The following is a 140145-nucleotide window of genomic DNA, read 5'->3' on the forward strand; positions in this document are numbered from 1 at the left end:
GCCCAGCACATCGAGTTTAGTTGCACCTACGGGCATGGCCAGCCTTAACGAAGACGAAATGCAACTTGTACGACAGTCGCTTATCATACAAATTGAAACGTTAACGAAAGATCCAGCTGCCATGTCAGACGAGGTATTCAAAATGCTGTTGCGGGAGAAGAAACGACTTCAAGACGGGTTCGCGCCGGCACCCTACATAAAGAAGGAAGTCGAAAGACGTATGGATGACCTACGTAAATCTCGCCGAACCGAAAGCGATGTGCTGCAAGCATTCAGAAATTTTAAACGGGACGAAGGCTTTATACGACCACGGTCGCCCCCGCATAGAGAAAGGTCACGCGGACATTCACGAGAATATGAGCGAACTTCTGAACGACAGAGAGAAAGGTCACGCGAACACTCTCGTGAAAGGACACGTGACTACCGCAACGAAAGGTCACGCGAACGTTCTCATGATAGAGATTACCGTGGCGGAAGAGGATGGGTGCGCCATGGAGACGAAGTTACAGAAACGAGTATTCAAAGGAAAATCGATACGGCAAAGATTTTGGCGGCGACGAGAGGACGTGAAGAAAAACGGCGTGCGGAGACGTTCCGTACAGAGCCTGAAAAACAAGGGCATCAGGTGCCGATGGGAGTTGCATTCCGGAATCGTAACGTCAGGATGTCAACACCCGAAAGGTCATGGGATAAAAGACGTGAACATACGCGAAATCGAACGCCTGACCCACAGGATAAGAGATGGCAACAGAGAGCTGCATTTTATGCGACCTTTGACTCGGGCGCAAGCAAAAGGTCATCAAGCACTGAACGGGAAGATTCACCCCCAAAGTATCAGCGGGTGGAGTCAATGGTTCACGTCGTGGATCCAATTGTGAGCGTCGTACAAGAAGACGATGCGATGGAAGGAACCAGCTCAGTTGTGGAAACCGCATCTCAAGAGAATGTAACCCATCGACGGAATGTAATTCTGGATAGTGACCTTCAACCGGCTACACCGGCGAGTAATGAACCGTCGCAGCCTGAGTCAGGGGAGAGACGTGAACTAGAAGGTCATCGTGAACCGGATAATCGTCGCCAAGCTGAACAGCGACAGAACTCCAGATTCGATAACCGACAACCGGATACCATCGACATGGAATATAATACGACTGATATTGATGAGCAAACGGTCGAAATTTGTCGATACTTTGGACTTGAATCGGACTCGGTTGAAGCCAACAAAATTGGCACAATTCTGAGACAGTTGAGCCATTTCTTACTTGACTCAGGTTATGCGAGAGAGATTAAACAGGGAGTGGAGCAAGGAACTTTTCGTCGATTATTCATCCACCGCGATTCAGTACGGGACTGTTATCTCCCTATCCGACGGAACGGGCTACATAGTTTGGTGGATTTGAGTTTATTGGATGTACCGCTGGATACAACTGACCCAATCGGGATGACACAGTTCTACTACAGAGACTATCCCGAACGACAAGAATACGTGGCTCAGTTTGTTTTACGACACGTGAATCCAGCCTTCAAGTTGCTTGCAGCAAGGGCATCGATAGGACTACAGGTGGATCCGAAGGACTATGCCGCAAAAAGGATGGGGCAAAAGGTCTTTGCTGCGAGACTGGCACATTACAAGACACAGAATCAATTGGTGTCTAATACCATGAAGGACGACATTCCACCGTTCTTCCGAGCTCATGTCGCTAAATTGGGACAACCGATGGAACATATCAGCATAGCGCATACGGCTCGCAAGGCGCTGAAAAGTGTAAGACACGAATGGAAAGGGCAACTTGACACAGCGCCACGCATCCCAAGTTGAAGAAAGGATTAATAAGATCAAAGATTCTCTGGGAAGTGACTACGTTGAACCGGTGGACGGAATCGAAACTTACATTGATGAATTCTTAGTGAAGAAAAGTGACCGTCGCCCAGACCGTGCGCCTAACCAGATGGGACGACGCGGCATACGAAACCAACAGCTGCGGGATAATCTCGCCGACGTGCAGCGTCGATTGGCAGATGACCCTGATAATCGAAGGCTGCGACTGGAAGAAAATGATGCGCGCCATCGACTAGAGGCGGTTAAGCGCAGTCGCCAAGGGAAAGGTCGTGGCCAGCGCGAAGTTGATCCGGCAAAGGTCATGGAAGTTGACTCGACGGAACCAGTTGACCGAACTTCCGATCGAAACCAACCGGAAAGCGCTAAGAAACGCCCGCCGAGAGATGGCGAGGGCGATTCAAATGAAATGGAATAGTGCTGATCGTTAGGATCACACTATTAAAAGGACGTCTACGGCATTTGTCGGTACGTCACAAAAGATGAAAATGGTGTTGTATAAAGGGCGTGACACGTGACATGTTAACATTAACTGTATTTGTGTATTTGTTGTTTGCAGCGTTTATAGCACAGAATTGCCTAAAAGAAATCATGTGGAATATCTATTGGGGTTGAAATTGATTCGGTCTATAAAGCCGGCCCCAAGGGAGTTGCTACGGCAGTTAGCCGGCCCTCCTCTCTAAGCGACTCAGTGTTATAAATGCACAAGAGAAACTACGGTAATCAAGCCGGATCTCTTGAATACGAAACGGGGCCACAAGCGGCGAAAAAGAGAAAGACAACAGGTGGAATATTGATGAGGTTAACTTAATGCGGCAATTAGCCGGCCTCATTAGAGTTGTTACGGTAAACTATGCCGGCACTCTTTTCAAGCGATTCAGTGTTAAAATTAAAACGAGAAAAACTACGGTAATCAAGCCGGATTTCTCGTAGTAATGGATGTTAGCCACAAGCGGCGAACAAGAGTAAAAGACTTAAGGTGGAAATTTCATGGGGTAAATTCAATGCGGTAACTAGCCGGCCCCATCAGAGATGCTACGGTAAACTTGCCGGCACTCTGGCCGCTCGAGGCATACTGAAGTTGGATGTGCGACGGAAAGGTCAAACTGCAAATTTTACCAGGGAGGCAAGCGAAGAAGTGCTTGAAAGCCGCAGAAAATTGGCTAAGTCCCTCCATGACCTTTAATGGAAATTTTGACGAGTGGGATGACCTTTGGGATCATCAATTGCCCAACAGAGTCACCCTATTGGAATTTAAGTCGCATGACCTTTGGGACCATTAACCCAAAATGAGTCGCACATCTCAACAGATCATCTCAACAAAGGATGACCGTTACCAGGGAGGAAGCGAACTACGCTTGTCTTAAAGACGTCCCTCCATTACCTTTACGGATCTCATTTTGAAGTCGTACAATTGATACGCACCATATTCCAAAGATGAAGCAGTATTCCTAAGTCGTACTTGATACGCACCCGATTCTCAAAGCGGATTGTGATGAAAGTCGCATTACGGATGCGCGAAATTGCTCAACGGAGCGGAATGGATTAAAAGTGCGGAAAACGGTGGACAGGACCTGTGACCTTTGCGAGTCAGAAATGGAGGATCCTAGTCTACAATTTGATTAATACTTTTGTTGATCTGTTACTGTTGATCTGTTCCTAATGATTTGATAGTATTTTTATAATTGGATCTCTTTATTCACATTGTATTAAATGGAATTGTGCCTTTACGGAATTGATGTGATAAAATGGATTAAGAGAATTTGATGTTTTTGAGCACGCACAGACACCGGCGACCGTCGTCTTCTCGTGGATTCGGGAGTGTGTCCAGCCTCACAGGAGCTCGGCATCCCCCCAGAGGCATGTGAGACCGGGATCACTAGCGTTCACGTCAGTGGCGCTACGCCTGTGGCGCTACGCCTTAGGATTACATGTCTGTGTTGTGTCTCTTCTGATTGGCTTGAGTTGTGTTAGTGGGCGCGGCATAGCACGTGCTGCACAGCGTTGCACGCTGTTGAATTGGCTCTACGTTTTACGATCGAGCTGCGCCGATCAATTGTTGATTTTCTGTTCTCCAGACTTTCAATATTAAAAGTCAGCAGTTTACGGTGCGACGTTTTGTGATTTCGCAATAGTTCGCAATCCAGATCGTATTGCTCACTTCCACGGGATAGATTCCGTTTCTGTCTCCGTCTGTGGATCTATTCTGGATCTACCATTAGACCCGGTTGATGACGATTAACAAGTGCAGGTGCACGACCAGCGCCGGAAAGACGTACATGCAGTACAGGTACAAGGTGCAGGCGGAACGTCCGACCTGGTAGTCGCGGGCTAGCATCAGCAGTTTCTGCGGGTAGAATAACAGCGCGTACAGCGTGTCGATGAGGAGCAGCGCGAGGATGTAGATGTCGAAGGGCGCACGGCGGTCGTGTCCCTTCAGCAAGAGGCCCATTACCGCACTGTTAATCAGCAGGGTTGCAATGGGCATCGCAAGTAGTTCCAGTTGCGGCGCATTGCCGGCACTGACATTGTGGAACGATGCATTCATATTCCGATGCAGGCAGACACTGGCGAATGGGCTGCTGTTGACAGACACTGTAATCACCGCAAACGTAAGCATTAGCAGAAAGGTCAATGCCGCTGCAGGAAGACAGTAGAAGTTGTATTTAATCTGCTTGCTCGTTGACTGAGCATCCCCTTTATACTACCCAGCTTTATCTGTATTCTGCCGTAATATTTCCTGTGGCTGGTTTAATACGGTAAATAATTTAACTACAGTATATTGTTATAGTGCCATGGCCACGTTAACAAAATTAGCGTTTCAGAGTGATTTAATCTCTCTTGCTGGTAAAGTGGTAATTGTGGTGGAAGTAATAACGCGCGATTGCACCGGTTGTCATCATTTCCGCTATGAGTACAGCGGCAGCCTAGCGCCAAGCAGCCACTGGAATCGAGCTTGTGGCTTGATTGTACTAGTAATTCCTTTGACAAGATCTGCTTGCCCCACTTGCCCAGTGTCTCTGTGAATCTTAGTTATTATTGATTAAGTGCGGGGTAGCGCGCTTTTATACGATTCAACGGAGCTGATGAGAGTGTATCCGTAGTGACTCGTTAGTCCTTTTAGTTTAATTTCACTGGAAATAGTGTTCATCCGTAACTGTCCAGCCTGCGGAATGCGAAAACATCCGGTGTGCGATACATGCAGATTATGGTTCTGAACTGGCGCAAAAATGTCATCGGCCGGTGGCGTATGTCATGTATAAAAGTATGCAGAGCATCAATCGCAGTAGCTGTGGCCGCGTTATTTTTTCTCTCTGCATTTAGTTCCTACTTATTCGTACTTACAAATGAAGTTGGCGATGTTGTGGTATTGTCAGTCGCCACAATATCGATTGTATTAATTTGTGTTGGAAGTGAAAATGTAATAACATCGCAAGATGTGGCCTTTGCCAGCAAGCAGATAGCTGTACAGTGCCGCGGACACGCGTAGGTTTAAGCTGGCGCAACGCCTTGTTCTTCGTCTCTATTACGTTGGGAGCGTGTTCTTCGAAGTCATAGTGCCGGAGGGTTTCCAACCACCCGGCCTGGCAGGCCTCAGACAACGACGCTAGCTCTTGCGCCGGGACGCGCAGGGAGCGCACGCCCTAGCTGCAGATTGAGTGCCCCTTTGAAGCTGTACAAATAATTTTCCGCCCAAAGTGTAAAAACATGAGTGGCGCACCGTGTGTAGAACGTCCACGTTATCTCCGTTTCGGACCATAAATAGCTTGCACCGCCCCAACACCTCCGAGACTTACGACAGCCTGACAACCCAGATGTCTGTCTTCTGTGGCTCGACGGCCGCGGTCAGCGAGTGGCTGTGTGCTTTAAAAACTTTACGCCAACACATCAACGTAAAAGGAACTAAGTAAAATAAAACTGCTCGCTACTGAGAAAACCAGACATTCGGCGCGGCAAAATGACTACTCGGATAGATTAGACGAAACTGTAAAAATGATGAGAATCGGGCAGCACTCAAACAAGCAACAGCAGTAAAAGCCCGCGCTATTTACAGGCTGTTCTAATGGGTTGGCGTGTCGACTGTACCACAATGTTATGTGGGCTGTTGGGATGAAAGTTGGCACGGCCGCAGTGATGCTGGCCTAGGACGCTCTTACTGACGTAAGACAGTTACTGAACGTAACAAAGGAAGTTCACGGCACGTTTAATGACAAGAACAATGCAAGACAGGGATCAAGTTTGGGGCAAGAGTTTAACAAGCCGAACAAACTTTATGCAAGCGGTAGCAAGCTGAGTACAAGACTGAATTAAAGAAATCCATGAGAAGGAGAAGTAGCCGGTAACATGAACAAAATTCATTGGGTGATGATGAATTATATCTGGGTGGTCTTGTCTTACAACTTCTATCGCTACAGTAGTGCGCCATTAATACCGGTTCCTTAAAAATTTTCTTACGGCATGGTTTCCAGCGGTTATTCATCTTAGGGCTTTTAGCTGGTTGTAAAGATCAGAATATGGCGCGTTTTCTTAATTGTTCGTGACTCGTGAGCTGACTGAAAAAGTGGTGTGCAAAATGTGGTATTTAAGCCTAATGTTGGGGCATTTGTAAAAGCGTTTCGCTATAAACGTGATGGCACGGTATTTTATGAGAGACTGGAGCTTTAGTACATACACCGAGTGACCATGATTCTAATGGTCCTTATGTGCACCCAGAACTGCCAATCTCCGACACGATTTTATAATTTCTTAGCTGAATGGCATTTTCACAGAGTATATGGTCGATGTATGCAAGCATAAGCTGACCAGGGTCCGATGACAGAGTCGAATTGGTGCCGAGATTCAGGGAGAAAATGCAGTTTCTGTTCTCGGTATATTTTGTAACATGGTAGAGAAGGAGGATGTGTACTTTGCCTTCCAGCTAGCTGAGCGGAAATGAAGTTAAGAATAAAATTATACTCTTGCTTTACAGTTGTTCAGTACGCACTGATCACCGTTAAAGGTACATAGTGATTGGAACTTGGCCTTCACCTCAGTCGGCAGTTTTCCAATGTATCCACATACTATAGCTCACGTAATCACAATCAGCTAGTAAGCGTTCAGCTAGAAGTTCCACTGTTAATTCACCTAAGCGGGAATGAAAACTACAACCGCTATTGCTGCTTTTTCCTTTATGATTTTCCGACTCGCAGCCCGGCTGGCCCCTTGATTGCAGATTGGCTACTGCTTTTGCGGTTGCTTTTATAGGGTTATAAACACCAGCGGTTCCAAATTTTTCGTTCAATGTAGACGCCTGTTCAATGTACAGAACAGCTGCCCCCAGGGGGCCGCCCCTGGCGGCAGTAGTTCTGCGCACTAAACTGCTCCTGAGGGCGAACGGGCGCCGCCTGAAGGGGGTCAGCCCTGCTAATGAGCTATTTTCGCGCATAACAGATCAAAAATCGTGTGGTGTCAAAGATAACAAGCGAATGGCTTGTGAACTTTGGTCCGTTAAGCGCAATTTTTTGTGTTTTCTCGCTCCCAGATTTTTCGGGAACTGCTGATGGCCTCCTTCGTTCTGTGGATATTAGTCTGTAAGGAGTTGGTAGTAAGGGCTGTTTGTCACATTCTGTTTGTTCGGTACATTACTTAACCGCATGTCACTGTTGCTGTAGCCAGCTCCATCCGAACTGGCGTACTCGACGTGACACAGGCGGTCCGGCTTGTGGAAAGGTTATTTGTACTCGGCAGCGGTATCCTCGGATACGGCGTGGTAAGGGGATCACCGTGCGGGAGCGGTCGCTGTTACAATAAAATAACTGCAATGCACCTGTTAAAAATCTTAAACTAACGACCGAAGCGGAGATGTATACACTTACAGCTATACCGCTGCATCTCTGAAGCGTTTACCATTTTTGCGCGACTGGAAAACGCAGTTTCATTAGTTTTGACCAGAGGCCAGGAAGGGGCAATGGACGGTCTTGCCGGAACTCCCCAGGGCCCGGTCAGAGGTTCGCCTCTCAGAAAAATTTCAAATTTTGTCCGGAGAGCGCGTAGACCTAGGTTTGCGACAGCACTGCAATTGGCTGCGCAGCGCTGGTGGAAATAAGAAGACCGGTACCGCTGCTGCAACTGAGGATACTGGCCAGAAAAGCCTATATTCTCGGCCACAGTGATGCGCGAAATCGGACTTCCCAGGACCAGCGTGTGTTACCATAATAGAATCCTCTAATCCTAGGACGATGTAGGGCGTCAGTATCAGCGGGTACCCCTCGTATTAACGATGACACATTTACTTTTACCACCACCAGTGACCCATGATGCGCGGACGGCAAATAAAACTGATGGGTTAGAATAGTGAGCGTTATAATTATATTGGAAGAAGAGCGTGGGCTGCCGTTGCAGAAGAAATGGAGGGCCGGCCATTAACTGTTTACCCAGTACAGAAACACTCGTTACAACGCGCATTCTTACTGAACGAGCTCGTACCATATGCCATGCAATAATATCGCCAACGGAAAAATTACAACAACGTATGCGAGATTTATTTACTATCTATTTACTATTTATTTACGTAATTATTTATTTATTCACTTATTTATTTATTTATTTACTTATTTATTTACTTATTTATTTACTTATTTATTTACTTATTTATTTACTTATTTATTTACTATTTATTTATTTACTATTTGCCATCTGCGACATTTATTAACTCCCTTGATTGCGTGTTGTCTTTCGTCAGAGTGTTCTGATGGAGTCTTCCGGCTTTAGCTTTATAAATAATTGAGATGTGATTCATTCACATTGGTTTAAAGTTTAAACTCACCGGTATGAATCCTACCATCACCGGTATAATGAGCATCAAAGCTGCTAGGCAATTTGTACGTCCTTGACTGCTAAAAAGCGTAAAAAGGTTTCCCACCCAAGGGCGCAATAGAAATTAGATCAGCGCCAACAGGTCACGACACTAGAACAACATTTCACTAAACAAAATCTTGGCCACACCCAGCATATCCCGGTAACGCCCATAACTATGAGACTAGGACCTGTCAGACGGCGCAGGCACCATGAAAGACGAGTTCTGGTGGAAAGAAATGAAGAAAATATTGAATGAATAAGTTCACAGAATAAGTTTTTTAAGCTGTAGAGCTTTTTATACGTTCTCGTTGCCATGAAGTATAACTATGCTGATATCACCATCAGCAATACAGATTCAAAGCAATACATATTGCGTATAAAAAAATGGTACTGTATTGTTGATCACTATCACTTCGTCATGGAATTACCGACAAGTGTTGAAGCATCGTACTTGCTCTGTATCAGGGAGAAATTATGGGTTACCACACCCAACCCATTATTCTGAAGTTGCTTGTCTCTGGCACGAATCCGATCGTTCCCGTCCGCGGTGTCGCTGTGAATCTTGGTTGGAATTTCTTCGACTGGCATCACTTCCGGTCGCTCCTGTTTGCACAGCGTTAACGCAAACTGCATCACCCATTCTTAGGCGACCACAGTCAGTATTCCATTTTCTTATGTCGCTTTGGCTCACACCGCGATTCAAGGCGATACGGTCACAGGTCTCTCCGCTCTCGGCTTCCACATGGAAGACACATCGGAATCCCGGCGCCTGTTTGCAGCCCCACATCAAAGCTCTCAACGTTCAAGTGCAATGCAGTGTCCCAGTAGGTGACCCGAACCCGGTGGGTCAGGCGGTCAGCTTGACAAAACTCGTTATGTCGGCAAGAAACAAATAAATTCAAATAAATGATACAATAAAATCTGAACCAGGTTGGCTGGAATCAAATGATTTTGCACCTGCATACGTTAAATAAAAAAATTTATTTCGGCTACAGTGAACTGGCATTACGTAGGAGCAGATTAGTTGATTGTGATAGTCCCACACATGTGCGCCACTTCACTACGACACTCTCGACACCGTGCAAGAATACACATGGGCCACAAATATTCGTCAATATTCTAACTATTAGAGATTTTTTTTAGATTTAAAGTATTATCAGTATTTTCTATTTATAAGTATCAATAATTATCAAATCCAGTATTATCAAATAATTTCAGTTACATAATAAGTAAAAATGAGTGAACCGAAAAAAACTGAAATCATTAAATTTATTAAAATCACGAAAAATCGGTGAATTTTCGGGTGAATAAAGTGTATGAATGACTGCCTAATAGCAATGTTGTCGGTGAGAGGTACTTTGTCGACGAGATGGTACTCGATCTCGACGGTGACGATGACGCCGTTGGGCTGGTGGGGATCCTTCCAGTACACGTGCACGTCTGTTCGTCTGACTGACACCTCCGCCTGTCGGGAATCACAGGGCATCTGATTCGTAGTTCCTTTGGTCGCAGAGTGGCTGAGATGTAGCTGTGGGATTTGTTAATTGGGAGGAAGGCCGGGTGGCGGACACCCGGGTATCCGAGTGGGACCCGTTGATGCATGATCATAAAATTGATCTGATATAGGCCGGGTGGCGGACACCCACCCGGTTTCCACGGCAGATTTGAAAATTTGTATTTCCGGTGCCATTAACAAAACAACTGGGCGATGCCTAGGCTATCGCACAACCAACGGACACCAATCAGGTACTACTCATAGTACAATGAAGTGAATAAATTAGAATTATACTGATGCGATGCAGACTGTCCTACTCTCTTATTTATACGCTTGAAATTTAAATTGATTCGTTCTAATAACAATGCTTCATAGCATGTTCATAGCAATGTTCTAATAGCAATTCTAATAATAATGACGGGCTGGGCGTGGCACTGCCCACCAGTGGCGGCGACAGACGGGTCCCACTCGGATACCCGGGTGTCCGCCACCCGGATTCCGGTGCGGCCGCAATTTGCCACAGGTCCGCGGCCACGGTGGCCACGCTCGACCGGACGCCCCGCTCGTCCATTTCTACGGAGAGAGACACACACACATACTTCTTGGCAAAGTAAATCCAAGTAATGTTTCAACGTGCTAAAATCTCTCCGTTAATGGGGCGTTCTACGGATACTGGCGGTAGATCCATAGTCTTATAACTAAACAACCACGGCACCCGCACAACGCTCACACTACTCACCGAACACCACGTTGTGCTGGAACGCGATAGCAACCTGCGGCGGACACTCCTGGAACATGTCGGAGAAGCCGGTGGCGGTGCGGTGCGAGTATAGCTCAGCCAGCCCCAGCGCCTTCATGCCGCGCTCCAGCTCCAGCTGGCATTTAACCCGCAATTTCGGCACGGACAGCGTTATTTTATAGCGCCCGCTCTGCTTGCGCCAGCCGCGGAGAATCTCCGCCGTGAGACTCCTCTCCAGCTGCCGCAGTGCCTCCCCGCCCGCGGCCGCCGGTAGAATACACATGACGCTGTACCGCTTGTCGCCGGCCGCCATAATCACCATCTGCGGATCTGTCGCGGCGGTCTTCTTCTTGACGTTAAACGACGCGCACGTCGTGCTCATGGACACCATAAACGGGACCCTCTTCAGACTGCCGTCCAGGCAGATAAACATGTCGTCGCGGGTGTATTCTTCATTAAACGGAATCGCCCACGGCGCGGAGAAGGTCAGCAAATTAATCAGCACCAAACTGGTTAGACGATTTTCCAGAACGTTGCGCATGTCGCCCACCGGCAGGCGGTCGGCCATATCGCGGCTGGCATACGTTTTCAAAACTTCCGCGTACGCCGCCCGGGCGGCAGCTGTGTTGTGAAAATCCACAGGCACAAACACCACATCGGATTTGTTGAGCATGGCGTCTTGGAACGACTGTCTCAGCGTGAAGAGTTGACTGTACAAGACCGCGTTGACTTGCTGGAACGCCGCGTCACTGGCGATGCAGGATAACGCCGCGCTGACGTCATCGATACTGCGCCCGTCGGGGCACAGCAGCGCCAGGAGATCGCCGCGTAGGGGATCGCGGGCGCCCAGCAGCAGGGCCAGCAGAATGTGCTGGATGGAGTAGGAACACACGATGAGATTGCTGCTGCCGTTAGGCGACTCGGCTTCCGCCACCGCTTGGTAGATGTTAATGGCCCCACCAGCGGCGCATCGCGGCTGCTGCACGCCCAGTTTTCCTTTTCCCCTTGGCCGTGGAGTGCGTCGCGCACTACTCTGCCGGGAGAAGCAACCCACGAGGGGTAAGCAGCCGCAACCGCTGATTTCCCGCCCGTCCTCTCCATCTGCATTGCGTTTACTCTCACACTGAGATGCTTTCCACGGCATTTCTGAGTGCAAGCCACGCATACAATTTCCAGAATTACTGTGCACGTATACAGGATTTATTACAAACAATGGGAAGACTCAGACATTCGGGCATCTTCCAACGCCTATGTAGGTTTTTTTGCATAATGCGCAGTAGATAACGACGGCCGACGGGTAACGTGTGTCATGATGTCATCACGATCCGGAGCTTATCTACGCCCGAATGGTCAAAACAACCATACCGCACGTATTCAAGATACCGCACTGCACAGATTCGTTGTTCAACATACCCGTTCTTATCTCTATGAATCATAACGTATGCACTATAGTGCGCTTCACTGTGCTGCACTGGCCGTTACCAGCCAACAGAGACAGATGTCTGACTTTGCGTAATATTATTGTGGTCGACCTGCCACATATATACGTACTGTATACGGTAACGAAGGGTTTCAGTGTAGCTAACCGTGCTGGTACAATGATTAGACTCGATCGACCAGTTAGATGACGGTATGATGATTACATTATGATTGTAGATGACTACTGTCATGATGATTGTCTATCACGTAACATACTGTGACTTCCGTAGCTAGACATAAATTAATATCAACAGACTAGCATGTAGGTTCAAGAACTAGACATTCAGCTCAACGGAATGGCCAAAGGCAAGAGTCACAGACATAATATGAATCGCGTTACAGTACATACGGTACTAGTGACGTACTACATAGCTAGACGGAAACTGAGCTTTAATAGGCGCATTTATTCACACTATCAGATCTTCTCTTTACTACCTACATATCAGCCGCGCGTTGGTTATAATTATACAACCAACGCGGCACGAAACAAACACCTCCGGCAAACACACCAGGAAGTAGCGCTACTTCTGGAACAATACACCGTAAATAATGCTGATGACAAGGCATGACCACGCTGGGTCTTACATAACCACATTGTGTGTAGATACAGCGTGCGCTGTATTTACCACAATATCGCTGAATAAATACTCTCGTATAATATCTGTTTACGGGGGGTTGCGTGAATCCCGGTTGTCCAGACATTTTACTGTACATTATTATTTCATGAGCCTCTTATTTCATACACCGTTAAGAACTTGCCTTGCGCGTGGTTCTAAGTTACTCAACATGGGGCTCCCTAGTCCCTGGGAATTCAAATCGGCTGTACGAGGGTGCATGGACGACGCTGCAACACTGGAGCGTGAAAAAACGAACCGAGGGGAAATAAGAGATGGCAAGACAAAGAAGAAATCCTGTTCTTCCTTAACAGAAAGCACTCAGTCACCCCGGATTTGTCGAACTAATAATTATCGCAACTGGACACCGAGCTCCAACTGCAAATTTTGACGGAAACAATGTCGTGTTTTAATTAATCTTGCTCGTACACTTTTTTAAGGCTGCATATTTCTATTAAGAATCTACTGATCTACATATATATCCCTATTAAAAGTTTGTGTGTCATTAATAACTTTTCGAGCGCTTTTTTTCGTAAGTTGGGTGAGACGATACGTGTCAGTCACAATACCCCTTAAATCGGAGCGTTTTTTGTCCTGTAAAACACAAATTTGTCGGTTAACCGCCATATTTATTCTTTCCCAGACTTTTCTGTGCTAGTACAAATATGTACTTTTTACCCGGGAAAAAAATGACTATAAACTTATTATTAATTTTTTTATTTAATTAGACACATCCCGTAAGTTGCGTATGTTTCTCAGGATGCAGTTGTTCAGGATGCAGTACTAGTATGTAATTCCTATTAGCTTTAATTTTATGGGACTGATGACCTATTGGAAAATACACAATAATAGCTGCACCGTAATCATTCGACGATAATACTAATTACATTCAGTAAATCTGGAAATATCAATGCAGTCTCATGATCAGGTAATAAGGTCTATGTCCTCCGCAATCTTAAAGTACGAAAATCAGCACTGCTTGAGGGTTAAGGGTTTTGATAATTACTTTAAAAAAATGATGACCATTCAGTTCACTACCAAGTGCGGTTGTCTTGCTTGTTTTGTGCAACAGTGTTCAGTCGATAAAAATTAACGTGTTGATTGTAGTTGCCAATGGGATCAATTTAATCCAATTTAATACTATTAGCCGATCTGAAAAATTCTAACAGTTCAGTCTAGCAGCTGTTCTCACAAGTCAGCAAAGAAGTGTGCACTTGGTATAAGATAACAATTGATCACACCGTCAATAAAGAACGACAGAAATACAGCATTTCTTAACTAGAATGCTTAACACTTTGCAGAAACACCGCAAACACTTTTATTAAGTTGCTTTGAATCAGCTACTGTTGAATTAGATGCCGGAAAGGTGCATTCCGGTACTTCTGCTGTCGAAAACTATGGCCAAAACTGCAAATTACTTACATTTACGTACAGTACTCGTACTGACACCCTTATGTTGTTCTGCTTAAACAGCAAACATGCGCTGTGAGTGCAGCCGGGCGGCTGGCAGCGTTTGCGGTTCCTTGCGGACACTGCGCGCCCGGGGGCCCATCTACTTGACTCACAGCCACAGATCGCCGACGGTGGAGTTGTCGACTGAACGAGCACTCTGACTCCGCTACTCGCTCTTTTCATTAAAGTTTCAGAGTTTCTTATCATTAGTACTGTGTTTTGTTTGGGGTACAGTAATTCTTCTCACTTTGCGTGTGTAGTTGCACTTTCTTTCTGTTGGTGTTATACTTGAGCAGTTTGGCTCTTCAAGATGTTTTGGCCCGCATCCAGCAGACCCGAGGGTCTTCGGAGAGCGACTGTGGCTCCGCGAGTAACACTAGTCTTTCGCCCGGAGAAACGATCGACCCAGTACAGCCTGTACAAGAACGCCAGGAGCCAGCGGGGCTTGGCCCCAGCGCCAACGAAGACGATGAACTGATGAGTGGGTTACTCAAGTTTCCTGATCCTGCACAGTGATACAGAGTATAGCACCGAATCAGTACTTCGTTGGCTGGACTGCTTTACCGATAGATGTTTCTAAGGGAAGTGGCCCACATGGTGCCAAATTCGTGTATCCACTGTTTTAGTATGTTTTAAATTTTAAAATGAATTTCAAAAATTTTGAAATTCATTTTAAAATTTGAAAAATCAGGAAGTCTGGATCGGTGTAAAACGATATTCATGGACATGCGCATTTACGTGCAAATTTTGAGGGAGATCGGTCCATATTGAGACTTTTGGTACACCTGAACGCATTTAAACTTTTTGGAATTTTGTAACAGTCATAACTCCCGAACCGGATGTTGCGCGCACAAACGGTTTTCACGCCAGTGTGTACAAATCTTCTGGCTACAAAACGTCATAAACCGAAACAAAAATGTGTGGAGTGCGCGAAAGTGTAAGTTCGTGCATGTACACGAATTTGGTACCATGTACCGGCCCACTTCCCTTAAATTTCCGTTATTTATAATTCTGCCTAACAGATAGCACCTTGCAGGAGTTTTGTGAGGCGGTGGGCGACCGGACCGGAGGTTGTCCCGGGCAAGGGCGTTTCAACGAGCTGCTTTGTGGTCTCCAAACGCGCCACGCATGTGTTGATGAGGGGCACAACTGGGGTGCGTTGACTGCCACGCAGGCACGCACTGGTTCGTAATGCCCCTAGCGCCTTCCGCTCTGTTCTAGGCACTGGACGATCCCTGCGCTGTCGTTCCGGGACTGGAAGAGGGCGCCGCGGAGGCCTGTGTTAAATTCCGCGCGGGCATGCCGCAAAGCCTGAAAACGCATTTGGAAGGCGTCCACGGCCTGCACAACGTCCAGCTGAACCTAGCCTGTCCGTGCCCGGCCGAGTTCAACGACGGCGCCGACTGTCCGTTCGTGCAGTTCGACCCTCCGGCTGCATTTTGCATGATCACATCCGCAAACACCACCCCGTATACAAGGAGCGCATCATGGAGGCGCTGTACAAACAACGTAGCAAGAAGTGTGGCGGGTGAGCTACAATGAACGACAAAATTTACTTTACCCCGGAACCGGTTTTGAGCTGTAGCTTTAGACAGAGAACAGGAGAGCACGGTTGCCGCGCTTACTGCTCAGTAAGCGGTTATAGCGAGGTTATGCGGCGCTCATTCATCGTATGCGCTGTAAGCCGACAGCGGCTAACGGGCCGGAGTTTAACTAATTTTGTCGTCCATTCTATATCACAGATTCACAGTGTCTGGTTGATCAGCATTTACAGCGTAAATCTGGCTGTGTGAAGTACCGGAGTTTCTGCGCACGGCCAGAAGAGACCTTCCCGGAGGGACGAGTAATTGCGCATCCTGTGGCCCAGCCAGATCATCGCCGACAGGATCGTCATCCCCACCCGTGTTGATAAGGTCTGTGCGCGTTGTTCCAGTTCGTCACAAATTGCAGCAAAAGCAGAATATTCATTGTCATCCGCATATTGTGCAGAATGGGCAAGTGCTGCACATCTGCAAGATCGACGCGTGTGCAGCCAGGAAGAAGGCAATCAAATCGCTTCCTCCTGCCGCATGTTCGAGCACTTGATGACGCAGCACCGCCGGCGGTGCGCCGCGCTACCCACCGTGTACCACGCCTGCGCCGACCCGGTACGTGCCTTCGCATAAACATTATTGTCCGTTCTGTGGGAACAGCGCAGGACTGTGAGTGTGTTGTCTGTGCAGGACTGCCCGGTGCAGCTGTTCGACCCTGACGACATGATGGATGCGCGCATCCGCACCTGTTAGGCCAGGCGTACAAGGAGAACGCCCTGCAGGTTGGTCGCTTGGGCAATGGACAATTTTGTGCGTGTGTGACTGAGCCGTCTGCTGGTTAGGAGCGGCCAAGCTGGAAGCTCTCGTGACGGGCCAGTGCATCGGCGAGGCGCTGAACACAAGCGCCGACTTCGAGGAATCGGAGGACAGTTATCTCTACAACTACACCTGTCCCGTCCAGGTACGCAAGAGCACATTCATGTTGTTGTTGCTGGCGCTTGTCTGACTCCGCGTGATGGCTGCTGGCAGGGCTGTCTGGTCAGTCACTCCGCGCGACTACATGCTGTGGCACATCGGCGCCGACCACGAAAATGACTGGAATGTTCAAGCGGTGAATGTTCAGTGACGACACCCGCGGAAGGCTTGTTTGTCCATGCCAACAGCGATTCTCGATTTCTCGCTCACAGACTAATGCAGGCTCCTTTCTCACGCACGGAATGGAGCGTGGACGGCCTTTTCCCTTGGCTGAGTTTTTTCCGTACGTTTTCTGTGGTCCGTTATGTCGTTGTAATTTGTCGAGCTTTTCGCTTTTTTTAGACTGACGCTGCTCAGACTGGTCGAATGAATATTCGCTTTTCTTGAGACAAAACTGATGTTAGTTATGGCAAAAGCCATAAAAATATTTAATAGTACAAAACGCAAGCCCAGGCATACCATTTCTCAGTTAAAATTGACAGTTAAAAAAGCTTACTGGCTTAGTTGATTGTTATACGAAAGCGGAAGGATTTCTTCATGCAGAAAGATAATTCCATGGAGCAAGTTATTAATGAGTTCAGCAGGTGGGTTTATTCCGCAACCACGGTATTATTACTGTCTCAAATCCATTTCGCTGCAGCCGAAAAGGGAATCCTGACTAAATTGTCAGAACAAGGAATTGATGCACTTGATCAGTATATTACTTTTGGTTCGACCGGACTTTGCTGCTCGTAAGCCGCAATGAGGTTCTGTATTCACAAAAGCGAGCCATTCCCGGTGTGGTGTTAAGGTCGATCTGGCAGTCCGTAGCGAAAGTGGCGCAACGGGTAAAAAAAGGTGCACAACCAGCATTCTTGTAGGTGTAGTGGCGATAGTACGGTATTTTTTGATTGTATGCACATTTTATTTTAAACTCGTACAAGCAAATGCCCATTAAAAACTTAGACTCAAGTAGTTAAAAGCTGAACAATAAAACAACTTCTCTAGCGGATTCTGTCCTGGGGACGGTCGGGTGTTTTCGAGAGTTAGAAGAGTTATTTTACTTGTTCTAATTATTTGGGTTTTAAAGTTTGAATGTAAATGGCATCGGCTTGTGCAAGTTGACAATAAACTTAACCAGGAACTCCTCTAGCTCTTTTGGTATTTGTGCGACCCATAAGACCGGTCACCCGCTGGCAACTACTACCCACTGAGTACCCAAACATGATTCATCCCGTTATCAATTTCCTAAGCTTCTCCTTATTAATAGGTTCCGCATGCTTTTTTTACAGCAGGATGCTGAATGATCATAGCTAGGATCCGTACGAGGTAAATCGAATTTGTTTTGAAGAGTCGCCACTCTGCATCATGGTGGATATTAGTGCACAACCAGCATTCTTGTAGGTGTAGTGGCGATAGTACATTTTTTTGATTGTATGCACATTTTATTTTAAACTCGTACAAGCAAATGCCCATTAAAAACTTAGACTCAAGTGCCAAAAGCTAGAACAAATAAAACAACTTCTCTAGCGGATTCTGTCCTGGGGACGGTCGGTGTTTTCGAGAGTTAGAAGAGTTATTTTACTTGTTCTAATTATTTGGGTTTTAAAGTTTGAATGTAAATGGCATCGGCTTGCGTTGACAATAAACTTAACCAGGAACTCCTAGCTCTTTTGGTATTTGTGCGACCCATAAGACCGGTCACCCGCTGGCAACTACTACCCACTGAGTACCCAAACATGATTCATCCCGTTATCAATTTCCTAAGCTTCCTTATTAATAGGTTCCGCATGCTTTTTTACAGCAGGATGCTGAATGATCATAGCTAGGATCCGTACGAGGTAAATCGAATTTGTTTTGAAGAGTCGCCACTCTGCATCATGGTGGATATTAGTGCTTAGTCGTGCATTTCAGCTTATGTTCCACATGTAACCAATGACCGGCGCGAGTTCCGTCACAAAGATGTACAGGCTGACAAAGTGGAATCTTGTCGGGTTATCAACCGGCTGGGCCACAGCACTCCAGATCGCTCGTCTCCTCCGGGGGAAAGTCAGGCTGCGCGCCATGCGTATGTACTCCGTGTTTCTGCAACAAAAGGACTAGCCGGTAAAATGAACATGAATCCATAGCGTGATGGAGGGATGAATTATAACTGGTTGGTGGTGGTGTCCAGGTCTTATCGGTCGTACTAATACTACCGCAACAAAATTGTAAAGTAGCCGATCTGGCTGCTGGTCCAGTGGGTTGGCGCGTTGACCGTACCACGAAGCGTGGGCTGTTGGGATGAAAGGTTGGCACGGCCGGCAACGATGCTGGTCGAAGACGCTCTTTACTGACGTAACACAATTACTGAACGTAACCACGGAAGTTCACGGCATGTTTAATGACAAGGCAATGCAAAACAGGGATCAAGTTTGGGGCAAGAGTTTAACAAGCGGAACAAGCTGATGCAAGCTGTAACAAGCGAATGCAAGACTGAATTCTAGAAATGGTGAAGAAGAACAGCTAGCCGGTGAAATGGACAGAAATTCATAACGCATTGATGAATCCTTGCTGGGTGGTCTTATCGTTCGTACAAATACTATCGCTACAAAATCTACTCGTATTCAGCATGGACGGATCGAGCTTCCGATTCCATTGGAGAAAAGGTTTTAGAGTAAATCTGATTACAGATTCAGAATCAGCGAATTTTTTTGATCTAGAAAATTATTGGAGAAACCCAAAAAAACCAGTGGTTCTCTTCCCCCTTTTGCAGGTACCTCGCTACCCCATCACGTGGCGGTTGCCATGTCGCGGAGGGGGTTACTTGTTTTTGGAAGGGGAAGGTGTCGTTTTGGTTTCTTTAAAAAAGTAATCTCAGATTAAGAATCAGCGCATTTTTCTGTCATAGAAACATAGTCCCATTTTTGAAAAAAAATTTGACGCCCCCGAGGGGCGCCAAGTGCCCAAATTCGTTGACAGAGCTGTAAGCGGAGAAGCGGCTCTCGTACAGCGACAAAATCTTTCAAATGATTTCAACGTATTGCGCCGTGGTGCAGTGGTACTGCCTACGCGGATCTAACGACATTGCCGGGCTTCGATTCCCCCATCGGCGCCTTTTTCAGCCGTTTCTCGGTTTCCCTCGGATTGCGCCCTGCTTAGATGGTAGCAGATCACGGTTCGATCACGGACCTATGGTATGAGACTGGTGTGCTAACGTCGAACGGGAGGAACAGAGCAACAACGAATAAAAGGATAAAATGAATGGAGGATGCGGTGAGCCGGAGCCGCCGCTTGAAGGATCGCTTCATCACGCTACGAGGACGTAGCGAAAGCTGCAAAGGGGGTGTGAGCGGAGAAGCGGCTCACGTACAGCGATAAAGTCTTTCAAAGGATTTCAACGTATTGCGCCGTCTTGCAGTGGTACTGCGGCTAGGCGCCGGCTACTGCCTACGCGGATCTAACGACGTAGCCGGGGTTCGATTCCCCCATCGGCGCCTTTTTCAGTCGTTTCTCGGTTTCCCTCGGACTGCGCCCTGCTTAGAGAGCACATTCATAATTTTTTTTAGAACAGAATCGGAATCCGCGCACTCGATTTAGCCAAAAAACAATTCTGAAAGTGGGAGACTACGTATTTCTTTGTTGAGAATATCGCGACCGCCCAAGGTGGCGGTCATGCATGACCCTTGGGGGCGACAAATTTTTTTCGAAGATCGGAATACGTTTCTATAACAGAAAAATGCGCTGATTCCGGATCTGGGATGAGTTTTGTAAAGAAACCAAAACGACACCTTCCCCTTTCAAAAACAAGTCACCCCCTCCGCGACAGGGCAACCGCCACGTGAGGGGGTAGCGAGGTACCTGCAAAAGGGGGAAGAGAACCACTGGTTTTTTTTGGGTTTCTCCAATAATTTTCTAGATCAGAAAAATTCACTGATTCTGAATCTGTAATCAGATTTACTCTAAAATTTTTTTTCCAATGGAATCGGGAGCTCGATCCGTCCATGGTGTTCAGTATGCTGTTTGTATGTTGAAGAATTCGGTGCAGCATTTTTAACCGTTACGCCACTCTCCTTAATTTCACCCCGACGGCCCGACCCACCCACCCTCGGTACCTCTTACCTTTACACCACACCGGGAAGGAATCAGTTTTGTCCATACAAATCCTTGTTACGGCAAAACGAGCAGTGGAGTCTGGTCTAAACAAAATCAATGTAAATAAGTGTACGAGTTTCGATTAATTCGATTGCTTTGTTCGGCACAACTTAGTCAGCTGTCACTTTATCAGCTGTAGCGGAAAAGGTTTTGCTACAGTACGTAATCGTGGATGCGCAATAAACCCAGATGCTAACTGTACAGCTCAATGGAACTTTCTTTCTGCACAGAACAACTAGTGTGTTACATTTGTACGACTCTGAGCTAACCAGCAAGAAAGAGTTTTTCAATGTCTACATTTTAATCGAGAAATCAGAAATGGTGTGTTTTATGGTGGTTGCCAGTAAAACTAACATCCTTTTTCATTCAAGTACAGCGAATTTCTGACCCGTCGGAGCAACGTCTAAAAAACGAACAGCTCGACTAAAAATGGGCATACAACGACATAACGGACCACAGAAAAAGTCCCAAGAAAAAGTGTACAAACAAATCAGCAAAAGGCAGTCCATTGCGTAAAAATGGATCGTGCATCAGCATGTCAGCGAGAAACTGAGGATCGACAGGTGGAAACTCGACTGGCCTTGGCCTGGACAGATAGCGCCATTGAGCGGTCTCCCACGGGTGTCCTTACTGATCAACCACCGCTTGAAGTGTATTCCAGTCCTTCTCGTGGTCGGCGCCGATGTGCCACAGCATGTAGTCGCGCTCGGAATGACTGACCAGACAGCCCTGCCGTGAATATCACGCGGGTCCGATGAGCGCCAGCAGGTGATTTAATTCCGTGCATGAATACGCTCTTGCTTACCGGGACGGGGCAGGTGAAGTGGAAGAGGTAGCTGTCCTCCGATTCCTCGCTGTCCACGCTGGTGTTCACCGCCTCCCCGATGCACTGCCCCGTCACCTGGGCTTCCAGCTTGGCGCGTCCCTAACAAACAGACGACTCAGTCATACCGCACCAAAATTGCCAGTTGCCACAACTACCAACCTGCAGGGCGGTCTCCGTATACTCCGCGCCGAACAGCTGCGGATGCACGGCCTTGATGTGGCTGTCCATCATGTCGTACAGCGAAAACACCTGGACAGGGCACTCCTGCCGACAAACAAAGCAAAACAGACAGCCTCAACCAGCCGCTGAGGCTCGAGCGCAACCTGCCACGTACCGCGTCGGCGCAGGCGTGATACACTTGGGTGGGCAGCGGCACGCAACGCTGCCGATGCTGCATTATCAGATGCGCGTGCATCCAGTGCGACGACTCTAGCAGCCGGCCTGCGTCAGTTGCTGCACACGCGTCGATCTTGCACACATACTTCACCCGACCATTCTGCACAACAATGGCTCATTTTCATGCACTTGGTGACGAACTGCAATGCTCTAACCTGATCAACGCGGGTGGGGATGACGATCCTGTCGGCGATGATCTGGCTGGGCCACAGGATGCGCAAATTACTCGTGCCCTCCGGGAACGTCTCGCTCCTGGCCGTGCGCAGCAACTCCCGGTACTTCTGCACACACAGCCAGATTTACGCTGTAAATGCTGATCTACCAGACACTGTGAATCTGTCATGTAGCTCACCTCGCCGCACTTCTTGCTGCGCTGCTTGTACAGCGCCTCCATGACGCGCTCCTTGTAGTGCGGATGGCGCTCGCGGATGTGGTTAGGCAACAAGTCACCGAAGGGGTCGAACCGCACGAACGGACAGTCGGCGCCGTCGTTGACCTCGGCCGGACACGGACAGACGAAGTTCAGCTGGACGTTGTGCATTCCGTGGACGCCCTCCAAGTGCGCCTTCAGCCCCTGCGGCATGCCCGCGCGGAATTTAACACAGGCCTCCGTGGCGCCCTCTTTCAGCCCGAACGGACAGCGCAGGGGATCGAACAACGACTAGGGTAAAGCGGAAAGCGTTGGGGAATAAGGGATCTTGCAAACGAGTGTACGGCAATCAACACACCCGAATGGTCCCCCTCATCAACACATGCGTGGCGCGCTGGGACACCCGCACAAGCATCTCGTTGGAAACGCCCCTGCCATGCACAACCTCCCGGTCCGGACGCCCCACCGCCTCACAAAACTCCTGCATATTAGATTATACCATTAATATAATAATATTATCATTGCTACGCAAGCAGACAACCCCAGAGCGAGTCAGATCAAAAAGTAGTAACGTAAACTGCTAACTGTAGTATACAGGAGACACGTAGTATTCGTAAAAGGTTAAGGCCTGGAGTCCTGGAGGCTGGCAGTTTCTTGCGATGTGACGATCTAAAGCGGATTCTTCATTCTCAACTGAGTGAACTGACCACTCTGCTGCATGCCAGCCAGGCACTTCCTGACGCAAGATGCCTCATATTTACCCCGAAAGCTGGATACAGCAATGCAGCAATACTCAGCAGCAGCGCTATAATATCGCACTCAACTGTAATTTCACCGAAAGATTTTCCACAGTACTGAGATATTGGGAAATAAGTACCACATATTTCAACAGTGCTCTTCTGCAGCACAACGTTCGCTCGGTAGGGGAACTTATCGCAGCTCACTCACCAGTTCTCCCTTTTCGTTGGCGCTTGCTGGTTCCTGGTGCTTCTCTACAGACTGTACTGGGTCCCTCTCTGGAGTCTTTTCAGGCGACATGCTACCGTCACTGCCCGAGCAGTGCTGGCTCTCCGAAGACCGTCGCGGTTGGTAGGGCGCCGGCCAAGGCATCTCGCAGGACCAACGAAGAAAATAGCGCCAGTAAAGTTAAAAAAGTACAATAACAACAGCTGCAACACCTCTCCAAAACAGAGAAAGCTCCGGTGAATGTATATCGTACTCACAGTCCAATCTCACACACGGTTGACTGCCGCCTGAGGATGCAGTAACACCAACAGCTGGCTTTTTATGGAGCAAATAAGCAGGGCGCTATCCACTGGAGCTACTAAACAACTGCTAGGCGCTAGCATAACGGCAGATAATAAATTTTAAAAGATTAAAAAAATAAAACAGCAAGCACAAGTTGCGTTGTATTTCGCCTTATTTTCGCGTATGCACTTTTTGTTATGTTGGTGGGCCATGGTTGCTTTTGCCCAATAAAGAAAAGTTGACACTTGACACTTGCTTGACAGTTGACAAGAGAAAAAAGTAAGCCTGCGCTGTGACTGCAAGCCGTAGGCGGCTGGCCGGGAGCCCTACCACGCGGGCACGGTGTAGCCAGGGCGCACCTACTTGACTGAGTCAAGTTGACTCACTCATCTCATCTGCACGGATTGCCACAGAACGATCAAGCAACGAGAAGCAAGCTGCGAGTGCGAACGCGAAAATCTCACAGTCACAGACTCCATTATATTATCGCAACGTTGTAATGAGTCTGACATTCACTGAAGTTTTCTGTTTTGTTGTTGTAACTTTTCGTAATTTACGTTGTGTACTTTTCTTCGTTGGCCCTGCGAGATGCCTTGGCCTGTACCCAATCGACCCCGACGGTCTTCGGAGAGCGACTATTGCTCGGCTAGTGACGGTAGCATGCCACCTGAAAAGATTCCAGAGAGGGACCCAGCACAGTCTGTACAGGAGCGGCCGGAGCCAGCGAGCGCCAACGACAATGGGGAATTGGTGGGTAAACTGCGGGAGGCTCCTGTTGTGTCGAGAGTGGTACACGAAACGGGCAAATATCGTGTTCCCTCTTATAAACTGTAAGCCCTGTCATCTGTTTTGATTATCTCCAGGCGTTTTGTGCGGCTGTGGGGCGGCCGGACACGGAGACCGTGCCTGGCGTCTTCGTGCTCAACGAGCTGATGACACGTGTGTCCGACAGCGACACGCACGTGTTGATCAGGGGCACCATCGAAGTGAGTCGTTACTAATTTTACCCGCTGACTGGCCCGATTTGTATGCTCCTGAACACCTTACGTCTGCAGTCCATGGTCGATCCGCTTCGCTGTCCGTTGGGGTTTGAAGAAGGCGCCTTGGAAGCCTGCGTGACTTTCTACGCCGGCATGCCTGTGGGGCTGAAAGCGCATTTGGAGACGGTCCACGGAATGCACAACGTGAACCTGGCCTGTCCCTGTCCAGCTAAATTCAACGGCGGTGTCCACTGTGATTACGTGCAGTTCGACCCGGTCGGCTACTTTTTGCCTAGCCACATCCGAGAACGCCATCCGCAGTACAAGGAGCGTATGATAGACGCGCTGTGCAAACAGGAGAATAAGAAAACCGGCGAAGTAAGAGAGGAGAATGAAAAGAACAGTCCAGTCAGCTGGCTCAACATGGTGTCTTGTTGCGGCCGCTTTCTTCTTATTTATAAATCAGCGCCTGGTGTATTGTTGCAGAAGCACCGGGAGTTCATCCGCACGGCCAGGACCAAGACCTTCCCGGAGTGGACCGGCGATTCCGCTCGCTTGTGGCCGAGTCAGATTATGGCCGACAGGATCGTCATCCCCACCCGGGTGCTGGTCAGTGCAACCTTCGAGCATTGAACATGTGCGTGCATTTATATTCTGTGAAAAATATTTTTTTGCAGGACGGGCAAGTGAAGTACGTCTGCAAGATCGACGTGTGCGCCACCAGTGACGAAGGCCCGGGCCGGCTGCTGGACTCGTCCGGCCGACTGCACGCGCACTTGATGATGCAGCACGGGCGGCGTTGCGCGAACCCCACCCAAATCTATCACGCCTGCGCCGACCCGGTACGTGCTTTTCCTTGTGTTGATGTGATTTTGTTGCAAGCGGGGGAGTCGGTTGTGTTGTGCAGGAGTGCCGGGAGCAGCTGTTCGATGCTGACCACATGATGGAGACGCACATCCGGGCCGTGCATCCGCAGCTGTTCAACGCCGGCCAGCCCGTGCTGTACTCGGAGGCCGCCCAGAAGGTTTCTGCTCATGAGTTTTCTTAGGTCATTCTTATGGTTTCTTAGGTTTTCTTAATTAAGCCTTTCTGTGTAAGAAAACTGGTGCTATCTGTCGAGTGTGGGTTCGTTAATAGTCTGTTGGTTAGGCTCGAGCCCGACTGGAAGCGCTCGTGATGGAGGAGAGCATCGGGGAGGCGCTGAGCAGCAGCGTCGATTCGGAAGAGACAGCGGATACTTTTCTCTGCAACTACGACTGTCCCGTCCAGGTACCGGCGTTGACTGTTGTGATCTGTTCCTTTTACCATTAGCGGAATTAATCTCTACTAGCCTGCTTGGTTTTTCTGTAGGGCTGCGAGGTGAATTATGACGAGCGCGATTATATGCTGTGGCACATCGCCGTCGATCACGAGGACGAGTGGAATGCCGTCGCTCGGCATGACAACGATCAGGCGGTCGTGTAGCTGCGGCGCCTGTCGCACTACGGGAATCGGTGTCGTATAGGGTGGTGGTGTTACCGGTTACGATGGCTCATTAGTTGTACTAAGTCTCTCGCAGCGGGCGGCACAGATTGTCTGTTGTGTCCCCATGTTGTTTCTCACTTTCTCGCTCACATACCGGCACTCTTCTCCTAGCAGCTGCTTGTTCCTTTCACCGGATATTTTGCACATTGTTATTGTTAGAAGTTTGCTTTTTTGTCAGTATATTCGCCGCGCTTTCGTTATTCCATATTGTCAGACTGTTTGCCTTTTGCGGCAACGAAGTAAATACTAATAGCGTGCGAAAATCAGCAATACATAGCAAGATTTACATAGCCGCTCAAAGCCCAGGGCATGTGAACGATTTCCTGGAGCTGGAAGCAGCCTGATTTCCTTTGGAATTCACTTTCCTGTCTAAGATAAATATTCTCTCACCATCAACGTCTTAGCTTAGCTGAAAAATCAGATGATTACAGTAAGTACTCTTAGCTGAAAAATCAGTTATCAGATGATGGCGATGGCCGCGATGCAAAGACTTCCGGCGCTGGAGGCAATTGCAACCCCCCGGTATGGCGGTGTCATGCTCATATCCAAAAAGTGTTTGAAAATTGGAATTCTTAGAAGGGCGGACGCCTGCGACAGGAGAACACTGCTGATTTTATAAATGAAATTTACATACGAAATTCTGAATTTACCGAAGATACTGAAGAAATAAAAATCTGCCGATGACGGGACTCGAACCCGTGCCAGCTGCGTCTGTAGCCGTCCGTCTTACCACTGATCCACACCGGCTGCATTATTCAATCTTCTTAAGATTTTAGCGCACTGTGCGACTGCCTATCAAAATGGAAATTCCCATTCATTTCTTTTTGATTGTCGTCAAGAAAAATCACTTTTTCATCATTTGCTAGGAGTAAATTCGGTTAAAGAAACCATTCCAAATTGTAAATACGTCGTTTAAAAGCAGACTGATGCACAACCAGCCGAACACACATCACGACAGCTAGAAAAAATTAATGCGATCCAATATAAAAAGATTAAATTACTGTATTATAATGCCAGAGCGCGCAATGCCAGCCGCCTATGGCTGCAGTCGTCCTACTTGACTCATAGCCACGGCCCACAGATCACCGACTGCACCCTCAACGCTCAAGTAACGAGGAGCAAGTTGCGAACGCGAAACGGTCTTGACGCTGTATTAACATTCGCTGAAGTTCCTTTGCTTTTTTCACTTTTTTGTTGTAATTTCTTCTCACTTTACGCGTGTGGCTTTCTTTTGTTAGCCTTTCGAGATGCCGTGGCCTGCGTCAGAGAGACTCCGACAGACTTCGGACAGCGACTATCACTCCGCGAGTGACGGTAGCTTATCGCCTGAACACACTGAGGAGATAAGCCCAGATGCCTCAGCACAGCCTGCACAGAAACCCCAGGAGCCAGCAAACGCCAACGAAGACGGAGAACTGGTGAGTGGGTTACCCGGGTGCGAGAGTTTCCTCATCCTGTCATTCGCCAGTGTGAACTATATGTACAGAATTTCAGGTTGTGCTCGAGAGTCGAGAGAAACTTTTACGTAAATAAATATAACATTGTACTCTGTAGGACTAACAAATTTTTTCGATGACAAATAATATTGTTTAATATTCTTACAATTTCGCTACATCTGCATAGACAACCTCTAAAATTCTGACAAAATTCTAAACTGCTGAAATTAAATTTCCTAGTACTTATTCCGCAGCATTTTGCCTTGAGCAGCATGAGCGGTGAGTGCTCGTTCAGTGAAACTCCATTGATTCGGATTTTTTGGTTTTTTTTATTTCACAAACCGCGGTAACAACACAGTTTAAGTTTAGTGTATCAGAAATCAGAGTGACATAATAATTCGGAATTTGCGCTTCGAACTTTCAGTAATACGAACCAGACTACCAGTTATCTTGCTTGCTATTATCCAGGAATTCTTCTTATTATCCAGTAATCCAGTTACTTCTCTTTTGCAGTTTTGCTTGCTAATTTCTAACTAGTCTGGAATATTTTGCCTGCCGTTTAACCCAGATAATTTTTAGTTTTGAAGTTTAATGTGTCCACAACAGTGCCACACATGAAACCGATGAAAATTTAAGATGATGAAGAGGACAGTTAGAGAACAGGGCGCAACGTTGAATTCCTTTGCGATTGCTCATTGCTGATTGCACTGCAATCAGCAATGAGCAATCGCAAAGGAATCATTGCAATCATTGCAGTACAGATACAGCGTTAAGGTCTAAGTGCTAACCAGCACAGCACCGTAGCGTGGTGCGGTTGCAGTAAGATCAGGCATCTTAGGGCCGGAAGTGGCTGGCTGGCATGTGAAATATAGGGCGGTCAATTGCTAACGACGAGTCCGCGTTTAGACCGTCACAGCGCACGAAATTTTTAGGCCTTTACATTTGTAAAAAACTAAGTGTCCTGTATAAGCTTCAGTTACCAGTTGCATTTTATGTCACTCCTTTTTTTGACCACACTTGTGGTCCTTCTGGGCTGTATGCTCTTGGGCCGTAATAATAATGGTGGAGGTCAATTACATTTGGGTAACCGTTGCGCGTAGGGTAACGGTGGAACGCGTAAAAAATTACGGATGAGTCAGCAAAAAATGAAATGACAAATAAGAAGACGAGTAAGTTTGCGTGCCAGGGTGGAAATTGACCATCCAAGTGTAAAAAAGTTATCGTTTAATACAGCTCCTCTGTGATTCAGACTGGATCTTTTCTCGATATGAAAACAGTAATCTAATTGAAACTTAATAATATTATGGATTACGAGTGTGCAACATAATATTATCTTTTGTTATTATTCTGGTATGGCACCGACGAAAAAAACGGTGAGACAAAAAAATTATCAGTCTGATCTTGAGTTGGCATCAGGCCTCTTAGCCACCTTTGGTTTTATGGGTCCTCGCTTCTTCTTCGCGGGGACGTCCTCTTAGGAGATGTCATAATGGCACAGTACGTGATCAAAAAATAATAATTACGACTTACAGCACTTGTGTTCAGCAATGCGATCTCGATATGATGATGACAAAAATACACCAAATAAAAATCGTAAACAATAATAGCACAACAGCTTCTAAAGAGAAATAATTTTGTACGTCAAGCCAACAATTAAAATTCTTCAGAACTTCGAAAATTTTGCTGATCGGTGCGCGTAAGTAGTTTGGGTAATGGTTGCGCTTCGACGTCGAAGCGCAACGCTTACGCGGACAAGTAAGCCAAAAACCCATCCCAGATTTCGCGATTACCAATCAGAATGTTTACTTGATTACGCGCTGTTACGTCACACTTTTTACGCGTTTTTCCGTTACCCGACGCGCAACGGTTACCCAAATGTAATTGACCTCCACCAATAATAATAATAATAATAACAATAATATTAATAATAGTATCTTGTGCAGGAGTTTTGTGAGGCGGTGGGGCGACCGGACCGGGAGGTTGTCCCTGGCAAGGTGGTTTCCAACGAGATGCTTGTACGGGTCTCCAAGCGCGCCACGCATGTGTTGATGCGGGGGACAATTGGGGTGAGTTGACTGCCTCGCATTCGTTTATATTTCCCCTTATCCTTGACGTCCTCCGCCCTGTTCTAGTCACTGGTCGACCCCCTGCGCTGTCCGTTCGGACTTGAAGAGGGCGCTGTGGAGGCCTGTGTCACCTTCCGCGCGGGCATGCCGCAAGGGCTGAAGGCGCACTTGGAGCGCGTCCATGGAATGCACAAGGTGCAGCTGAATTTCGCCTGTCCGTGTCCGGCCGAGTTCAACGACGGCGCCGACTGTCCGTTCGTGCAGTTCGACCCCTTCGGAGACATTTTGCCTGACCACATCCGCGAGCACCACCCCGTATACAAGGAGCGCGTCATGGAGGCGCTGTATAAACAACGCAGCAAGAAGTTTGGGGAGGTTAGTAATCTCCACCATCTCAGTGTCTGGTTGATCAGCATCAATGGCACGATTGCAGAAGTACCGCGAGTTCCTGCGCACGGGCAAGAGCCAGACTTTTCCGGAGGGGACGAGTAATCTGGGCAGCCTGTGGCCCAGCCAGATCATCGCCGACAGGATCATCATCCCCACCCGTGTTGATAAGGTCTGTGCGGGTTATTTCATTTCGTCACACAGTGCGTAAATTTGGGAAATGTTATACAGAATGGGCAAGTGCAGTACGTCTGCAAGATCGACGCGTGTGCCGCCAAGAAGGACGGCCATCAAATCCCTTCCTCCTACCACATGTTTGCGCATTTGATGATGCAGCACCGCGGGCGGTGCGCCGCGCTTGCCACCCAAGTGTACCACGCCTGCGCCGACCCGGTACGTGCCTCATCATGCATATTATTGTCCTGTTGGAGATCGGGAACACTCCAAAATGGTGAGTCTGTTACTGTGTGTGCAGGAGTGCCTTGTGCAGCTGTTCGAGCCCTACCACCTGATGGACAGCCACATCAAGGCCGCGCATCCGCACCTGTTAGGCCTGGCGTACAAGGAGACCGCCCTGCAGGTTGGTCATTTTGGCTATACGTATACGCGTACACGGTTGTCCGGTAATTTCTGTCGGCAAGGTACCGCGACCGTGGAGTTGGCCACGTCACTGCATTTATCGGGTTGCTTAACTGCGTTCTGCCGTTAAATTGTCGCTTACTACACCGACACCGACCGTTTTCAGCCCGCCTTCCGCCAGACAGTTATGTGAGCGGAGAAGCGGCTCACGTAAAGCGACAAAATCTTTCAAAGGATTTCAACGTATTGCGCCGTGGTGCAGTGGTACTGCCTACGCGGATCTAACGACGTAGCCGGGGTTCGATTCCCCCATCGGCGCCTTTTTCAGCCGTTTCTCGGTTTCCCTCGGATTGCGCCCTGCTTAGATGGTAGCAGATCGTGGTTCGGTACGTCCACTTCGCCTATGAGACTAGTGTGCTAACCTCGAACGGGAGGAACAGAGCAAAAACGAATAAAAGGATAAAATGAATGGAGGATGCGGTGAGCCGGAGCCGCCGCTTAAAAGGATCGCTTAGTCTCGCTACGAGGACGTAGCGAAAGCTGCAAAGGGGGTGTGAGCGGAGAAGCGGCTCACGTAAAGCGACAAAATCTTTCAAAGGATTTCAACGTATTGCGCCGTGGTGCAGTGGTACTGCCTACGCGGATCTAACGACGTAGCCGGGGTTCGATTCCCCCATCGGCGCCTTTTTCAGCCGTTTCTCGGTTTCCCTCGGATTGCGCCCTGCTTAGAGTTACTATTATTCTCATTAAAACTAGCGATGGTGGCGAACCACATTATTGCACGAGCGCGAGCGCCAATGCCACTGGGAAATGGTATTGGGATTGTGGAATTGGAAAAGCGTGACGTACGCTCTTCGTGGCGTCAGGCAAATTTTATGCTCTGGACGAAGACTTACTGCAGCAGCTCGCGCTTCGCGCTCGGTGCAAATTAATTAATTATCTGGCGTACAGCAAGCCACCAGCCAGCCCAATGCATGTACTCTGTGTTTAAGCAGGGTGACGTGGCGCGACGTAGTACGGATTTACGCGTAACACATCAATTTTTGTATTTCGCTGTATTGATGCGTCAGAAATTAGCGGACAAGTTTGTACAATTTTGACTTGTTAGGACTGAGCCGTTTGTTTGGTAGGAACGCGCCAAGCTGGAAGCTCTCGTGAGGGGGCAGTGCATCGGGGAGGCGTTGAACACTAGCGTGGACAGCGAGGAATCGGAGGACAGCTACCTCTTCCACTTCACCTGCCCCGTCCAGGTAAGCGCAGCTTCATGCACGCAGTTCAAGCAATTGCTGGCGCTCGTCTGACTCACGTCATTGTCACTGGCAGGGCTGTCGGGTCTGTCATTCCGAACGCGACTACATGCTGTGGCACATCGGCGCTGACCACGAGAAAGACTGGAATGTTCAGCCGGTGAATGATCAGTAACGACACCCGGGTCCGTGCCACCGCCGACCGCGCCTCCCCCTTCTGTCGATTCTCAATTTCTCGCTCACAGCCTGATGGTGGATCCATTTTACGGAATGGACTGCCTTTTCCCTTTGGCTGTTTTTTTTTTGATATTTTTTCTTATCACTTTTTCTGTAGCGCGTTAGGGCGTTGTATGTCCATTTTTGTCGAACTGTGTTGTTCTTTGAGAGTGGTAAAAAAATTGCTATGGAGTACTTGGAACAAAACTGATATTGCTGTAGTTTAACAGGCAACAGCCATAAAATAATCACACTTCTCTGTCAAAATAATTTGGACATTAAAAAGAAGCCTGTTTCAATATGGTACCGACGTTATACGATTTGTTCTGTGCCGAAAGATAATGATTCTAAATGTTCCATTTATTTTCATTCTAATAATTGCAGTATTAAGGAAATAACGAGCTTCTGGATTTGTTGTGAAACCACTGTTACAGCCTTTACAGGTAAGTACACCAGGGCAGCAAATCTTACAACTGATAAAGTGCCAATCCTGAGTAAAATGTGCAGAACAAAATAGAATTCATACAGTTGTTTCTAATAATTTTGTTTTCGACCGGACTTTAAAAGTATACGAGAAAAGCGTATCTTCAATAAATGATAGACCGACGTACTGTCAGTCTGCCAGCACATGTCTACTGGTAGCTGGCCGTGCTCGTGCAACACGGCAGCTACCCAAAATCAACACTCGGCAGCCATGTTTAAACGCAGTAAAATTGTAACCAATTTTCGCAGCAAACGTAACACACGAGAAAAACCAAATTTATTCAACGTGACTTGAATCTGCATTGAATTAACATCCGACTGATTCCGGTCACTCTGCTACCCTGCAGTCAGCAGTCGGCAGCCAGCTTGAGAGCCTTGAGCTCCGCCTGGAACTCGACCACCTCCGCGTCCGCCTCGCCGCTGGATAGACCGCGCTTCCGCCCCTTTCGCGCTCCCGAGGGCGTCCGCGACAGCTCGACGCTGTCCTTGGGCTTGCGGAACTCGTACAGCTTGGCGTAGATGCTGGCCAGGGTCTTGCGCGCACTCAACGCGTTCGGCGCTGTATTAGACATGAACAGACGCTTATTTAGCGTCGATGCTGCGACAGACTGTCAGGCAATTTACCAGTGATGGTGGTGTTGCCCGTCTGAAAGACCTGCATCTGGCCGCCCACTTCCGGCAGCTTCCACGAGGCCACCGGGTGCAGTTCCGGCTCACACCTGCATTAAGAAAGCGGCGCGTTTAATTAAAAACTCAATTAACTTGGGCCACAAATTAATACGTAAATAAAATTACTTCCGGTGTTGTATAAGAAATAAAATAAAATTATGAAACAAAAATACTGCGGCCGTGGACTCACTGGACTTCGTGCGGTAGGCGTCTTTGAGGAGGTCGATGCGGACGCCGAAGGGTAAAATACGCCACCGTCAGGCAGTTGATGACCTTGAAGAACTTGGCGCCGAAGCCGCACTTTTGCATCTTCGCGCACCACGCGCCGTGCTCCCGAATCAGAAATGCTCGTCTACTTCGCTACGAAAACCATAACATGATAACCGTGCTCCGTCAATAATAATCACTCCCAAAAATTTGTACACACAAGAAATTTGTAAGATAGGAAATTGTTTAAATATCAGGAATAAATATACGTATTAAAATTCAGAATGATAAGACTAAGTAACGAGTGCATTGTGCACAGTCCCTTATCATATTAATTGGGACAAATTCTTTATCTGATTGTATAATTATATAAGTAATGACGGTGAGTGGCGCTCGTCGATGTGCATATTATTGAAAAATAAATTTCACAAACAGCAACGAGTGTGTCGCAAGAGCGATGACCGCGATGTGGCTGCTGGTTAACTTTCTGGCGATATTAGATATGTTAATTTTTACATAATATATTGATTAAATATATTATATTCAAATGCATTAATTAAATATATTAATTTTTATATATTTAGATTAAATATTTTCAGCAAATCTGTATTCACTTGGTACTATACTGACGAAACTATGCACAGTACTATAATATCGAAATCAGAAATAAAGTAATCAGTGCCAAGATGTTTTGTTCCCTCGCTCTTCTGTACCGCCCTACCGATGTTCTTAGAATATCATTAAAACAATAACAAAAAAATACACCGAGATTAATTGCAGAAGAGCTTAGGTTCACCGTCTACCTGCAAAGGACGACGACGGGCATTCCCTTTGGCTTGTAGCGTGGCGACCCCCCGACCCCCTCTGCGTTCCTTCTCCGTTTTCACGTCATCGTCTGCGACTCTGCACTTCACGCGATGTCCTCACATCGGGCGGCATTGTCCTCGAACGTGATGAGTCCAAGGGCCTGGAACGTGAGCTATCACCGGAGAATGCAGTAAGGCCTCGGCCGAGTTTTGAACCGTACGTCGCTAGGGTATAGCAGCTCCACTGCACGAGGTGGCTTCGCAAACGGCTTTTGAAGGGGGAACCACCGCAAGCAGCTGCCTCGTGCGGTGGTGCTGTGATAACGTAGCGAGATACGGCTCGAATTTCAGCCGAGCCGTATTTGTAAGTGCAGTCCGCGGATCAGCTGAAAACCTTTTTCCTCTTAAACCATCAGATTTAGACGGATGACTGTCCCCACGCTTATGACGCAATTAGAAACGGAGGGTAAACAGTGAAACGGATCGAAATCGAAAATCATCGGATCCACAACTCGACGGCACTCTACCAAATCAGAATGATCATTTTGAAAACACATTCAAAAATGGTGGGCTAACTCCAGCAACCGCAATGAAGATGACGCATAAGTGGCCCAGAAAAAATGTTGTGACAACATTATAGGAAATGAGAAATCGGAATGCATTAAAGTTGAAACAACTTATTAAAAGTTGCTTAATCCTCTTTCCTTCATTTACAACTATCTGCTCAGTATTCGGCTCATGAATCATGAGTGTGCGATGAGTATTCAGATCCCGGTGTAAGCAGTTATACTTCGAATAACACTTCGAATCACGGTGAGTCTTGATCAGTGCTGCCATACTACCCCGTACCGGAAAAGGGATGGAAAAGGGAGGAGCTGCGCAGTAAACGAACGCGAATAACGAATGAACGATGGTAATTAGGGCGCACTGGAAGCACAGTAATGACGAGCGCTACCCATGGGTGGGCGCAGAAACATAGGTGTGAATAGTGACAAAACCGCACTTAGCGGCGATTACTCATACCACTGGCCTTTGTGATGATTCTGCAGTTGCAAATTGTCAGTTTCAGTCGTTGCAACGAACGAAAACTCGAAGACAATTTTTTTGGAAGAATTCGCTACAGTATTAGTTGCTCTTGGCAAAGTCTTCTTGAATCTCGCCCTACCCACAGACGTACAGAAATGGTAAGATAAACGTGCAGTAGATGGACCAAATCCTCTTGTATACCGTTTGACAGAAACTCCTTGCAGGCTGATTGTGAGCTGAGTGCCCCGGAAAGCTCATCGCCGTTTTTGAAGAACATGAAGACAGAGTCCCGCGAACTCTATACGAACAGTTATTTTCTGAACTATTTTGGAAAGTTCGCCCAGAAGGACTATGGACCCGGGTCGCGTGCAATTATTTCCACGTCTGCCCAGCACCATCTTGGACCCGATGACTACAGTAAGCGAAAATCATTGGAAACCGCGACAATTACATCACCTTCACTTTCGCACAGAACTGCATGTCGTTTGTAACCGTAGAAACTAGGGACGTGTGCATCGTGGTGTCTCCTCACGGAGCCGAGCAGCAAGCGGAATCCATCCCGACATGGATACACGAGTCGAAAGCCGGAAAAGTCCTAGTGAAAGACAGTTTGTCACCCACGGGATGCACACCTCAAGACATGTTGCAGTACGAATGCAGACGTCGAGCCGCCGGGGAGCAGCTGCTCGATCGCTTTCGGAACAAGGACATGCGGAACCAGATGATTAGCTACGGGTGGACGGAACTTTGGGGTTCCTCCTCCGTCGGCCCGCACTGCACCATCTGGCAGATGGATATCGCCAAAAGGATCGTGTACCGCATCGTTTCGTGTGACGGTGCAGAGCTGACGAAACGACAGCTGGCAAAGCTGGAGGATCCTAAGCCGGTTCAGTACCGCGCTGGATACTGGAATCTGGAGGTGGGCAAGCAAATGATGGGGAAAATTGCTGGGTTAGGTCGGTCAATGATAATGGCGAATATGGACAAAGTGGATCTGTTGCCGGATTATTTCATTGCGGGCCTTAATGTTAAGCCACAAAAGATAGCTCCTGCAGCTGCCGAGATACTGGAAGTGGATGGGGAATGGCCGGGCCCTGCTGATGACACGATCAACGATCCCGATGTGCCACCACCACCATCTACAGGCTCGGGGCAGTTGCAGGTTGTTCTGAGGTCCCGTCGTCGTTAGAGCACAACTGCTGGAATCGGACGTGTAACCGCCGTTTTACTCCACGTCAAGGGTCGCTATCGGTTAGCGCGGGTCGCTATCGGTTAGCGCAAGTGTTTTTTTGTAATTTCGTTAGTATTTCGGCAAAAACCAGACGCGCCTCGATTTTGTACTTTGTCCTTTGCGGTTCGTCCTTTTGTGTTTGTTTGTCCGTGTATTCCTCGCACCTTCTTTCGGTGCACTGTTTTATCGGATACCACTTGGCTTTACTCGTTCCAATTAAAACACAACAGCGACATGAAACATCGTGCATAAAAATTTGTACACCGATAAAAAAAGCTGAAGATATTAGTATCGATTTAAACACCACAAAAAAAGACTATGCTGCAGTAAACTACGTGAGCGGAAAGGCCGGGTCACCAAGGCAGCGGCGCGGAATGGGCGGCGGGGTACTGCGGCGCGGTCACTTGTGGATGGCGGCGGAGACGTCGTCGTAGAGCTCCTCCGGGAGGTAGTCCTTCAGCGCGCCCCGCAGCGTCGTGTCGGCGTACTCGCCGGTCAGCCCCGCCTCCAGCGGGTTCCCGTAGCCGCCGTGCACCCGCGCCGTCTCCAGGTACTCGTAGTGGTTCTCCGGCACGCCCGCGCCGCCCGGCTTCTTGGGCTGCGCGTAGATGACCTCGGTGGCGGTGCGGCCGCCGTCCACCACCACCGTCTTACGGCACTCGATGGGCGAGCTGATCACCAGCTTGGGCACGCGCGGCCGCTCGCGGTTGGGCGCCTCCTCCAGGCTGAAAGCCCGCAGCGTCCCCGTGTACAGCTTCTTGAGACTGGCCTTGCCCAGGGTGGATTTGAGGTAGGTGGCGCTGTCGCGGTTGGTCGTCTCCGAGGAGGCCGCCTCGCTGACCGCCGATCCGCCGGAGAGGGACGTCTGCGGGGTGAGGGTGTCGTAGGTCTCCGAGGTCTTGGGGCTGGGCGAGCAGCAGCTGGTGGGGTTGGTCGACTGCAGGACGGCGATGGGCGAGGAGATCTGGCTGGCTTGGAGACGTCGCAGGGTGCCGTACGGGGACCCGCGTTTCTTCGTCGACGGCGGGGTTGACGCGCCGGACTGGCTCTTCCGACGGTACCGGCTGCAAAGCACGTTCATCAATCATTGAGTCGGTTGACCAGCAGAAATTCACACTTACAGTCCGCAGCAAATAAGTACGGCGACCAACAGCAGCAGCGCCAACGCCACGCCCAATCCGACGCCGATAGCCATGGCGTTCTCCGACGCCCCGATTCCCTTGGCGTCGGCGCCCGGCGTGACGCCCACGGCGGCCAGATCCCCGGGGAAGACGTGGCTGGCGTTGTCCGCGTCCACAGCCATCCCGTCATCCAGATGCAGCGGACTGTTGACCTCCACGGGGATCCGCGCGAACCCCGTCTCGCACACGGCGTCCACCGTCTCCCAGACGCCGCTGGCTTGGCACTGCACCACACTGCGGCCGACTAGCTTCGCGCCGGCGTCCGCGCAGCGATACTCCGCCTGGCTGCCGACGTGGGCGGTCCCGTTGAGCAGGACGACGAGTAAGTGGCTGCGCGCCACCGGTTCCCCGCACGACACATCTGCAACAAGTTCAACGATTGGAATTAATGCGCCGCCGTGTCTAATGCAAGATCAGTGTCACGTACAGTGGCAGCCGGCGTCCTGGCCACTCCACGTCCCGTCCGGCTGGCACAGCCGCTCCGCCGACCCGGTCAACAAGTGCCCCGGCGCGCACTCGTACTGCACGTGGTCGCCCACCTTCCAGCCGTTGACGCCCACTAGTTTGTCGGCCACTAACAGCGCCGAGGCTTCCGGCTGCGGAGGGTCACCGCAACCTTTCGCTCCTGTGCAAGTTAATTCATTTAATTTGGTCTGCGGACGGAGGATGATTTTTTTATTTTTCTGGATTAATTTTATTTTAACTCGCATAGGCCTAATTTATTAAAATATTAATTTGATTCACTGAATTTAATCTGATCAATTTATTTTAATAAAAATTTATTTAAATGGATGAGTTTAATTGCTGTAATTTTAATTTAATTTACAGACTGAATTTAATTTATATTTAATTTATTATGATAAATTCATCTGAATAACAATTTAATAAAACAGATGAATTTAACTAAATAAATTCAGTTTAAACTGACTGACCGTAAGCGCAAATCCAGTTGGCTTCCTGATCGCACCGATACTCCGCCCACGCCCAATTGCCGACGCCCTGGCCGCCCAGCGCCGCGCACCGCTCCTCCCCGGCCGCGACATCCGGCGCCGGGCGTCCCGGCGCCCAGTACGTGGACTCCACTGGCAGCGTCTTGTTCCGCACGCTAAACACCCACTTGTCGTCGTCTGCATTGCGGCGCGCGCCGATCCAGTAGCGGTCGTCGCTGGTGTGGAAGCGGTAGAGGTTGCTCAGGACGTTGGTGAGGAAGAGCGTCGTGTCGTAGTCCGGGTTGACGAGCAGCGCGCCGCCGTTGTCCTGGCAGGAGACGGCCGCGTTGGCCCAACTGGTGGCCGTGAAGCGCACCGTCTGCAAGCACTGCCGCTTGAAGCTGTGCAGGAAGCCGGCCGCCGTCGCCGGCGTCTGCAGTCCGCACACGTCCGGACTCGCCGGCATCTCTGTCCATTAATAAAAATTAAATTAAAATGAAATATTAATAAAAATAATTTTTATTAGAATAAAAAGGAAGATAATTAAACAAACTATAATAAAAATAAATAGAAGACATTTACCGTCGCTGGCGAGGATCTGGAGGTCACAGACGCCGAGGAACTTGTCGGCACTGCCCACCGCCGACAGCGTGACGTAGCGGCCGACGGTGGGCGTGTCCAGGTAGAAGATGCCCGAGCCGGGCGCCACGTCCTTCTGCAGGTTGCGGCGAAAGGTCAGCGACAGCGGACTACCGCTGGAGCTGACGCCGGCCTTGGCCGGCTGCTCGTCCGACCGGTTGCTGATGCTGATCAGCACGTTGCGGTGGAATTGGTCTGCCGAATCACAAGTATCGGTCAACCCACGGTCACTTCACAACCACCATAACCTTGCATTTTCATTTATTTACTAATTGAAATTAGTTCATCGAATTAATTGCCAAAGTTAATCACAATTAATTGCATTTTAATTGTAATATAAATGTGTAAAATTAACAGAGATCGTTATTGTGAAAATTCATAAAAGTTAACTAAGTACGTGAATTATAGGTTAAACTGATAAATATAAATTCTCTAAACTGCGTGAAATTAAATAAACTAAAATCGTGTAAAATTAAATACAAAATACATAGATGAAAAAGTTAATTAATCATGTGGTCATTGTCAAGGGAAGACCGCTTACAGAAGAGCCGCTCCTTGTCGAGAAGGACGGAGACGGCGTGGATGTTATAGGGCTTCAAAAGGTCAATCTGCAGCCAGGACGTGCGCTCGCGGCGCGTCCAGGCGCAGGAGGTGGCGTCGTTGTCGACGGCCTGCCAGGCCGGGTAGTTGTACTGGCTGAACAGGGACGACTGCTTCGCCAGCTTAAACTGCGCCACGTTCGTCACTGCAATGCAATTAAGTTAAACTAAATTAAATTAAATTAAATTAAATTAAATTAAGGGAATGATTAATTAACGTTTAACGAGAAGTGCTGCTTGCGGGCCTCACCGCAGACGGGCTCCTGCGTGTCCCAGGTGCCGTTGATCAAGCAGGTGCGGTGGAAGTTGGCGTCGGTGGGGATGCGCTGGAAACCCGCGTTGCACTCGTAGACGGCCACGGTGCCGGGCGGGAAGGGCCACTCCACCTGCGACAGCTTCACGATGCCGTTCGCCGGCGCCCCCGGGTGCTGACACGCCACGCCTTACAAATAATACAAATTATTAATAAAAAAAATCAATAATAATCAGCAAAAATAATAAAAACATAAAAAAATAATCGAGTCATTTAAAATTAATAACAATATAATTAAACATAAATCACATTATCAATTAAAACAGAGTAATTATGTACAATTAATTTAGTTAATTTATTTCGGTAGACAGTGATGCCGTTTATGCCGTAAACGTGACCAGAGAGATTCTTTATTCAGTTAAAACAGTCTACGCTCAGATGGTTACAAGGACGATAAATCGAGGAGAAAAAATGAGCGTAATGTTTTTTGCTGGTGGCAAGAGCCTTTACACAATCCGGCCATTTGACTGATTAATTTGACTGACCTTCCTGGGAAAAGACTTGGACCTCGCAGAGGCGCAATGAGGCGTACGTGTGCCGCTTGATCAGCACCTGCCGACCGGTAACGTTCCCGGCACAGCTAAACAACATCACGTTCTGCTTATTAGTGGAAATCGACGAAGCCGGCTCTTTCTTGCTGGCCGCATCCGCTGCAACAAAATAAATACACAATAAAAAAAATAATTCAAAACAGCATAATAAATATCGAATAAATAAATACGTACTAAATACGTCAATAATGGATTGATAAAACATTTATAATAAAAACTAGGTAAATATGTACACAGTAACTACATAAATACTCAAGAAATACTAGGTAAATAAATACATAATAAACCCTAGATAAATAAATGCTGGATAAATAAAATAACGATAATTAAAAATGAGAGTAGGCAATTGACTGCACCGGCGTTTTTCTTCCCGTCTCACCTTCTTCGTCGGTGGCGGGCGCCGGGGTCACGGAGGCCAGGACGCAGGCCGTCTTCTCCTCCAGATTATTCCGCCGGCGCCGGCGTCGGCCGCTCCGCCGACAACGGCCACTTCCAGGTCGCTGAGATCTGCCGCCGCAACACACAACACATTAGCGCATCGAGCGCCGTCGTGCTGGTCACTTTCCATATAGATAACGGACGCATCGAGGGCCACTTGTGCATACGCCGCAATCACGCACTTCCCAGTCGACACAACGCGCGTCCTTACGCGACGCCACTATAACGTCAACGCTGTTCTTCCCTCTTAGCGCAGAACGCGCTTTTCCCTCACTTCCGCTCTGTTTAGCTGCATCTCACAATCAGCGCGACCGGCAATAATTTGTTTGTTGTATTTGTTCTTCGAAGAAGTGAGTGAGTGACCCGGTCTGTTCACGCTCTTCACTAATTTGCTCATATACTTTTCTCCATTGCCACTTTTACGAGGTCAACTGTTGGCTAAAAGCCCACTTAATATGAATTAAAAAGCACTTGCAAAAATAATCATAAAACGGTAATTTGGCGTGTTCATTCGGTGGAAATTAGGCGCTGTGGCGTGTGTATATGTAGACCGGCTTGAATAGCTGGCAATAAATTGTAGTTAAAACTGGCGCGGTAATTACAGCGTTTACAGTGATGGAGTTGTGACAGGCATTAGCGTAAATTACAGTGCCAGCAGCCTCAATGTCACTGTCTGTCGCAACGCGGCGGACATCACTGGCAAAATCATCAGCGGCCAATTAAACGCTACCGCTGTTTCGTCGGGAAGAAATGCTCTTCAACGACGACCGGAAGGATCCGATTTCATCTTGCGTTCGTCAGAGCCGCAACTATTTTCGAAACCTTGGCCGGCGCGCGGCCAAATGACTGTTAAGGCAAGTTCACCGCTGAGTACTTCCGGGATTCACTTTCACAACCATCTCCAAGACTCTGACTAACGCAGCGGACGCCGATTAATCTTCCACCGAGAAAAAAAACGCTCATTAATTTTTAATTTTAATTTATTTCTTTATATTATTTTCTGAATTTATTTTCTGAAATTCATTTTCCTGGTTGCAATAAAATAAGAAAGCATTGCTTTTAGGTTATTTCTTTATATTATTCTATTTTTTATTTTGTTGACTGCCGAAAAAATAATAAAAGCGGCGTGCGTCTTGCGCAATGAAGAGTTAATGCGTTTCTCGACGAGAGCTCCACTATCGGACCCTGGAGACGCCGGCACCGCGTCCACCTAATTGAGAATGCACTCTGCATGTGCACTGTTGATTCAAGACGCTCTCAGCGATGATCTAACCGTCAGCGATGCCGATTGCACAATCCCAATAACGATCCGCACGGCGAGCCGGTCTACGTCTGTGGAGTGCATGGGAAATGCACTAATTACCGAAACGCCGGCCCGGCCGTTCTCATAACCTTACCGGCTGACAGCCCACTCGTCCACACAGTTATGTTTGCCCGGCAACAACAGCATTATGCGCCGGATGACCCACATGTTTGGCTAATTATTATGAAGATTAAATTAGATAGAAGTACCTGTGGATGTGTCAGTGTAGAGCTTGACGGCCACGACGGGGTAGTCCCGCGCCAGCTGCACGCTCCACACAGGCTGGCTCTCCGTTAAAGTGCTTGAGCAATAAATCCGCGTCCCGTCCACCGCCAAATACGCCGCCGCCTGTTCGTTCATTACAAATCAATTAAAAAATTACTAGACATTAATAAAAAAATTAAACAAAAAAAATTCCTGCAAATTAGCAAGAAATTAAATAAAAAAAACTGTAATGAAAATTAATCAAGAAACAATTAAACAGAAAATTACTGCAATTGAAATATATTAAGAAAAAATTAGATAAAAATAAATGCGAACATAAAATTAAATAAAAAAATCCCGGAGTGACCGGAAGTGGTGTCCGTACCTCGTAGGCCTGTTTGGGGCCGGTGGCGCGGTTGAGCGGCGCGGTGAACTCGGTGGCGTTGGAGGTCTGTTTGGCGGGCTGGCGGATGGCGATGTTGATGGCGCAGGCGGGGCGCTGGCCCAGCCAGCGCCCGCTCCGACACTGCCGCTCCGCGGCGCCGAACAACTCGTAGCCCGGCAGGCAGACGTAGCGGGCCAGCGGGGCCTCACCGGCGTCCGACAGGCTGATGAAGGCGTTGGGCGGGGGCAGCAGCGGCGGGCAGGCGGCGCTCCGGACGGCCGCCGCCCCGGCCACGCACAGGGACCATCCTCCCAATCCCGCCCAAACTGTGGACAAAAATACCGTTAGCATTCCGAAAATGCCTGCAAAAATATTTCGATTAATTCTATGATTTTATATTTTTATTTCCTTAATTTTCTTCCCAACCGGCATTTTATTAAGACTAAACCGGGAAATAATTTCTAATTAACCGGCATTTTGAAAAAATTAAAATCTCGAAATAATTGCCGATTAATTTTTACAATTTATTTTATAATTTCATTTTTCTTTGACTTCATAACCGGCATTTGGCATTTGGAAAACGATGTGAATAAATTCTGACTGATTTTTACGAGTATGTTTCCGCTTTTATTTTTTGATTTTGTAATTGTATTTTTTTAACTTGGCAACCGGCATTTTGAAAACGACATGAACCATGAAATAATTCGGTATTTTTCCAACCGCCAGCGTAGTTAGTGGTTGGTCAGACGCAGTGTTGCCGAATTTGTCCAAGTGTTTTTCTCATTGAACACCTGAGAAGCAACTGACACAGCATAAAAGCCCGTCACGCACCGCAACACAGCAGCCTCTCGAGAAACGGTGTGATTGGTAAGAATTATTTAGGGAATGATTACTACACACTCGTGTAGTGCCTCATCAGCAGCGCCGACCAATTCACGTCGACGCAATATGCATCTGACATTAATAAAGAACAACCTCAGCAGAAGCATAACGCGGTCAGCGCACGTAATTCTTGCTGATTGTCTCGCGAGATCTCGCGCGAACCGGGTTAAGATGCGCAGCCCCGCGCTCTTTATTCTCCCGAAAAATCGTATCAATGCGGCGTTGTGCAAATAATCGATTAACACCGGTTGCGGCTAATCGCTGCGCAATTGTCTCAAAGCGCCGGTTGCGGTAAAATCGCAGTAATCATAATTGTGCCAGCGAGAGCGTTAATAGCCGGCGTTTTTATGACGGCGCTGATCACCGCATCCCACTGCGAAACACCTCGTAAATGGCTTAACAGAACACAGCGGGCAGTCACGCACAGAAAGGATACAACAAGCGGCAATATCTGTACGTGTAATTATTAATCCGCTCTGATTTCCAACCCACAAAAAAATAAACCGCTCTTCTTTTTCTTTGTTCGAAAACCGATGGGCCAATAAATATTTGAATGCCGGCTCCAAAGTGCGCCGTGCCCGGCGAGCATGGCCTACTTCATTATTTATTTAAATTTGATTTTTATTTGAGAATCACGGAGCTGTTTATTTCGCGAATCAACCGGCGTTTCCTGTCCAGATGCAGCTGGCGCCCCGCGGCGGTCATTTCACGACACCGGCATTTTTATACTTACTTTTGAATATTTATTTTCGAAGCGTAGAATAGAAATTTTGTATTTTTTAATTTATAAATAAACGACAGCAAAATGCAAATTTAAATAAACAAAAATATTAAAACGAAGGAAAAATATAAGGAAAAAAATTAGAATTCCCTGCGCGATTTGTGCTGAAACGGTGAAGACGGTTAGGTAAGACAAGTGGGGATGCTCGACGTTAAGTGGGCATTTCTTAAATGGTAATCCGATCAGAAAGTTTGATTGTGCAAATAAATAGGTCAGGCGCATTTATTAGCGGGGTGGCCCGTACTTGAGCGATCGCAGCATCGCCGCATCGCATCGCAGCGGCGCGGATGATATTGATTTTTGCAAATCAAATAAAACGATAAGAAGCGCAGAGTGGCGTAACCGTATCTATGTCAAGCGATCAAGCAGCCAAGCAATATGCTCCGCATTTCATATTTCGCCCGGCATAACGCACTTGGACTGCAGTTGCGTTGTACAAACAGTGTTTCTTACGGTTTTCCCATTTGCATTTGACCAAAACAAAATTCTTAAAAAATTGCAGCAGTTCTTAAAGAATTGCTATAAAAAAATTCTTAACAAATTCTTAAAAATCGTAGCCTTAACAAATTTTTAAAGAAAACGTAGAAATCCTTAAAAACTTGCAGCTGAAAAATTCTCAAAAAATGCTGCCTTAATAAAACTCTTGGAAACTGTTGGAATTCTTAAAAAATTTTAATTAAAACGGTAAAAACGGTTGTTTGTTCTTACAAAATTCTTAAAAAAATGTTGTTTTAACAAAATTTTTCAGAAATTGTTGAAAATTCTTAAACAAACATATCAAAAAATTCTAAAAAAATTGCCGTCCACAGAAAAATTTAGAAAAAATGTTGGGTAAGTTAGAAAAACGGAAAAAATAAACCGGTTGGTGGATAGGGGATTAATTGACGTGGGGGTATTAATAGCGGGTAATCAGCGACCTGGCGGACACGTCAAAAATCACAGCAACGCCAAACTCAAGGTAAACCGGGGCTACTGACATTGGGGAGCTGCGACGACGCCAGCGCTGCTGCTTATTTTATTAGTTATGGTCCCGGCTGTGATTACTGATTAGGCAGGATGTGTTTGTCTGTGCTGCAAGTGCGGTAATTTTGTCGCATCGCGGACATAATGCTCTGTATAAATATCCGCTGGATTGAACTTCTCAGCGCGCAACCGATCATCTCATTCCGCGGATGGAGACGTGACCACTGTCACGGCGCAGCTGATTAATCGCCACAGCACCGGAAATTCAACATATGACGACACGCTTCGCCATACATGGACAAATATATTTTTCCAAAAATATCTATTGCGGATTTTACACATTTTATTGACGCAACAAATCCGCAACAAAGCGATTATGTATGAATTATTATTCGGAATAAAAACGCCGGTGATGCGCTAATTAACACAACCGACTTCTTTCAAATCATCGTTCGCGTGCGGATGAAAAGAAACGCCGAATAAGATCGACGGATACGAACAAAAAGCGCATAACCGCTGCGCTGATTTTTGCCATTCTTGCCAAATTAACCTGCATTTTCTCTGCCGGCAATCCGAATCAGAATAGTGTCGTTTTTTGTCCGTTCTCATAACATAATTATGGATGCAGTGGCGCGCGCACAACCGATATTACGCATAACGAATACCGTAATTGCCGGCCCGACAACGATCGCACCGGAAACACGCGCTATTCTTCCGCGACATGCTCGTCCAGCTAATTCACTTAGCAGGAAAGAAAAATCTACAAACCGATCGATATTACAGAGTATATAGCCTACAAACAGTCTTCCCATTAACGGCTGTCAGTGTATCCATTTTGACCGGTTCGATGACACGCCATGCGGAACAGTGGAACGACTCCCGAGAATTAAATCGCCAAAAATCGACACTTGCCGCAAGACGTTCACCGAATTGTCTCGCACTTCCTGGCGCTTTCTTCCAGCGCAAGGAGCACTGCGCCGGCCATTCACCGGCCACCAAACACATTTCTTAGCAAATAATTGCTCGACAACGGATTGTTGCGATTTCCTGGCCCACTTATTCCACAATTCAGTTTACGCAGAACAAACGCCGCAAAAATGCAATCCATTTCCCAAAAATGTTCTCTGACGAATGTGTAAAGAAATGCAAACACAAATACTGGAAAGAAAAGGGAAAAAATGGCAAAATATTAATTTCAGTAAAATCGGCAAAAATATTTTCAACAAATTGCAGAAACTGCACCACGCGAAAATTTGTTAAAGCGTGCGTCTGATAATTCTGAGCACCTGCAGAAATTATTCGCTTATGAATTTATAAGACAGTCCAAGCCAAAAAAAAATGTTCAAAATATCAGTTTCCGTAATTTAAAAAATGGCAACTTAATTTCAGTAAATAAAAAAATTGGCAAACATATTCATTTCAATAAATTCCAGAAGCTTTACCAAGCACAGAAATTTAATAAAACGTGTATTTCGGAATTCTGAGGCTTGGCCAAAGTGATAAATACAAAACTGACACGAAGCCATAAAAAGCAAGTTAAATGCGTGAATAAAAAGCAAATTGCATGATTTGATGGCGCATTACACGAACAAGCATCCGATTACTAATTCCTCATTTTTTTCCGCCGCATGTTTTTGCTGATGCGCTGCGAAAAGTTGACAGGTAAGTGGAAAATAAAACCGTCATCGTAAACAACAACAACAAATTTGTAATGAGACGCAGCGCGCTCGGACAAATTCGCACTGAAAGAGAGAGACAGAGAGAGAGCGACATAAAAAAGAATAATCTCTGCCAGTGCAGATTTGCAGCAGCGCTGCGTGTGTGGTTCAAAGGCCATCAGCAGCGATGCCATCGCGGCTAATCAGCGGCATGTATCGGCATTCTCGTCCTTCCTTATTAAATTTCCATAATAATCGAGTAGCGTCGTTAAAAACTGCCAACCAACCAGTTGGAAACAAAAACCGCGACACGACGATTAAAAAACCTGATTGACAGTTGTTAAAGCAGCATGGCGCAATATCCGTACTCGCTGTTCAGCTGCGTGACAGCGGATGAGCGGATCACCGGGAAAGCAGCGCACGCGCCGCGTTGATGATGCGGGCAGTGCTAGCGCGGACAGTTTACAACCGGTTACAATCACAATTGTCCAACTGCCCAAACTAGATCACACAGCACAATTGAACTCTCGCTTCTCACAACATAAACATGCGCAGCATTTTCCCGCGCGCGGATCACCAAACATCCGCGTTATTAAACCACCCAACGAGCGCCGCTATGTGAGCGCGCCCAGCGAATTCTGAAATTCCTCGGTCGGTGTGATAACGCAGTTCCTGTTCTTTTCGTACAGGGAACCAACGACCAGTCGCGCAATTTATCAAATAATTTTTAACAAAATTAAAATAGTTTTGGACCCAATAAAAATCGAATAGATAAGCTAGACTTGATAAAATAGGGAAAACGCGATAAACGCTGGAGCTTACCCGCGCAGATCAGGGCAATAATCCTGGTGTTCAGATGAGAGGCAATTAAATTATCCGCAATCCCTTTATACGTGCGCATCCTGACAGATAATCAGCGCTGGAAATCCCCCGGGAATGGGCATCATGGAGAGACGAAATCCGCCGGATTGCATGGGCAAAATATGAGAAGAATATCTGTTAGAAAACGCCAGCTGTTTGCGCTTTTCAGTGCCTGTTCATGTTGTGCAGGAGGATTATTACGGCGTTGAATGAGTGACGGAATGAAGGCACTCGTCTGGGCAGAATATTATCATCAACCGGCGAGCGCACTCGCATCGGGAACGAAAGCACAGCGAACAGACAGAATCTGTATCACGTCAATGAGTATGCAGTTAAACTGGCACAGACAGACCGCTGATCGATTCCACTGGCACTGTTGCGCGCTGTACGAGTGGTCAGTACGTACGGCTGCTGCATGCGGCGGTGAATGAGTGGGCGGGCGTAAAGCCGCACTCAACTGAACTGACCAGTGGAAAGCGGATCAGCCACGCTGCTGTACATACATACGATGAAGATGCGCTGAAATAGCCGGTGCAGGCCGGATGCGGCGTACGAGTGGAGGTCAGTTAAGGCCTTGTACGACGCTAACGCTTCACGCTTAACAATCGTTTACGTGATGTAATCTGGTTGTTTGACAGCAATTAATCACCGGTTGTAGAAAATCAGATTGCGGAGCATCACTTGCCGACAATGAGGCGTCGTCGCTTATTGCCAGCCAGTTTCTAACTTTCTACAGTTAAACAGCAGTGCGAAACGGTTAGCTACAAGCTACAAAACGCCGGCGTTTGAATGGAGCGACAAGAGGCGTGAGCTTGAGTCAACAACGCGATGGACGCCGGCATAATAGCCGCCACTGTTGTCAAGCTGCTCAAGTGGTCAGCCACTGTGCGACGATGACTGAGCACGCACCAGCTGAGTGGTTACGGCGCGGAGAAATTTAAAAAAACGTGAAAAATTACCCGCTCGTCCATCGTTTTTACCAACAAGCGAATTTTAAATCACTGTTAAATATAACGGAATAACAAATCAGCCGATCGAATAAAAATCGCCAGCTTAATAACCGATGCGAAAAAAATAGTTTCGATGATTCATAACGATGAAAAGGTCGGTTGCTTTGCAGCCAAGCGAGCACTGCCACTGACCACAGCGAAATCCGGCTCCGGTGTAGATGCGTCGCGGTAGTTGGCGTGGAAACCTGTCATCGGGGTTGTTTTAAGCGGCGAGTAATCCCCGCGATTACGAGACCACTTCGCCGGATTACCAGGTACTACGCGGCTCGGACTTATTTGTTCACGATCCATCTTCGTTTCTTACCAATAAAATGTTGTTGTACAAACATCATCATTCGTTGGTGACCGGTAGTAGCCGGTTTTGGTGTACATTAATTGCTGCTGTTACTGTGTAGCCGTTATTTTCTGCAGCTGTGTAATTACTTCCTTCAAGTGCTGTAATTATGGGATTTAATAGCGAGGTGTGCGTTACAATTATGCTCACTGCACATGCAATATGAGTAGCGCATGCAAAAAAGCCAGCCTACAGCGTTTTGCCTTAGTATTGATTATGACTAGTGACAGTGAGATGCTGATTGCAGCTTGTGAGCTTTTTTGTCCGTTTGACGCATACGCGGCATTAGAGCAGTGCATGATTAGATTGCCGGTGAAATTTGCGTGGCTAATAATTCCCTGCATTCAACCTAGATTCGGCAGTCTCTTTCTGCTCTCACCCGGTAATAACGCGGCTACTCGAGCGGCATGGACAATGGAAAGCGGATTAAGTGCGCCGAGGTACCACGCAGCCATCGTGACAAGATGCATAGCGATCGGAGTTATACGTTACGCCGCGTGGAGAACTATTACAACATCCACACAATACCGCGCGCGCATTAACAGCTGTTGAATGCGCCGTGATCTCTCGGCTTGTCTGTTGACGCGCCGTTATTGCTGCTTCACGGTTCCGTGTTCAACAAGTTTATGCAGAATTTCCCGGGTTACAGAAATATAAGAAAAATAACGATAAAAGCACTTGCCCCTTTTTTTAATCCCTTCGTGGCGGCAGGAAATTGTTCCCCATGGTAAAACGGTGACCTTTTACATAAACTTAAATAAGAATATTAACAATCAAAATCTGAGAGCAACCACACAGGAAACGAGCCGCCACAGCCGTTGTGAATCGCAGCGGAAGGGCGCTTGCAGACTAATCGTCGATCATGTTGTTGACTAGGATCTGGCAGTTGATTGCGCCTGCAGTTAATTAACCGGCTTATTTCAAAACGGCAGGCGTAACTCGACAACTTGTTGTTTATTTTTTTATATTGCATTTTATTACTTATTATTTTTATTTTCTGTTTAATTTTATTCATCTATTTATGTTTAATTATTTATTCGTTTATTTGTTTTGTTTGTTTACATACCGGTAGGCTCGGGCGCCGGCGTGACACAGGCGTATCTGACGAGCAGCGCCTTGCCCGTGCAGCCCTGATCCGGGGACGGATCCTGCGCCGTGAACGTGCACTGCGCCGCGCCGTCCTTGCACGTCTTCTGCAGCTGGGTCAGCGCGTAGGCGTACAGACAGTATGTTGGTGCTGTTTCGGGCAGCCAGTACGAGGCGCTGAGCAGTTGGATCTCCTGCTGCACCATCTCCGTCTTGGACGCGCTGGCTTTCTGCTTAGCGCCCGGACACCCGCCGGACACCGGCACCGGCACTTTCGGACACTTTATCGTGTGCGACCGACCGTCCGGAATCAGCGCTGTTGTCACGGGACCGCTTGCCTTCTCTGCGTCCGCAACTGCCTGCTCCCAAGAATTTCATCAAGAACACGCGGATATCATCGGCTCAGAATTTGCGCTACGTACCGAGCATCCGAGGAAACACGCAACGATCAGCAATAGTCCGGACAGTCCCATCTTGGCCGTTAATGTTTTTACGCTGGATTTTCTATAATTTTTGTGTAGACGCCAGTAATAACTAGAGCGCCGGTTAAGACCGAATCAAGTAAGCAGAGACAACTGACAAGTAGTGCGCCGCAGTTCCCGGACGCCGACTGAATTAGACTTGCCGGTTTTGCTGCAGGCGCATTTCTTCTAAATGAAAATTATTATCAAATTAATGCATTTTCACAGCTGCTCGGAAACAGTAACACCCGCTAGCGGGTCTGCTGAATTGATTCTGGTTTCTCGCATTCACACGATTTCACGTTTTCAGCCGTGTCATTAATTGTTACATGATTACCAGTTTTTATTGCTCACTGTACAATTAAGCGGTAAAATTAAGCAGCAGCATGACAGTCTGACTAATCATTACTTCGGCAATTCGGCTAAAATGAGCATTTGCAACGCAATGTATAAACGTTTAAGTATATTCTGAATCCGGCAGTGCAGCAAAAGGCGTAATGTTTCTCCCGTCAGGTGTCGGTTAACCAGAAGGTCTCCACCAGCCCTTTTCCCTGGAAAAGGTCATGTCATATATACGACTGGATTATAAGCAGGTAGAGTTATCAATAAAAATGCGCACTTTGACTTGGATGACGCCGCGTGGCTGCAGATTAAACTGGGCGGGGCCACCGGCTTTGCCCAATAGTTCTTTGCTGTCCCGGCTGACTTGGATCCGCGAGGCTACAGATATCTAACATGAACAAATCTTCTCGCAAAACTGAGCTCCAAAGCATTACCTTCGCCGTGGCTCTCCATGCGGCTGGCCGTATTCATCGTATCCCCGAATCTGTAACAATATATGCGAAAAACTGAATTACATCGGTGGCAGAAGGGAAAAATCAAAGGTCACTGACAAGCAGTAACGCGGCATGCGCAGCCCGACGAAACCGGCGGCGATGGGCCCGCTGTGCATCCCGATGCGGATAGGCAGGTACACCCGCAGATTCTCGGCGGAGCAGTGCCGCAGAATGTGCCCACTCATCGCCGCGATCTCCCTTACGTGCGCGTCGCCGTTGCGTACCGGCACGCCGCTAGCCACCTGTTGACAGGCGCACTGTGTATTGTCAATGCTGGGAAAGGTCACTGATCTCAGCTTACGACGTAGCCGTCTTTGATGGTCTCCACTTTGTAGACGTCGAAGCCGGCGATCTGCTGGTCGAGGAAGGTGTACAGCTCGTTGAGGAAGATGCAGACTTCCGTGGGCGTGCAGCGGTAACACAGCCCGTCGAAGCCGACCATGCTGCTGAAGAACAGCGTCACCGCGTCGAACACTTCCGCCGCGGCGATGCGGCCTTCGCGAAGCTCCGCCACGAACGACCTACAATCAGCCGCACAAGAATTTTTTTTATTTTTTGCTTATTTTTTCCATTTTAATTTTATTTTTTTTATTTTATTTTATCATGTTATTTTATTGTTATAATATTTTATTTTATTATTTTGTGTTGTTATTTTATTTTATTATTTTATTAGTATATTTTATTATTTTTATTAACCGGGGAATGATTTCGCTAAGGAGCTCGTCGACCCGGCGCCGCTCCATCAACAGCTCCAGACCCCGGCGCGCCACCACGTCCTCCAGGTGTTCCGCGTGGCGCTGCAGTCGCTCCCGCAGTGTCCCGACGATGGTGTCGCGCGGCTGGAAGCCCTTCAACTGCTCCAGCACCGCCTTGATGCTCGGCCGCTCCAGGGCGTTGGGACACACGCAGGCGTGGATGACGTCCCGGATAATCCACGACAGCATCTTGTTGTCCAGCTTGATCAGCTCTGTAAAAACAGTAACTTTGTTAACCGGTACATAAAAAGAACGCTGGAAATGCGGCGCACCGATGTCGGCAATCTCGCCGAACTCGGTGGTCTTGGCGCCTAGGACCTCGGCGATGACCTTTCCCAGGCAGAAGATGTCGTCCGGCTTGGAGAAGTGGTTGAGCGCCTTGCTCTTGGTCAGGTTCTTGGTCAGCCGGAAGACGATGGCGCCGGAGCCGGCGCCGGCCAGTTTGGCCGTGAACCGGCTGTCCAGGATGATGCTGGCGCTGGATAAACTACCGTGCGCTTCCATACTGCTCGTTACATGGATATATCTCACTCCCTAAACAATTCCCTATAGTAACATTAATTCACCGGTATTTTTTTTCAGTTTACCAAAATGATGTTAAAGACGATGTGCATCCGCACGGCATCATCCGCCAACAGCACCGCGTTCTGCTGCATCACATCCCGCAGCGTCCCGCGGCCGCCTTCCCACACCAGGTGCAGGGTGTGGTGGTGCAGGGAGACGCCGATAAAGTGGGCTAAATTGTCGTTTTTCATTTCCCGCAGCTGCAAACGCACTAACGCTAAAAGGTCACTGATTTATTACACGCGTTAGGAGTGTACTTGTTTGAGCGGCTTAAGCAGAGCGCCGTTAACAGCCGGCATTTCGGTGACGTCGACGCTCTCGCAGCGCACCAGCACCTTATCGTGGCCGTACGTGGCCAGGACGAAGCGCTCGTCGCTGTCGCAGCTGGTTAGCGCCTTTTCGCCGATGATGTGCAGCGCGGTGCTGTCCAGACGCCACCAGTCTTCACCGTCGCGATCGCCAGCTTTATTGCGTTTTCTGTAAAGTGCGTATATTTATTTTTTATATTTTTTTAAATCCATTTTAACTCCAATTATTTTTTTATATTTTTTTTAATTATTCGGCGTACATTATGGCGAGAACAACAGCCACTATGATCAGGCAGCCGGCAACGCCTCCACACACCGACCCAGCGATTAACGGCAGCAAGTCTACCAATAAACATTCATTTTCGCTGACACAAAACGGTTAAGGAACAATTGTTACCGCTCTTCACGGAGCAGCCGCCTTGGCGGTAGCCACAGCGCGGCTCATTCCGCGGGGGCGTGGCCGACCCCGGCCATTGGTCGGCCAGGGCGGAGACGACGCTGAGATTGCGCGTTATGGCGTCATAAATCCATGCCGGCTGGAAAGGTCACGCACATGTTTAGCCTGACTTGATGGGTCAAGATAATGCTCCGCACCTGAAACTTGCGGGTGGTGGTGTTGAGTTTGGAGAAGATGGTGTTGGACAGGCGCATCCCGTTGGCGCCGATGAAGACCTTGCGGATGGTGCTGGGGAATTCCCGGTTGACGACGGCCGCGCGGAACTCAGCGTTGGTCAGGCGGTCCAGCGGGACGCCGCTCTCGTTTAAGACTTGCGCCACGGAGAAGATCATTTCCGGGATGGTCAGTGTGTGCTCACTGTACTGCACACATAATCACATTTACATTAATTAAAATTTAAATACATATAATGCAGGAAAACGTTATTGAAATATATGTACATATACTGTATGTACAGAGTAGCTTCAAAATTAAAACATATATGCACTAAAATACATTCATTGAACAAGAAAATGTACATTAAATTCAACAATAAAATAAGCATTAAAAAAATATGCGTCAACAAGTCAAAATGTAAAAGTGTTGCCTCGATCAGCAAAGGTCTCGCCTACGTTTTCGTCCGGCGTGAAGGGATGCGCGTAGCTGCGGTTGGCCAGCTCCTCCGTTTCGTCGATGAGTCCGGCGACGGAACGGTAGTTGGGGATTTCAAAGGTCAACACGATCATGCGCTGGTACGCTTGGAAGATGATCTGCAGAGAAAAACGACGCGTGACCTTTAGGCATCGTGTGTGCCGCCAAGCGGATGGTTACTTGATCGTCCGGTTGACCTTTATCCACCACCAGCGGAATATGCCCGACCCCCTCCAGCGTCAGGACGTACAGGTAGATCTGGGCAAAAACATATGACCAAAAAATAAAATTAACAGTCACAAAATAAAAAAAATTAAATAGATACAGCAAAAAAATAAAAAATAGTGAAATAAAAAAGAAAATAAATATAAAAAAGAAAAAATTAAACCCTGAGCACCAGCGGCAATGAATGTAGAAGAAATGTGTGTGGGCGGACTTACGTATTCGCTGTTGACCATATCCAGGCGACTGGCTGTCAACTGTCAACAATGCGTCAACGTCCATGAATGGCGATTGTGTTTTAGCACGCAGTCATGCATTAATCAATCATCTCGACACCCTACCATAATCTGGCGGATCTGGTCGGCAGTGGTTAGGAGGATGATTACTGCAACGCGCACCTTATAATTAAACAGAAACCAGCACGTGACCTTTTGCGTAACGTACCGCGACTCTGCAGTTGCGCGCGCCGCAGCCGCGGCGCGTAATTGCTGTCCTTCACTGAATCGAAGCGTTCCACGTAGACCTGGTAGCCTTCACTAGCTACCAGGTATTTCGGGAAGTGGTTGCAATGGGAGTCGTAGAAACCAGCTACGGCGGCGTTCTGCGACAGGTTGTCGCATAACAGCGTGATGCTGCGCCAGTCGTAGCGCTGTAATAATGATTTGGTGGCCAGTGTGTGGCCGCCACTGCCGCGGCAGCTGAAGGAAAGGAAGGTCGGGAAGCGCTGCCGGCTAATGAAGGTCGGATCCCACACCGTGCTACAGAGGAAATTTCCAGTTTGAGGATTTTTTCTGCAGGAGAAACGCTTACCTGCTGATGACGGGGATGTTCATTTCTGCAAAACAATTTCTTCTTTTAATGCCAATAAAAACAAACAATATGAACAATATACATAAAAAAATTAATAAAGAAGTAAAAATAAAATTAAGTGTAAGAAACAAAAATGAAACAACAAAACGCTAAAATTAAGTCAAAATTAGTAGAATATAAAATAAAAGGGAGAACAAATTATTTTTCACATAACAACATTAGAAAACAAAATTGCAATTAATAAAAAAATGATTTAATAAAATGAGCGCAGCAAAACACAGAAATTAAAGCGAACTACTGAAATAAAATTAAAACAAAGTAAAACAGTTTGCGCTACAATAAAATATAACAAAGTTAACCGCGACGTGTTACTCTATTATATTACCCATACCTCGCGCAAAATCAGCCAGCGGAATGACTTCGAAATTGCAACCTGTCGGAAGAGCAAAATTTATAATATCCGGCGCGAATTAAATATATATTAATACAACGGCATGAGCGCGTGTACCGGAAGTGAAGATGATGGACATGCCGGTCGTGTTGGCGACGATGCTGTGCAGTCTGCCGACGGTGTCCTGCATGGCGGCGGCCGAGTCGGCGCAGAAGAGCAGGTTGGGCTCGTAGACGGGCTGCATCCGCACCAGCTGGAAGGTGGCCGGGTACATGCGCTGGGCGTGGCGAAAGGCCACGTCGTAGTAGGGCATCAGCGCCGGATACCCGTACATCGGGTTCTCGCCCATAATCACCGTTATAAAGGTGATCGTTTGACCGGAAGTCACCCGGCAACCGATGACCAGTAGCACCAACACGTTCTTCGCCAGCCGGGACATTTCTACAATTTTCCTTTGCAGCGAAAACTGTGTACGGGAAGTTGGCAATAATCGCGTGCAGCGAACAGGACAGGATGCGGAAAGATCCGCCTAGCACAGCAGCAACGCCTGAGTGGCCAGCAATCCGGTAGCGGAAAGATTTAGCCTGCACGAGCGCCGCTGACAGGGCTTTTCCTCTGCACGCCGCGCTACACACGCTTAATTATTCACCGCACAAACAAGCACGCTGGTAATCTTCCCCCGTCACTGCCGCTTTCTCGCAAATGAATGGCGTATGATTAGCGACGCAGTGTGCCGCAATATGCTGAGCGCTGTGTCTCTCCGCACCGCGTGTATTGTTATGTTTTGTTTGCTGAGCGGAGCGGAGCGTATTAGTCTAATGTGTTGTTCGTGGAAAGCGGCAGCCCGGAATAGTGCGTCAGCGGTATTGTCGAAGGATTGCCGTACGTCCGGCCGACGGAATTATTCATGTCCGGGCTCTGCACAACACGTACGTTGACGCCGTCAAACCGGCTGCTTTTGCGCTTTCCGCTGCCGGCAAAGGTCACGCTTTGGCTGCACCATATTTAATGCAATAAACCTGTGTTTACAGTGTGACAGCGCATGTGCACAACGCAGTGACCTTTAAATTAACCGGAATTTGTCATTTGGCGAACAGATGTCTCTGGCTTGGCTTGGTCATGCTGTATTTTGCACATAGTTAAACAAGGATACATAAGAACAAACTTGAGAGCAAATTATATCGTTGCAGTATGCATTAATCAGCATTATGTACGTACAGCTAATACAGGCCGCCTTGCATCATGTGATCACGTATATATGCAGTTATGCGTGAAATACAAATACCTCATGATTATAATCATGAGGCATTTGTATGGTTTCTTTCGAATAATAATTAATATGGTATTATTATCCGTCGTATTCATTTCCTTCTTCAGCTAGACAAGAACATGACGCTGTCACATGGCAGCCAAATACAGTACTACTGCAGCGGCGCCGCGAAATGGACGTAAGCCGACTGGGGAAACCACACGGGGCGGCGGACATCGGTGCGCAGCCAGCAGTCGACCCGCGCCAATCGGGGCTTGGCCTCCTGCTTTATGCGGATGGTCAGTGTGCTGGCGCAGATGGGATCGGCAGCGCCGGGCGCCGAGACGTTGAAGGTGACGGTGCCGTTGAGGAGGCCGGGGACGTCGCCCAGCAGCGAAGGACAGGGCGCCGCCACGACATACCCGTCGTACCTCCAGATGAAGTGCGACGCGGGCGGCGTCCGGCTGCAGTTGACGCGCCCGCTGCACGTCATGGAGAAGCTCCAGCGCGGCGTGGTCACGTTGCGCAGGGGCGGGACGAAGACGTCCTGGGCGCGCAGCTTCAGCGGCAGCGGCTGTAAGTGGTAGGTCCGCAGGAGGCAAAGGTCATCGTCGTCGGGTCCGCAGGGCAGGAAACACTGCACCGGCCCGCCGGAGTCGCGGCCGACATCGAAAATGAAGAGAATGCTGGCGTTGTGTACGGTCTTCTGCCGGTAGGAGTGACCTTTGTCGGAGACCGGCACGTCGCCGCCGTGGATGGTGGCGTTGTGGTGACGCCAAACGATTGCTGCGCCGCTGCGAACGAGGCCGCCTCGCAGAAAACCATGGCCCAGTCTCCCTCTGGGACACTGACCGTATTGGGCCGTGGCGGTACCGTCGGCTCGGTGGTGGTGACGGGTGTGGTGCCCTCGAGGGCGGACAGGTCGATAACGTTGTCCGTCATCCAGACTTCGGCCTGGCCCACGTGCAATGCTGCAAGCCGACGCTCTACTGCAAGGGAGGACAATGCATGGAATTAATTAAGTAGTCGAGCGAAAGGTCATGCCAGGTGCTCACGGGGATTCCGGCCGCCGAATGGGCAGCCGTTGACGATGCATCCCGGGGCACTGACCAGCAGTCCCCGTAGTAGAATGCTGTATATTATCGTCCTGCGGGACGCGGTCAACCTCTCGTGCAACGCCGTCTTCCGACTAAATAAACTGGTCGGCATGGCGGCCCGGGTGGGGAGTGGTGCGCTGGTCATTTTGATCATGTTTGTTGACAGTTAAATAACATTAGTAGTATTAATATGATTAAAAATTATCGCACTCGCAATAGCGTGAACGGCAGATCCAGCGGCGGGTTACCCAATGCAACGTTCTGTTCTTCTCGTTCATTGGCTCCCGTGAGTGGCGTTCACAGGAATGCTTGCCCCATGCTATAACTTTCATGCTTAGGTTTTTGTCAGCGTATTGTTATGTAATGTCACTAATGTCACAATAGTTTATTTCACAACTTGTACAAGCAAATGCCATTTAAATTTAAAACTCAAATATCCAGCAGCTAGAACAAATGAAAAAGCTCTTCCAGCTCTTTTGAACAACGAACTGTTCCCAAAACAGAAGCGGCATTTCCGCGCTGAATTTCAACACTTATACGCTGCCACAAAAATTCCAGAGCGCGCGCCTAATGTCACTGTATCTGACACAAGTAGCCGGATAACACAAACAAGTGAACCTGTGGATGGTCCGTGATTGAGCGTACAGAACCTATGTAACAGATGATTGTTAGTGATTATGATCAGATTCCCAAAGTAAAGGTTGCATCCGTGTAGCAGAAATCACCGTGAACTCAAGACAGTGTTATACAGCCTTTGAGCCTCATTATACGAGTACAACCAGCCCAGTAATACAGCCCAGTCGCTGTATTATTGCTGCAGCCATCCAAACGTTAACGGCGAACATGTACTTGTATAATTATTATACCAATACCGGTAACTCGGCTCTTTCTAGAAAGTTCACATAATGACTGTCAGCTAAATGACGGACTACAACACGATCGAGCGCTACACATTAAACCATCCCGTCTCCAGTTAAAGTGCTGTTTTCCTCAACATAATTCTTATGGATGTCAGCCAGTGCTTATTTCTCAGCGTTATATTATAATATACTCAAGGTGTGATGGAGCGATTCAGTGTGCGTTACGATCGTTAACGAGATTGATGGTGAGTGTCTCGTTAATCAGGGTTCTTGATCTTAATGCCCTTTCCCCATGCATATTATAGCCCAGCTCGCCACACTAGCAGTGCAGCGCAGCAGGCGGAAACCCACCTGACCACCATGCAGCGTCATCATCCTGCCCACCTTCGATGACCTAGCTTCCGGCGTGCACGTGCCGCAATGCCGGTCCATATGCTGTGCAGGAAACTTGAAAACCACACCTACCTTGTCGGCAATCGAGGCCACGGCCTTGGCCCTAGGTTCGCAGAAAACGGTTGCCGTAGCTCCCAGTCAGGCGGCACTACCACGCCAACAAGTCAGCGTAGGTACATACTACATTGCAGAGACACGATGGCGGATTCATACATCGACGCGACCTCAAAGTGTGCTGGCGCCGTCGCCGAATTGGCTTGCCGCGAGAAGATTGGAAAATACAAGTCGCTCACTGATCGCTGTAATTTTGTCCCCATGCATGTGAGACTTTTGGCACTTGGTGTACGGCATTGTTACGTTAAAAAAGATCGGTAGGAAGTTGTTTTTAAGGACGGGTGAGAGCCGCTCTACTTATTTTTTGTTTCAGCGTTTAAGTTTGGAGATTATAGATTATAATGCGTGGTAATGCTATGAGTGTATTGTGCAGTCCCTTCCCATGTTAATTGCGACAAATTCTTCATTTGATCATATTATTTTGTTGAGCGAAGCTCGTCTTATACATATTGAGAAATAAAAACTAGATGACATACTACATAGTATGTACTTCTCTTGGCCCAGCAAATCGGTCGTCCGTCACAGCGCCCCAGCGACTGTCGGCTGCGTGCCCGTCTTCCGCTTCCGTTTTCACTGCTCCAGATACCCGGTGGCACACCGTGCAGAGCCTTCACACCGGCGTGGACACCTTAAGCTCAAAGGCCCCATGCAGTACGCAGACATCGCCCCATGCGCCCATATCTCTATATAATAATCGCGTAAGCCTTAATCTTTGTTGAGTCCGTCAGCTCGACGCACTGATCCAAACTGCCGTGATTATGTATCATTCGGTAGCCCTTAAAGTGTAGAATTGCCATCACAAATCAATTTTTGAAGAAAAAGATAAATTTGAAAGAAAACTTTCGAACACTGTAACATACAAAGTCTATGGGAAAAGCTAAGAACCCACCACTGCTGAACTGACCACCCCATCACTGTCTCAACAGCCAACAGGCTTTTTTGACAGTCTCGCTGCAGCTGGATGGAAGTTTACGTAAAGATAATATTCCATCGTCTTAATGTATATGTCTCATCACAATTTAGTTTTGGGAAAGAAAATAAAACGAAAGAAAGAAGACAAAATGGCCGCGAAGATTCTGCGACTGTGGGCGGTTCTAAAGTCTGTTTTTCAAAACGTACCTGACCCAGTGGTTTATTTACAGTACTTAGTTTTCGCTTAACTATCGCTGTGAAGTGCCTTCCCGGGCGGGCGCGATTGCTTTTCTTGCAGAACATCCTTTGAATTAAATCAAATTTGCTACGTTTTCGTTTTCAACAGAGAAGGCAAGGTTATGTTCGAGAAAAGCAAACGGGACAACTTGAAATATTCAAGATTTGCTTCGAGAAACAGTAAGCTGTTTGCTTCGCATCCTACGTGGTGTTAGGATCAAAGAGCGTCTGATACATATTATTAAGCAATCCGGCTGTTAAGGCAAATCATGTTTGGTTGGAAACGGTCAAACGGGTGGGATAGAATCGAATTGTACAGATACTGTGTAAGGTGTAAGGTGGGATGGTGCGCAAATTGTACAGATACTGTGTAAGGTGGAATGTTGCTTTGTACAGTAAAAAAAAGGAGAAATGAATTTTTCAGTTCGCTATATAGCATACTGGAAGGCGGAGCCGCAGGCGACGCCGAGCTGCGGCGCGAGCGGAGCAGCAAGGATGCAAGAATTTCGCGTAACAGTTCCCGCTTTTGAAAAAGAGTTAAAAGCGAAGTAGGAAACACAACGAAATGATTCTGTTGTTATTTAATTAAAAGTGCTTGGATGCGTTCCGTGGTCAAAGCAATAGTAAAAATGGAACAGCAACAGCAGTATAGCAATTGCTCTGTTAGTGCACTGACTGCTAAACTGGGATGCAAAAGGCAACAGTGTTGTTGGCGTTAAAACTGGGATTCCAAGTACAAGTAAACTGTTATCGATAGTCTACGTACGACTTTACAGCTTAAAAACGGAAAGGGAGAGCAACTTCTAACAAATTACAGAGTCCCTATGCATCAAGAGTACGAAATTTAAATGATTGGACAACTGATCTGGAAATAAAGCAATAGATGAGGTACCAAGGAGAAAATTTCTCCGCTTTACACAAAATTTTGCATTTCAGGTTAAGGTCATCTCTGCATTTAGAGTCTGCAGTCAATTAAAGCGACAGGCAAATTTTTCAGCAGAAATTATCGCCGTCTGTGGACTTTGGTATATTGTAGAATTTTACATTTCGTCCATAAAACCTACACTTTACCTGCAGGCTGCAGTCGTGCGTTTTAAGTTTTGCACTGATTTATGATTTGTCCATCGCATTAATTATTCCGCGCAATTTGCGCGGGGTCTGCTAGTACTCTGTATAATGCCCAGTCGGCATTCGGGCATTCTAAGCCGCCGCAAGCATTACATGCTTCATGACGTCACGCCAGAATTAAGGGACACACTCGGCCGGCCCTCCGCAGCGGGCGGGCGCTTAAAACTGGTAAATGCCACATTAATTACGACGGTACATCCGGTACTTCCGGTTGCCTGCAGCGTTTATGTTGACTACACGTGAACATAATCGTGATGTGCTTCACATGCTCGAATTATTGTGCATGCCGATGCCGCTAGCAATGCAGGTACCATTCTTACATAATAGACAACCATGTCGCGGCGTAGTGGGAGTCAAATTCAATAGCGCTTGTGATTTTCTGCAGACGATCAGCTGTTCCCTTCACATGTCTGCCAGAACCTGCGCTTTGTTTGTCCTCGCAGACTAAAGATACAATCAGCCATAACATTGGGTGTATTCACACTGTATTATACTTGGTTGAATCCCTTCTAGCTGGATTACTTAAAACAGTTATTAATACTTTATTATTTTATACGATGCCGGCTTTATATTGCTTCTGTGCGTTTCCGTGATTATATACAGATCAATAATAACACGGAAATTATGGCGGGATCGGGCGTGCTAACCTTGGTGTTCGACACCAACGTGCTGCTGAAGCCCGACGGTCTGGAGCTCTTCCAGGAAATCGCCGGCGAGCAATACGGCACTCTACCGGCATCCGTCGGCCTCATGGTGTCGCACATCGTCCTGATGGAGCTGCAGTACCACTCCGGCGAAAACCCGGAGACCATCCGCGCCGCCCGCGCCGCCTACCTGTACCTCACGCAACCGGGGCTTCCGGCGCGCGTCCGCGTCCAGAGCCAGTATTATTCGCAGCAGCTAGAAGCCGCGTTCTACCCGGACAACGGGCGGTACCGGCCGCGTAGCTACGGCTCCAAGAACGATGGTCTGGTTCTCCTGTCGTGCTTGGAGCTGTACTACAGCGCCGCCGGCGACGTCTGGCTGGTCAGTAATGATCAGCAGTTGGGCGCGCGGTGCGTGCGCAGTGGTCTGTTGTGTCTGTCGCTGCAGGGACTGAAAGCGGCTCGCGCCCTGCTCCACTACAACATCCGGCATCCGCTGGGCAACGACTACCATACGTGGCGCGGAGAAGGCCCAGAGGTCAAGAGGCCGGCGTGTCAGCCGCTGCAGGCCTGCATCGCGTTTCCCGGTGTACTGCGGTAACAAACAAACCACCTTGATGACTGTGTTATTAATATGGCGCATCGGATATTTCAATGATTTATAGTGGTTCTTTCACTGAACAATTCCTTGAGAATGTATTTATTTTTATGCAATAGCAATGTGTCGAAGACTGGTCATTTCCACCGGAAACTGCATGATCACTTTACCCACGCTCGGTAAGTACCGCAACTCAAGCTTTTGCCTCCATCTACCAGATTCCAAATCTGGTAGATTCTTTAGTTACTAGATTTCGTTGTCTGAGCTGGACGCTTTTTCCTTTCGCCCCGCAGCAAGGTGCTGCGGTGGCCTTTGATGTGATGTATATATGTGAGAGAGATAAAGTGTGCAGTGTGTTGGCGTTCAGTTTCCGTTTCTGTTCGCGCACAGGGGTGAACCAGCCGTTCATCCCCTGTTAGACTGGCTTCGCACAGAGTCTAGTTTACCAAACAATTCAGACTGCTGCTCAAATGTTTCAAACAACGCGCGCGATATCCGGCCACGGAAAGGCCGTATGCGATAGCGAACACCGCGAATTTGAAGCCGGTGTACCCTGAATTTAATTTAATAATGTCAGTTAAAATGCGTCGAGTGCGACCCATCCCGTAGATGTGGTCAACCGACTCAACAGCGTAAGCCGGAATCCTGTTCTTTCCGGGACGCTTGACGGCGATGGATGTAAGCTGGTCAGTGGAGCTAAACTTCCTTGAAGCGAGTGGTCAGTGTGAAAACGGTACGCGGTGACGAAGCGGACTGCATGTCTCTGTGACTCTTGTTTTTATATTAACTTTGTTGTTGAATATGTGTATAGGGCATAACAATAGGTAGTATACTGTACAGATATATAGAGACACATGTTAATCTCGGCCAACCGGTGTCCGGAATGTTGATCGCCGTCCGGAATCCTCATCCTCGGCTGCGAGCTGCCCATCAGCCGTAGGTACGTGCACTCTGTGGATGCACGAATTTCCTTAATTTGGAAAAAGTATATATATAGCAACCTTTATTGAGTTCCGTTCGCTGTTATGCGGCAAAAAACCCCTATTACAAATTAGGGGAAAAAGCACGCATAACCTATTTTTTAAAGTTTTGTAAACAAAACTTGTGCAACGGAATTGAAGGAGGGCTGGCATGTCGCATTGGCTGGATTGCGGTAGTTGACTGTGGTGACTGTACAACCTTAAAGACAGAGGGAAAGTGAAATATCAGCAGGAAAAGAGTCATCGTGAAAACGAAAGAGACGCAGTGCAGAGAGAGCGAGTAGTCGAGATTTAGATCATGGTGGATGCAGACACTATACCTGACTTCGACTCGCAGTTGATAAAACTAAGCTTTTGCAAATCAGATAATATCACTATAATCGATTTACTAGTATTATGGATGCAAAACCCAAACATAAAAATTTCACAAAAAGTTATAAAAACATCAACATTTTCCAGATTTAACTATCAGACCTTTGTACGGTACTAAAAATATGACTCCAGTAAGTTTTCGAAAAAAAATCAAATTTTTATTAGTTATGATTTATTAATTATTAAAACTATATGCACCTATTAAACGGTAAAAAGCTTAGCTGGACCAGGTGGGAGCCACAGTTCATCAGAAAAGCCACAGTTTATCAGAAGAGCCACAGTTTATCAGAATGTATACGCGGGCAGAACGTCAACGTGTACGACAAGTTGGGCAAATGCAATGATTAATAAAAAATAACACCGTTATAAAGAGCAGGGAATGGAGTAGCCGGCAGCGGTTAAATACTTCGCACAGAAAATTATTGCCTCTTCATACGAATAGTCGAGTACTAAACCGGAGCCAGACCGGCTCTCAGTTTGTAACTGTGTTTAGCACGTCGTTCTTTGCGCCCGGTGGCCGGTGTGTAATTAGCACTGGGCGAAAGAATAACAATTACATAGTACTTACTATTGCTAAGTCATTTAGCCACGCGAACCGCTACTCATTGGTGTGCGGCTGTACTCTGTAAGAATTTTCTCATTTTTCCCGTACGATGATATTATCATGATACGTGTTTAAATTTTTCTCCAGCCAGGTCTAAAATCCCATGCTAGACTGTCATCCAAGCCGGAATTGGGCCGAAATTAAATTAACAACAAATTGCAACTGCTACATTAATTACTACTTCCGGTACTTCCGGTACTCAATTCTGATACTTCCGGTTGCCTGCAGCATTCGTGTTGGCCACTGCATGTGAACAGATTCGGGACGTGCTTTACACGATTATTGGTGCTGTGTACGCCGCTGGCAATGCAGGTACATTCTTATTCCTTATATAATTATGCCGTTGCGGCGTTGGTGTCAAATTAAATAGCGCCTGGGTTTTCTACAGACGATCAGCTGTGCACTTCACATATTTTCTGCGTTGTACCTGTATAATAACACAAATCCGCAGCAACCGGCGTATTACTGTATATTGTACCTAATATTAACATTTAAAACTGAACTAGTATCCAACACAAACTGTGGCGATGCCGGTATCGTGAACAGGAGCGCTCTTCACGACAATTATTCAACGTCTTGATGATTATACACTGGTAATAAGAGCGTGATGATGGCGGGATCGAATGTGCTGACGCTGGTGTTCGACTCCAACGTGCTGATGAAAGCCGAGGGCCTGGAGCTGTTCCGGGAGCTGGCCGGACAGCAGAACGGCAGCCTGCCGGCATCCGTCGTCCTCATGGTGCCGCACATCGTGCTGATGGAGCTGCAGTACCACACCGGCGGCAGCCAAGAGACCATCCGTGCTGCCCGCGACGCCTACAATTACCTCACGGCATCGGGGCGTTCGGCGAGTGTACGCATCCAGAGCCAGTATCATTCGAAGGAACTGGAAAACGCCTTCTACCCGGACAATGGACCGGCCCCGGACCGGGTCCGCATCCCGGACCGAACCCGAGCCGCGGACCAGAGTCGGCGCTACGGCTCCAAGAACGACGGCCTGGTTCTGCTGCTGTGCCTGGAACTATACCACAGCGCCGCAGGTGAAGTCTGGCTAATCAGCAATGATCATGATCGGCAGTTGAGCGCACGGTGTGTGCGCAGCGGCTTATTCTGTCTGGCGCTCAACGGGCTGAAAGAGGCGCGCACGCTGCAGCCGTATAATATCCGGCGGCCGTTGGGCGACGACTACCATGCGTGGCGGGGGGAAGGGCCGAAGGTCAGGAAGCCGGCGTGCCAGCCGCTGCAGGCCAGCATCGCCTTCCCCGGCGCCGGCAGCATCCGCTTCACGGCGTCCGACCCGGCAAAGCGGGCGGACGCCTACCGGCGCATTGTGGAGGCGCGGATGGCGGCCCAGTTGCATGGCCGGACGGCAGAGGGTGATGCCGATACGGTGGAGAGGGAGCCGGCGTGCCAGCAGTGCGGATGCGGCATCAGCGCCTGGCATCGGGTGGAGCGCGAGCAGGATTTGCGGTGGTACGGCATCCAGCTGTTTCTTGCCGGCCTGCTCATTGGCTTCGTCGGCTTCTTGTGTTTGGCGATTAGTATTGCGACGGGAAGCAGCAAGCCACGATGATGTTGTAAATCATGGATGTTATAGGCAGTTTTACGATATAGTGCGTGGTTTTCGTTTTCCTAATCCGAATTTCTCATATTGATGGTGAAGGCTCCTCATGCCACTTTTGACTGTGCAAGCCACCATTCGCTTTGTTTCTAAATTTTAATTATTCTTAGGCTGTGTATTCCGTAACGCGCAAGCTTGTCCCGAAATTTCTGTCGATATCGTATTAAAAGTTGCGCTATGAATGATTCTTACTACACGACGTCTGTCGCAAATACCAATTTATTCCTCTCAGGATTTAAGATAATAATACGTATTATAAAGGAGAAATGTTCATATTTTATAAATTATTTATATCGATAGTTTATAAGGTAGCTCGATATACGTACATTGTACACTGTATATTTGGCATCCATAGGCTCATAGCAAATGCAGGCAAAGCGTAAACGTCCGACCCGCACGAACACGGTCACTACGGCACGAAGAGCGACGGACTGGTGCTGGGTGTTGTATAATACGCTACGTTCACTGCAGGCCGCGGCTTACCAATAATAATATTTAATTTTTAAAGAATACGTGCAGCCAAGGATTACAGCTGCAACTGCTGCGCTAATTATTACTGTATTACTGTGCGTCTGCTATTTCCGGTTCATATGGGCGGAGCGGTATCGTTCGCTGCAGGCCAGCATCGCTTTTCCTGGCGCAGGGCAGTATCGGCTTCCCGGCGTCGGACTTTGTAAAGCGGGCGGACGCCTACCGGCGCACCGCGGCCGGACCTGCGGAGGGACGTCCAGGAGGTGTGAGCAGAAGCAGCGCACGTCGATACGATGGAGGCGCAGCCGGCGTGCGAGCAGTGCGGATGCGGGATCAGCGCCTGGCGTCGATGTGCAACGCAAGGAGAAGCTGCGCTCCTATGGAATCCACCTGTTTTCTCCGGGTGTCCTCGTTTTCGTGGGCTTCTTGTGTTTTGTTGCCTTTCTTCCGAATAATTACGGCAGATACTATGAAGCTTACATTAACGATATTTTATAGGTATTTAGTTTGTCAGTAGTGTAGCACAGTAGCCCTCAATCATTTTCTTGGGGTATCGGTACTGCACAGGCAGCACAGCCAAGTTAATGCTTTATACGTATGATTGACTGTACGAGTACAAACAAAGTTAAAACTGCTCAACCGCAAAATCATTCTAATACTGTATAAACATGTGCCAGCCGCGTCGTATGCGTACTGTGTATTTATATCCCAGAGCTTAAGTATATTACGCATTTGAATAACATTCGCAATAAATAAATTAATTTTATAAGCCAGTAAATATGCACACTAAATAATTTTTCGTTCGGCAAAAGCCATTATGCAGTGACTTCAAAACAACATCAGCGGCCACACTACTTAAAATGGTCGAAATTTACGTACGCTATGCACTTTTAAATTTTTTTTAAAATAATACTAATAACAATCCTAATACTAATAATAATCCTTGTACGAGTCTCCGAGCAAGCAAAGCGATCAAGAAAACATGACAAAATTTCCAGAAAAACAAAAACACGGCCCGGAATGACTCGATTCGAATACTGGTCATTTCCACCGGAAATGAATTATCTCTTTCTCTACGCTAGGCGATTACCGCGACAAAAGCTGTTGCCTGTACATTAAGCCGATACCGGGACTATTGCTGTACCAGTATCATTACTAGAGAAGTAATATACGTGACTAAGCAGAATCGCTGGGCCACCTGGCCGCATGCAGCCCCACCGAAATGATTAAATATTCAAGGTGTGCGCAGTGTAAACACCACGCGTACATTTGCACGATTGACTGGCAATCAACTGTGCTGGAATGCGTAATGCCGTACACTCCAACTGACTGTACCCTGTGCAGCGCGTATACATCAGCCGCGGTTAGGGCAGGAAGAGCGGGTATGCGCACGCTAACCACGGCCGGAAATTAAACTGGATTGTACCAGCCGGCATATGCATGCGCCACTGCAGCCGGCACTCGTACACGTACGTATCGGTATCGTACGAAGCCGATACGGTGCAGGATTAGACAGTGCAGCAGCCCGTCGATACTCGCCGTGTAATCAGCCACGCAGCGGCCTATATAAGCCGTCAGCAGCGTCGCAGCACTCGCTGCTTGGGCCCGTGGAAACGCAGCCGGATTACGTTGGGCTGCTGCTGTTGCTCCGCAATTCCAACCTGCAGCACGGCAGCAGCGGCGCGGACCATCTCCGCGGACCTGCGGATCCCTCGGCGACGTCCTCCCGGACAGCCAACGGCCACCGTGTGAACCCGGCATCTGCTCTCCGTGCTCCTGTTCTCGTCTGGTCTTTTACTCCGCTCCATTTCCGCACCACCCATCATATCTATCTTCACCTGCTGTTCTGGGAATTCGACGATAAACAATCCACCGTCGATTCATCCGGCTCCGATTTAATCCTCACCGTGTACTTCCGGTAAGTGAGTTCCTTTTTGCATTCCCACACAGTGGATTAACGGGCAGTGTATTGTCCCGGCTATTCTTGGGAATATTATCCCGGTTAGCGCCATTGTTGGGAGAAAGTGTTTGGCCGCATTCGGCAATTAATAGGCTTAGCGTTAAGGAATCAGGAGACAGGGAGTGGGTGGGGGATTAATTAGCGCTGCTCCGATTACGCGCCCAGCGTCGCCAGCTGACCTGCTTTTTAACAACTCGACCTTAATAGTTTTTCCGCTGGCAAAATGCCCCGTTGTATTTAGGAGTACATATACTCGTATTTATGGGTGTTTGCGGTGCGGCACGTCCGTCCAGATTTATGGGTTTGTTAAACTTGTCAAAGCCGATTTATTGCTATATATAAATGACTCACTTCTAGGATGATTATTTGTCTAGTAACAATTATTCGCAAACCGCAATCACAACAGGAACATTTTCAGTGAAACATTTTATTTATTTATCGCACAATAATCGGAAAATTATTCGGTAATAAGGGTCAATCATTTTTGTATGAAATGGGGTTAAATGAGCCGGGGTGTTATTAAATGGGATAAAAATATTTTAATGGTCGGCTTTTATCCTAATTGAAAACAAGCCTATTAAAATGGTAAAAACAGCCCGATTACGTCAGTTAAACGAGTGGTTTCCAGCCGTTTTGCAAACAGCCCGATTAAGGCAATTAAAAGATTGGTTTGCAGCCGCTTGCACGGATGACGCTTATTAAGCCAGGTGGGCGTAATTGTGCAGGGATGCGTTGGGGCTAATTACAGCGCCGTGTTGTTGCCTGCACGGCGTAATGGGGAATCAAGTGGCTGGTTGTGCTGCTGCTGTGGATGGCAGTGAGGCGTGCATTATGGCCGTGTTGTTGAGTGGGCGCTGTATAGGCAATGACAGTGGGCAGTGGGTAAGTAGGCCGAGAGTGTTGTTGTTGGCCGGCTAAGGAGGCCGGTTACAGCTGAGAGTAAGTGTAAGGTAGCTGTTTTGACGCTGCCACAGGACAGGACAGGCCGCTGACCCTGTAGTTATGCACGCAGCGGTCACTGGCCAGTGGACACAGGCGCAGACAGGACGCCGGTCAACGACCGGATATATGTATGGCTCACACAGTGGTACAGCCAGTCACGCAGGCTGGACAGAGAGACTGGCGCACAAAGCCGTTGAGACTGGGCAGACAGCGGCACGGTATAGCCGTACGTGCAAGACTGGACAAAGAGAGCGAGAGTTAGCCACTCAAACTGGACAGAGAGAGCGACAGTTAGCCACTCAGACTGGACAGAGCCAGACAGAGAAAACACATGGGCCACTGACCGACACTGTGCCAGCACAACACAACACCGCTAACCTACTTCCCACTGCCCAGTTCACTTCAGGACAGGACGGCGCGGTCAGTTAAGGCCAGATCGATAATTGCATAATGATAAGGACACTCAGCGCGGCTCATCTGGCGTCGCCTCGTTGTTATTTAATTGTTATTGTACGGACGATAATTAACTGATTAAAATTCGCATTACTTTTTTAAATCATTTTTCACAGGGAAATTTCTTACTAACATATTTATTATAAATTTATATTGATTGACAATTCAGATTACAGACAGGGGAAAATTCCCCTCGTCTCGTCTAGACGTTGAAGTAGCGATGGCAATCTGGTAGTCGATGGAACAGAGAGTGCATTTCGGTGAAAAATGCCGATAATGCGGCGACAGCGCGGCCGCCAGCCTTAGCGCTAAGTGCGCGCGGTTTATCTTACAAGAGTTTTTTTGCCTCGCTCGCCGTGCGCGCGCCCACAGCTGCGAGAGAATGCGGAATTGAAGTGGAGGAATGGGCCGGATGGTTTGTTGACGAGGGTGCGCGTAGGAGCCAGTGGGAAAATCAATAGCAAACAGCAAAGGTTAATGCATTCCCGGCATCATTCTCCCTGCGCCCGTTCCCGCCGCGCAGTCACGCGCTGCCGGGGCGTAGCGCGCCGAGCCGTCCATATATCAAACCTGTTTACGCTGTTGCTCAACGGCGAGTTTTTTCTAAACAGCCGGGTACAGTGAAGCATCAAATTCCCAGTCAGCCAGATGCGTATCCGCATTACGCTTCTTTTCAACACGGTTTTTGTGTGCAACCAGCGCAGCCTGAGGTTTAACACATTCAGCATTAAGCGCTAAATGCCGTTGTATATAATAATCCCGCGTTAACCGGTTGGGTGAGAGAAAAAGGCCATTGCCAGCGCAGCACTTGTTCCTCCACTTTTTCCCTCGCGATGGCGCAGCAGAATTCGGTGCCGGTTTATAGAGAACACATATGTACAGCCGGATGGATGCATGACGAAAGAAAACATGTTATTCTCCGCCGCTGCACTTTCCTTTCTTCCCGCCGTTGTAGACGCAGTGAACAACCTCTCCGTCGCGGCGCAGCACTTAGCGCTGCAGTAGCCAAAACCGGCTTCCATTGCGCGCGGCCGTTTCACGGTCACTTTTTCGGCTTCCCTCGGCAGTGTCTCGCGCTGAGCAAAAAATTGTTTTCATTGCGTGTACGTGTCTGTGCTCGGCTGCACCGGCAACTCGAAACAGCAGTCAGTCAAATAACGTCCATTTCCCCCTTGTTAAACCAACCGCTGGGAAATTAAATTCACATTTATGCACTCCATTTTTAACAGCGCTGCGAGCGCCCATTATACATACTGTCTGTTTAATTTCTGCATAATCTCAAATAAAAGAATAAATTATTTTTCTTAATACGCAAAATACGTATTTAAATTCGCCAAATAATTTTTCTCTTGATTTTTGCGGCCGCAAATTGCTGATACTTGTAGAGCGCAGAATAACCCACGGGAAAATTAATTGCACTGTCGATAAACCGATCGGCGAAAAACATAATGTAATTGCTAGGAAATTAATTATTTAACCGCGGTATTGACGTGTTCAACACCGGCATTTATCGCATTTGCGTGTGTAGTTAGGTAATGTAAAAGCGGCCGAGCACTTAGCGCAGGTGCTGCACTCAATTATTCACCGGCAGCTTTTCCATTTTCCATTTGGACGTAGCTCCGAGCGGAAGTTGAGGCCGGGATAGATCGAATGGCGGGGCGCAGTTAGGCCCACGCGGCGCACCGGAAATCGATGCAGTTGCCGGTGCGCGCGCGGCCGCTCGTTATACAATACACTTTACCCGGCGCTGTACTTTCTACCTGGCGCGATGGATCCATTGTTGGCTGGCGAGAAAAGTAGAAAGTAGTCAGAAAGGAACCTCACGGCAGGCAATTAGGCCGCGGCATTGTGTGTGTACACAGTCCCCTGTATATGTGTATATACGTGTGTGTACACTCGGCAAACACACTGCGCATCGATTTCTGCTGAGTGAACACGCGCTGTTTGTTCTCCAGGTCCCGCGCACGCAGTTCCGGGAGGGAGCCAACCGGGATGACCTTTCCATTTCCGGTGGCAGTGCAACGGCCGCCTCGCTTCGCTCGCCATTACTGTGCACCCTCGCCGGACGACGACAGGAGCAGCGGAGGAAGCTTGCTCAACTAATCTCTGACCTCCGCGGCGCGGCACGCGCTCCGGAACATCCACAGCCAACACGATTCCAACCGCCGCGTCCGCTACAAGAAAATCCTATAAATAATACTGTATTTTACTCCGCCGTTTTCCGCTTCTGTCCTTTTTGTTTGTTGTTGATCGCGTAAATTATTAATTTAAATTATATAGTTAATGTGTCGGTGTCGGTCTTGTGATTCATGCTAATCAGTTAAACTCTGGCAGCCTCGCGGGGCGGTCGGGGGGAGAGAATGCACGTCCCGGTCAATTTTTTGTACAGAAGCGGCATTTTACGCGGTGTCGTTGTGTGCTTCATTACGTTGTGCGTGGTGAACGGTGAGAGCGCTTCTTAGTCATTAGTTTTTGTTTTAATTACGTTGCGTTGTTGATGGTGTTCCTTGCAACCTTTCCTTTGTTGACCATTTGATTATAACTGGCGATCTTCACGCTGATAAATAATTTGCGTTAAATTTGTGTACGCTCATTCTCCGGTTGATGCTCGTGTTTTTCCCTAATGGAAAACACTTTTCCTTAATGGCGTTTAACGTGTCGTTGCTTAAGCGATTAAACTGAAAATTCCTCAACATACGCCATTATTCTAACTGGATCGTTATTCAGCTCGATGATGGGGAAATTTGGCCGGAAGCGTCGATAACGGCTGGAAATAAGCAGCACTCACAATACACCACGTAATGCTATTAAGGCGCATATCGATGGCGGACAAAAGGGCCGTTTGACGAATAATCGGGCTGATTTCCGTTCTTGGCAGCCGGAGAAAATATGCAGTGCAATTACAGAAGAAACGCAGACTATAAAAATGTATAAAGTATCGATAAGCGATAAGCAGCGCGCGGCCATTGTTTACCTTCACGGCAATGTTGGCCCTGGCGATCGATACGAGTGAAGAGATTGTGTTGCGTTGCCAGCAGCACGCGGATTAAGTAAACAGAGCGTTCATCAAGTTGCGCCGGAAACAACCAACATGCGCGCCACGATAGCGCCGACGCTAAAGGTCACCACGCGATAACATTCATTAAGACGAGTTTTGACAGGAAAATTGTTACCTATAATTTGTTATGAACGGTGCATTATTAGGAAATTAGCGCGATTATCAGCGTATATAGGTGCAAAGGTCAAAGGGCAAATGACAGGATTTACGTAGCGTGGCGTGCGGGAATTATTTATCATTACATGCATAAAGACGCACAGTTGTGTTGCTCTGCGTGTTAAGAAAACATTGAGGAATGCGGAGGGATTACAAGGAAAAACAGGCAGCAGGAGAAAAGCCGATTGTGTGTAGTGCGCATGTGTAATCGGCTGGAGTGGTTGTCCCGCGGGAGTGTAGGCACTGTACGGGCCGCGCGACGGGGATTATGTCAGAGATTAGTTGCGGGATCATTGTTTCGCGCTTTCCCCGAACTCTGCGGCATCGAGGCCGAGGAAGTCCAGAGCGTTCTTGTACAGCAGTTGCTCCTGCACCAATAATTATCAAATATTCATGTTTATTCATCCATTTCATCATCGGTATTCACACAAACAAGGAACAGTGCCGATAAATACCGCTCTACACATCAAATTCTAGTGATCCTTCAGTCACAATTTTATATACAATATCCGTATATTTCTAAATAATTAGATACATGTATTTATAAATATAATTAAAATGTAATTAAAACGTATATATATAATTATATATATATAAAAATGTTTATATATTAATAAATGTACATAAGTATATACAGTATATAGATGTTTAATAATAAATGCATATAAATATATATAATCTAATAAATGCATATATATATATATATATATATATATATATATATATATATATAAAATGTATATGTATTTAGAATTAAAATGTGTGTATATATATATTTATAAATGCAGTAAAATAAAGGATAAAATTAAATAAAAACAATAAATAAAATAATAAAATTAAAGATATTTTTGCCGCTTATACCGTGACTTGTGGCGGGAAGCCGGTGTCCACGATAAGCTGTCCCGGCTGGTCTTCGCCGAGCGGAAAAGGATAGTCGGTGCCCAGGACGACGCGAGCGCTACCCAGTTTCCCGACGAGGAGGCGCAGGGCGTCGGCGTCGTGGACGAGGGAGTCGGCCCAGAAGCGGCCCAGGAAGTGCCGCGGCGGCTGACTGCAGGCCACGGCGCAGAGGTCCGGCGGGTGTCGTAGCCGTGCTGCAGCCGGCCGCAGGTGTACGGGAAGGAGCCGGCGCCGTGCGCGAAACACAACTGCGAGACAACGTCGTCAGGAAAATATATATGTTCGGGACAGATGATGTGTACCTTCAGTTTAGGAAAAGCTTCCAGGACGCCGCCGAAGATCAGGGAGCCGATGGCCAGCGTGGTCTCCGTTGGCATTCCTGCCAATTAAATACAACGTAGTACCGTTTTTTTTTAGCTAATTTTGTTCTACAGTAGGTGGGTATTACGTAAAATAATTTAAAATATTTAAAATATTCATATTATAAACTAATTTACAAATAATTAAAATAATAATTAAAATGATAATTTTTATTATGACGCCAGTGTACCGATAAGCCAGGGGAAGAAGTATTTGCCCATGCGCTTGCTGTCCATGTCCCAGGGATGCACGAAGATGGCGCAGTCCAGCTCTTCAGCAGCCTAGGCAAATAAACATTCATAACAGAAAATATTTTTCCCACCGTTCTCTCTTCTCGCGAGCGCTTTTACCCCTTTTGCGATTATAGTAAATGAACGTGATTTAGTATTTTCACATGTTAACGACTTATAAAACCGACCCACTGCGAGAATTCGTATTGTCGGGACTCTGATCATTTGTGCGGTGTAAAACTAATGATAAACTGACTTGTTGTGGAAAAAAGTCGAATCTTTATCATTGCTGATCAAGCTAAATAATTTTTTGGTAAAAATGAATTTTATCTTCATTTTTCGCTCTATGCAACCAAATTTTAATTTGATTTTCATGGTCACCTGTACATACAGATATGGAGTTCCGAGACAACGGTGCCACTGCACTGCAATATTTCCTAGTTATTATGGAATGCTGGCTAGTGGCTAACGGCTACTCATGATACATGTAGTAGCGATTTTCTTGTGATATCCATAATATATAACACGTACATATACATAGATTCCGACAGTGTACAGTGCACTGTACACTTGTATAAATGCAGGAAACAGAAGCACATTGTACTTGCTTGTGATACTTAGGTCGTCTACGGACGATTTCTCGCCTCCACGTTTATCTGGTGATTGACCAGAAGCCGGCCCAGCCAGCGTTCGTCACATCGCTGACCGGCGCAAGGCTCCATCAGTGTGGCATAGAACAGCTTAGCGGTAAAGCTAAGCGTAATTCTGCCGCTGCCCGCTTCCGTGCAGTGTCGTACCTGGAAGAAGGGCCGCAGTTCCGGCGCGTCGAGATTCCATTCGTTGACGTGCGAGCCGATCTGGATGCCGGGAAATTTCAGTTCCTGTCGCCCAGTGACACGACACTGTTTAATTATTCATATAGAAGTGTACAGATATCGGTAGAAAAATAATTTTAATAAGAATTATGTGAATTAAAGAAAATTAGTTGTGATGAAATTTTTATCTACATGGCGACAGCGGCGCATCTCCTGGATGGCCAACGCCGGTGCCTGCAGCGGCACGGTGCCCAGGCCGACGAAGCGGCGCGGATGCTGGCGCACCACGTCGGCGATGTGGTCGTTGAGGAAGCGCGACAGATCCAGGCAGTCCTCCGCTTTCGCCTATATATAAATCCCCCAAATGACGCGATTTATTGATGAAAATATATTGCACGAATGGAATAGATACCCAGTAGCTGAACATGACGGGCACGGTGGACAGCGCCTGCACCGTCACCCCGAGGCGGTCCATGTCGCGCAGCCGGGCGGCGGGGTTCCAGCAATTTTCTTCTACCTTGCGGAAGAACTTGCCGTCCTGGTACATGCTGGCCGTGGGCGGTTGGCCCTCTTCCGCCGGATCGGGCTGCATCTGCACCCAGCCGCCGTAGCCGTACTTCTGCAAAAGCGATGCACGGTTTAATATGGCAATTCAGTTGCAGCACTTTCGGAGCAGAGCCTACTTGTTTCAAATCCGGCCACGTTGGCGGCAGAATGTGATTGTGCACGTCAATTTTCATGGCCAACTAAATATTCCCTGGTCAGCGCTCGCAGTCCGAATACCGAACGGCCAGATTGCACGACGTATATACAGTACTGTATTTATGAGATATTATTCTTAAAAGACACAAATTAGCGAAATGTTTCCGTTAGTATAGCCAGTAGCAGTATATGGCCGCGTTTCTCAAGAGCGTTTGATTAGCAAATCGCGGAGCTTATGGAAGGTGGTTAATTGTGGATAGTATAGTGGACAAGTTCGCTTGTCCTATTTTCGCTGCAGCTGCCGGTTAATCGCCAAGAGAGATCTCAGTTTTGGTTTAGTCTGCTTGGTCGAAAGACGTGTGCCTTGATTCACCGTCGATGCTATCTGAACAGCGAGTTTAAAGTACGTTTTTGCTGCACGTGCACAAGCCGGCAGAAGACGAACTCGCATACACCTGTAATAAGTAAGTGCCGGCAGGAGCCTACTCGTACAGATACAGCTTAACACCAGTCGTACTACAATACGCGTACGGTAATAAAAATTAATGCACATCATTGACTGAACCATGAACCGCAGGCAAAACTTGTAAAGTAGTACAAGCGTAAATCAACATGATACACAGAGCAGGTTGTACAACTCGTACTGCATAGCACTATCATAATACTAGTGGTGGTTGATAAACCACATTATTGCACGAGCGCGAGCGCCAATACCACTGGGAATGGTATTGGGATTGTGGAATTGGAAAAGCGTGACGTACGCTCTTCGTGGCTTCAGACAAATTTTATGCTCTTGACGAAGACTTATTGCAGCACCTCGCGCTTCGCGCTCGGTGCAAAATATCTGTAATGACTGTATTATTATTCTAGTTGTTTTCTGACATAACTCCATACTTCTTACAGTACTTACTTTCCCAGTTCTTCCAGGCCTGCTTAAACCGGTGGACCGCTAACAACGTCCTTCACTCCAGATGGGCACACTCCGTCACAGGCAACACAGTCACGTCGGCAGGTCGGCTGCCAGTTTGCTATGACAACAAAATCATTCGATCAGATGAACATCCCAATCGTTCATAAACTAATCAACGTATATTGTCGCATACTCGAGCTGCATCACCTGCTTTATTTTATTCACGCCAAATTCGGCATGACGAATTCGAAGATACTAACCAGCTTTACTAGAGTAGTGATGTATGTGCAACATTATCATAATGAATATCGTAATTCTTTGACAAGTTAAGTCTGCCGTACGTTAATGGCATGGAATACTCGATTAATCGTACAACATTTTAACCGGAAGAACACGAAGCGCAGCGACTGTCTGAGGATGCCGGCGTCAGTGTTACCTGAACTGTCAAATTGCATATTTGTTCTGACAGCATTGCCCACTTTTATCCGCGGACATGAATTAATGCAGAACGGGTCTGCATTTACTCGTATATATCGATCTCATCCAGTGCAGCGAAGGGCGTAAAGTGGACGTAGGCCGACTGGACGAACCATTCGTGGTTGCGGGAATCAGGGCGCATCCAGCAGTCGACCCGCGCCGTCCGGTTGCTGGTCATCTTTCCCATGCCGATGGTCAGCGTGTTAGCGCAGATGGGCTGGGCCGCTCCGCGCTCGGACTCACTGTCGCGGAAGCGGCCATACCGCAGACCGGGTATGTGCGAGGTTTCAGCGATGGTCTGCAGGTAGCGATAGGGCGCCACCAGGAACCGTCCGTCGAACTTCCAGATGAAGTGGGCGCGGGAGCCCGTCTGGCTGCAGTCGACGCGCCCGCTGCACGTCATGGAGAAGCTCAGCAGCGGCGTGGACACGTTGCGCATGGGCTCCGTGAAGTCGTCTTCCACGCGCAGTCGCAGCTGCAGCTCGAACTGCCGGAGGACGCAAAGGTCACCGTTGCAGGGGAAGAGACACTCCACCGTCCCGGCGGCCTCGCGGGTCACGTTGTGGATGAGGAGGGAGCTGGTGTTGGCGCTGGACGTCGGCCGGTAATAGTGACCTTTAGGAGACCGCGGAATCCCGTCGTCGTGGACGGTGGCGTTGTTGTGCCGCCAGAGGATCCGCTGCGCTGCGGCGTCGCAAGAGAACCTCGCCACAGCTCCCAGTGGGACACGCACTATATGGGTCGCAGGGAACGCACCGGCAGCGGCGTTCTTGAAGGTGGGCAGGATGACGACGTTGTCGGTCATGCTGGCTTCAGCCTGCTGCACCGCCAGCGCGGCGCGCTGAACTGCAAAGAAAGGGCATCAGGTGATACACCATCTTGAGGGGAAGGTCACGTGGGAACTTACGTGTTGTCAGCCGTGGTTCAGAGCTGTCGCCAAACACCATGCAATTCGGCACAGTTGCCAGCATTACCACTAAGAGTACACTGTAGTGCATGCTGTCCGTCATCGTCCTGTAGAATATGTTCAACCAATTTCGCGTATTGACTCCCCTGGACCACTGCACAACACGACCACTACTTTCAGCTGTCGCTCATGCCACCAGCATTTCGACTGGCTCTACACGGTATTGTACATACGCACTTGGTGCTGCAGTTGAACGCAAAATTACCAGGACATTTCTTGTCAGCGCAATCCGGCCAGTATGGCTGGTTTAAGCACCAACAGTAGCATTGATCGTCTCCCTGACATTTCGGCCGCATGACATTTCGGCCGCATGACAATTCGGCCGCCCCGTTCAGTTCGGGCGTTAGAAAACCTAAGAAGAATCTAAGAAACCTTAGAAAAGCTAAGAAAACCTAAGTATCCTAAAAAAACTTAAGAAAACCAAAAACCTGAGAAAATTTAAGAAACCTGAGAAAACCCAACAAACCTCCAATTCGGGCGTAAGAAAACCAAAGAAACCTAAGAAAACCTAAGAATCCTAAGAAAACATAAGAAAACTAAAAACCTGAGCAAATTTAAGAAACCTAAGAAAACCTAAGAATCCTAAGAAAACATAAGAATAAAACCTAAGAAACCATAAGAAAACCCTCAAATTCAAGTAAGAAAACCTCAGAAATTTAAGAAAACCTAAGAATCCTAAGAAAACCTAAGAAAACCAAAAACCTGAGAAAATTTAAGAAACCTAAGAAAACCAAAAAAACCCTCAATTCGGTGTAAGAAAACCTAAGAAAAGCTGAGAAAACCTTAAAAACCTAAGAAAAATCTAAAAAATATCAGGCGGCCGAAATGTCAGGCGGCCGAAGTGTCATGCGGCCGAAATGGCAGGATACCCATTGAACTGCGTCGCTGGCTTCGTTGCAGCTCGGCTGCTTGGCAACTGATTAATTTGGTAGGAGTGTGAGGTACGTACCGTAGACAAGTGTGCTCTACTCTACGCCAATGCATCCAGTGTAGACTGTAGAGTAGATAAAATCGAGCGTTTTCTTTTACTGTACTGTACTTACTTAACATTTTAATACATAAGTGAGGTACTTTTAGTAATTTTTAGTAACTTTTGTTAACCTTTTAGTGATTTTTATTACATTTCCATATTCGATCAAATACCGGCTACCTCATTAATTTTACTTAAGTTCCCAAAAGAAATTCTACGAAGTGTACAAATTATCAGGAAAACTAGCGTTACTGTGCCCTATTTACTGCTTCGCGCTTACAGCAGTCGAAAGGTTACCAATGGGCTTGTATTTATACGCGTATCACAGCAAATTAATAGTACGAAAGTAGCAGACCCTGTTAAACATTTTTGTGTGGTGTTAGCGATTTCTCTTTTGGCTAGCGATAACGGTTTAAAACTAATTATGGAAACTACGTTTGTCAAAAAAATAGATTTCCGGTATATAGAAATGCAATCTAACCGATAGCGTACTCAGTCAAGGCCTGATACGTATACAATAGTATTAAATGTATGGTGCCAGACTACCAATGTCATTTTCGGAGCTTTTTCCAAATTCCACTAACATTGCGAGGTTTTTAATCGCACCCAGATCGTGTAGGGTATGATTACGGCATCCACATGTCCTCGTATGCCAAGAGAACTGCGAAATGTTCTGGTTCTTTCATGCGTTTTTATTCTGGAATATCTACATATATTCGTTCATACGCAGATGCAGGCTAGTCTGATTAAACGTTCTTTTGTGTAATTATAGCTGGTGATATATTTAGATTAGCAGCAAGTGCCGGTTGCTGGCAAACAACTGAAATAACACTGTTTTCAGATACAGTTATTATACTTATACTTATACTTATACTTATACTTTTTTTTTTTTACTTACGCTCTCTGCCATATTTTATTGCATAATATCAAAATCACAGCGGAGCTGCTAAGAAATACAACATCGGGCTCCAATCATTCCGATTAGCCAATCTAAACGCTAAAAAAACGTCTCTCGTTGTCTCGCATCTCATTAAATGTTCCGGAGGACAGACACAGCACTTCCGCGTTGTATTTCAATGCTGATTCTCTGACGCAAAAAACTCCTGACCGAGGGTTACCACTACTTTCAGCTGTCGCTCATGCCACCAGCATTCGACTGGCTCTACACGGTATTGTACATACGCACTTGTGCTGCAGCTGAACGCAAAATTACCAGGACATTTTGTCAGCGCAATCCGGCCAGTATGGCTGGTTTACACCAACAGTAGCATTGATCGTCTCCTGACATTTCGGCCGTGATGACATTTCGGCCGCATGATAACCCGGCCGCCCCGTTCAGTTCAAGAAAAACCTAAGAAGACCTAAGAAACCTTAGAAAAGCTAAGAAAACCTAAGGATCCTAAAAAACTTAAGAAAACCAAAAACCTGGAGAAAATTTAAGAAACCTGAGAAAACCCAACAAACCTCCACCCATGCGTAAGAAAACCAAAGAAACCTAAGAAAACTCTAAGAATCCTAAGAAAACATAAGAAACTAAAACCTGAGCAAATTTAAGAAACCTAAGAAAACCTAAGAACTTAAGAAAAATAAGAAAACTAAAAACCTGAGAAAATTTAAGAAACCTAAGAAAACCTAAGAATCCTAAGAAAACATAAGAAAACTAAAAACCTGAGCAAATTTAAGAAACCTAAGAAAACCAAAAAAACCCTCAATTCGGGCGTAAGAAAACCTCAGAAATTTAAGAAAACCTAAGAATCCTAAGAAAACCTAAGAAAACCAAAAACCTGAGAAAATTTAAGAAACCTAAAAAAACCAAAAAAACCTTCAATTAGGGTGTAAGAAAACCTAAGAAAAGCTGAGAAAACCTTAAAAACCTAAGAAAAATCTAAAAAATATCAGGCGGCCGAAATGTCAGGCGGCCGAAGTGTCATGCGGCCGAAATGGCAGGATACCCATTGAACTGGTGTCGCTGGCTCTGCTGCAGCTCGGCTGCTTGGCAACTGATTAATTTGGTAGGAGTGTGAGGTACGTACTGTAGATTAAGTGTGCTCTACTCTACGCCAATGCATCCAGTGTAGACTGTAGAGTAGATAAAATCGAGCGTTTTCTTTTACTGTACTGTACTTACTTAACATTTTAATACATAAGTGAGGTACTTTTAGTAATTTTTAGTAACTTTTGTTAACCTTTTAGTGATTTTTATTACATTTCCATATTCGATCAAATACCGGCTACTTCATTAATTTTACTTAAGTTCCCAAAAGAAATTCTACGAAGTGTACAAATTATCAGGAAAACTAGCGTTACTGTGCCCTATTTACTGCTTCGCGCTTACAGCAGTCGAAAGGTTACCAATGGGCTTGTATTTATACGCGTATCACAGCAAATTAATAGTACGAAAGTAGCAGACCCTGTTAAACATTTTTGTGTGGTGTTAGCGATTTCTCTTTTGGCTAGCGATAACGGTTTAAAACTAATTATGGAAAACTACGTTTGTCAAAAATAGATTTCCGGTATATAGAAATGCAATCTAACCGATAGCGCGTACTCAGTCAAGGCCTGATACGTATACAATAGTATTAAAATGTATGGTGCCAGACTACCAATGTCATTTTCGGAGCTTTTTCCAAATTCCACTAACATTGCGAGGTTTTTAATCGCACCCAGATCGTGTAGGGTATGATTACGGCATCCACATGTCCTCGTATGCCAAGAGAACTGCGAAATGTTCTGGTTCTTTCATGCGTTTTTATTCTGGAATATCTACATATATTCGTTCATACGCAGATACAGGCTAGTCTGATTAAACGTTCTTTTGTGTAATTATAGCTGGTGATATATTTAGATTAGCAGCAAGTGCCGGTTGCTGGCAAACAACTGAAATAACACTGTTTTCAGATACAGTTATTATACTTATACTTATACTTATACTTATACTTTTTTTTTTTACTTACGCTCTCTGCCATATTTTATTGCATAATAACAAAATCACAGCGGAGCTGCTAAGAAATACAACATCGGGCTCCAATCATTCCCGATTAGCCAATCTAAACGCTAAAAAAACGTCTTCGTTGTCTCGCATCTCATTAAATGTTCCGAGGACAGACACAGCACTTCCGCGTTGTATTTCAATGCTGATTCTCTGACGCAAAAACTCTCCCGACCGAGGGTTACCACTACATTCGCAAATCTTTCTTGACAGATCTTTGAAAAAATTTCTTTGTTAGTGGTCCAAATGTCCCCGTAGTTTCAAAAGCCAGAGGTTGTACTACGTATCGATCCGCGAGTCCATCGTACTTCCCTAACTTCTGATTCTCTCACTTCCGCTGCGCTTCCTGGGACACGGATGTATGGCCTATGTAGGTCTGGGCGAAGGTATCGGCAACAGTGACATCCCATACCATCGGCTTCCCATTGCGCCAAGGAAAGGCAGTAACTCCGTCCGGCCGCTTCCCATCTCCTCTATCCAGTCCCGGTGGCTCAAGCGTCGACGGCACTCTGGCGGAATTCAAGGCTCTTTTTGTTGCAGCGTTCTATAACGGGCAACGGAACCGGCTGATACTGCTTGAAATATTGCTAACCCAACGACTGAAGATACCACAGGAAATACAACGCTATATATACAGAACCGCTCGTACAGGAACAGGAAATACAAGAGGCGGGACAACCAAGCACATACTCGTACATACTAATACATGAGACAGGAATCCCCCGTTACACTCCCCTCTTACCAAACTGAAAACAGAATGTTTTCAGAGAAAAACAAACAAAAAACATATACAAAAAAAAAATTAATGCTTGCAAAAACATTAGAGAAATCACGCTCAGATTTTTTTGGGAGTACAAAACGTAGATTTAGTGCGAAAACATTATTAGCAAAACAAGAATTAAATATGGCAGGTAACATCCGAAGCGTTCCACGTAGGACGTTAATTGTTGTATCCTTCTGGTAAAGTCAATCCATCCAACGCTGAAGAATGACCACTTAGTCCACACAGATATGCGACATCCGGGTTCATGCTGGTCTTGGGAAAGGAAGTGTAATATCGATGTCCATGACGGCGGTACAACAGTAGCAAACCGTTACATACTTCTGGTTCTGAAAACTTGCACACATTGACGCAACCCTACTTATGTTTACACCTTTTTGTTTGTAATTTTGAATTAACGCGCGAATTTAATTTAAGGATTTATTGTTGAAAATTGCCGCAAATACAAAACTGAATATTCAAATAACACGAATCCAGAAACGCAAACTTTAAAAAAATTTTTGCCAAACTTTTTCAAAATGTAGTTATGTACTTATAATGTTACTCAATGAAGTGTATGACATTGTATGGCTAGATAATGTGGCGATGACTCATGAATGTACAATGACTGGAACAAGATGAGACAATGCGGATGTGAAAGGGAGAAAGACAAACGCACGAGAGAAATACTGCGTAAAGCGAGCGCATTACAATGGGAATGAATCCGAGTGATGAGTTGTGAGAATCAGCAAAGCAGACAGGATGGTGAGAGCAAGAGAGAATCAGACAAACTGGTCAGCCGAGTTGAAGCGCAGTTGGTCTAGCTGCTTGTTAGAAATCTGTACTCAACTAGGTGCTGTCTGTTTGTATGAAGTGATGCGAGGGGTATGATTGGATACATGAGAAGCGGTGAGAGCGAGACAAGATAAAAGATAGAGCGGGGAGAAAGCGAAAGAGAGGAGGGAGAAAGCTGGGAATTTTAGTCGCCTAATATCGGTGACGCGGAGAAAATGCTGGGAATGAGAGGACTTTGAAATTTTCTGTGAGGCTTAAACAGTGAGCTAAGGATAGGCGCCATAATTATGTGAATCTGTACAAAGAGTAGTGTACTCAGTGGGTGCACTTATGTTCGAAAATAAGTATTTTGTTTTTCGAATTTTGGAGAAATTTGATAAGGAATAAATAGTTTATTTTTATAACGGATGCTGCGATTGTTTCGGATCTGGCAAAACTCTGTTAGAATTGTTTGACTTCCGTTACTGAGAATGATTTTGCTTTTACACTGTGATTTATACATTAACGATACAAGTACAGAAAACGTTAAAAAACGAAACTGCATCAAAGAAGTTCAAAGTTCAGGGAAAAACGCAACTTCTATTATACCCGTACTATGGGAGGGGCGCCCATCTTTCCAGCACCGCGATATGCGCACGAAATATAAAATTTTTGTTAGACAGCTTTTACGTTTCAAAATAAACAAAATACTTACCTTCAGAAGCACTGTGCAGCAGCGATGATGGTAGACTACCAACAGGCGAGCTCGACCGGTGGAACACAGGTTTGCTATTGAGCATGAAGCAGTTTTTTTTTTCGAATTACGCGACTTTCCAAACAATTCATCATTAAAATCGTCAGATGTTTAGGGCTTGATTGAAAGAATTAAACCAACAGGGACCGTTAATAGGCGCACCTGGATGACGACACGATTACAATAGAGACAGAGGGCACGGACAAGGGCAAGCGTTTATAGCTGTGGCCCGTCTATATGATCTAGCATAAGATTACCACGCGAGAAAACAAGGGTGGGCGTTTATAGCACGCACCCGTATATGAGCGAATATAAATAGGTTGATGCTCGTGCAAAGCCCTTTTTGATAAGTTTTTGTTGATCTTCCTAAATTTCATTTTATGTCATTAGCGTTAATCAATTCAGCAGAAATACTTACTTGAGCTGCCGTGGTATACAGTGGTGACCAAGCTGCGGCTTCTGTTCGATGGATTATTATTTAAATTAATGCGCGAATTATTGTTACCATACACTTTGCACAACTTTAAAATCGAACTTATCAATTACTTTCTTTGCAGTCGATGCGAACATCCATAATTGCCTGTTTCCCAAAATCAATGCGCATATTGCCGTAGCATGAAATAACCGTACCAATATATGGGAATTTCGAATAATAATATCTATGTTTTTGTGCCAAGTATGCCGTCGTGTGTTGTGCGCGCTGACATTAGAATTAATGATCTTGTTTTCGCTGGAATCGAAAAGCTGGAATTTATTTTTAACTTTTAATGGCAGTACATCTGGATTTTGACGATTTTATTCAAAATTTTATAATTTAAGTTGACATTAACGATCTCTGACTGCCCAAAACAAGACGACAACATCTGGCATTTTATGTCATTAGCCGAACCAGCGGCGGAAATTAATGATAGATAAGATTTAAGCTGAGCTGCGCATATGCAATAACAATTTAAATATATCCCAAAATTCATTTCTGCACATTACATTCATTTACAATTACCGTTACCATCGCGAGGCTTTTCACATCTGGCCATCATCAAACAAATTTAATATCTCAGCGAATCAGCGCTGTCAACCTCAAAAATTTTCTCTCATCTGCCCTCTCCTCAATAACAATAAATACTGCTGCAGCCTACGAAATCAACGGGCAGGCATCACCAATAAAAACCATTATTCAAATACCAACAAAAGTTTCAAGGGCACATAAGTTTACAATACCGAAAAAAATTTTCACGTACGAATAACAATTAGACCAGAAAAGTTAAATCTTGCATCTCGAATACGCCGATTGTGCACTACCGGTGTCCTGAGATTCTGCAGACCTAAACTGTTGCGCCTGAGATGGTAATTTACCGGGTGTGTTAAAAGCCAGTTGCTGCGTCGTCGACGGATGCTGTGTTACACCGAATGACATCGGATAAGGATCTTCAGAATCTTGTTCTGCCTGTGCATACTGTGCCTGCGTAGAGTGGCCACCTCCAAACGGGCAAGCGTACGATAGATGATCATAGTTACCGCAATTAGAACATCCATTAACCTGGCCTGGCGCATCTGTGAGTCGAAGGGTTGACCGGTTCGCATTACGCGTCAAGTAATTCTGAGAAAGATCGTAACTGCCCTCTGATTCGTTATTTTCCTGTAAACACTTTATTTGTTCAGCAAGATGCTTCAGTCTTTCATCCAAACCTTTCATGAGGTTATGAGCGACAATCTCTATCTGATTAGAGCTGGGCGCTGTCGGTTGACTGTATAGCGACAAAAGATTTGACTGATCTGCAACATTATTGAACGCCTGATATGACGAATTTTGATTCTGCATTGCGAACTTGTATTGTTGTTTAACGGACACATCACGTAAACGATTGAAAAAATCGGCTACGGTTCTGGGGCTGTTAGTCACGAATGCCGGTTTAAATTCAAGGGGCAAGGCTTCGAAGAGACGAACTGTTTTTTCTGCTTCGGTAGCTGCGGGATTACTGGCTTCCACGTAATCAAGAACACGATGGACAAAAGTACGAGGATCTGTAAATGCTAATGTACGACAACCTTCATTCATAAGATCAAGTTCAAAACGAGTTTTTCCGAAAGCTGTTAAAAAATGAGATCGGAGGTCTGGCCATGTGATACCTGCTGGTTCTGCGGTATACCAGCGAAGAGCGTTATTCCGCAAACAGAGCGCAAAATGTTGGATTCTGTTAGCTGGTGTGAAGTTATTAGCAACGGCCATCGTCTCAAACTGTGTTATAAAGTCCTGAGCGTCTTCGTAAGAAAAACCACTACACTTCGGCAAATCACCCAGTTCGAGAGATATTGTACGGGTAACTCCAGCGGCATTTTGATTATTCAAAAACTTTAATAAATTCTGATGTGCAGTAGCGTTATTCTGCAGACTTTGCTGTATAGCGGCATTCTGCTGAGCAGCAGCGGCATTAACAGTGTTAAGAATATTCTGCAGTGTTTGCGGGTCTAAAGCCATGATACTGACTTGCTGGTAATTAGTGATTATCAATTACAGTCAACCTGTTAACTGCGTTAAGTTGACTTTGCAGTTATCAATTAGATTACTTCAAAAATGGCGCGTTATGGAATTCGAAAACAGCATTAGGTTAAAATCAGTTACAGCTGTTCTTTTTGGAAAAAAAAATTGGACGTGATACATAAGGACTTACCTGTTGGCTGTTGGAACAGGGAGGCGGAGGGGTAGCGGTGGTAAAAGTTAAAAGGGCACTGAAACTGTCGACTTGAAAAAAATTTCGTTCTCGGTATGCGACTCCAAGTATAACGGGCAACGGAACCGGCTGATACTGCTTGAAATATTGCTAACCCAACGACTGAAGATACCACAGGAAATACAACGCTATATATACAGAACCGCTCGTACAGGAACAGGAAATACAAGAGGCGGGACAACCAAGCACATACTCGTACATACTAATACATGAGACAGGAATCCCCCGTTACAGTTCAACACGGCATGAGTGCCATGTCTTCCTTTTGCCAGCTTACACACCAGGCCGTGGTGGCCGAGACTATCCACTGTGGATCCGCAGCGACATACGTGCGGTTGGCATACCGGTGCTCCCAATCGTCGAGCCACAGCTATGCGTAAATGGGCGTCCTCCAACATGTTACCAAAAATCGAGACAGATAATGCAGCTAACCATGCACGGGATTCCGATGAGGATGCAGCCAACAGACGAGCGCGGGTAATTACGTCGGCGTTCTCCACCATGCGGGTCGCAGTTCTAGTGTGCTGTACTGCTGTCCAAGCTGACTGAAAGCGGCGGTTTTCGGTTCTGGGGGCTTCGGTCGTGTAGCGACTCGTCCATACTTCTGTAAGGCGCGTACATTTTTCTCGGATAGAGTTACTGCGGACAATACTGTACACCACGTCGGCAACTCCGTGCAACGATGAGGCATAAGCAGCGAGCGCCACATCTGCTGCTTTCACCAAACCCAGCCCGCCGAACTTCGTAGGTAGCGCAGCTTGCTCCCATACCGTATCAGTCATTGCGACATTTGTCAGCTGTTCCGCCTTGGTCCGTATCGTTTCATCAAACTTCTGTAGCGCTTCCGGGTATTGCCAACATTCTGCAGTCCTAAGAAGGTATAACAACTTGGGCAGCGACAAGTAGTTTTTTAACAAAAATAAGGCTTGATGTGTAGGCAATGTACCGAGCTGGTCGGCCAGCACTTGTGCTTGACCGACCTTCTTCATCAACGCGCCCACAACTGCTTCCGGTAATAGAGAAGATCCCAGCAGCTCTAGCTTGTCCGGCGTGACGACGCGTATATCCGGTGCCACGTCCATAAACATCCGGACCACTTCCGCGCGCTCGTTGGCACTACCCCCGTCTATGTACAGTTCGCATTTCTTCGTGTTTAGTTCCAGACCAATTTCAGCGGCCGCTCCGCGGAGTTCCAACAATGCGTCGCGAACTGTTGGCGGGTTACCTGCACTGACACCGTCGTCTAGGTACCACAGATTAATGAGCGTTTTTAAAAGTGAACAAGGCGCCAAAGTTAGTAAACCATACAACATAGGAGCACTGGGGTCGCCCTGCTGCCCACCACTGTCCGACGAAAGGGTGATTCCAGTGCTAGGGGAAACGCAGAACAGCGTTGTGGCTTCTCCATACGCGGAACAAAAAAACCTATAATATTCGGGTATACTTATACTTATACTTATACTTATACTTATACTTATACTTATACTTATACTTATACTTATACTTATTATACAGTTATTATACTTATTGTTAGCTCGCCCGTACGCGTGCTAAAAGCTCCGACTGCGCCTGCAAAATGCATATATACAAATGTATTAAAAATGTACTGTGGATCCAATTCCTAGGATGGTGCCTTCGTTCTTATTACCTTCTAAAATTAAACCACAAAAAATCATTAAATTCCTAAAATTAACCAAGAATATTTTCCAATTGCCTGGTAATATTAATTCGTCTCCAGTAATAAGATTTAGGTAACTACTGTATACAGATATAATATATCATAGTTTGATACTGATAATAATAACAAAAGGAGAATGTTCCGGGCACCACGTTGTATAGCTGTATGATGTATCGGTATCCCAAAAAAAAACTATTCAACTACTTAATAAAATATCGCTAACGCCAATAACGTTGTGTCTTGGTTTCCGCCGCATGCGCATTCATCACCGCGGTTATCAAGAAGAAGAGGCCCACGACGCCAACGGCAACACCGCCAAGGAACAGTTTGATTCCATATGACTGAAGCTGCTCCTCGCACTGCACGCGATGCCAGGCGCTGATACCGCATCCGCACTGCTCGCACGCCGGCTCCGCCTCCACCGTATCCACACGCGCCACGTGTGGTAGTCGTCGCCCAGCGGATGCCGGATATTATACGGTTGCAATGTACGCGCCTCTTTCAGCCCGTTGAGCGATTGACAGAATAAGCCGGTCCGGTCCGGTCCGTAGTCTGGATAGAAGGCGTTTTCCAGTTCCTTCGAAGTATGATGGCTCTGGATGCGGACGCGCGCTGGACGCCCCGGTGCCGTGAGGTAATTGTAGGCGGCGCCGGCAGCACGGATGGTCTCGGGACTGCCGTCGTTTTTGTACTGCAGCTCCATGAGGACGATGTGCGGCACCATGAAAACGACGGACGCCGGCAGGTTGCCGTGCAGCTCTCCGGCAATATCACGGAAGAGCTCAAGGCCCTCGGCTTTCATCAACACGTTCGAGTCGTATACGGGCGTCAGCACATTTGGTCCCGCCATCACCACGTTGCTATTATCAGAACGTTAATAATTGCCGTAGAGAGCGCTCCTGTTCACGATACCGGCGTCGCCACGTCAGTTTGTGTTGGATACTAGTTCATTTTTAAAAGTATTAGGAATAGTAAGTAGTAAATACTAGGAATACTATAATACAACGGATGTTACGGATTTATTTTATTGTACGGGTATAAGCAGAAAACATGTGAAATGAACAGCTGATCGTCTGCAGAAATTCCAAGACGCGTTTTAATTTGACACCAACGACGCAGCGGCATATTTATATATATAAGAATATATCTGCATTGCCAGCGGCTTTGCACAGCACAATATTAAGCAGGTAGCGCGCGTCACGATTCTTTTCACGTGCAGTAGCCAACAAGAACGCTGCAGGCAGCCGGAAGTATCAGAATTGAGTACCGGAAGTAGTAGTTAATGTAGCCGTTGCAACTTGTTGTTAATTCGCATCAGAGCAGGTTGCCCAATATTCCGGCTAAGGTGACAGTCTAGCATGGAATTTTATAAACCTGGCTGGAGAAACATTTAAACAAGTATCATGATATTGTTACCTTACGGGAAAAATGAGGAAATTCTAATAGAGTACCGTCGCACAGCAATGTGGCAGGTGGCTAACGTGGCTAAAGGACTTACATTGTTAGCTACAGATATAGTACTTAAAGTGGTCTGTTGTGCATTCGTCCAGTGCTGCTGAATACTTATCCCTCCGGCCACCGGGCACAAAGAACGACGTACAAAACACAGGTAAAAGTTGAGAGTCGGTCTGGCTCTGGTTGAGTACTGCCGGCTACTCCATTCCCTGCTCTTCAAAACGATAATATTTTTTTGTACAAGGCTAGCTTCGCTCAACAAAAATATGATCAAATAAAGAATTTGTCACAATTATTACATGAGAAGGGACTGTGCACAATACACTCATAGCATTACCTCGCATTTTTTTTGTTAATTGTACACTGGTCGTACACGTTGACGTTCTGCCTGCGGATGCGGCTTTTTCCTTATTAGGGAAACTCGTGCATCTCGAGAGTCCAGAGTACACCTACGCCCGGTGGGCTGGCCCGTCGGCAGCCCGCAGCCGTATCGGAAGTGATCCCGGACGCAGACCAAAGGGCGACGGGTTGGCCGAGAATAATGCTCAAGACACAATAATTTAGCACGTGGAATTCTCTATGCAGTGTTTGAAACAGCGAATAATTATTACGTAAGGCAGCTTGTGTGCATGACTCAGAAGGAAAGCAGGAGCCGCTTCGCATTGTCCCCTATTTGTCAATTTGGCTATCAACTTGTCAATATGTCACTTTAAATATCTTTTTGTCCCCCATTTGTCAATTTGGCAATTAATTTGTCAGTTTTTCACTTCAAATATCATTTTGTCAAATATTTGTCAATTTGGCTATCAACTTGAAAATTTGTCACTTCAAATATCACTTTTGGCATCTATTTGTCAATTTGGCTATCAACATGTCAATTTGTCACATCAAATGTCATTTTGGCATCTATTTGTCAGTTTGTCAACCCCTAAATTTGTCACTTTAAATATATTTTTGTCCTCTGTTTGTCAATTTGGCTATCATTTTGTTAATTTGTTACTTCAAATATCATTTTGTCACCTATTTGTCAATTTGGCAATCAACTTGTCAATTTGGCATCTAGCCTGTAATGTTTGCACATTAAATATCATTTTGTAACTTGACATCTAACCTGTCAATTTGGCTTCTGGCATATCAGTTTGTCAAGCAACTGTAACTCTATCAAAAATTATTAATTTTAGCCCTTGTCACATGATGCAGAAGATTTTCGGAAACCTTATGAAACATCCGGATGTTTCGAAATGCAAATGCACTGACTCGGTTTTTTTGAGATTTTGAGGGTGAATCAACCGCAATTCTAAGTTTTTTCGTTTAAGCTAGAAAATTTCGTCATTCTAAAAAAACACCGAATTTCAGCACGCGTCTTGTCATTTTTTCAATCACCAAACAATTTGTCGAAAATCCGTCAATTTAGCACCTGGACTGTCAATCCAATTTAGCACCAGGACTGCACCAGGACTTAAAATATCTTTTCGTCACCTATTTGTCAATTTGGCAATTATCCTCTCAATTTGTCACTTCAAATATCTTTTCGTCACCTATTTTCGTTAATTGAGCAATCAAACTGTCAGTTTGTCACTTCAAATTTCATTTTGTCACCTGATTGTCAATTTGGCAATCATCCACTCAATTTGTCTCTTCAAAGATCTTTTCGTCACCTATTCGTCAATTTGGCAATCATCCTCTCAATTTATCACTTCAAATATCATTTAGTCACCTTTTTGTCAATTTAGCAATCATCTTCTCAATTTGTCACTTCAAATATCTTTTCGTCACTTATTTGTCAATTTGGCAATCAACCTTCCAGTTTATCACTTCAGGTACCATTTTGTCACCTATTTGTCAATTTGGCAATCAGCTTGTCAGTTTGCCACTTAAATTTATCAATTTATCTCTTGATTGTCAATTTGACAATCATCCTTCAATTTCTCCCTTCAAATAACTTTTCGTCTCCGATTTGTCAAATTGGCTATCAATTTGTCAGCTTGCCACTTCAAATTTCATTTTGTCACATATTTCTCCGTTTTGCAATTAAACTGTTAATTTGTCTCTTCACATATCTTTTCGTCACCTATTCGTCAATTTGGCAATCATCCTCTCAATTTATCACTTCAACTATCATTCGTCACCTTTTTGTCAATTTGGCAATCATACTCTCTATTTGTCTCTTCAAATATCTTTGCGTCACCTATTCGTCAATTTGGAAATCATCCTCTCAATTTGTCACTTCAAATATCTTTTCGTCACCTGTTTTCGTCAATTGAGCAATCAAACTGTCAGTTTGTCACTTCAAATTTCATTTTGTCACCTAATTGTCAATTTGGCAATCATCCTCTCAATTTGTCTCTTCAAATATCTTTTCGTCACCTATTTTTGTCAATTTGGCAACCATCTTATCAATTTGTCACGTCAAATGCCTTTACGTCACCTAGTTGTCAATTTGGCAATCATCTTCTCAATTTGTCACTTCAAATATATTTTCGTCACTTATTTGTCAATTTGGCAATCAACCTTCCAATTTATCACTTCAGATAGAATTGTGTCACCTATTTGTCAATTCGGCAATCAGCTTGTCAGTTTGCCACTTAAAATTATCAATTTGTCTCTTGATTGTCAATTTGACAATCATCTTCTCAATTTCTCCCTTCAAATATCTTTTCGTCACCGATTTGTCAAATTGGCTATCAATTTGTCAGTTTGTCACATCAAATCTCATTTTGTCACCTATTTCTCCATTTGGCAATCAAACTGTTAATTTGTCTCTTCAAATATCTTTTCGTCACCGATTTGTCAAATTGGCTATCAATTTGTCAGTTTGTCACTTCAAATATCTTTTCGTCACCTATTTGTCAATTTGGCAATCATCCTCTCAATTTATCACTTCAAATATCATTTCGTCACCTTTTTGTCAATTTGGCAATTATCCTCTCTATTTGTCTCTTCAAATATCTTTTCGTCACCTATTCGTCAATTTGGCAATCATCCTATCAATTTGTCACGTCAAATGCCTTCACGTCACCTGTTTGTCAATTTGGCAAACATCTTCTCAATTTGTCACTTCAAATATCTTTTCGTCACCTACTTGTCAATTTGGCAATCATCTTCTCAATTTGTCACTTCAAATATCTTTTCGTCACCGATTTGTCAATTTGGCAATCATCTTCTAAATTTGTCACTTTTAATTTCTTTTCGTCACCTATTTGTCAATTTGGCAGTCAACTCGTCAATTCGGCATCTAGCCTGTCAATGTTGCACATTTAGTATCATTTTGTTAATCTGACATTAAACCTGTCAGTTTAGCATCCAACACGCCAGTTTGTCAAGCGGTTTTAATTCTATCTAAAATTGATATGTTCGAAACCCTGTCTCTTGATGCAGAAGATTTTGAGAAACCTTGTGAAACATCCGGATTTGTCTCTTGTCAATTCACTGTCAATTTGTCACTTTAAATACCCTTTTGTCACCTACGTGTCAATTTGTCAATCATCGTCTCATTTTGTCACTTCAAATATCTTTTCGTCACCTATTTGTCAATTTGGCAATCATCCTCTTAATTTGTCACTTTTGATATCATTTTGTCACCTACTTGTCGATTTGGCAACCAGCTTGTCAGTTTGTCACTTAAAATTATCAATTTGTCTCTTGAATGTCAGTTAGGCAATCAACCTTTCTATTTCTCCCTTCAAATATCTTTTCGTCACTGTTTGTCAAATTGGCTATCAACTTGTCAATTGGTCATTTCAAATTATTTTGTCCCCTATTTGTGAATTTGGCAATCAAACTGTCAATTTGCCAGTTCAAATTTCATTTTGTCACCTGTTTGTCAATTTGGCAATCATCCTCTCAATTTGTCTCTCCAAATATCTTTTCGTCACCTATTCGTCAATTTGGCAATCATCCTCTCAATTTGTCACTTAAAATATCTTTTCGTCACCTATTTGTCAATTTGGCAATCATTCTCTCAATTTTTATTTTTAAATATCTTTTCGTCACCTATTTGTCAATTTGGCAATCAATCAATTTGTCAATTCGGCATCTAGCCTGTCAGTGTGGCACATTTAGTATCATTTTGTTGATCTGACATCAAACCTATCAGTTTAGCATCCAGCACGCCAGTTTGTCAAGCGATTTGAATTCTATCTAAAATTAATATGTTCGAAACCCTGTCTCTTGATGCAGAAGATTTTGAGAAACCTTATGAAACATCCGGATTTGTCTCTTGTCACTTCACTATCAATTTGTTACTTCAAATACCTTTTCGTCACCTACTTGTCAATTCGGCAATCATCCTCTCAATTTGTCTCTCCAAATATCTTTTCGTCACCTATTTGTCAATTCGGCAATCATCCTCTTAATTTGTCACTTTAGATATCATTTTGTCACCTATTTGTCGATTTGGCAATCGGCCTGTTCGTTTTTTGTCACTTAAAATTATCAATTTGTCTCTTGATTGTCAGTTAGGCAATCAACCTTTCAATTTCTCCCTTCAAATATCTTTTCGTCACTATTTGTCAAATTGGCTATCAACTTGTCACATTGTCATTTCAAATTTCATTTTGTTCCTATTTGTGAATTTGGCAATCAACCTGTCAAATTGTCACTTCAAATTTCGTTTTGTCACCTTTTTGTCAATTTGACAATCATACTCTCAATTTGTCTCTCCAAATATCTTTTCGTCACCTATTCGTCAATTTGGCAATCATCCTCTCAATTTGTCACTTCAAATATCTTTTCGTCACCTATTTGTCAATTCGGCAATCATCCTCTTAATTTGTCACTTTAGATATCATTTTGTCACCTATTTGTCGATTTGGCAATCAGCCTGTTTGTTTTTTGTCACTTAAAATTATCAATTTGTCTCTTAATTGTCAGTTAGGCAATCAACCTTTCAATTTCTCCCTTCAAATATCTTTTCGTCACTATTTGTCAAATTGGCTATCAACTTGTCAATTTGTCATTTCAAATTTCGTTTTTTCCATTATTAGTGAATTTGGCAATCAACCTGTCAATTTGTCACTTCAAATTTCGTTTTGTCACCTTTCTGTCAATTTGACAATCATCCTCTCAATTTGTCTCTCCAAATATCTTTTCGTCACCTATTTGTCAATTCGGTAATCATCCTCTTAATTTGTCACTTTAGATATCATTTTGTCACCTATTTGTCGATTTGGCAATCGGCCTGTTCGTTTTTTGTCACTTAAAATTATCAATTTGTCTCTTGATTGTCAGTTAGGCAATCAACCTTTCAATTTCTCCCTTCAAATATCTTTTCGTCACTATTTGTCAAATTGGCTATCAACTTGTCACATTGTCATTTCAAATTTCATTTTGTTCCTATTTGTGAATTTGGCAATCAACCTGTCAATTTGTCACTTCAAATTTCGTTTTGTCACCTTTTTGTCAATTTGACAATCATACTCTCAATTTGTCTCTCCAAATATCTTTTCGTCACCTATTCGTCAATTTGGCAATCATCCTCTCAATTTGTCACTTCAAATATCTTTTCGTCACCTATTTGTCAATTCGGCAATCATCCTCTTAATTTGTCACTTTAGATATCATTTTGTCACCTATTTGTCGATTTGGCAATCAGCCTGTTCGTTTTTTGTCACTTAAAATTATCAATTTGTCTCTTAATTGTCAGTTAGGCAATCAACCTTTCAATTTCTCCCTTCAAATATCTTTTCGTCACTATTTGTCAAATTGGCTATCAACTTGTCAATTGGTCATTTCAAATTATTTTGTCCCCTATTTGTGAATTTGGCAATCAAACTGTCAATTTGTCAGTTCAAATTTCATTTTGTCACCTGTTTGTCAATTTGGCAATCGTCCTCTCAATTTGTCTCTCCAAATATCTTTTCGTCACCTATTTGTCAATTTGGCAGTCAACTCGTCAATTCGGCATCTAGCCTGTCAATGTGGCACATTTAGTATCATTTTGTTGATCTGACATCAAACCTATCAGTTTAGCATCCAGCACGCCAGTTTGTCAAGCGATTTGAATTCTATCTAAAATTAATATGTTCGAAACCCTGTCTCTTGATGCAGAAGATTTTGAGAAACCTTATGAAACATCCGGATTTGTCTCTTGTCACTTCACTGTCAATTTGTTACTTCAAATACCTTTTCGTCACCTACTTGTCAATTCGGCAATCATCCTCTCATTTTGTCACTTCAAATATCTTTTCGTCACCTATTTGTCAATTCGGCAATCATCCTCTTAATTTGTCACTTTAGATATCATTTTGTCACCTATTTGTCGATTTGGCAATCGGCCTGTTCGTTTTTTGTCACTTAAAATTATCAATTTGTCTCTTGATTGTCAGTTAGGCAATCAACCTTTCAATTTCTCCCTTCAAATATCTTTTCGTCACTATTTGTCAAATTGGCTATCAACTTGTCACATTGTCATTTCAAATTTCATTTTGTTACTATTTGTGAATTTGGCAATCAACCTGTCAATTTGTCACTTCAAATTTCGTTTTGTCACCTTTTTGTCAATTTGACAATCATACTCTCAATTTGTCTCTTAATTGTCAGTTAGGCAATCAACCTTTCAATTTCTCCCTTCAAATATCTTTTCGTCACTATTTGTCAAATTGGCTATCAACTTGTCAATTGGTCATTTCAAATTATTTTGTCCCCTATTTGTGAATTTGGCAATCAAACTGTCAATTTGTCACTTCAAATTTCGTTTTGTCACGTTTTTGTCAATTTGACAATCATACTCTCAATTTGTCTCTCCAAATATCTTTTCGTCACCTATTCGTCAATTTGGCAATCATCCTCTCAATTTGTCACTTCAAATATCTTTTCGTCACCTATTTGTCAATTCGGCAATCATCCTCTTAATTTGTCAGTTTAGATATCATTTTGTCACCTATTTGTCGATTTGGCAATCAGCCTGTTCGTTTTTTGTCACTTAAAATTATCAATTTGTCTCTTAATTGTCAGTTAGGCAATCAATTTTTCAATTTCTCCCTTCAAATATCTTTTCGTCACTATTTGTCAAATTGGCTATCAACTTGTCAATTGGTCATTTCAAATTATTTTGTCCCCTATTTGTGAATTTGGCAATCAAACTGTCAATTTGTCAGTTCAAATTTCATTTTGTCACCTGTTTGTCAATTTGGCAATCGTCCTCTCAATTTGTCTCTCCAAATATCTTTTGGTCACCTATTCGTCAATTTGGCAGTCATCCTCTCAATTTGTCACTTCAAATATCTTTTCGTCACCGATTTGTCAATTTGGCAATCATCTTCTAAGTTTGTCACTTTTAATTTCTTTTCGTCACCTATTTGTCAATTTGGCAGTCAACTCGTCAATTCGGCATCTAGCCTGTCAATGTTGCACATTTAGTATCATTTTGTTAATCTGACATTAAACCTGTCAGTTTAGCATCCAACACGCCAGTTTGCCAAGCGGTTTTAATTCTATCTAAAATTCATATGTTCGAAACCCTGTCTCTTGATGCAGAAGATTTTGAGAAACCTTCTGAAACATCCGATTTGTCTCTTGCCAATTCACTGTCAATTTGGCACTTCAAATACCTTTTCGTCACCTACTTGTCAATTTGGCAATCATCCTCTCATTTTGTCACTTCAAATATCTTTTCGTCACTTACTTGTCAATTTGGCAATCATCCTCTCATTTTGTCACCTCAAATATCTTTTCGTCACCTATTTGTCAATTTGGCAGTCATCCACTTAATTTGTCACTTTTGATATCATTTTGTCACCTACTTGTCGATTTGGCAATCAGCTTGTCAGTTTGTCACTTAAAATTATCAATTTGTCTTTTGATTGTCAGTTTGGTAATGAACCTTTCAATTTCTCACTTCAAACATCTTTTCGTCACTATTTGTCAAATTGGCAATCAACTTGTCAATTTGTCATTTCAAATTTCATTTTGTCCCCTATTTGTGAATTTGGCAATCAACCTGTCAATTTGTCACTTCAAATTTAATTTTGTTACCTATTTGTCAATTTGACAATCATGCTCTCAATTTGTCTCTCCAAATATCTTTTCGTCACCTATTCGTCAATTTGGCAATCATCCTCTCAATTTGTCACTTAAAATATCTTTTCGTCACCTATTTGTCAATTTGGCAATCATTCTCTCAATTTTTCTTTTTAAATATCTTTTCGTCACCTATTTGTCAATTTGGCAATCAATCAATTTGTCAATTCGGCATCTAGCCTGTCAATGTGGCACATTTAGTATCATTTTGTTAATCTGACATCAGACCTATCAGTTTAGCATCCAGCACGCCAGTTTGTCAAGCGATTTGAATTCTATCTAAAATTAATATGTTCGAAACCCTGTCTCTTGATGCAGAAGATTTTGAGAAACCTTATGAAACATCCGGATTTGTCTCTTGTCACTTCACTGTCAATTTGTTACTTCAAATACCTTTTCGTCACCTACTTGTCAATTCGGCAATCATCCTCTCATTTTGTCACTTCAAATATCTTTTCGTCACCTATTTGTCAATTCGGCAATCATCCTCTTAATTTGTCACTTTTGATATCATTTTGTCACCTACTTGTCGACTTGGCAGTCAGCTTGTCAGTTTGTCACTTAAAATTATCAATTTGTCTCTTGAATGTCAGTTTTGCAATCAACCTTTCAATTTCTCCCTTCAAATATCTTTTCGTCACTATTTGTCAAATTGGCTATCAACTTGTCAATTGGTAATTTAAAATTTTGTCCCCTATTTGTGAATTTGGCAATCAAACTGTCAATTTATCAGTTCAAATTTCATTTTGTCACCTGTTTGTCAATTTGGCAATCGTCCCTCAATTTGTCTCTCCAAATATCTTTTCGTCACCTATTTGTCAATTTGGCAGTCAACTCGTCAATTCGGCATCTAGCCTGTCAATGTGGCACATTTAGTATCATTTTGTTAATCTGACATCAAACCTATCAGTTTAGCATCCAGCACGCCAGTTTGTCAAGCGATTTGAATTCTATCTAAAATTAATATGTTCGAAACCCTGTCTCTTGATGCAGAAGATTTTGAGAAACCTTATGAAACATCCGGATTTGTCTCTTGTCACTTCACTGTCAATTTGTCACTTCAAATACCTTTTCGTCACCTACTTGTCAATTCGGCAATCATCCTCTTAATTTGTCACTTTGGATATCATTTTGTCACCTATTTGTCGATTTGGCAATCGGCCTGTTCGTTTTTTGTCACTTAAAATTATCAATTTGTCTCTTGATTGTCAGTTAGGCAATCAACCTTTCAATGTCTCCCTTCAAATATCTTTTCGTCACCTATTCGTCAATTTGGCAATCATCCTCTCAATTTGTCACTTCAAATATCTTTTCGTCACCTATTTGTCAATTCGGCAATCATCCTCTTAATTTGTCAGTTTAGATATCATTTTGTCACCTATTTGTCGATTTGGCAATCAGCCTGTTCGTTTTTTGTCACTTAAAATTATCAATTTGTCTCTTAATTGTCAGTTAGGCAATCAATTTTTCAATTTCTCCCTTCAAATATCTTTTCGTCACTATTTGTCAAATTGGCTATCAACTTGTCAATTGGTCATTTCAAATTATTTTGTCCCCTATTTGTGAATTTGGCAATCAAACTGTCAATTTGTCAGTTCAAATTTCATTTTGTCACCTGTTTGTCAATTTGGCAATCGTCCTCTCAATTTGTCTCTCCAAATATCTTTTGGTCACCTATTCGTCAATTTGGCAGTCATCCTCTCAATTTGTCACTTCAAATATCTTTTCGTCACCGATTTGTCAATTTGGCAATCATCTTCTAAGTTTGTCACTTTTAATTTCTTTTCGTCACCTATTTGTCAATTTGGCAGTCAACTCGTCAATTCGGCATCTAGCCTGTCAATGTTGCACATTTAGTATCATTTTGTTAATCTGACATTAAACCTGTCAGTTTAGCATCCAACACGCCAGTTTGCCAAGCGGTTTTAATTCTATCTAAAATTCATATGTTCGAAACCCTGTCTCTTGATGCAGAAGATTTTGAGAAACCTTCTGAAACATCCGGATTTGTCTCTTGCCAATTCACTGTCAATTTGGCACTTCAAATACCTTTTCGTCACCTACTTGTCAATTTGGCAATCATCCTCTCATTTTGTCACTTCAAATATCTTTTCGTCACTTACTTGTCAATTTGGCAATCATCCTCTCATTTTGTCACCTCAAATATCTTTTCGTCACCTATTTGTCAATTTGGCAGTCATCCACTTAATTTGTCACTTTTGATATCATTTTGTCACCTACTTGTCGATTTGGCAATCAGCTTGTCAGTTTGTCACTTAAAATTATCAATTTGTCTTTTGATTGTCAGTTTGGTAATGAACCTTTCAATTTCTCACTTCAAACATCTTTTCGTCACTATTTGTCAAATTGGCAATCAACTTGTCAATTTGTCATTTCAAATTTCATTTTGTCCCCTATTTGTGAATTTGGCAATCAACCTGTCAATTTGTCACTTCAAATTTAATTTTGTTACCTATTTGTCAATTTGACAATCATGCTCTCAATTTGTCTCTCCAAATATCTTTTCGTCACCTATTCGTCAATTTGGCAATCATCCTCTCAATTTGTGACTTAAAATATCTTTTCGTCACCTATTTGTCAATTTGGCAATCATCCTCAAAATTTTTTTTTTAAATATCTTTTCGTCACCTATTTGTCAATTTGGCAATCAATCAATTTGTCAATTCGGCATCTAGCCTGTCAATGTGGCACATTTAGTATCATTTTGTTAATCTGACAAACCTGTCAGTTTAGCATCCAGCACGCCAGTTTGTCAAGCGATTTGAATTCTATCTAAAATTAATATGTTCGAAACCCTGTCTCTTGATGCAGAAGATTTTGAGAAACCTTATGAAACATCCGGATTTGTCTCTTGTCACTTCACTGTCAATTTGTTACTTCAAATACCTTTTCGTCACCTACTTGTCAATTCGGCAATCATCCTCTCATTTTGTCACTTCAAATATCTTTTCGTCACCTATTTGTCAATTCGGCAATCATCCTCTTAATTTGTCACTTTTGATATCATTTTGTCACCTACTTGTCGACTTGGCAGTCAGCTTGTCAGTTTGTCACTTAAAATTATCAATTTGTCTCTTGAATGTCAGTTTTGCAATCAACCTTTCAATTTCTCCCTTCAAATATCTTTTCGTCACTATTTGTCAAATTGGCTATCAACTTGTCAATTGGTAATTTAAAATTTTGTCCCTATTTGTGAATTTGGCAATCAAACTGTCAATTTATCAGTTCAAATTTCATTTTGTCACCTGTTTGTGAATTTGGCAATCAAACTGTCAATTTATCAGTTCAAATTTCATTTTGTCACCTGTTTGTCAATTTGGCAATCGTCCCTCAATTTGTCTCTCCAAATATCTTTTCGTCACCTATTTGTCAATTTGGCAGTCAACTCGTCAATTCGGCATCTAGCCTGTCAATGTGGCACATTTAGTATCATTTTGTTAATCTGACATCAAACCTATCAGTTTAGCATCCAGCACGCCAGTTTGTCAAGCGATTTGAATTCTATCTAAAATTAATATGTTCGAAACCCTGTCTCTTGATGCAGAAGATTTTGAGAAACCTTATGAAACATCCGGATTTGTCTCTTGTCACTTCACTGTCAATTTGTCACTTCAAATACCTTTTCGTCACCTACTTGTCAATTCGGCAATCATCCTCTTAATTTGTCACTTTGGATATCATTTTGTCACCTATTTGTCGATTTGGCAATCGGCCTGTTCGTTTTTTGTCACTTAAAATTATCAATTTGTCTCTTGATTGTCAGTTAGGCAATCAACCTTTCAATGTCTCCCTTCAAATATCTTTTCGTCACTATTTGTCAAATTGGCTATCAACTTGTCAATTTGTCATTTCAAATTTTATTTTGTTCCTATCTGTGAATTTGGCAATCTACCTGTCAATTTGTCACTTCAAATTTCGTTTTGTCACCTTTTTGTCAATTTGACAATCATACTCTCAATTTGTCTCTCCAAATATCTTTTCGTCACCTATTCGTCAATTTGGCAATCATCCTCTCATTTTGTCACTTCAAATATCTTTTTGTCACCTATTTGTCAATTTGGCAATCATCCTCTCATTTTGTCACTTCAAATATCTTTTCGTCACTTACTTGTCAATTTGGCAATCATCCTCTCATTTTGTCACCTCAAATATCTTTTCGTCACCTATTTGTCAATTTGGCAGTCATCCTTTTAATTTGTCACTTTTGATATCATTTTGTCACCTACTTGTCGATTTGGCAATCAGCTTGTCAGTTTGTCACTTAAAATTATCAATTTGTCTCTTGATTGTCAGTTTAGTAATGAACCTTTCAATTTCTCCCTTCAAACATCTTTTCGTCACTATTTGTCAAATTGGCAATCAACTTGTCAATTTGTCATTTCAAATTTCGTTTTTTCCCTTATTAGTGAATTTGGCAATCAACCTGTCAATTTGTCACTTCAAATTTCGTTTTGTCACCTTTCAGTCAATTTGACAATCATACTCTCAATTTGTCTCTCCAAATATCTTTTCGTCACCTATTCGTCAATTTGGCAATCATCCTCTCAATTTGTCACTTCAAATATCTTTTCGTCACCTATTTGTCAATTCGGCAATCATCCTCTTAATTTGTCACTTTAGATATCATTTTGTCACCTATTTGTCGATTCGGCAATCAGCCTGTTCGTTTTGTCACTTAAAATTATCAATTTGTCTCTTAATTGTCAGTTAGGCAATCAACCTTTCAATTTCTCCTTCAAATATCTTTTCGTCACTATTTGTCAAATTGGCTATCAACTTGTCAATTTGTCATTTCAAATTCGTTTTTTCCCTTATTAGTGAATTTGGCAATCAACCTGTCAATTTGTCACTTCAAATTTCGTTTTGTCACCTTTCTGTCAATTTGACAATCATACTCTCAATTTGTCTCTCCAAATTTCTTTTCGTCACCTATTCGTCAATTTGGCAATCATCCTCTCAATTTGTCACTTCAAATATCTTTTCGTCACCTTTTTGTCAATTTGACAATCATACTCTCAATTTGTCTCTCCAAATATCTTTTCGTCACCTATTCGTCAATTTGGCAATCATCCTCTCATTTTGTCACTTCAAATATCTTTTTGTCACCTATTTGTCAATTTGGCAATCATCCTCTCATTTTGTCACTTCAAATATCTTTTCGTCACTTACTTGTCAATTTGGCAATCATCCTCTCATTTTGTCACCTCAAATATCTTTTCGTCACCTTTTTGTCAATTTGACAATCATACTCTCAATTTGTCTCTCCAAATATCTTTTCGTCACCTATTCGTCAATTTGGCAATCATCCTCTCATTTTGTCACTTCAAATATCTTTTTGTCACCTATTTGTCAATTTGGCAATCATCCTCTCATTTTGTCACTTCAAATATCTTTTCGTCACCTATTTGTCAATTTGGCAGTCATCCTTTTAATTTGTCACTTTTGATATCATTTTGTCACCTACTTGTCAATTTGGCAATCAATCAATTTGTCAATTCGGCATCTAGCCTGTCAATGTGGCACATTTAGTATCATTTTGTTAATCTGACATCAAACCTATCAGTTTAGCATCCAGCACGCCAGTTTGTCAAGCAATTTGAATTCTATCTAAAATTAATATGTTCGAAACCCTGTCTCTTGATGCAGAAGATTTTGAGAAACCTTATGAAACATTCGGATTTGTCTCTTGTCACTTCACTGTCAATTTGTCACTTCAAATACCTTTTCGTCACCTACTTGTCAATTCGGCAATCATCCTCTTAATTTGTCACTTTGGATATCATTTTGTCACCTATTTGTCGATTTGGCAATCGGCCAGTTCGTTTTTTGTCACTTAAAATTATCAATTTGTCTCTTGATTGTCAGTTTAGTAATGAACCTTTCAATTTCTCCCTTCAAACATCTTTTCGTCACTATTTGTCAAATTGGCAATCAACTTGTCAATTTGTCATTTCAAATTTCGTTTTTTCCCTTATTAGTGAATTTGGCAATCAACCTGTCAATTTGTCACTTCAAATTTCGTTTTGTCACCTTTCAGTCAATTTGACAATCATACTCTCAATTTGTCTCCAAATATCTTTTCGTCACCTATTCGTCAATTTGGCAATCATCCTCTCAATTTGTCACTTCAAATATCTTTTCGTCACCTATTTGTCAATTCGGCAATCATCCTCTTAATTTGTCACTTTAGATATCATTTTGTCACCTATTTGTCGATTTGGCAATCAGCCTGTTCGTTTTTTGTCACTTAAAATTATCAATTTGTCTCTTAATTGTCAGTTAGGCAATCAACCTTTCAATTTCTCCCTTCAAATATCTTTTCGTCACTATTTGTCAAATTGGCTATCAACTTGTCAATTTGTCATTTCAAATTTCGTTTTTTCCCTTATTAGTGAATTTGGCAATCAACCTGTCAATTTGTCACTTCAAATTTCGTTTTGTCACCTTTCTGTCAATTTGACAATCATACTCAATTTGTCTCTCCAAATTTCTTTTCGTCACCTATTCGTCAATTTGGCAATCATCCTCTCAATTTGTCACTTCAAATATCTTTTCGTCACCTTTTTGTCAATTTGACAATCATACTCTCAATTTGTCTCTCCAAATATCTTTTCGTCACCTATTCGTCAATTTGGCAATCATCCTCTCATTTTGTCACTTCAAATATCTTTTTGTCACCTATTTGTCAATTTGGCAGTCATCCTTTTAATTTGTCACTTTTGATATCATTTTGTCACCTACTTGTCAATTTGGCAATCAATCAATTTGTCAATTCGGCATCTAGCCTGTCAATGTGGCACATTTAGTATCATTTTGTTAATCTGACATCAAACCTATCAGTTTAGCATCCAGCACGCCAGTTTGTCAAGCAATTTGAATTCTATCTAAAATTAATATGTTCGAAACCCTGTCTCTTGATGCAGAAGATTTTGAGAAACCTTATGAAACATTCGGATTTGTCTCTTGTCACTTCACTGTCAATTTGTCACTTCAAATACCTTTTCGTCACCTACTTGTCAATTCGGCAATCATCCTCTTAATTTGTCACTTTGGATATCATTTTGTCACCTATTTGTCGATTTGGCAATCGGCCAGTTCGTTTTTTGTCACTTAAAATTATCAATTTGTCTCTTGATTGTCAGTTTAGTAATGAACCTTTCAATTTCTCCCTTCAAACATCTTTTCGTCACTATTTGTCAAATTGGCAATCAACTTGTCAATTTGTCATTTCAAATTTCGTTTTTTCCCTTATTAGTGAATTTGGCAATCAACCTGTCAATTTGTCACTTCAAATTTCGTTTTGTCACCTTTCAGTCAATTTGACAATCATACTCTCAATTTGTCTCTCCAAATATCTTTTCGTCACCTATTCGTCAATTTGGCAATCATCCTCTCAATTTGTCACTTCAAATATCTTTTCGTCACCTATTTGTCAATTCGGCAATCATCCTCTTAATTTGTCACTTTAGATATCATTTTGTCACCTATTTGTCGATTTGGCAATCAGCCTGTTCGTTTTTTGTCACTTAAAATTATCAATTTGTCTCTTAATTGTCAGTTAGGCAATCAACCTTTCAATTTCTCCCTTCAAATATCTTTTCGTCACTATTTGTCAAATTGGCTATCAACTTGTCAATTTGTCATTTCAAATTTCGTTTTTTCCCTTATTAGTGAATTTGGCAATCAACCTGTCAATTTGTCACTTCAAATTTCGTTTTGTCACCTTTCTGTCAATTTGACAATCATACTCTCAATTTGTCTCTCCAAATTTCTTTTCGTCACCTATTCGTCAATTTGGCAATCATCCTCTCAATTTGTCACTTCAAATATCTTTTCGTCACCTTTTTGTCAATTTGACAATCATACTCTCAATTTGTCTCTCAAATATCTTTTCGTCACCTATTCGTCAATTTGGCAATCATCCTCTCATTTTGTCACTTCAAATATCTTTTGTCACCTATTTGTCAATTTGGCAATCATCCTCTCATTTTGTCACTTCAAATATCTTTTCGTCACTTACTTGTCAATTTGCAATCATCCTCTCATTTTGTCACCTCAAATATCTTTTCGTCACCTATTTGTCAATTTGGCAGTCATCCTTTTAATTTGTCACTTTTGATATCATTTTGTCACCTACTTGTCGATTTGGCAATCAGCTTGTCAGTTTGTCACTTAAAATTATCAATTTGTCTCTTGATTGTCAGTTTAGTAATGAACCTTTCAATTTCTCCCTTCAAACATCTTTTCGTCACTATTTGTCAAATTGGCAATCAACTTGTCAATTTGTCATTTCAAATTTCGTTTTTTCCCTTATTAGTGAATTTGGCAATCAACCTGTCAATTTGTCACTTCAAATTTCGTTTTGTCACCTTTCAGTCAATTTGACAATCATACTCTCAATTTGTCTCCAAATATCTTTTCGTCACCTATTCGTCAATTTGGCAATCATCCTCTCAATTTGTCACTTCAAATATCTTTTCGTCACCTATTTGTCAATTCGGCAATCATCCTCTTAATTTGTCACTTTAGATATCATTTTGTCACCTATTTGTCGATTTGGCAATCAGCCTGTTCGTTTTTTGTCACTTAAAATTATCAATTTGTCTCTTAATTGTCAGTTAGGCAATCAACCTTTCAATTTCTCCCTTCAAATATCTTTTCGTCACTATTTGTCAAATTGGCTATCAACTTGTCAATTTGTCATTTCAAATTTCATTTTTCCCTTATTAGTGAATTTGGCAATCAACCTGTCAATTTGTCACTTCAAATTTCGTTTTGTCACCTTTCTGTCAATTTGACAATCATACTCTCAATTTGTCTCTCCAAATTTCTTTTCGTCACCTATTCGTCAATTTGGCAATCATCCTCTCAATTTGTCACTTCAAATATCTTTTCGTCACCTTTTTGTCAATTTGACAATCATACTCTCAATTTGTCTCTCCAAATATCTTTTCGTCATCTATTCGTCAATTTGGCAATCATCCTCTCATTTTGTCACTTCAAATATCTTTTTGTCACCTATTTGTCAATTTGGCAATCATCCTCTCATTTTGTCACTTCAAATATCTTTTCGTCACTTACTTGTCAATTTGGCAATCATCCTCTCATTTTGTCACCTCAAATATCTTTTCGTCACCTATTTGTCAATTTGGCAGTCATCCTTTTAATTTGTCACTTTTGATATCATTTTGTCACCTACTTGTCGATTTGGCAATCAGCTTGTCAGTTTGTCACTTAAAATTATCAATTTGTCTCTTGATTGTCAGTTTGGTAATGAACCTTTCAATTTCTCCCTTCAAACATCTTTTCGTCACTATTTGTCAAATTGGCAATCAACTTGTCAATTTGTCATTTCAAATTCGTTTTTCCCTTATTAGTGAATTTGGCAATCAACCTGTCAATTTGTCACTTCAAATTTCGTTTTGTCACCTTTCTGTCAATTTGACAATCATACTCTCAATTTGTCTCTCCAAATATCTTTTCGTCATCTATTCGTCAATTTGGCAATCATCCTCTCAATTTGTCACTTCAAATATCTTTTCGTCACCTATTTGTCAATTCGGCAATCATCCTCTTAATTTGTCACTTTAGATATCATTTTGTCACCTATTTGTCGATTTGGCAATCAGCTGTTCGTTTTTGTCACTTAAAATTATCAATTTGTCTCTTAATTGTCAGTTAGGCAATCAACCTTTCAATTTCTCCTTCAAATATCTTTTCGTCACTATTTGTCAAATTGGCTATCAACTTGTCAATTTGTCATTTCAAATTTCGTTTTTTCCCTTATTAGTGAATTTGGCAATCAACCTGTCAATTTGTCACTTCAAATTTCGTTTTGTCACCTTTCTGTCAATTTGACAATCATACTCTCAATTTGTCTCTCCAAATATCTTTTCGTCACCTATTCGTCAATTTGGCAATCATCCTCTCAATTTGTCACTTCAAATATCTTTTCGTCACCTATTTGTCAATTCGGCAATCATCCTCTTAATTTGTCACTTTGGATATCATTTTGTCACCTATTTGTCGATTTGGCAATCGGCCTGTTCGTTTTTTGTCACTTAAAATTATCAATTTGTCTCTTGATTGTCAGTTAGGCAATCAACCTTTCAATTTCTCCCTTCAAATATCTTTTCGTCACTATTTGTCAAATTGGCTATCAACTTGTCAATTTGTCATTTCAAATTTCATTTTGTTCCTATTTGTGAATTTGGCAATCTACCTGTCAATTTGTCACTTCAAATTTCGTTTTGTCACCTTTTTGTCAATTTGACAATCATACTCTCAATTTGTCTCTCCAAATATCTTTTCGTCACCTATTCGTCAATTAGGCAATCATCCTCTCAATTTGTCACTTCAAATATCTTTTCGTCACCTATTTGTCAATTCGGCAATCATCCTCTTAATTTGGCACTTTAGATATCATTTTGTCACCTATTTGTCGATTTGGCAATCAGCCTGTTCGTTTTTTGTCACTTAAAATTATCAATTTGTCTCTTAATTGTCAGTTAGGCAATCAACCTTTCAATTTCTCCCTTCAAATATCTTTTCGTCACTATTTGTCAAATTGGCTATCAACTTGTCAATTTGTCATTTCAAATTTCGTTTTGTCCCTTATTTGTGAATTTGGCAATCAACCTGTCAATTTGTCACTTCAAATATCTTTTCGTCACCTATTTGTCAATTTGGAAATCAACTTGTCAGTTCGGCATTTAGCCTGTCAATGTGGCAAATTCAGTATCATTTTGTTAATCTGACATCAAACCTGTCAGTTTAGCATCCAAAACGCCAGTTTGTCAAGCCGTTTTAACTCTATCTAAAATTATTATGTTCGGAACCCTGTCTCCAGATGCAGAAGATTTTGAGAACCTTATTAAACATCCGGATTTGTCGTTTGTCACTTCTCTGTCAATTTGTCACTTCAAATACCTTTTCGTCACCTACTTGTCAATTTGGCAATCATCCTCTCATTTTGTCACTTCAAATATCTTTTCGTCACCTATTTGTCAATTCGGCAATCATCCTCTCAATTTGTCTCTTCAAATATCTTTTCGTCACCTATTTGTCAATTTGGCAATCATCCTCTCAATTTGTCACTTCAAATATCTTTTCGTCACCTATTTGTCAATTTTGAAATCAACTTGTCAATTCAGCATTTAGCCTGTCAATGTGGCAAATTCAGTATCATTTTGTTAATCTGACATCAAACCTGTCAGTTTAGCATCCAGCACGCCAGTTTGTCAAGCCATTTTAACTCTATCTAAAATTATTATGTTCGGAACCCTGTCTCCAGATGCAGAAGATTTTGAGAACCTTATTAAACATCCGGATTTGTCGTTTGTCACTTCTCTGTCATTTTGTCACTTCAAATACCTTTTCGTCACCTACTTGTCAATTTGGCAATCATCCTTTCATTTTGTCACTTCAAATATCCTTTCGTCACCTATTTGTCAATTCGGCTATCATCCTCTTAATTTGTCACTTTAGATATCATTTTGTCACCTATTTGTCGATTTGGCAATCAGCCTGTTTGTTTTTTGTCACTTAAAATTATCAATTTGTCTCTTAATTGTCAGTTAGGCAATCAACCTTTCAATTTCTCCCTTCAAATATTTTCGTCACTATTTGTCAAATTGGCTATCAACTTGTCAATTTGTCATTTCAAATTTCATTTTGTTCCTATTTGTGAATTTGGCAATCATCCTCTCAATTTGTCACTTCAAATATCTTTTCGTCACCTATTTGTCAATTTGGCAACCATCCTCTCAATTTGTCACTTCAAATATCTTTTCGTCACCTATTTGTCAATTTGGAAATCAACTTGTCAATTCGGCATTTAGCCTGTCAATGTGGCAAATTCGGTATCATTTTGTCAATCTGACATCAAACCTTTCAGTTTAGCATCCAACACGCCAGTTTGTCAAGCCGTTTTAACTCTATCTAAAATTATTATGTTCGGAACCCTGTCTCCAGATGCAGAAGATTTTGAGAACCTTATTAAACATCCGGATTTGTCGTTTGTCACTTCACTGTCAATTTGTCACTTCGAATATCTTTCCGTCACCTATTTGTCAATTTGGCAATCAAGCTGTCAATTTGTCACTTCAAATTTCATTTTGTCACCTATTTGCCAATTTGGCAATCATCCTCTCAATTTGTCTCTTCAAATATCTTTTCGTCACCTATTCGTTAATTTGGCAATCATCCTCTCAATTTGTCTATCCAAATATTTTTTCGTCACCTATTTGTCAATTTGGAAATCAACTTGTCAATTCGGCATTTAGCCTGTCAATGTGGCAAATTCAGTATCATTTTGTTACTCTGACATCAAACCTGTCAGTTTAGCATCCAACGCGCCAGTTTGTCAAGCCGTTTTAACTCTATCTAAAATTATTATGTTCGGAACCCTGTCTCCAGATGCAGAAGATTTTGAGAACCTTATTAAACATCCGGATTTGTCGTTTGTCACTTCACTGTCAATTTGTCACTTCGAATATCTTTCCGTCACCTATTTGTCAATTTGGCAATCAAGCTGTCAATTTGTCATTTCAAATTTCATTCTGTCACCTATTTCCCAATATGGCAATCATCCTCTCAATTTGTCTCTTCAAATATCTTTTCGTCACCTATTTGTCAATTTGGCAACCATCCTCTCAATTTGTCACTTCAAATATATTTTCGTCACCTATTTGTCAATTTGGAAATCAACTTGTCAATTCGGCATTTAGCCTGTCAATGTGGCAAATTCAGTATCATTTTGTCAATCTGACATCAAACCTTTCAGTTTAGCATCCAACAGGCCAGTTTGTCAAGCCGTTTTAACTCTATCTAAAATTATTATGTTCGGAACCCTGTCTCCAGATGCAGAAGATTTTGAGAACCTTATTAAACATCCGGATTTGTCGTTTGTCACTTCACTGTCAATTTGTCACTTCGAATATCTTTCCGTCACCTATTTGTCAATTTGGCAATCAAGCTGTCAATTTGTCACTTCAAATTTCATTTTGTCACCTATTTGCCAATTTGGCAATCATCCTTTCAATTTGTCTCTTCAAATATCTTTTCGTCGCCTATTCGTTAATTTGGCAATCATCCTCTCAATTTGTCAGTTCAAATATCTTTTCGTCACCAATTTTGTCAATTTGGCAATCAACTCGTCAATTCGGCATCTAGCCTGTCAATGTGGCACATTCAGTATCATTTTGTTAATCTGACATCAAACCTGTCAGTTTAGCATCCAGCACGCCAGTTTGTCAAGCCATTTTAACTCTATCTAAAATTAATATGTTCGAAACCATGTCTCCAGATGCAGAAGATTTTGAGAACCTTATTAAACATCCGGATTTGTCATTTGTCACTTCACTGTCAATTTGTCACTTCGAGTATCTTTCCGTCACCTATTTGTCAATTTGGCAATCAAGCTTTCAATTTGTCACTTCAAATATCTTTTCGTCACCTATTCGATAATTTGGCAATCATCCCCTCAATTTGTCACTTCAAATAACTGCTCGTCCCCTATTTGTCAATTTGGCAATCAACTTGTCAGTTTGTCACTTAAAATATCAATTTGTCACCTATTTGTGAAATTGGCAATCATTCTCTCGATTTGTCGCTACAAATATCTTTTCGTCTCCTATTGTTAATTTGGCAATCAACTTGTCAGTTTGTCACTTAAAATATCTTCTCGTCACCTATCCGTTAATTTGGCAATCATCCCCTCAATTTGTAACTTCAAATATCTTTTCGTCACCTATTTGTCAAATTGGCTATCAACTTGTCAGTTTGTCACTTAAATTATCAATTTGTCACCTATTTGTCAATTTGGCAATCAACTTGTCAATTTGGCATCTAGCCTGTCAATGTGGCACGTTTAGTATCATTTTGTTAATCTGACATGAAATCTGTCAATTCGGCATCCAGCACGTCAGTTTTCAAGCAACTTCAACTTTATCAAAAATTATTAAGTTTGGTCCCTCTCTCTTGATGCAGAAGATTTTGAGAAACCTTTTGAAACATCCGGATTTGTCACTTGTCACTTAACTGTCAATTTGTCACTTCAAATATCTTTTCGTCACCTATTTGTCAATTTGGCTATCAACTTGTCAGTTTGTCACTTCAGATATCATTTTGTTACCTATTTGTCAATTTCATATTTAACCTGTCAAATTGTTATCCAACTGTATTTCTATCCAAAATCCGTGAATATGGCAGATTTTCTCTTGATGCAATTAAAGACTTTGAGAAACCTTACGAAACATCCGGATGTTTCGAAAATGCTGTTGCGGCTTTTTCAAAATATCGAGAAAATCTACTGACGCCTTAAGTTGTAGCTCGTTGAGGCTGGAAATTTAGTCATTCACAAGTAAAAGCCGAATTTTGACATCCATCGTGTCACTTTGTTGTCCACGTACCAATTTGTCGAAACTCGGTCAAGTTGGCATCCAAGCTGTCGATTTGGGACTTCAAATACAAATTTGTATAACTTCGTCAATTTTTCATCCAGCCAGTCAATCTGGCACTTCTAATATTATGTTGTTTAGCACTGGTCAATTTGGCATTTTATCTGTCAATTTGGCATCTAACGTGGAGTTTGTCATCCAACTGTAATTCTATCAAAACCTGTAATTTTGGCAGGTTGTTTCTTGATGCAGAAGAAGATTTTGAGAATCCATACGGAACCTCCGGAAGTTTTAAAAATGCTGCTGCGACCATTTGTTTTTTTCAAATAATAAGAAAGAATCTACTTATTGAGGAAGTGGTGGGGGGGCTTTTGTAATTTCCTAAGCTATGGGAGGGGGCGTTTCAAACTGCACGGGCGTTAATTACGAGGAGGGGGGGGGCGTTAATATGGGATTTTAATGTAATTATGAGAAAAAGTTATTAGCAGATCCTAGTGCGAAAAAACGCTTTTAGGTATATTTTAGCACCGCGACATTTCGACGCGGACAACTAGTCGCAGGACATTTCGACGAAGACAATTCGCCGCAAGGCCATAATTTTCGTTTTGCGACTGCTCGCTGCCGGACATTACGCCGACTGGACGTTTAGCCGCGAGACATTGCGACGCAAGATCGTTTTGTCGCTGAGATATTTCGCTTTTCAGAACAAACAGCTTAACAAGCTTCGCAAAACAGCCTATAAGCTACAACAACATAAGAACATATAACAAACCACAAGGTGCGCACCACGCAAAGGTAATTGCTGTCATGGCAGGGCAGGAGACACTCCACCGTCCCGGCGGAGTCGAGGCTGACCGTGTGGATCGCGAAGAGCCCGGTGTTGTTGAAGGAGGTCTGCGCGTAGTTGTTGACGCCGTGGGTGCTGGTGTTCTGGTGGCGCCAGACGATCCGCTGCGACATTTCGGCCGTGGCCACCTTGCACTCGAACCATGCAAAGCCTCCCGTCTCCACAGTGAGTGTACCAGAATGGCTGTACCGTCGTCGTATCACTGTCCGAGTCCGCGGCGGCGGCTTCCTCCAGGCCGGACAAATTGATGACGCGGTCAGGTATCCGGTATTCGGACCTCTTCGCGATCTCCGCTGCCCGCCCACGCTGTACTGAAATGCCAACGAACGTACAAATTAAGCTGGCCGCGGAAATTCTATCGTATGCGTACAGATAGCACGTATTTAGAGCGAAGTATGCGCTATTAGCGATTGCCACAGCCCTGCCTCTACCGCCGTGTCGAATTTACTCTCCACAGTATTTAAAGTAATTATAAAGAATTAAGAAAAAATAATTTGATAATTGAAATACTTGTATTGATAGTTGATAATTTACGTAGGCTGATAAATATATCAGGTCTCACCCGGGTTCGGGCCCCCGAGCGGGCAGCCGTCCACGTCGCATCTCGATATAACACTGACCATCATTCCCGGTAAAAGAACATAGTGGCGTTCTGCGGGAGCCGTTCCACCCGTTGTGCAGCGCTGTTGCCCTAAACACTGCTCCTTACGAGAATGCGTTACGGGACATAATGGGTAATTTCTCCTAATTGTCAATGCCTGTGTTCTGTATAGCGCTTTAATTCGACAGAAACAGTCGCATGCAGACCACTGATCTTCTCATGAGAGGACTGTATTTTCAAGAAATTGCTACTTCATAATAATCCCGGCAGCCCCAGCGCACATATGCTTCTGTAAGATAGAAAGTATCCAGAAAATATGAAAATAGAAAATTTACGAAGAATATCCATGATCCAAATGAATGGGTACGTGTCGAGAGCAGACAAGACCAATGAAGTCGTAATTATCTGTAATTAACACTACTAACAGTATTAAATAATTCTGACAGGACCACCGTAATCCGCGCGGGTGCACGAGTTGCGGAAAGCTAACGCAAATTTCAGATTGTTACTGCTTTTATGCTGAATTTTGTATATTATATAAACTACTTAGTAGGGCAGTGCACCACTGTGCACTTCCTATTTCTAATGTTTATTGGTTGTTGTGTTATGAAGATCCGAATCCTTATTTCCCTACATTTTACCAACCGCATCACACGGTCTGAAACATCTTGAAATAAGTCTTGCGGCAGCTTGCTCCGAATCTTGCTCCGCGCCTTCCGCGCTTCTTGCCCCACGCTCATGCGTTCTTGCTTCCCAGCTTGCGTTGCTCGCTGAATCTTGTTACGTTGTACTTGCTAACAAACACCTGCGATGACCTCGTGTTGTGTTGCTTAACCGTCATGGGATGACCGTGCATCTCCCATCATTGTCACCCTGTAAACGGTAGTCAACTTCCGGTCAGCATCGCTGCCGACCGTGCCAGCCTTTCCCACACTAACAGCCGACAGATCGTGGTAAGGTGGATTAACCAACTAACTATTGTAGAACAGCAGCCAAACCGGCTGCTGTTACAGTATAGCGCAATATAGCGCATATAGCGCATTACACTCGTAAAATATTCTAATTTATTACTGATTCATTTTATTGTATGAATACAGTATAACGTAACAAAATAGCGAATGGAACAGCTGACTGCAGAAAATTAAAGACGCTTTTGAATTTGACACCAACTACGCAGCGACATTATAACGCGGGGCCGTATGGGCGCCACGCGTATCCTCGACAGCGGAACAGCAGTGACGGGGATGAGGCTTTAATGCCGAATCTGACATGCGCACCGTGGCGCAGCAAACACCAGACTCACAAGGAAGGATTCTGCAGCCAGTGCAACTGTGCTGCAGATACGTCAAAACAGCGCAGCAATGTGCGGGGTGGAAATCCCCAGAAACAGCGAATAGCTATTCAGGAGGGCGGAGCGTCCCTCCGTTACAACATCCGTTAAATATACTGTATATGAATTTAATTTTACCAAAGTAAAATCAATTGTGTACAACACGACATAATTTTATTCTCTTGTGGTAGCCAACATACACGCTGTAGCCAGTAACAGTTGCATTGCACCGCATTATAACAACGGATTTTTTTGCTATAGTGTGCACACAATCAGTGTGGCAGCACAGCAGAGCGGTAAGAGCAAAGGAAAGCGCAGTAAGTACAAAAAGTGCTCTTCGCCCCTTCAAGAACAATTTTTGGAAAAACAATTTCTAAAATCAATATAACAACTCGTAACTGCTCTGTATTTCAGAAAATTTTGAACTTGGATCAGACTAAAGAAAAAACATTTTCAAAATGAACTGTAAAGAGGTTTTATGATAAATGTTTGCCCATCTGGGCTAAAATAAATAACTTCCGGTGTCAAAAAGTGTTTTTTTCAGTATAGGGTGCGTTTAGTCAGAAAAACGTTCCACAGGACTATAGCCATTTGAGCTAAACACAGCTTCGTGCTTGGATATAGTTCTTTAGAAATCTGTTTCGATTGTTATTACTTCCGCAATATAACGACTTGCAACTGTCAGTCTTTACACTTTAAAACAATTTACTCATACTCATATAACAAAACATATAGTAAAAATATCATTGTGCTATCTCAAATTCGTTGTTATGGTGCAGCACAAGCGTACACATTGTGCCAGCGAAAATAGTCAAAATAAGTCCAAATTGGTGAATTCTCTTCTAAGGGAGTTTTGGAGAGGTCAAAATTGACCTACAAATGAGCTTTTCTTTGAATTTCTCCAATGATGTCACCACTCAGGTAAAAGAATTACTGTTTCATGATGACATGGGCGACGTGTTGAAAATGTCAAGTTGGCAGCTCTTTTCTTTGTAAAGAGGGAAAGCATTATTGCTGGTCGCATGCCTTTGTCGAATTGCGTTCAAATTTGTACAGGGTTTCATTTTACTTGAGCACGCATCAGTTAGAAATTCCTTGAAAAATTAAGTTTTGAGATTTGGGCATGCAGGGTCACTAGGAAGCATTTTTGTCTGTAGTGACATTACAGAAGTTTTGATTCACTATAAAAACACTTTAATAAAAAGTCGGATGTTTATCAAGAACAACTTAAAAGGATAATAAAAGCAGTTGCAGCACTTATTTAAGGGGATGGCTATGGTGGCTTTAATTCTAAAATTGCCGTTTTGCAAAACAAAGCCGCTATACAGATCGAAGACCGCTCTGTTAGATGGCAGAAAGACCGAAGTTACAGGATTGCGGGGTTATGAAATATGAATTTCTTAAGTTAACTAAGTAAACGGAGTAAGGCGGCATCCATAAATTACGTAACGCAAAAATTCGACATTTTGATACCCCCTCCCCTTATGTCACCAGTGCTAACAAACTCTAATCCCCTCCCCTGAGCGCTACGTAACAAATTTAGAACCCCTCCATAGGTATAGCATGGTGACGTCAGAATCGTAGCTAAGTTTTTAATACCCCCATCCCCCTTTGTAACAACAGTAACGCTTTCAGGACCTCCCCCCTCCCCCAACTTGCGTGACGTAATTTATGGATGCCGCCTAACGGTGGAAGCAGTGACTGGCTCGGCTCACCATTACGTACGCAATACGCATATACGAGTTTGCGCAAATTCAATGAAAGCAATGTGTAGCAAAGATTTGTGATCTACATCTTTTGTTTTGCTGACAGCCATAAATCGAGCACTGGTCAGTGGAATAAAAGCAAACACCGAAAGACAACAGAATTTGGTCACACATAAGTGTGGTAGGAAGCGGACAATCGCCTGTCTGGATAGTCTCCTTGGTTTGATACGTGTGGTGGGCTGTAACAGTCAGCATGTCCATGACTGATGTAAACTTGCATGAACTTTCAAAGGCACCCGTTTAAAAAGCGGTCGATAAGCTTTGAAACGTAACTAGTCATTTACGGAGCACATTTTTTATTACAAAAATCACACAATCGGTGGGTGAACATCTCAAAAGTTTAATTGCGAGAGCGATTTTGAAAAAAATAAGTTTTACCGAAGTTATTGCTGAAAGAAGCAACTAGAAAAGTGTTTATCGCTATTTACAACTTTAAAATTTTGTTTTTTCCAGAAAGCTCTCGCAAGGTGCTGGGGTTTTTTGTTGTACTCTTTGTGACCAGACTTCCCCAAATCTCCCCTGAGTGTGTTCGGACTAGTTAGTTTTTTGGGGTGGTAACTTTGAGACCGATTTTAAAGGTGCGCTCCGGTCTGCCAATGCACGCCAAAGTGCATTTTTTTAGTTGTACTAACTGCAATATTTAAGTCCTAGCTAAATTCTTCGAGCAATGTACGTATAAAGCAAGAACACGGTGCACGTTGACCTTAGCGTCTAAATGCTGGTCTGGAAAGGATGGTGTACGGCGTACTGCAATACCAATTAACGTACAAGTTTGCCGCGGAAATTCTATCGTATACGTATCTGTACAGGTAGCGCGTATTTAGGGCGAAGTTTGCGCTGTTAGCCATTGCCACAACTCTGCGTATACTGCAATGTCGAATTTATTTAAAGTAATTGCAAAGAAGAAAAGATAATTTGGTAATTCAAATACCTGTATCGATAGTTTATAATTTACGTAGCTGATGAAGATGCCGATCTGACTCGGGTTCGGGCCGCCGAAAGGGCAGCCGTCCACGCCGCATCCCGCTATAGCACTAACCAGCATTCCCAGTAAAAGAAAATACAATTTTCTAATATGAAGAATATCCATGAATGAGTACGTGTCGAGAGCAGACAAGACCAGTGGAGTCGTAATTAATTAACAATTAGTAATAGCATTTAATAATTCTGACAGGACCATCATAATTCGCGCGGGTACACGAGTTGCGAAAAGCTTAAACATTTCAGCGTGTTACTGCTTGTATGCTGAATTTTGTACGTCTACTTGTATAAAAACTACCCGTATGATTGGTCGTTTAAGTGAAACAGCCGAAATACCATTTTCCACAAGCCAATTTTCTTTCGGATTTTTTCTTCATCCAGTTAAGCAGGATTTATTCTTTACAGAGTACTTGAAATTTTTAAAAAATTCTTGAACCGTTTTCTTGCAAATGAGTCGTAAAGAAATCAGTTACGAAAGCACTTTAGCCACGCCACGAGTGCCACTGCTTGTGGGTTGTGGAAAATGATATTTCGACTATTTCACTTAAGAAGAGATTATACCGATTTCGACCTCTTTTGACTATTCTGGCTGGCGCAATGCGTGCGCTTCTGCTGCATCATGACTACTCATCTGACCTAACACTATGATGATATTTTTGCTACATACCGTACGCTACATACATTTTTGCTTATGTACGCTACATACGCTACATACATTTACGCTACATACATTTTTACGCTACTACACGTACGCTACATACATTTTTGCTACATACATTTTTGCTTATGATATTTTTGCTACATACCGTACACTGAAAGTCTGAAATTGGTTAGACAATTTTAAAATGTAAAAGTCACATATCAAAAGCCGTTATTTTCCGGAAGCAATAACAATTCAAGCAGATTTTTGAAATTTTTCTTTCAAGCGTAGCGATGTGTTCCGCTAAAATGACCAAAGTTCTGTGGAGCGTTTTTTCCAAAAAACTCAACCATTTTTGAAAAAAACAAACATTCTTTCAAAGTTACTTTTTTTTTATTTTTTACAGAATACGTAAACATTTTTCACGAAAACGCTTCACAATTCTTCTTGAAAATGAGTTTTCTTGAATCTGATCAAATGTCAGAATTTTCTGACATCTTTGAAAATTGTTATTGAGTTTAGAAGTCAGTTTTGGAAAATTTTTCAGAAAGTGGCGAAGAGCCTTCTTTTGTTCTGCGCTTTCCTTTGGTCTTACCGATTCTGCGCTTGCAGTGCCGCCACACTGAATGCGTGCACAGCGAAGAGTGGACTTTGGCCACTCTTTAATGTGCACTCACGGGATAGCGCTATGTGTTTCCATTGTCTAGCGTCTTTGTTATCCTGTATTCGTCCTCACTGTGTAAACATGAGCCTTGTCTGGTCCTATTACACTTGCAATCTGGCATGGAATATAACAGCCACAAGGCATATTCCAGATTGAAAGGAAGCACATCTCGGTGCAATCTTTCTTTCACTAATCTTGATCACAGGTGGCAGTACTGTAGAAAGATACGCTAGCCCGCCAAATCGCTCCTGGTCGGCAACGAAAAAACTTGAATAAGTTTTTTCGTAGCTACCTGAATCTACTCAACTTTCGCCCAGTAATAGATATAACTATTCTTATTACACTGTAGAATTTTGAAAATCTCATTTTCAGAGATTTTCATAGTATAAATTCTACTTAAACGACCATCCCCATTCACTTATCATACTGTTTCACTTAAACGACCATACGAGAAGAGAAGTGGACCGCTGTTGGCTCGCACTAAAAGACCGAAGCGAAGCCAGAAACAGAATTATACGTAGAGATGTAGCTTTTACTGACTGTGTTGTCCGTGATAAAAGGTTGAACATTGCATATCAGACAAATATTACTTAGATTAACTTCATTTTTGATAGATTTAGGGAAAATGGAGCGTCTGGCCCAATTTTTTAATTGAACTGTTTCTTGATTTCTGTATGCTGTTCGCCTACAATTAACTGCACCATTTTTCGTAATAAATACGAGTACTTCTATTGCTCGAAATCGACAAATACTTCTCTGCTGCATACCGTTCCGTAGCTACAGAAAAGGCAAATACTGCCCACTCATGCTGATACAAGCTCGTACCATACCATCAACAACACTGCATTTGAAAAACGATCCCAGTTCGAGCGTAAATATACAGGCACAGCAGCCACAACCAACGGCGCGTTACCTCTTATCACGCCAAATTTCCAAACTTAAACGCTGAAACATAATAAAGGGCTTAATTGACATATTCTACTGTACCGGTATAGTTCAACCTATTATACACCTAATTCCAGCATGCACCGTAATTTGAGCATGTAAAGCACGTCACGATTCTATTCACGTGTAGTTAACATAAACGCTGCAGGCAACTGAAGTACTGGATGTGCCGTAGTAATAATGGATTGGATTCAGAGGGACGCAGGAATCCGGGTATTGCGACACACGACACGCCCCCTTTCTAGTGGTCTCTCTGTTACAGTTATGTGTGTGTGTGAATTGGTATAAATTGGGAAATGCTAAGCGCTAACATGTGTCACTTGCTTCGTAAAATTTTTTTACCGGTATTTTGTATACCGAATGCATACCGGTATTTTTTGTGTAGTTCTGTCGTGACCTTTCGCATTTACGCGCCATCATGATTCTAGCGTCTTTTGCTATCAGCTTGCAGTTGTTTTGAGGTATAACTATAATAATTCATCATGTCTGCATCGGTTTATGCAAGTGTCGGGTATGTATCTGGTGATTTTGTTGGACCAGCTAGTAAGAAGAAGTTGGATCGCATCAATCGGCAACACGTCAAATGCACCATTTATTATATGGAAAGAACAACTGCCTGTAACACGAAGATGAATGCGGACTTCCTTTGGATCCAGCCACCGTAGTTATTGCCAGTATTCTACCTGTTTTGCATCACTCGCTCAGCCTTGTGGACGCGGTTTTATGGCTTATGCCCACTTGGCGGAATCCCGTCAAACCTTCAAACACCCACAACGTATTTTTCAAAGTCGTCCAGGAGGTTTCGCCCGCTGCCCCCGCATTTTACCGCACACACTTGTGCGCAAACCTTGCCGGAGACATCGCCGCGAGACCTGTTTCACCGAAAAGCCGGTAAGCCAGTACCACCTCCAAACATGACCTGCATTATGTTCCTGGAGAGTTACTCCTGTCTGGTTCCTACCTAAAGTTTTTCCTGACCCGGATTCATCGTCTTCGCTTACGTGTCCTGTTATCATTAAATTGTTACCGCTATTGCTGCATGACCTCCCTGCCTTTCACATTCCGGATCTTCGACCTATCGTCGTATTGTGCAACCTTCAGTTGGCCTTTAACCATTGTTTACTTGCGGATTCCGTCCTTATTGCATTTGATCTGTGGAATTCCCAGATCTCCTGGAGACTAGTTTATCGTTTTGCCTTTAATTCGTAGGAGAAATAGGAATTCCATTGCGCCCTGCTTTATGTACAAATTCCAGTTGTGTACGTTCCTATGTGCAGTACTGCATGATGTAAGTTCGCAAAAGCAGCACCTTACCTTCGAGTTTTGCGCCGTTACCTTATGTTCACCTTCTATAGAACCGTTTTCGTGGTTGCCATAATTCGTCTTATTGTCATTGCCGCAGGATGCGACAGGAATTCCGTCGCTACCTGCTTTGTGTACGCAATTCTTTGATTTGCGGACATTAATTTTGTGAGCTGTGCTGTGCTTGGCGTGATTTCCGCCGGAACAGCACTTTAAATTATTAGCGTTCAGTCCAAATTCAGTCGTGGATTTAGGCCAGTCTGTGGAATTCCCAGACCAACTAAAATCGTTCGTCTGCCTTGCCTTATTGCCGTCGGATGTGCAGGACTTCCTTGCAACCGGCTTTATTACATCTTTCGTGCAAACTCGTGTACTTCGCTCGGTGGAATACCGCCCTAAGCCGTACTGATTTGCTATTTCTGTGGATCACTTAATTTGCCAATTATTTCGTGAATGCGCAGGGATGTGCGGAATCCGCACCTCACTAGCCGCGCTCATGTAAGTGTTTCCCTTGAATCAATGGAACCAGTCTTCATAATCGTCGCAACCGATCCTAGGAACTATCGTCATCATCACGCCGCATTGGATCTTCTTTTGTGTCCTTTTCGTGTTTTCGTTTTGGGTTTTGGGCTTGGGGCCGGTTCCGGCCATGTTCGGCATAACTGCCCAAAGGAAGTAAATTCCGAGCCCACCTTCGGTGTTCTCGCGTGGCGTGTAGGAGCAATGGATTGGATTCAGAGGGACGCAGGAATCCGGGTATTGCGACACACGACACGCCCCCTTTCTAGTGGTCTCTCTGTTACAGTTATGTGTGTGTGTGAATTGGTATAAATTGGGAAATGCTAAGCGCTAACATGTGTCACTTGCTTCGTAAAATTTTTTTTTGTTTTTGTTGTCTTTGTGATGGCTTGGGGCCGGTTCCGGCCATGTTCGGCATAACTGCCCAAAGGAAGTAAATTCCGAGCCCACCTTCGGTGTTCTCGCGTGGCGTGTAGGAGCAATTGTAGCATTTAATTTTGTGATCAAGGAAATAACAAGAAGACATTGTCACCCCTCTAAACATTAGCGACTCCGGCCGGTGGGCCGGTCCAGTGTCTTTTCCCGGGTGCGGTGACCTTAGCTGCATCCGCGCGCGTACCACCCTGTCTTCATATGTCGCACGTGCGCGACGTGCAACCTATAACCATTCATAACCGATAGATCCACTTGCGGATCTATCGATACTGGTACGCGTACGTAACAGAGTCAGCGTCGTTTATTGCTTTCCATCGCAGTATTAATAGCCAAGAACAAGCAGCCAACGAAGCCGATGAGAAGACCGGCAAGAAACAGCCAGATTGCATACTGCTGCAGTTGTTCCTCGCGTTGCACGCGATGCCAGGCACTAATACCGCATCCGCACTGCTCGCACAACGGCGGCATCTCCCGCACTGGCTCGAAGTGCGCCGGCTCTGCCCCGTCAATCCCCTGGGCGTCCCTCCGCATATCTATGATGCGGCGATAGGCGGCCGCTCGGTCCACCCCGTTGGAGGCCGTGAAGCGGATACTTCCGGCGCCTGGGAAGTCCAGGCTGACCTGCAACGGCTGACATGCCGGCTTCCTCATCTGCGGTCCGGCGGTGCGCCATGTATGGTAGTCGTCGCCCAGTGGTCGTAGGAGGTTGTAGGGCTTCAATTCGCGTGCCTCCCGCAGCCCGTTAAATGGCATGCAGACGAGGCCGCTGCGCCCGCACCGCGCACCCAACTGCTGGTCGTTGCTGATCAGCCAGACGTCGCCCAGTTCGCTGTGGTATAAATCCAGGCATAACATCAACACCAGGCCGTCGTTGCGGGAGCGGTAGGTTGTTCCGTGGCCGGCCGGGTAGAAGGCATCCTGCAACTTCTGGGCATGCTGGAAGCTCTCGACCCAGACCCGCGCCGGACGTGTCACCGGATCCGTCAGGTAACGATAGGCGGCGTGCGCGCTGTGGGGTGCTTTATAGTTGGGTTTCCGGGAAAGCAGCTGCAACTCCGTCAGGACGATGTGCGGCACCGCCAGCGCGACCGATGCCGGTAGCGTGCCGGTCTGGCCGGCCGCTATCTCCCGGAAGAGCTGCAGTCCGTCCGGGATCATCAGCACGTTGGTGTCAAACACCAGCGTCAGCCCACCCGATCCCGCCATAATTCATTTGCTATCATCAACGTGTATAATGTATATTCTATTCTGTTGTACCAAGAGAATGCAGCTGATGGCGAACATGCAAGATGAACAGCTGATCGTCTGCAGAAAGCAGATGTTTTATTGAATTTGCCACCAACTACGCAGCGACATACTAGTAAGTAATTATAAAAGAATGATGCCTGTATTGCTAGCGGCATGAGCATTTGAACAGACAGTTATTCATGTACAGACAGTTATTCATACATGTCACGATTCTATTCACGTGCCGTAGCCAACATAAGCGCTGTAGGCACCCGGAAGTACCGGATATACCGGAAGTACACAGTAATTAATGTAGCCGTTGTAATTTTTAATCGGCGGCGGCTTAACTCGTAAAACACCTTGCACGAATTTCGGTATCGTGGAGAAAATAATGAACCATTAATATCGTTGTTGCAACTAACTGGTCAGTAAGAATCGACAGTGAATAAGCGGAAGACCTCCTTATCGATCCTGCACAGCAGTCCGATAACGAACCCGATAACAAACACCGCCACCGCCAAGATTTTCAAATCGCTGTCGCGTTGCGTCACATGCCAGCCGCGCACCCCGCACCCGCACTGCTCACACACCGGCGCCGGCTCCCCGGTGTCAGTTTCCGGCACCTCCCACGCCCCGCCCCGATTTTCCTCCCGCTGCTGGACAATCCGCCGGTACGCAGCAATCCGCTGGACCTCATCCGACGCCACGAAGCGGATCTCCCCGGCGGCCACCGCCCTTCCGACGCGGATGGTGGCGGTCATCGGCTGGTGCGGCGGGACGCGGTGCCACTGGTGGAAGTCGTCCCCTTTCGGGCGCAACACACTGTAGCGCAGCAGGTCCCGCGCGTGGCGCAGCGCGTTGAGCGGAAGACACGCCACGCGGCTCCGAACCGCGCGGGCGGTTAATTGCAGGTCCTCGGTGACCAGCCAGATGTTGGCGGCGCTGCGGTAGTGCAGTTGCAGGCAGTAGAGCAGCACCAGGCCGTCGTTCTTGGAGCCGTAGGGCCCGTGTTCGCGCGGGTAGAACGTGGCTTCCAGTTCGTCGGAGGCCGTCTGGCCTTGGTGGCGCACCGCTGAGAGCACCGGAAGTTGCTGGAGGAGGTAGTTGTAGGCTGCGCGGGCGGTGTGTTGGGTGGCGGGGGTGGCGTTGTGGTGGCGCAACTCCATGAGGACGATGTGCGGGACGACGAGGGCGAGCGAGGCCGGGAGGGTGCCGCGGTCGCCGCGCGCCAATTCCTGGAAGAGCTGGAGCCCGTCCGGTCGGATGATGGCGTTGGTGTCGAACACCAGCATCAGCCGGCCCCAGTCCTCCATTGTACGGGTAATTCCGAGTTGGCGAGAATGGGATGGGGAGAGAAAGTATGCAGTGCGAGTTAATCAAGCAACTGTATGTTTTGCCGGCAAAAATGCCGCACGTGCGTCGTATCGCGTGGCGAAGAGTCGGCTTTTGTGCGATACAGACAGTGGGTTGTTATTCACTCGGCCGGCATTAATTGGCCAGCGGGCACACACACCGGCGCTCAACCGACAGTCAGCTGAAGACTCATAACCGGTCTGACTGCACTTGTGAACCGGCATTAATTGTCTCCTTGACGTTGTAGTATACTGCTTAATTCCCCGCTGTTCTCAGCGATATTTAGCAGTTGCTCTGTAATACTGTAGTTGCAGCAGTTTTAGTAGTAGTAATACTGTAGTTGTAGTTGTTGCTCACCTGTGCGCTCATATCCTGCCAGTGGCCGGCTTTTTACCCGAGGAAAATGCGTACACTTTCGCCTAACGGGTGGTTGTGCCGGAAGAGGATACCGGAAATGAGCCAACGGGAGTCCGATAGAACCAGCCGGATGTGAACGTTGTGTGCAAGTAGTCGGCTGCGTTAATTTTTGTGTTAGTATTATACTAACCGGTGGCCCGGGCCACGGTATTCTTACTGGATTTTCAATTCTTGTCCATCTTCTTGGACCCAGATTGTGCCGAATCGCCAGCTGCCATACCCCCTGTGACTCGGCTTGGATAGAATAAAAGCTAAAGTCGAAATCAGCGCATATTCACCAAAATATGAGACTTACATCACCTTATAGAATAAAATGTGCAGTTTTTTAATAAATTTTTTGTTTTCCGGTAAGTAGTACTATTTTTGTGTATTAATCATCTAAAGCAATATGAGCGCAGGCGTACTCAGCGTACACCCCGCTTGGCAGTCTGTCGTGTTTTGTTGTTGCGCCCGCCTTAGCATGGCAGCACCGTAGTGTTCTCAGCGCCACCGCATGGTGTGGCAGCTACGTGCGCTTGCTGTAGTCAGCAATGCAGAGTTGCCCATGGGGAATTTCTATCGAAATTCAGTGTTGATATAAAATTCTAGCAATCGCGTCCTATTTTCGCTTTTCCATAGCGTAGGCGTTATAGCATTGCCAGATTTCTTTGGCAGACAGAGTTACGTCAACTCTGATTCTGCGACGTGAACCTTGCCAGGTTCCCGTCTTATATGGTTCAAGGCTGACCCAAAGGTCACCGCAGAAAGTAACTGCGGGTAACAGGGTTGATGAAAGGGCATCAACTCTGCATCCGGATCAGCAGAAAGAAACTGCAACGAAAGGTCACGAAAGTAACATGGCGCTGCAACAAGTGCAACCGGGGCTGACCCAAAGGTCACCGCAGAAAGTAACTGCGGGTAACAGGGTTGATGAAAAGGCATCAACTCTGCATCCGGATCAGCAGAAAGTAACTGCAACGAAAGGTCGCGAAAGTAACGTGACGCTGCAAGGACAGCAGACCCAAAGGCCACAGCAGAAAGAAATTGCAAAGAAAAATCACGAAAGTAACGTGACGCTGCAAGGACGGCAGACCCAAAGGTCATCGCAGGAAGCAACTGCGAGGAAAGGTCACGAAAGAAACGTGACGCTGCAAGGACAGCAGACCGAAAGGTCACCGCCTCAAACAGAGAGCGAGACAACGAGGAGGAGGAATTACTTCGCAAAGACAGTAGCGAGGTTAAAAGCCGGAGATTCGGAAGACGAGAAGTTCGTCGAAAAGACGTGGGAAGAAGACGGAATAACCGTGACAGTGCGACGCACACATGAAGACGGTCCAGATCGACCAAAATTCTTCGAGCATATGAGAGAAACACTCCAGAAGAGAAAAGCTGCTGAGAAAGGTCACGAAAAGGTTGCGACAGCGCAAGGAGCGCAAGAGACCGAAAGGTCACCTCAAGAGAGAGTTGAAGAAGTGAAAGGTCACGAGAGACAGCCAGTGCAAGAGACTCAACAGTCACTGAAAGAGAAAGGACACGGTGAAGTCGCCGTAGAACCGAAAGGTCAAGAAAGTAACTTGACTCTGCGAATGGCGCAGCAAACAGTGAAAGTTGGCGAAGGAGCACAGCAAGTCTCAGACGACTCTCTTGAATCAGCAAATAAGCTGCAGCAAAAGATGGAGTGGCAAAGGTCACCTATAGACGGCATGGTATGTGGAAACAAGTTCCTCCGCCACAAAGGTCACCGCAAGATGCGAGAATTTCCAGAGAAGCTTACTGGGAAGAAAGAGAGAAACAAGATTGGCGAGCGAGAAAGCATCTCGAGGAACTCGTGAAAGCTTCCCAACCAAAGGTCAAGGAATACCGAGAAGCAAAAGAGAAAATGGACGAAGAAAACCGTCAGTTTCATGAGAGAATTGTTAAGGGTGAATTGCCGCCGCAATATGGCGAGAAAGTGCCTTTACAAAGGTCACCGAATGGCGGATTTTTTATGTCACGACCAGAAAGGTCATCGGACTTAGTGAAAACTCCACAAAGGGAAAGGTCATACGACTTTGCGCAAGCACTCCGGAATGACAAAGAAAGGTCACCGCCCAAAACTGACGGATTATCATCACAAGTTGAACCAACAGAAGAAATAAACAAGAAATTCAGAGAGTGGATGAAAGAAAACGATCACAAGATGATCGTCTATGAAAGGTCACCAGAAGAACTGGAAGACAAAGACGATGAGATGACCCTCGCGGATCGCATTACGCAAGAGATAATTGAGAGGTTGCGAGAGAAACTGTCCAAAGATGAAAGGTCAAGATACGAAGTCATAAAAGAAGTGACGAAAGGTCACGAGAACGCACAAGCGAAGGAGAAAATGTGCGAAGCATCAAAGGTCACGAATAACGCTGCGAAGGGGCAGGCGTGTGACTTGCAACCTGAAAGACAAATTCGGAAATTTTATGATGCTAGGACTAACGTTCCGAAGAGGTTTGATCGGTTGAGTTCAAGAGACATCAACCAAAACGCGCAGGTGAAGGGGCTAATGCGCGAAGTTCCAAAGGTCACGGAAGATAATAACGCTGCGAAGGGGCAAGCGCGTGACGTACCATCCGGAAAAAGAATCCGAGAATTTTACGACGTAAGACCGGATGTCCCAAAGAGGATTGACAAGCTGTCTCCGATAAAGAATATGAACCCCCGATCAAATGATCCGATTCAAGTCCATTGCAGAATTAGAGTGTTGAAACTTCAAGATGGAAACACGCCCAAGCGAATCGAAGCGCTGACTCATGAAGTTAAAGTGGGAAATGTAAAGGTCATGGCAATGTTGGATACAGGCGCAGAGACGTCTTTGATCTGCCAACAGTTCTGTGAAAGGAATGGCCTCCAGACTGTACCGCTACCGCCAAAGAGGACGGTGATGATCAAAGGAATCAGCGGAACCTCAGGTTTTCAAGTGACGCACTATTGCGTAGCGCCAGTGACCTTACGAAAGAAAACAACTCAACACTCTTTCTACGTCAGACCAGCGTCAGATGACGTCCAGGTTCTGCTTGGATTTGACTTCCTTGCAAAGAAGTTCGTCTTAATAGACGGAGATGAAACATATGACGAAGACGCCGATGAAGATGAAGATAAGGAAAAAGATGATGAGCCGAAATCCACTGCGAAAGTTAACGCAGGAAAGGTCACCGAACTTCAACCAAGGAATGAAGCGGGGCAAACGGCTATCCCAGTACCAGAGGCACAGGGGTCGAAAGGTCAACAGCAAAAAGAAACTGATGAAAAGCTAATCCCAGTACCAGAGGCACTGGGCAAGGAAAGGTCAAAAAGAACCGAAAGGTCACCAAAGCTGAAAGGAAGCAAAAGGTCACCAACCATGGAACAAATAAAGATTATGCAAGCTGAAGCACTGATCGCGAAGAGAGACGCATTAGTTCCGGGACTGGAGTGGTCAAAGCTAATCCCAGTACCAGAGGCACCGGGCACGAAAAGGGCTGAGCCCAGGAAAGAGCCGGGACTGATGAACAGTGACGAAAGAGCGTTATTCGACGAATTGCGGGAGAAAGCAATAGAGCAGTTGAAAGATTCACGCTCCCGAAAAGATAAACCAGAGCGTAGCTCACAAGCTACTTTCGAACCACGCTCTGCGGATAAAGAAATAGAAGTCATCGAACTGTCTTCGGACCACAGCGCCATCCAAATGGAATGTGACCGCGACTGGACGGACACGGAAGATGAAGGTGACCTTTGCGTCCAACCGAAACAAATCGAGTGGACAGCCGAACAAAGGGCAACAGCGTGCGACCACGATTGGCGCGATGACCTTTCGAAAGCAAGACCGCAAGAGAAGTGCATCCAGTGCTTACAAGAAGCAAAACAAGATGACCTTTCGGAATGGCCGAAATGCAACGCTGCAATTGAAAGTCTCAAGAGAGGCGACTGGATCGAAACGAAGTCGATCATGAGGACGCTTCCAATGGAGCAGTTGCCAAAAGCAACTTACCTCTGGCAAAGATATCGCGAATGGTTGTCTGTAGTGAAAAACTACATAATCTCCAGAGGAAAATGGCTCCATCATTGGCAGCAAGAGGTCGACAACTACATCCCCGGTCAAGCGGATAAAAGTGATCCACATTACATTGACCCAGTATCTAAGCTCGATCAGGAACGGCGACGAGCTATGGAAGAAAACGAATTATGGGAAGCAGAAACAATCGAATTATTCTGACAATTCCGAACGAATTACCTATGGAAAGGTCAAGGACGAGTGGTGATTTTCCCAATTGGACTCGGCACACCAGTGTACGAACTGTTCGGCCTTTACCAGGAATGCCTGAAGAAAGGAAGTTTGAAACCGTTCAACAAACAATGGATGAAGATCATGCAAGAAGTTCCTACGATCGTTGGCCAAGTGCCCGAACTAAAGGTCATGAGAAAGAGACGCCCACCAGGACCATTCGGTTATCCTGGAAAGAAGAAGGTGACCTTTGCACCAGACCCAGATGGAGTCGAGTACCCCGAACGAGGAGGTGATACATGGTGCATGTATGAAACAAAACCAAGCGATGACTGGGTCACAGAAGAGTTGATGGCAAATTGCGTCTTCGTCGGCGATAAAAGACCTAAAGGTCACGGCACAAGCGCCGTTCAAGAAGACGGCACAAGCGCCGCAGAAGTGAAAGAGAAAGATAAAGATATCGGCACAGGCGCCGAAGAAGAAGCGAAAGAGCAAGAAAACGGCTCAAGCGCCGAAGAAGAACAAGACAAAGAAGATGTCGGCATAAACGCCGTTCAAGAAGACGTTCAAGAAGATGACGACGGGTCATCGTCGGCATACAAATTATCCCAGATGATTAAGGAACTGAACCAAGCGTTTCGGGATCAAGAAGCAGGAATCCCAGTAACAGAAGCAAAAAAGGTTCAAATGTCGCCAAACGAGAAGAAAGCAGCAGCGCTAGTGGCGTCACTCAAAAGGTCACTCGATGATGGTGAGGAACGGCCACCAGTCGAGAACGAAAGGTCACTCAAAGAGTTGCTAAATGAAAAAGAGCCAGAAAGGTCAGTTCCTAAATTCGATGAAAGGTCAGACCACGCAGATCGTGGCTCTCACAATACTTTCGAACCACGATCCGCTACCACACACGAAAAGAAGGAAAGGTAACGAGCAAGAATCCGCGCAACGCGAGCTCATCCGAGGATAGCAGCACGAAACGGACGAAAGTCCAAGGAAACGGGCAAACCTCTGCCCGAGAAATCAAAAACGAAAAAACTTAGCTCTTCCAAGGATGAGGATGATGACATTTCAACGTCAAGTGAAGATGAAGGTGTGATGGAACAACCGAAAGAAGATCAAAGCAAAGGTCAAATGCTGCAAGAGAACGGTAGCAGCGAATCCGACTCGGACTGGTCGAGTACAAGTGGCGATTCAACCACTTCAGAAGATTCGGGAGTAGATGACCTTTCTGAACAAGAAGACTTGATGGATCTTGACGAAGACGATGATAAAAATGATGAAAAAGAAAAGGAAATCGTCGTCGGAAGAATAAAAGTGCAGAGAGCAAGAATCCCTCAAGGGGCAATCAAGGTCTATAGCGATCAAAGAATCAAGATCAGACCGAATGTCTGCACACGCGTTAAAACTAAGATGGCGGAATACGCCCCAAGGACTCAAAAACTGATGTTCACGGCGACACTACAGAAGGATGTAGATGTCCAACCGTATACGGGAGTGACGGAACATAAAAGAAATCGATTCGAAATCGTCGTCGCTAACCGAAGTAAAAGAAGAATGGGAATTAGGAAGGGCCAATTCCTCGGTTACGTTGAACCTTACGAACACATGGAGAGCGTAAAGGTCAACGCGGCAGTAATCGCCGACGTACTTAATGATCCGAATGTCGACGCGAAAACGAAAGAAGAACTGAACGACATCATCGAAAGACTCAAGTTAGGACCAGACCTAACTGAAGAGCAAAAGAACGATGTGCGAAATGCATTCTGGGAATTTTGGAAAGTCTTGCCGACGTCAAAGAAACCGTACGGCGATGTCAAGGGAGTAACGCACACCATTGACACAGCCGATGCAAGGCCAGTGAAGTGCAACCCAGCAAGAACTAGCTGGAAAGGTCGCGAATTCATTACGAAGCACATCGAAGAGATGTTGCAGCAAGATGTGATTGAACCGTCCGATGCGGATTGGAGTTTCCCGGTCGTACTGGCCGCAAAGAAGAATGGTGATGGCACCATGGGAACAAGGTTCTGCGTCAATTACATTCAGCTGAACAAGCTTACGAAAAAGAACAATTACCCACTGCCGAATCCAGACGAACTGCTTGACGCATGCGCAGGAAACAAGTACTACGGCAAGATGGACTTGCAAAGTGGCTTCTGGCAGATCCCAATGGATCCAGCCTCGAAAGATAAGACGACCTTCGTCACCCAAGATGGGATGTTCAGATTTAAAAGAATGCCCTTTGGAGTCTGTAACGGGCCAGCGACGTTTCAGCTGTGCATGGATAAAGTTCTGTCGAACGCAAAGAGAATGGGATGCGTTTTCGGCTACATCGACGACGTTATCTTCGCAGGAAAGACCTGGGAGATTTTCATGCAGAATATGAGAAACGTCCTTCAAAGCTTAGTCGATGCAGGCTTTACAATCAAGCCGACGAAGTGCGAATTCGGCATGCGCGAAATGGGATTCTTGGGGCACATCCTCAGTGAGAATGGTATCAGAATGGATCCTGAAAAGGTCATGGCAGTTTATGATCAGAAGAAACCGACAACTGAACGGCAGTTGAGGTCATTCCTTGGATTAACGAACTACTACAGGAAGTTCATCCTTGGATACGCGCAAAAGACGGCGCATCTTTATGAACTGCTAAGACACGATAAGAATATCAAAAGAGATTGGTCAGAAGTCCACGACCAAGAATTCAATGACCTTAAAGAAGCATTGTGCAAGGATCCAGTGCTGAGGAAATTCGACCCGGCAAAGCCGACAGTGATCGAATGTGACGCATCAAAGGAAGGGATTGGTGCAGTCTTGTCCCAAGATGGACACCACATTGCATACGCAAGTCGCGTTTTGCATGGAGCTGAGAAGAATTACGGAGTAACGGAATGGGAATGTCTGGCAGTAGTCTTCGCCGTCAGAAAGTTCAAGTCGTACATCGACTACTCCGAATTCACCGTAAGAACGGATCATCAAGCGTTGACGAATCTCCTAAGGTCAGAGACGAATAAGTCGGGAATGAACCCAAGATTGACAAGATGGGCATTGGCATTGCAAGGTCACCGTTTCAAGATCGAGTATAAGCCAGGCAAATACTGCGACAACGCAGATGCACTGTCAAGAACGCCGATCGACGGTCCCACTTGCAATGAAGAAGAATATGACGAAATCCCGAACTTCGAAGATTACAAGAATGAGCTGAACAGAGAAGAGCCTCCGATTGAAGTTTGGCAACTCTTCGTGCAATTGGCAGAAGATAGAGAAGAAAGGCTCAAAGCCGACATGAGAAGGGCATTGTCGGAGGAAAAGAATCCTCAGCTCGCTGAAGAAGTCGCAGAGCGTAATTCAAGAGCTATTTTCGAACCCCGCTCTGCTACCAAGATAAAGGTCAACCGAGTGAGGAAAGAGATGTCAGAGCAAAAAGATGCAAAGGTCACGAAACTTGGTCAGAGAACGGCAGACCAGAACGACCTTTCTGAAGCAGAATTCCTTTCCGAGTACATACCGGATGAGTGTCCAATCAGACTGCTAAGATTTCCGAAAACGATCGAGAAAGGTCACAAGCCTCTTCCAAGATGCAAGGTCATCACAGATTGGAATGAACTCAGTACTGCGACAGTTCGCATCGTCAATCTTCAAGGAGACGAAGAAGAAGAGGATGACTCAAATTTGCAACTTCGGAACAAGCAGTTGAAGGATCCGCATCTAGCGATGATAATCGATGAATTGGAGCATCTGCAAGACGCAGACAAAAGGTGAAAGTTTGAGACGCATTACCAGTTATGGAACGGCATACTGTATCGCGTCAAAGACAAAAATGAAAGACTTGAACGGACGTATGTTGTACCGCTGCCAATGAGAAGGGCAATCATCCATGCACTGCATGATGAAAAGGCAGCAGGTCATCTCGGCTTCGAAAAGACGTTGGCTGCAATCAGGCTCAGATATTACTGGGACCGAATGAGCACGGATGTAAAGAACTACATCCTGGCGTGTCAAGGATGTCAATTCAGAAAGACGCCGAGGAAATGTCCGCCTGGAAAGCTCCAAGAAATTAAAGTCGGACATCCATTCTTCAGAGTTTATGCGGATCTGAAAGGACCTTTGCTCCCAACGAAGAAGAAGGGATACAAGTACATTGCGGTCTTCATCGACCAGCTAACGAAGTACGTCATAGCAGAGCCAATGAAAACGGCTACGGCGAAAGAATTTGCAAAGGTCTTTGTGAAGCACGTAATTCTGGTGCACAGAGCGCCACATATTCTCCATACGGATCGCGGAAGACACTTCACAGCTGAAGTCTTGAAAAAGGTCACCAACGTTTTCAAAATAAAACACACGTTTGGAATGGCGTATCATCCCGAAGGTCAAGGACAAGTCGAAAGACAGATGCAGACGATCAGCGATGGACTGTCTCAATACATGAAAGCCGGGAATGAAAGGAAGTTTAACAAATATCTTCCTTACGTCGTATCGGGAATGAACCGCGTTGTACATGCGACGACGGGATATTCAGCATATTTCATGCTGTACGGCAGAGAAATGACCATGCCAGAAGACGTCGTTACAAAGACGAACGTTCCCGACGATTACGGTACTCCAGACGAATGGGTGGAGACCATGAAGAAGAACTTGACCTTTTCAGAGGAAGTTGCGAAGTGCAATATCAAAGACGCCTATGAAAGGCATGCCGAAATTTACAATAAAAAGAAGTCGGAACCGGAATTCAAAGTCGGCGACCGCGTCTTGATCAGACTTCCAAAAGACACGAAGCAAGGAAAGAAAGAAAATCAAGCGGACTTTAAGAAGAAGTACGACAAAGTCTGGAAGATCCTTAGCTTCCCGAGACCGAACGAAGTTGAAGTCATCGAACTGGAAGCAACGAAAGAACCGGACGTAAGAGTCGTCTCAGTCGACCGATTAAAGCACTGGCATCCACCGTTGCCAGATCAAGAACATGAGAAAGGTCACGCGGAAAGAGCAACGGTCGAGAATGAAAAGTCACAACCTACTAAGGAAGTAGCAGACCGCAATTCTCATACTTTCGAACCACGCACTGCTACCTGGATAGCAGGACAAGGATCTTCAAATACTCTCGAACCACACTCAGTGCCAGACCAAGAAGAGAAAGGTCAAGCGGCAGAGGAGCCAAAAGAGGCACAAGCGCCAAAAGAGGCTGAAGAGCCGAAAAAGAAAAAGAGAGGACGACCAAAGAAAGAAATCAAGGATTTCGAAACGGCAGTCACTGTGAAGTTGAACCAAGAAGCGGGAAACCTTGCCGCCGTGGAAGAGAATGAAAGGTCACGGTCTGTTGAAACGCTCGCAGAACGTGATTCTCAAATTATTTTCGAACCACGCCCTGCTACCAAGGCTTTACTCCACGCAGACCGTGGTCTTCAAAACACTTTCGAACCACGCTCAGCTACTGGAAAAGATGACCTTTCAAGAATGGAGCAAATTAAAGCGGTCAAGGAAAGGGCAGACCGACTTGGCCAAGATATTGCCAAAGCAATTGAAGAACGAAAGGTCAAGAAACCAAAAAAGAACCTGAAGCCCACTCCGGAACAAATTCTGAGGGGCGAAGTCGATACAGAAGAGGAAGCCGACAAAGGATTACTTGATCGGATAACAAAAGGACGGAAAAACATAAATCCAAAAATCAGACTCATAGGAGTTTACGATATTATGACGGGAGATTGGGATGGCATAAAGGTCATCAGGAATAAACCTGCTAATCGGAGTTATTTTCGTTCTCGTAGTAGGTTTCACTAACGATAGATCGAGAAATGGAAGGACAGGATCCCAACGCGCCCTATTGGAATCCGGGAACGCCGTCCTCGACGAGCGGAACGATTCAGGACCCGGAAATGTACGATGACTCCATGAACACGGAAGGTGGATATGGCTATGAAGGGGGATACGACCCGAACTACACGTATCAACAATTAGATACAGGATTGGGGTCGAATACATGGGGGACTTACGGCTCACAAGTCGGGCCCCAAGGGCAAATGATGCCGAATCAGATGATGCCAAACCAGATGATGCCGAATCAAGGGATGATGGGTCAAAACTTCCCGTTCCAACAATTCCCTCAGAACATGTACGGTCAAAATATGCCGATGATGAACCAAGGTCAACCGATGCAAGGTCAGTTCGGTTATGGAGGAATGGCCCCATTTCCGAACCAGATGCAAGTTCAAGGGCAGTTAAGGACGCCAAATGCGGGGGGAATGACACCGCAGGCTCCGAGAAGGGGACGAGGAAATTCAGTGGAAGTTTTCACACCTCGAGGTCAAAGAAACCCGTGGAACAGGCAAAACACACCGCGAATGGGCGGTCAGCCGTCCACCCCTCAGGCATCGACAAGTGGTCACAGACCAAGAATGGAAATTCCGTCATTAACGCCGGTCAGAATTCAGTGACCACACTCAACTGGTAGTATCCCATGGGCAGTGATTAACGCGCCGAGATTTCAAGATCCAGTGACGGAAACGGCCCCACAATACAACATTATCGTTGACCCAAAGGTCACTCTGACGGAAGAAGAAAAAAGGTCCATCGCGGAATTCAACGCGAAATGCCGCGAATTCGTTGAGACCCATAATGAAATCAACGAAAACCAGTTCCAGTACAGAACTGCAAGAAAGAGTCACAAGCTCGACAGAGGATTGCACCTGGAACTGAAGCTCACTAAACATAAAGCAGAAGAACTTAGAAAAGAGTTGGGCGTGGAAATCCGAACATTGAAATCCGTCACGCCTGTACTGAAAGACAAAGAGTGGCCAAGCGCAGTTGAAACGATACTAACTTTCTTAAATCTAATCCCGGGAAAACACCAAGAAGAAGAAGAAAGAGGAGTTAAAACCCCGGCAGAGGAAAGTCCCACCGCCGAGGAGCGAAAGGTAAAGAAAACGAAGAACGAGGCTTTCGAACCTCCGAGTGACCCGTTGACAGCAAGAGAAAGGGAGCTGTTGAGGGAAAGAGCTAAACTCGACAGGGAATTGATGGACATAAGGTCACGAGCGACTTCAGCGGTTGGATCGTCACAACCCAGCCCGGCTAGAGAAAGACAGCCGAAGCAGAAAGGTCAAACCGGTCAGCAAGTTCAGACGAAAGGTCATCCTGGTGGAAGCACGCGAAGGGGCGTAGCTCGAGTCGCAAAATGCAGATCATACACCAGAGTGTTCCGCGTAAAGAAGAAATTCGAAGGAGTGGTCAGCGCCTTTTTGGTCCAAATGGACACGAACGAACCAATTCCATCGTTGGCAGAAGGAATCCAGCAAGAAAGATTCGTCGAGATGTGCAAAAAGGCGAACGAACAAGTGGAAGAGAAAATCGCGGAGCTATTCCCTTCAGAACGAAACAATCCACATACGATCGGACGAATTCTCATGGAATTATTGAGGGACACCGCATTCCACGAAAGGGCATACATTATGGTGACGATCGACTTCGACGGAAAAGTTGAGAAACAACTATATGACCCTCATGGAACGAAGATCGATATGCGATCACATAGCGCATATCCTGCATCAGGTGCGAAGGGGCACGAAGCAGGCGAAGAAGAAAACGTTTCAGAAGACGAAGGTCAAGAAGAGAGTCAAGCCCAACCTTTCAGAGAAACAATCTGCAGGACTTTGAAAGTGAGGTATTACTTGGCGAATGGCGAAGAAGGATACGTCAATGGATTTGTCGTCGATCCAGTCACGATGATGCCGATCCCGACTGCAGGGACGAATGCCTCGCCTGAAGAAATCGAATGGCAGACACAAAAAGCATATAAGGATCTGCAAAAGATGCTCAGTCTCATACCAGAAGAACAAAGGAACGATGTGGCGGAAAACGTCAGATGCGTATTAAGCATCCTGCAGCAAAGAGCTGAAGAAGACAAGGCCAATATTCTGGTGTTGATGAAAGATGATCAAGGGAAGTTCAAATCGTTGTTCAACTCGAAAGGTCAAGGACTTAACTTCCCTCCCCAGTACCAAGTTCATCCGGCGGAGGAAGGTCACGCCGAGCTGTATAATCAGCCCCCAGCAGAGGCCATGGACGAAGAAGAAGTACAAGAGCGAGAATCGCCTTGTAGAAGATTGGAATATAAATTTATGACAGAAGATGGAAGAGAAGGGATACTGAAGATCGAAGTGGTAGATCCGGCCACTGGAAAGATGATGGCGAATGAAGGTCTCACGCAAGAGCAAGAAGATCACGAAACGGCGAAACTTCTTCAGGAAATCGAGGAGGTAATACAAACTCTCCCGGACGAAGAAGAAAGAGACGAATTCGAAACCTTGACGGAAATTTTGGTCAATGTAATGATGCCAAGAGCAAGGCGGGATCAAGCATATATGCGCTTAACTCATGTTGATCCGATCCACGGAGAGGTGTATAAACAGCTCTACACCGCGGATGGCGAAGCACTCAGTAACCTGGCGTCGGCGAAAAATAACAAGAAAACCGCAGAAAAGAGTGAGCGGGAAATAGCAAAAGAAAAACCGAAAGGTCATGCCGTAAAGCAAGAGGTGACAGAAGAATCCAAAGGTCACCAGGTTAAAATCGAAGAAATACCGAAAGGTCATCAAGTTAAAACAGAAACGCAAGAAGACGCGAAAGGTCACGAACAGAAAGTAGTGACCCCGAGCCGAAAAGAGGAAGAAGTTTTGGAAAAAGAAGAAGAAGAACTAGAAAAGAAAAAGAAACCAAGCAAATCTCCCAAGACTGCGGCACGAAAAGGTGGAGCCGGTAAACAATTAAAGCTTATGGGAGTTATGGCATCGAAAAGGCCAAAACCGGATTCGGACTCAGAACCGGAGAAGATGGTCATCGACGCGC

General features: G+C 45.0%; 13 protein-coding genes across 27 annotated transcripts; 4 read left to right on the top strand and 9 right to left on the bottom strand.

Moving 5' to 3' along the window:
* Positions 1-21528: 21528 nt before the first annotated feature.
* LOC129600278 (uncharacterized) lies at positions 21529-23797 on the bottom strand. The gene is made up of 8 exons (XM_055498751.1): positions 23614-23797; positions 23024-23146; positions 22648-22956; positions 22451-22576; positions 22234-22395; positions 22059-22163; positions 21879-21998; positions 21529-21802 (listed from the first exon to the last, which is right to left on the bottom strand). The coding sequence occupies exons 1-8, from the start codon at positions 23773-23775 to the stop codon at positions 21701-21703; spliced, it is 1209 nt and encodes a 402-aa protein (XP_055354726.1). The 5' UTR covers positions 23776-23797; the 3' UTR covers positions 21529-21700.
* A 574-nt stretch (positions 23798-24371) lies between these two features.
* On the top strand, positions 24372-26656 carry LOC129600277 (uncharacterized). The gene is made up of 8 exons (XM_055498750.1): positions 24372-24663; positions 24777-24899; positions 24969-25271; positions 25380-25502; positions 25571-25735; positions 25801-25917; positions 26043-26162; positions 26244-26656. Exons 1-8 carry the CDS (start codon positions 24502-24504, stop codon positions 26355-26357), a joined length of 1227 nt encoding a protein of 408 aa, XP_055354725.1. The 5' UTR covers positions 24372-24501; the 3' UTR covers positions 26358-26656.
* A 911-nt stretch (positions 26657-27567) lies between these two features.
* Positions 27568-32631, top strand: LOC129600276 (uncharacterized). Of its 2 annotated transcripts, none has more exons than XM_055498748.1 (8): positions 27568-27835; positions 29785-29919; positions 29986-30294; positions 30353-30478; positions 30538-30699; positions 30782-30886; positions 32016-32135; positions 32209-32631. In XM_055498748.1, the coding sequence occupies exons 1-8, from the start codon at positions 27665-27667 to the stop codon at positions 32305-32307; spliced, it is 1227 nt and encodes a 408-aa protein (XP_055354723.1). In that variant the 5' UTR covers positions 27568-27664; the 3' UTR covers positions 32308-32631. The 2 variants fall into 2 exon arrangements, with proteins under 2 accessions (XP_055354723.1, XP_055354724.1); XM_055498749.1 differs by having other exon boundaries at positions 29797-29919.
* A 206-nt stretch (positions 32632-32837) lies between these two features.
* Positions 32838-35268, bottom strand: LOC129600279 (TATA box-binding protein-like 1). Of its 4 annotated transcripts, none has more exons than XM_055498756.1 (5): positions 34908-35268; positions 34511-34674; positions 33691-33860; positions 33456-33550; positions 32838-33390 (listed from the first exon to the last, which is right to left on the bottom strand). In XM_055498756.1, the coding sequence occupies exons 3-5, from the start codon at positions 33807-33809 to the stop codon at positions 33179-33181; spliced, it is 426 nt and encodes a 141-aa protein (XP_055354731.1). In that variant the 5' UTR covers positions 33810-33860; positions 34511-34674; positions 34908-35268; the 3' UTR covers positions 32838-33178. The 4 variants fall into 4 exon arrangements, with proteins under 4 accessions (XP_055354731.1, XP_055354730.1, XP_055354729.1 ...); XM_055498755.1 differs by having other exon boundaries at positions 34511-34686; XM_055498754.1 differs by having other exon boundaries at positions 34511-34738.
* A 1692-nt stretch (positions 35269-36960) lies between these two features.
* LOC129600283 (uncharacterized) lies at positions 36961-48806 on the bottom strand. The gene is made up of 12 exons (XM_055498760.1): positions 48419-48806; positions 43313-43638; positions 42933-43071; positions 41436-41489; positions 40917-41081; positions 40369-40560; positions 40061-40264; positions 39463-39714; positions 38884-39348; positions 38379-38576; positions 37892-38312; positions 36961-37834 (listed from the first exon to the last, which is right to left on the bottom strand). The coding sequence occupies exons 1-12, from the start codon at positions 48495-48497 to the stop codon at positions 37171-37173; spliced, it is 3159 nt and encodes a 1052-aa protein (XP_055354735.1). The 5' UTR covers positions 48498-48806; the 3' UTR covers positions 36961-37170.
* Positions 48807-50295: 1489 nt separating this feature from the next.
* On the bottom strand, positions 50296-51468 carry LOC129600280 (uncharacterized). The gene is made up of 3 exons (XM_055498757.1): positions 51310-51468; positions 50868-51246; positions 50296-50697 (listed from the first exon to the last, which is right to left on the bottom strand). The coding sequence occupies exons 1-3, from the start codon at positions 51358-51360 to the stop codon at positions 50651-50653; spliced, it is 477 nt and encodes a 158-aa protein (XP_055354732.1). The 5' UTR covers positions 51361-51468; the 3' UTR covers positions 50296-50650.
* Positions 51469-52068: 600 nt separating this feature from the next.
* LOC129600285 (atrial natriuretic peptide receptor 1-like) lies at positions 52069-56703 on the bottom strand. The gene is made up of 18 exons (XM_055498761.1): positions 56439-56703; positions 56322-56363; positions 55931-55955; positions 55565-55878; positions 55462-55505; positions 55339-55377; positions 55079-55156; positions 54880-55017; positions 54406-54630; positions 54209-54347; positions 54072-54153; positions 53761-53980; positions 53527-53703; positions 53212-53473; positions 52881-53151; positions 52486-52705; positions 52242-52426; positions 52069-52174 (listed from the first exon to the last, which is right to left on the bottom strand). Exons 1-18 carry the CDS (start codon positions 56668-56670, stop codon positions 52069-52071), a joined length of 2799 nt encoding a protein of 932 aa, XP_055354736.1. The 5' UTR covers positions 56671-56703.
* A 5917-nt stretch (positions 56704-62620) lies between these two features.
* On the top strand, positions 62621-67300 carry LOC129600266 (uncharacterized). 8 transcript variants are annotated; one of them, XR_008692035.1, is made up of 5 exons: positions 62621-63552; positions 63673-63732; positions 64163-64286; positions 64394-64493; positions 65597-65816. XR_008692035.1 is itself a non-coding variant. In XM_055498733.1 (4 exons), exon 4 carries the CDS (start codon positions 66117-66119, stop codon positions 67080-67082), a length of 966 nt encoding a protein of 321 aa, XP_055354708.1. In that variant the 5' UTR covers positions 63413-64286; positions 64394-64493; positions 65601-65821; positions 66016-66116; the 3' UTR covers positions 67083-67300. The 8 variants fall into 8 exon arrangements, 6 of the variants coding, with proteins under 6 accessions (XP_055354711.1, XP_055354708.1, XP_055354706.1 ...); XR_008692034.1 differs by having other exon boundaries at positions 64163-64493; XM_055498733.1 differs by adding an exon at positions 66016-67300 and having other exon boundaries at positions 63413-64286; positions 65601-65821.
* A 1722-nt stretch (positions 67301-69022) lies between these two features.
* On the top strand, positions 69023-73649 carry LOC129600271 (uncharacterized). The gene is made up of 2 exons (XM_055498744.1): positions 69023-69519; positions 72912-73649. The coding sequence occupies exons 1-2, from the start codon at positions 69038-69040 to the stop codon at positions 73057-73059; spliced, it is 630 nt and encodes a 209-aa protein (XP_055354719.1). The 5' UTR covers positions 69023-69037; the 3' UTR covers positions 73060-73649.
* A 371-nt stretch (positions 73650-74020) lies between these two features.
* On the bottom strand, positions 74021-78617 carry LOC129600268 (2-amino-3-carboxymuconate-6-semialdehyde decarboxylase-like). Its single transcript, XM_055498737.1, is given in 11 exon segments — positions 74021-74538; positions 75032-75249; positions 75252-75318; positions 75373-75449; positions 75621-75711; positions 76458-76541; positions 76668-76820; positions 76888-77094; positions 77159-77632; positions 78088-78205; positions 78524-78617. Coding segments are annotated over 9 exon segments (1032 nt in total). The 5' UTR covers positions 77216-77632; positions 78088-78205; positions 78524-78617; the 3' UTR covers positions 74021-74460.
* On the bottom strand, positions 78478-82391 carry LOC129600269 (uncharacterized). The gene is made up of 3 exons (XM_055498738.1): positions 82324-82391; positions 79472-79883; positions 78478-79410 (listed from the first exon to the last, which is right to left on the bottom strand). The coding sequence occupies exons 2-3, from the start codon at positions 79572-79574 to the stop codon at positions 78608-78610; spliced, it is 906 nt and encodes a 301-aa protein (XP_055354713.1). The 5' UTR covers positions 79575-79883; positions 82324-82391; the 3' UTR covers positions 78478-78607.
* Positions 82392-88590: 6199 nt separating this feature from the next.
* LOC129600270 (uncharacterized) lies at positions 88591-91268 on the bottom strand. 4 transcript variants are annotated; one of them, XM_055498741.1, is made up of 3 exons: positions 90409-91268; positions 89816-89932; positions 88591-89732 (listed from the first exon to the last, which is right to left on the bottom strand). In XM_055498741.1, the coding sequence occupies exons 1-3, from the start codon at positions 90449-90451 to the stop codon at positions 88636-88638; spliced, it is 1257 nt and encodes a 418-aa protein (XP_055354716.1). In that variant the 5' UTR covers positions 90452-91268; the 3' UTR covers positions 88591-88635. The 4 variants fall into 4 exon arrangements, with proteins under 4 accessions (XP_055354716.1, XP_055354717.1, XP_055354715.1 ...); XM_055498742.1 differs by having other exon boundaries at positions 88591-89111; positions 89278-89932; XM_055498740.1 differs by having other exon boundaries at positions 88591-89932.
* A 34213-nt stretch (positions 91269-125481) lies between these two features.
* LOC129600272 (uncharacterized) lies at positions 125482-126767 on the bottom strand. The gene has a single exon (XM_055498745.1). It carries the CDS (start codon positions 126647-126649, stop codon positions 125762-125764), a length of 888 nt encoding a protein of 295 aa, XP_055354720.1. The 5' UTR covers positions 126650-126767; the 3' UTR covers positions 125482-125761.
* Positions 126768-140145: the final 13378 nt, after the last annotated feature.

Source organism: Paramacrobiotus metropolitanus, unplaced genomic scaffold, assembly GCF_019649055.1.
Source record: "Paramacrobiotus metropolitanus isolate TYO unplaced genomic scaffold, Prichtersi_v1.0 Parri_scaffold0000169, whole genome shotgun sequence".
In the NCBI taxonomy this organism is placed as follows: Eukaryota; Metazoa; Tardigrada; class Eutardigrada; order Parachela; family Macrobiotidae; genus Paramacrobiotus; species Paramacrobiotus metropolitanus.

Excerpts from the sequence above, each read along its gene's own strand:
- LOC129600266 (XM_055498731.1), top strand. The coding sequence starts at position 66,117 with ATGATGGCGGGATCGAATGTGCTGACGCTGGTGTTCGACTCCAACGTG.
- LOC129600280 (XM_055498757.1), bottom strand. The coding sequence starts at position 51,360 with ATGGGACTGTCCGGACTATTGCTGATCGTTGCGTGTTTCCTCGGATGC. Across the intron at positions 51,247-51,309 it reads CGTGTTTCCTCGGATGCTCG|GCAGTTGCGGACGCAGAGAA; the intron begins GTACGTAGCGCA and ends TCTTGGGAGCAG. Across the intron at positions 50,698-50,867 it reads GCCGGCGCCCGAGCCTACCG|GCGCAATCAACTGCCAGATC; the intron begins GTATGTAAACAA and ends AATTAACTGCAG.
- LOC129600278 (XM_055498751.1), bottom strand. The coding sequence starts at position 23,775 with ATGCCTTGGCCGGCGCCCTACCAACCGCGACGGTCTTCGGAGAGCCAG. Across the intron at positions 22,396-22,450 it reads TCCCCACCCGCGTTGATCAG|AATGGTCGGGTGAAGTATGT; the intron begins GTTAGAGCATTG and ends ATTGTTGTGCAG. Across the intron at positions 22,164-22,233 it reads ATCACGCCTGCGCCGACGCG|GAGTGCCCTGTCCAGGTGTT; the intron begins GTACGTGGCAGG and ends GTTTGTCGGCAG.
- LOC129600285 (XM_055498761.1), bottom strand. The coding sequence starts at position 56,670 with ATGGGCGAGAACCCGATGTACGGGTATCCGGCGCTGATGCCCTACTAC. Across the intron at positions 53,474-53,526 it reads TCGTCTTTAACATCATTTTG|GGAGTGAGATATATCCATGT; the intron begins GTAAACTGAAAA and ends GGAATTGTTTAG. Across the intron at positions 52,427-52,485 it reads CCATCAAAGACGGCTACGTC|GTGGCTAGCGGCGTGCCGGT; the intron begins GTAAGCTGAGAT and ends GCCTGTCAACAG.
- LOC129600272 (XM_055498745.1), bottom strand. The coding sequence starts at position 126,649 with ATGGAGGACTGGGGCCGGCTGATGCTGGTGTTCGACACCAACGCCATC.
- LOC129600277 (XM_055498750.1), top strand. The coding sequence starts at position 24,502 with ATGCCTTGGCCTGTACCCAATCGACCCCGACGGTCTTCGGAGAGCGAC. Across the intron at positions 25,503-25,570 it reads TCATCCCCACCCGGGTGCTG|GACGGGCAAGTGAAGTACGT; the intron begins GTCAGTGCAACC and ends ATTTTTTTGCAG. Across the intron at positions 26,163-26,243 it reads ACTACGACTGTCCCGTCCAG|GGCTGCGAGGTGAATTATGA; the intron begins GTACCGGCGTTG and ends GTTTTTCTGTAG.
- LOC129600271 (XM_055498744.1), top strand. The coding sequence starts at position 69,038 with ATGCATGCGCCACTGCAGCCGGCACTCGTACACGTACGTATCGGTATC. Across the intron at positions 69,520-72,911 it reads ATCCTCACCGTGTACTTCCG|GTCCCGCGCACGCAGTTCCG; the intron begins GTAAGTGAGTTC and ends TTTGTTCTCCAG.
- LOC129600279 (XM_055498756.1), bottom strand. The coding sequence starts at position 33,809 with ATGCAAAAGTGCGGCTTCGGCGCCAAGTTCTTCAAGGTCATCAACTGC. Across the intron at positions 33,551-33,690 it reads CGCCTACCGCACGAAGTCCA|GTGTGAGCCGGAACTGCACC; the intron begins GTGAGTCCACGG and ends TTCTTAATGCAG. Across the intron at positions 33,391-33,455 it reads GGGCAACACCACCATCACTG|CGCCGAACGCGTTGAGTGCG; the intron begins GTAAATTGCCTG and ends TGTCTAATACAG.
- LOC129600269 (XM_055498738.1), bottom strand. The coding sequence starts at position 79,574 with ATGACGGACAGCATGCACTACAGTGTACTCTTAGTGGTAATGCTGGCA. Across the intron at positions 79,411-79,471 it reads TGAACCACGGCTGACAACAC|TTCAGCGCGCCGCGCTGGCG; the intron begins GTAAGTTCCCAC and ends CTTTCTTTGCAG.
- LOC129600270 (XM_055498740.1), bottom strand. The coding sequence starts at position 90,575 with ATGCGGTATCAGCGCCTGGCATCGCGTGCAGTGCGAGGAGCAGCTTCA. Across the intron at positions 89,933-90,408 it reads CAAGACACAACGTTATTGGC|GTTTTTTTGTTCCGCGTATG; the intron begins GTTAGCGATATT and ends CGAATATTATAG.
- LOC129600276 (XM_055498748.1), top strand. The coding sequence starts at position 27,665 with ATGCCGTGGCCTGCGTCAGAGAGACTCCGACAGACTTCGGACAGCGAC. Across the intron at positions 30,700-30,781 it reads ACCACGCCTGCGCCGACCCG|GAGTGCCTTGTGCAGCTGTT; the intron begins GTACGTGCCTCA and ends CTGTGTGTGCAG. Across the intron at positions 30,887-32,015 it reads ACAAGGAGACCGCCCTGCAG|GAACGCGCCAAGCTGGAAGC; the intron begins GTTGGTCATTTT and ends TTTGTTTGGTAG.
- LOC129600283 (XM_055498760.1), bottom strand. The coding sequence starts at position 48,497 with ATGCGCACGTATAAAGGGATTGCGGATAATTTAATTGCCTCTCATCTG. Across the intron at positions 43,639-48,418 it reads TATTGCCCTGATCTGCGCGG|TTTGGGCGGGATTGGGAGGA; the intron begins GTAAGCTCCAGC and ends TTTTGTCCACAG. Across the intron at positions 40,561-40,916 it reads CCAAGTCTTTTCCCAGGAAG|GCGTGGCGTGTCAGCACCCG; the intron begins GTCAGTCAAATT and ends ATTATTTGTAAG.